The sequence below is a fragment of the Phoca vitulina genome, unplaced genomic scaffold, assembly GCF_004348235.1.
Source record: "Phoca vitulina isolate PV1807 unplaced genomic scaffold, GSC_HSeal_1.0 scaffold4, whole genome shotgun sequence".
Classification (NCBI taxonomy): domain Eukaryota; kingdom Metazoa; phylum Chordata; class Mammalia; order Carnivora; family Phocidae; genus Phoca; species Phoca vitulina.
This window is the reverse complement of record NW_022589707.1, coordinates 22670914-22815092: the sequence shown is the minus strand read 5'-3', so window position 1 is coordinate 22815092 and position 144179 is coordinate 22670914. Positions and strand designations below refer to the sequence as shown.

At 39.2% G+C, this 144179-nt stretch overlaps 2 protein-coding genes across 5 annotated transcripts in view; one reads left to right on the top strand and one right to left on the bottom strand.

The window, feature by feature from the left end:
* Positions 1-42852, top strand: part of KCND2 (potassium voltage-gated channel subfamily D member 2) — a 492277-nt gene extending 449425 nt beyond the window's left edge. Inside the window, exons 2-6 of the mRNA XM_032401706.1 lie at positions 25280-25442; positions 34286-34381; positions 35234-35326; positions 38166-38410; positions 40189-42852. Of these exons, the coding sequence (XP_032257597.1) occupies positions 25280-25442; positions 34286-34381; positions 35234-35326; positions 38166-38410; positions 40189-40366 (775 nt within the window). The 3' untranslated portion in view covers positions 40367-42852. The remainder of the gene's footprint in view (positions 1-25279; positions 25443-34285; positions 34382-35233; positions 35327-38165; positions 38411-40188) is intronic.
* Positions 42853-72318: 29466 nt separating this feature from the next.
* Positions 72319-134517, bottom strand: TSPAN12 (tetraspanin 12). Of its 4 annotated transcripts, XM_032401703.1 has the most exons (9): positions 134421-134517; positions 134008-134176; positions 132924-133059; positions 120944-121026; positions 119756-119891; positions 99143-99217; positions 94936-95043; positions 90865-91008; positions 72319-73883 (listed from the first exon to the last, which is right to left on the bottom strand). In XM_032401703.1, exons 3-9 carry the CDS (start codon positions 132987-132989, stop codon positions 73578-73580), a joined length of 918 nt encoding a protein of 305 aa, XP_032257594.1. In that variant the 5' UTR covers positions 132990-133059; positions 134008-134176; positions 134421-134517; the 3' UTR covers positions 72319-73577. The 4 variants fall into 4 exon arrangements, with proteins under 4 accessions (XP_032257594.1, XP_032257593.1, XP_032257595.1 ...); XM_032401702.1 differs by lacking the exon at positions 134421-134517 and having other exon boundaries at positions 134008-134263; XM_032401704.1 differs by lacking the exons at positions 134008-134176; positions 134421-134517 and adding an exon at positions 133260-133605.
* Positions 134518-144179: the final 9662 nt, after the last annotated feature.

Here is a 144179-nt window from a genome sequence, read left to right as displayed (position 1 = left end):
GGAAAGAGTCAGCGGCACTGATCTGTACCGGTTACAATATCTGACTTTAGAGAATTAAACATATAAATGCACGACCTTGAGAACACATTGGCAGACTTCCTCTCAGAGCCTGAAGCTCATGCTTTGTTAGGATAAACGAGGGATTATCAAGCACTCAGAATGCTACAGAGGGAAAACTAGCCAGGCTGATGTAGAAGGACACTATTCTGTCTATTCTGTCACCTTGAGGGTTCTGGGCGAGCAAGGAAAGAAGGCTGTAAGGAAGCTCGTGATGAGGTAGATGAGGTTACAGCAAAACCAACCTCACTGATTACAGTAGTTTTTCCAGGGTTAGATTTACATTTGCTGACATCTGCCACATGTGTCTGCTCTGACAAGAAACTAGTTAACTTGACCTCAGACCTGGGATTTCATCAGGCAAGATCACACAAGAAGCTGTGTTCAGATAAAAGAGGTGTATAGGAGACACCAATTCCATGATTGGCAGGAAGGGAGAGACAAAATTGACACCTCAAAGAGAAGAAAGACATTTCTTTTTCATTTTCATAACAGTTGTTAAAAATTAATGACAAGTAAAAGGAAACTAAAGATGGGAAAGAAAAGAAAGGAAAGACCTTCATTAGCTTTCTTAAGTGAAGTGCTCTTGTGCCCAAGGGGAACTGTGCTGTCACTAAAATACAGTGAAGCAAGACTGAGTCCAACAACATAACCATTCCGACCGTGAACTCCGGGCCTCCCAGGTAAATTCATTAGAAACTGATATATGTGTCTGCGAAGGAGCTCTACAAGGAAAGAGAATTACCAGAATGGAATTGTATTATGTACTCAAAGGTCAGCTAAATATCATTAAATGAGTGACTATGTGGCTAATGAACTTTCTAGAAAAATATTTACACACACGTTGCCTAGTATGAACCAATGATGAGGATAAAGTGAAAAATCACTTTAAGACTAACTAATATCAAGGGCGCCTGGGTGGCTCAGTTGGTTAAGCGACTGTCTTCGGCTCAGGTCATGATCCCAGGGTCCTGGGATCGAGTCCCACATCGGGCTCCCGGCTCAGCAGGGAGCCTGCTTCTCCCTCTGACCCTCTCCTCTCTCATGCTGTTTCTCTCTCGCTCGCTCTCTAATAAATAAATAAAATCTTTAAAAAAAAAAAAAAAAGACTAACTAATATCAGCCTTCTAGTAATGACCAAAGCTCCTCACGCATTCACTATTAGCCAGGACTGTGCCTTTTCCATTCATATCACATAAGCTTCACAGATTCCTCGTGAGATAGGTATTTTCATTTCTTCCCTTTCCCGATTCTTTTCCCAGTTATCTCCTACTCATCTTCTGTGTCTCCACTTAAATACTTCACCACCCAAAATACATTGTCTCAACACCCTTCCTAGCTTTTTTTTTTTCCCCAAATATCCTGGACTTTCTTCACAGCACTTATCATACTATGGAATCATGCAATTATTTTTTGTTTATTGGTATACTTTCTATCTTCCACTTTACCATGTAAGGGCAGAGTATACCCAGTGGGCTCAATGAATGCAAGTTGATTAAATAACCAAATGATGGGAAAACTGAGGCTTAGAAAAGTGGAGCCATGGCTAAGAGGCAGAACATGATTCAAATCAAGCTCTCAGTGCCTTCAAAACCTTTGGAATGAACCCCTGTGTTACCCTATCCATGCCAGCCAGGCTACATAACTGTCAGGGCTCAGTGCAAAATAAAAATGCAAGCCCTTGTTCAAAAAGCAGGGGGAAGGTGCCATTGATGGTGTTAAAATATAAAGCTTTATTCTTTCTTCCACAGCTCCCTTTCACTTGACATATTTTTTTATTTGCTACTGAATGTGGTTCTAAATAAAGAAAACTTAAAACTTTAAATTATTACCATGAAGTCTACTGTTACCTTTATAGAGAGCAATAGCAGCTTTAAATGCAAATCTGAATATTCGCCTTGTATGCAGAATTCTCACGCATGGAGAGTCCCCCAGATTCTGTGCTCCGGGGACATGTGGCGTGCCATATGCAAATGGCTCAGCAAGGAACAGCTGACGCAAATGCCATGTGCATCTCCTCTGCTCACACACATGCGCCGTCGTCCCACAGGATTTCATTTGCCAAACAAAAAACAAAGAGAGAATTACGAAGAACTTCAGGAGCAGAGCATTAAACGAAGCGGGGGGCCCTGGTGAGCACCTGGTGTGGTGCTACAGCACGGGGCGCACAGCCATGAGGCCGCCCTGTGTACCGTCTCCGTCCGCTGCCGGTTGTTCCTCTGTCCACCGTGGTGCTATATCCGAACCCCAAATTCGCAGCAATGAATCATATTATAATAAGATAAGGATACCTGATTTTAGTACACTGTGAGGACAATGAAGGGTGACAAATAGCTCCCAAGTCTTTTTTCAGACATCTGTGTAACTAGTAAAGGAGGCAAATACGTATGTTTGCACACCAGGAATAAGGAATTATTTTTATTTGCAGACATCTATAATTGCTTTGCCATTGACTGGGCTATTAAACATTCAAATCTGAGTAGGGAGCAGGTAATTTAGTGCAGCGATATTTTCTCCTCTGCTTCATTATTAAAATCGAATAAAAGTTAAATTATACAGTAATGCAATTGCAAATATTTTAGCCGGAAGGACATCGTACTCTTAGCCCTTTTTTGGAGAGAGAGACAGTTACAAACAAGGTCAACCATCCTCACAGTCTTTGGGTCTGGACTGATTTTGCATTTTTCTCCAGTCTTTCCTGCCATGAACTCCAGTTCTGAGGACAAATGCTCTAGCAACTATAACAAAGGCAAGTTTCTCTTATTTACCACTACAACTTGAGACTGTCTTGGCTTAAGGATCCATTACTTAGATTGTATCAAGATAATTAACAAACAGGTTTTCTGGTCTGTTGAACTGATGAGAGAATTTAGTCTCATAAAGGTTGAGTAACTCACACAGCTAGTAAATGGTAGCATTAGAATTTGTACCCAGGGCTGGCAGAGTATGCATTGTTACCCAATTCATTCTCAATAAGCTCACTGAAGCCAGGGATACAATGATAATAACTGTATGATTCTCCCAAACTAGAGCTATTGCCTCCTTTACCCCACTCTGTCTCACTGTTTAAATTTACATTCGTCAGTTAGCTCTGTTATGTTCTTATACACTAGAGTACACATTTTTTGTCTGTCTACACTGTTTCTCGCCTATTTTTCTTTTTTACTTTTCTGCCACTATTTATCTAAAGATATAAATACCCAGCATATTTCCTTAAACTACACTGCAATTAGAAACTTTTGCCCTAAACTTTTTCCTTAGTCTTCATATGTATATGATACAAAAAATGTAATGTAGATTATTTATTGCATTTTATATACACTAACATATATATGATTTACAAATGATTAAATAAAATGACAAAGTAGAGTTCTGAATTGTTTGAGAGATGTTATACTCTCTCATCGAAAATACTGATCTTAGCATTTGATCGAAGAGTCAGACACTGATTTCATCATTATATTGCCTAGGTACATTTAGATCTCTAAGTCCACATCCTGTGTAACATTTATAATTTACTCAATACAACTGAAGGTTAGTTTCTGCAAAGGAGTGAATTCAATATTGTATTTGAATGACTTGCATTCACTTTACCAGGATTCATAAAACAGTTCAATGTCTGATGGCTATGAAGATGTTCTTTGTCAAACTTAATTTAAAAAGTACCAAAGCTGGGGCTCCTGGGTGGCTCAGTCAGTTAAGCATCCAGCTTTTGATTTCTGCTCAGGGTCATGATCTCAGGGTCATGAGATGGAACCCCGCCTCGGGCCCATGCTGGGTGTGGAGCCTGCTTAAGATTTTCTCTTTCCCTCTCCCTCTGCCCCTCCCTTCACCCCCCCCCCACTCACCACTCACATGCTCTCTCTCTCTCTCTCTCTCAAAAACAAGTACCAAATGCCCACACTGAAAGAAGTTGTGTTCTCTTATGAAAACAACTAGAGCCAAATAGGCCATGGAGAGGGTCATGCCAGGAAAAGGAACCCAATAGGGTTCCCTAAGTTAGATCACATTAAGGAGATAGCCATTCTTGTCACTGAGGATTTGACATGAACTCTTTGTATTTCTTTAGGAATAAGTAAAAGACTTTAAATGTCTCTGCTCCCCCCCAACCCCCACACATGCTCGTGCGATCTCTCGCTCTCTCTGACAAATAAATAAAAAATCTTAAAAAAATTTTTTTTGAAAAAGCAATTTGGTACAGATTTGTAAGAGTGAGTTTATTTTTTATTTTGGTTCATTTTAATATGAGGGTTCACCAAAGTCTGTATTTATGGTTAGGATCATAATTTATTCTATTTAAGTACCAGGTTATAATCAGGCAACTCAATAAATGAACAAATCAAAATCCACAAATGGAGGGGTGCCTGGGTGGCCCAGTCGTTAAGCGTCTACCTTCGGCTCAGGTCATGATCCCAGCGTCCTGGGATCGAGCCCCGCATCAGGCTCCCTGCTCTGCGGGAAGCCTGCTTCTCCCTCTCCCTCTCCCCCTGCTTGTGTTCCCTCTCTCGCTGTCTCTCTCTCTGTCAAATAAATAAAAATTTAAAAATCTTTAAAAAAAATACACAAATGGACAGTAAAAGAACTTATTGCATAACAAAGACTCTAAATAATGTCAAGGAAAATGAAGAAGACTGAGTATTTATGCTCTGAATGACAGCTGATGTCTCAATTGAAAAGATTAAAAGTTAACGTAAACAGGTTCAGCTGATATGTCCTGCCCTCCTCTTTGTCAACCCGGGCCCGAAAAGGACTGAGAGAAGAAAGCTGTAGCTTTTCGGTGTGGTAGGTCTGATTCGTACTGGTGTCTGTGGAGCCTCTGTATTTTTTAAAACTTCAGTTTTATGGTTTTCTTTTGATTTGGGATTTCTGAAATGTATTTTTTTAACATAACTTTATAGTCTAGGAAAAATATCAATGAATAAAAGAGCATTAGATAAGGAGAGCAAACAGAAGTCCATACTGAAAAGATGGAAAGCATTTCCATCTAAGAAAATTAATTTGATTTGATTTTAAAACAGACAGAAATGAAAGAAATAGTAATCTTAAGCTGGAAGTTCAAAAACCAGGTACAGGTTCCTGAAGTGATAGCTGAGCCTAAATTTCCTGAACAGATTCAGGATTGATCCTAATTTGCTTCTGGAAAGACTTTTATTTCCTCTGCAAGGCCCAGAATGCCTGGGCTCAGATTTTGGCTCTGCCATTAATAAGCATGCACAGCATCTATCTGCACAGTTTCATTCATAAATCTTTTGACTGCATGTGAGCCCTTTGACGAATATGAGGTCAGGCCCACCTAGCTCCTCTTGCCCCTCTTGTGATTGTCCTTGTAGGCACCTAACCCATTAAGCCTCCTTTCTCTTATTTGCAAAATAGATGGAGTAACAGGACCTACCTCATGGTGGGGTTATGAATGTATTATTAATGATTTTTCCATATAAGGTTCTTATCATAATGTCTAATAAATGTATTTACTATTTTATCCAAGGTAGACTAGAAATGACCAGCGTCATATACACTCAGCCCTTCGTAAGGGAAGCGCCTCAGGAGTCTACAGGGACTCCAGACACCAACTCATCTCAACAGCAAGGAGTCCACCTGGAGTAATAACCTCTGCACAAACCAGGAAGTAGGAAAAGAGTGAATATGCTTATCCCCACACTTTATAGATAAGCAAGTAGTTTCAGGTTTGATTATTTACTCAACGTCACAATGCTGGGAGGAGACAGAGCTGAACTTGACTGCAGATGCACTGACTTCATGTCTTGTCAAAATTAAAATGAAATCACTCACAATCTTGTTGCTTCAGATAAAATGCCATCAACCGGCAAACGGTAACAACGGGCATAATACATTAGTGTTTGATAATCAGTAACAGTGGTCTTTTTTTTTAAGCAGGTCACAAATCTGGGCAAATTTGCCATCAGATGGACATGAATAGTGACAAGTGCCTCCATGTAAAGCCCTCATTCAAATGATCCTGTCATCTCTTGCTACTCTGAAATTTAGTTGCATCAATTTTTTCCCGAAACACACTAATGTGCCAACTGGGACTTCCAGACCTCGTTGTCCTTGGGAGGTTTTGCTGTCATGTCATTAATTATGTGAACTGAACAGTTTTAAAGGTGAGGGTAAGGACTCCAGAAGGTCTGGATTGTGGTGACATACTATACTTGTTGGTTTGGTTTAGTGTTTCTGGAATATCAGAAGCAAATTCCATACATAGCAATAATAATAGTGGCTTGATGACCAACATTTTCCCCTGTGCAACAGCTTATTTCAGGAGAGCTAAAGAATAAGAGGTTTTTGCTCATATCTGGCGGATAGTACCTCCTTTACAGTGCTCTCTTGAGCACATCAATTATTATTTAATCTCAAATGCTAATAGATATGCAATTAATACAAGAAAATCAAACATGTGATGTGTATTTCTGAGCCCGACAGTCCTTCAGTTTCCCTAAACAAACTCACTTGTTTTCTTCATTAAAAAAAAAAAAAGTCATTTCCTTTCTACATGCTTCCATTGAGAGTGGTATGAACATGTTCAATCATTGAGAATTTTATTTTACCATTTAAGTTGATCAGATAAAGGTTTCTTTAGATGATAAGGAAGTTCTGACAAAGAAAATAAATTACTGTTTTTATCTGATTATGTAAGTAAAAACATGTGTTGGTTATAGAACACAATGTAATTAACATATAGAAAGTGTTCAGCTATAATTCATAGATTTGTTTGTACTACAACACAGGATGAGCCAACCTTGTGCTTGCAAATAACTATCCATAGATACAACTGATCACCCAGATGCACTTCACCAGTTATTTCTGATCTTTGAACTCTTGTTCCCAGAATCGTATATTAATTTGGTATCACAAGAATTTCGCAATGTTCAGATACATTTTGTCTGTTCTTCCTGTATCATCCTATTTGCTCACATTTAATATTTATGACATTTACCTTCCTGTGGGGGGTAATACGGTATAATGAAATAGAGCATAAAAATGGAAAATCTCATTACAGTAGCCATCCCTAGCCTTTGGGAATGGAGATGTCCTTCTTTTCAAGTTTTGATTTTATAAGATACCCCATTTTTAATTAGAAAGGAGAATTCCATATATATACTCTTCAAGTGAATTAAATATAAATTAGATTACAAAAAAAAACCTTTTTGGAAATAGTAAATAGCCCTTGAGATAATTAAAGACTTATTGGAATACCAGCGATCGATGATTCTGAATCAAGAGCTTAGAGCCTGAAGATAGTGCAGACCAAATATCCCCAATATTCCTCCACGCATTTCTCTGGTTTTCCTTGGCATTCATCCTCTGAGGCATTAGAGATAGAACACTGCCATTGCTGATCAAACTTGACTGATTAAAAAGGATCTTGGCTGGTAGAGGCAATTGCTGTGGGTGACTCACATCTCTCTGCTTGCACATGGCAGGGCTTTGGCAGGGTGTTTAAAATAAGATAGTCTCTGATGTCCAGAAGGTTTGTTTTGTTTTATTTTGTTTTAGAGATGTTAAGATTAGTCTTGAAAAAAAGAAAAATGATAGTTGCATAATGGGTAAGGTAAGGAATTGTTCAAGGGTGATTTTGTTCCTTTAAAACAACTCGGACATGACATATATAATTTATGAAAGCATAGAAAATATTTCTATACCTATGTCTTTGCTTCCAGTTAATAGCCCTTAACTGGTGGCTGCTTTTCTTACCTGAATCCATTACTCTGTGGGAGTGAGATGTTCCTGCTCACGGAAGAAGCCATTGCCACATGAATGGTGGATGTTCTAGTACACACAGGTGCAAAAACAACTAGAACAAACTTGTTTAAATTATCCTCAAAGTCACTTACTTGCTATGTTAGTACTCAAGAATTATAATTAGTGCAAGATTACTTTTGTTTTTGAGTAGGAAAGCTGAGATATTAAAACAGCACATCACATATCATGAGAAAGATCATAGGGCTTAAAATTAACACCTATCACCACGGTCCCACATCCTCTTTCATTAATGGCACCATATTTCAGTAGGTATATAGTGACAGCTCTTCACAGGAACCAAAATATTCTCTGACTTTATATTAAATGCAACATGTAACTTTCCATCTAAGTTCTCCACTTGCTATCTTCCCTAAAAACCACTTGTAGATTCATTTGACTTTTGTCATTAATTAATAATTAGGGAGTTAAACTTGTATCCATGTCTAATCAGTCTAGTTTAAAAAAAAATACTTTTCTTAAATGTGACATTTGTTTGCGATCATTCAGACAAAGAATCAACTAAGAGAACTTTCCTACTTCTTACTTTAGTAAGCCTAAGCAAAATTCCACTCAAAATTAACATGTTTCTAGGATAGCAAGAGCTCATAATTTGAAATGATTCACTCATTTCAAATCTAGAATCTTTTGAGATGTTTCAACAAGAAAGCCTCACGAAGGCAAAAAAAAAAATTACAATTTATTCATTCTAAAATATGAAATAATTAGCATCATACTACGCATAAGCGGTAAGTCAAAAAACCATGAATAAAGTTAGGAAGTTATATAAAAACCTGTTTTTCTTCTGACTTCATTTAATAGAGTTTAATGTAAGAAAAACAAAACCTGCTGGCCACATTCCCCTTTTGACTTCCCTACATTAATTTGTTTATTAGATTCTCTGCTCCCTTCTCCACACAGAGGGAGGTTTCATAAATGCACATTGACATGCCCACTGTAAGCTTATGTGGAAAGGAGAATTAATCCTCCATTGTGTAGCAGTCAAGTCCTATTTAGTGGTTTGTCTGCGAAGATCAATACAGGGTCTCTAAGGCATAATGGCTGGCTTCGTTCACTCTTGCTAGACAAACAAATGCCCTTTTAAAAGTCAATTCACGAAGAAAGCTTTTTCTAGGCACAAGCTAGCCCTGAGTAAAACTTTAAACAGTCCAAGTTTGCATTTCAGCGCTGCAGGCTTCATTTCTGGGCCCTTTTCCCTGCTTTGAATGTGACTTTGCCAACCTCTCCCCATTAAAATCTGCCTTCAAGAAAATAATTTGATGTATAAATTCAATCCCAAAGAGATACTCAAGAGTTCAAAGGCGTAATGTGTTACCACTCTCAAGAATAGTTGTATTTTAGCAAAGACAAGGATTCTTAGGCAGAATTAGTCTCTAATTGTGGAATTTAAGTCATTCAAAGAGCATGAGAGACATTTATCAGGAAGTCATTTCAATACCCTCATAGACAGGGACTTAACCCCACCTACTCATAAGACTATCTCTGCAGCAACAAGTTGCCTGAAAGCCTCCTCACAACACATCCTTTCTCTTTATTGTTTGGCTAATTCCTTTTTAATCTTCTAGATTCAGTTCAGATCTCGCCTCCTTGTGGAACTATTTCCCAAGTATACTCAACTCCCAAGATATCCCACAATCTATTTCTATCACAGGAGTTATTACATTTCATTGTTCTGTCCAATGCTGCCTCTCTCCCGGCTAGAAGTCACTAAGAACAAGCACCGCTGCCTTTAATCTCTGCCTTCCCACACAGAGCACAGTGTTTGGCACATCACACACACTTCCCTCCCCGCCCCCACCCCTCTACCAAAATTATGTAAGTCATAGACAACACCAGGGCAATCAGCTCATTCCGGCGTTCATCTATTATATGCACACTGACACCAGGCAACCAGTAATGGCGGAGAGGACAGTAGAGGAAGAGGCGGATGAGCTGGAATACAGAGGCTCCCCATCCTCTTGTCCCTAGGATGTACATTTCCTACAGTCAAGATATTACCAAACGTTTGATGAAATATGTTTAACAGTATTGAGGTAACGTTTTGTGGGATGGTTTCAAACTCTTCCACAGGAAAGCAACGGTTAACCTTTCCGAAGTAAGTTGATTATACCGAGAATGGCCCCTCTAAGTCAGAGATTGGTAAACTAGGACCCACAGTCAAATACAGCCCATCTCCTGTGTGTATACTGTTTGAGACCTTAGAAGAGCATTTACATGTTCAAATGGTTAGAAAAATAAAAATCAGAAGAATGTTTCTTGACACATAACATTATATGAAATTCAAATTTCAGTGTCCATGAATAGTTTTTATTTATTTATGAACGCTGACATTTTTATTGGATGATAGTCACCCTCGTTCATTTATGGATTATTTAGGGCTGTTTTTGCACTGCAACAAAGTTGAGTAGTTGTAACAGCAGCCTTATGTCCTGCAAAGCCTAAAATTTTACCATCCTGCCCTTTACAAAAAGAGTGCTCTAAATGAGCATATTAGGAACAACAAAGGCAACTCAATGACATTGTTTACATCTCTTTAAAAAAAATAGTTCAGGGGCGCCTGGGTGGCTCAGTTGGTTAAGCGACTGCCTTCAGCTCAGGTCATGATCCTGGAGTCCCGGGATCGAGTCCCACATCGGGCTCCCGGCTTGGCAGGAAGCCTGCTTCTGCCTTTCCCACTCCCCCTGCTTGTGTTCCCTCTCTCGCTGTCTCTCTCTCTGTCAAATAAATAAATAAAATCTTTAAAAAAAAAAATAAAAATAAAAAATAAAAAAATAAAAAAAAATAAAAAAAATAGTTCAGAAAGAATTGGGCCTGAGGAAAGGAGATTCACTTAGGGTTTAGGAGAGTAAGCCATTGGTGTGATCCTCCTTACTGTGAATAGCAGAGGTGTAAACAAGATAATTAACAATTATTGCTAGTAGAAGTTAGATCAGATAGAGCACAATGCAAGCAATAACCTTAGGCATTTTAGAGATAGGAGAAAAAGAACATAAATATTTAGAAACCTGAGATCATGAGAGTTCAATTATTTATTACTCCCACTACCTTCCTTAACTGTGAGATCTTTTTGGAGGAAAAAAAGAACCAAATGTTAGATCTATTATCAGTGTGAAAGTACCTCACTCATTACTAGAACTAGATAAAATTTTGAGGAAAGAAAGAAGGGAGGGAGAAAAGAAGGAAGGAGAAATATATTTAAGAGGAATATTTGCCTTCAGCTTTTATCACTTGCTTCAACTTATTTTTCTTTTTTTTATACGTGGAAGTTCACTACTTTAAGTGCTTTTATTCCAGCAGACAATTTTATCTGTATTTATAAAACCAGCACATGTTTTGAGGACTATTTCAAGGATGTTTCTTCTGCTGTTTCAAGTTTAAGCCTTGTTTTCTCATAATGAAAATCAACCACCATTGATCCCATAGTGACCGTTCTAGGAGGTTAAGGTGCTGAGTTGTGAAGGCTTTACCCTACAACTGTAAATAAACCATTATCATCAGCTCTCATTAGTGGTAGAAATATCAAGTTGTCAAACACATTGTAAAAGAGTATTCTAGCTATCCATGTTAATGACATCTATAATGGAACCACTATGTTCTTTCTTGTGTTTAATTTAAAGCACACATTATATGTTTTCATTTTATTGCCAAACCCTCATCCACCATCTTATATTCTCCTTTAAACATAAGAATATTTTTTTCTTTATTTATATTTATAACTAACAGCCAGGCTCTGGCATGTTTAGCTATAGACTTTCATTACTGTAATAAAAAACAACAACAAAAAGAAAAACTCCTGCAACAAGAGGGTCATGAGCAACGGCACTAATTGTAGAGCTATGTTCATTTTAAAAGGCAACTTGGTTTTACATATATTCACCTGCCCTTAGAATATGCTTTAATTTATTACTAATGGTATTCTCAATGATCTGTTGAAGGATACAACTCTGAAATGATTTATTCTAATTAAGAGCCTCTTGCCAGCACTTAGTCACCAAGAGGCTCAGAAGCCCCAGGGACCAGCTTTTATTACACACTGTGCCCATTTCATACAAGTAGAACATTTTATAATCATCAAATCTAATTGGACATCTTTATACTGTAGCTTCATGTTTGGCGTTTTTCTCCTCACTCTGTCAAAACAGATACTTTGGTTGTTTAGCTTATTTTAAATGTACAAGGGATTGAAATGCACCTCTTTGACAGAAACTGAAAAGCCTTGGGCCTGCTCTAGACGATGCAACTTTCCCTCAGTCCTATGCAGCTTCCTAGGCTTGTGGTGTTTCAAAATACAGGATGACGTGACACCCAGTGCAGCTACCCAGAGAGGTCCTCTCGGTCTCTAATCTACCGGGATTCTAATTCAGATCAAATGTGATTTTCTGCTTTTAGGGGAAGGGCTGGAGTCTGTCCACAAAATAACAGCTCTGCATCTGGGTCATAACATCTTAGACCAGAACGACCTTAGCAGGGAGCTATGGTGAGGTAGGCAGAGCCCAGGTTTGGGGGGCGGGGGGAAGCCCTGGGTCCCAGTTTGGTTACGCTTCTTACTAGCTGTCCAGACTCCAGGGGGCTGCATTTGCCAGACTGGCCTGTCATCTGATTTTCTGCCAGTTTGGACAATGGGAACATTAGCAGGAGATGGGAGGGTAGGGTTGGGGGGGGACGCCAGGGTATTTGTCCTTCTTTGCATCTTCTAAGGCAGCAGCTGACCCTCTTCAGTGATTCTAGTTCCGTCCCTAAAGGCCTGCTAAAGATCCAGCTGCCACCAGGGACTCGGCCTTTGGGCTCAGAAAGCTGTGTTGTCCTTTGCCTCTCCAGCCTCACGGTGGTTGTGGCTTGGACTGCCATCTCCTGCCTCATCTCTCGCCCCGTTCTCGGCGACCGCAGTGCCACACCCAGCCCCCTTCATTCTCTTCATTAAGTCCTTGCTGCTATAAATAATTGGGGTGGTTCTGTTTTCCTGCTTAGGCTCTGAATACAGACAATACTATTAACCTTAATTACCTTAAAAGTAAGGTATTGTGCCTATAATCTAATCTCATTTCCAGAAAAAGTAAGTGTAGTTAGGAATATACAAAGAGATGTAAGAAATTCTGATTTTATGTGCTTGAAATGTGGCATATATTCTGGAATTTTTTAAATTTAATTTCTAATTTCAACTTATTTTCACCTGCTTTGTTTCCTCTTTTTCTTAAAATGAAACGTCAGGAAAATAATTTTTTTAAGATTTTTATTTTTAAGTAATCTCACACCCAAAGTAGGGCTCAAACTTACAACCCCAAGATCAAGAGTTGCGTGCTCTACCAACTGAGCCAGTCAGGCACCCCGAAAATAACTTCTTTATAGAAGGTTCTTTTTAGTTCATTTATGTTTAAGCAGGTATACTTTTTTGTTTCATTTTTATTTATTTTATTTTATTATTACTATTTTTTAACTAGATACAATCAGAATGCAACTACAGGAGCATTTTCATATAGGAATCTGACCAGTTAGAACTATAGTGGTAGAGATACGAATTTATTTAAGACCCTCTTCATTCATGCTTATTTGGGATATACCCTAATTTACATAGTTAATAGAAAGAATGACCATTCAATCAATGCTTTAACTGCCTAAGAAGAGGCAAAAGAATCTAAACATAAAATGCATATAATATCTTCATTTAATTTTAGGAAATAACTTTGTCTCACATTGAACATCATAGAATTGTTCTCCAAAAGCCTCTCTAATGTAAATACAGGCCATTGGATTCTCATCAAAAACAAAGTTTGTTTAAGGATATAGAAACTTTCTAGGTTAAATTGAAGACTTGAATTTTAGTAGAAATACCTGACTGTCTTTGGGAGGTTAAATCACAGCTTCTCTGCTCTGCTTTCCTTTTGTATTTAAACAGCTGTGACTCCTTAGATGAAGCATAATCATATTAAATTATTTATGCCTAAAGAATTTTGGAATTTTTATCAGGAAAGAAGTCCCTCATCAGTGACTAGGCAGAGCCATGCATAAATGAAGAAGGACCAAGGCAGGTCTACCACCTGGCAGTATGACTCGTGAGAAACTACCTTTGATGGTGAGCTAAAGACCGGACCCTCAACTCCACCACAAGATAACAGGAGCCCAGGTTCTGCCCAGGGTGGTCAATTGAGTGAGGGGTGCCAGGATGGTCCTGGGATTGCCATTAGATCGTGCTGTTGACTGAATATTTGTGTCCCCCCAAATTCATATGTTAAATCCTAACACTCAGTGTGGTGGGATTAGGAGATGGGGTCTTTGAGGGTGATCAGGTCATGAGGTGGAGCCCTCAAGAGTGGGATTAAGGTCCAGAGAGCTCCCTTCCCCTGCCACCAAGTGAGAACACAGTGAAAAGACAGCTCTCTATGAACTAGGAAGTGGGTTCTCATCAGACACTAACTCTGTAGGGCCTTGACCTTGGACTTCCCGGCCCCCAGATCTACAGGAAGGACACAGCCTGCATTTGGGTCTCAGAGCCTAATTCCCTGCCCTAATAGAGGGGGAAGAGGGGAAGTCTTACCTCCAGCACAGTTAGAATTTTGTGCCTTCTTTTCTATAAAGCTCAAGTAGACAATGGGCGGCAAAATCAGCAGGCCTTCCTGGGCAGAATTAGAAACAAGAGATGTGTTAGGTGATTACTAGATAATCTATAAGTAATTTAAAAAGTACAGTCCAAAATGAAATAGGTAAATACTTAAAAAGATATCTTAAAGGTGTCATGAGGCCTATAATGGCTAATAGGTTTGAGACTGTGTAAACTCGGGTGGAAAGAGATGAAAACTTTCAGGATGAACATCTCCACTTCAGGCTTTGAAGCTGCCTAACTGATTTCTTCCCTAAGACGGGCGCTGCAGACACGACTCCAGGCAGCATCTCCTCCTTCCTCCCATGGCAAAAGCACTTAGTAGTCTTTGAGTGGATTGTGGGCAGTAAATAATGTTGATGGTATCAGCAAGTGAGATAGGTGGCTGGTTATAAGAAAACAAACTTAGGAACAGAACTGTTGAAATGGCCCTGGGCTTGGGCTCCTTGGGTGACCGCCTGCAGGCAACCGCGGTGACTTGGCCTCAGGCAGGGCAGGGAGCTTCCTCCAACAGTTCTGGCTCAAAGGACAGGAAGAGAGGAAGCCACGCTGCAGGTAACTGAAGAAAGCCCCCAGGGTGAGAGCAGCTCTGATAGTGTTGAAGACGAAACCCCCTGGGATGCCAAACTGAGAGAGGCATGCTCTGGAAGCTGGTGCCATCAGCCCAAAGCGAAAATGACCAGGCATTCACCGGGACCTTGATATGCTTGATGGATTAACGTTCATCTGAGGGAAGACAGGCAGACCTCCTCCAATATACTCCCAGGGCATAACCGGAAAGGACCAAGTTAAGAAAAATGGATACCAAACCATGGAATTCTCAGAAATTGCTAGTGCTCACTATCTAAGATTAGCAGCATCTTCAAGAAGATTAGAGAGATATGGACAGAGCCAGCTATTTCCCAGCATGATACGTGAGATTCAGAGAACCAGCGGTCCTATTCATTCATGCTGCTGGGCATTTGAGGATTACAAAATCTGTCAAATTTGGGAGGATTTGTATTTTGAAATTCTAGCAGGGTACGTGTTGGTTAAGCATGTGATAATGGAAAACAAGTAGGAATTAGAAAATTGTCAGTTCTCTCGGCTTCTCCGTTCATTTAAAAATCATGTGGGTTAAAAATGATTTCTCTGGGTGTATAAAAAGTGAGATTAATTGACAGTGTAGAACTAGGTTATTCTGGGTATAACATCTAAGTATTCAAAGAGGAATTTAGACACATTGAGGAAAGGAGATGGTGCCAGGCTTGGAGAAAGAAAGGAAATCTGGTGAGAAGAGAAAGAGCAGTGGATGTGTCTTCCCCCTTTACTCGCTTCCATATTTATTGGTTACCATTAGACCTCTCCCTGGAGGATTTATTTAAGCAGTAAACATTTATGGGGTTTCAACTGTTTGCTCAGCTCTGGGCAAGGTCTCTGCTAGACTTGGGCTTATAATGATGACAGGATCCTTGACCTCCTGAACCTCTTGGTTTGGAGAGAGAACAGACCTTTAAAAAACTAATTGTACTTCGTTAGTTGAGAGCAGCATTGGAGGCAGTGGGGAGGGAAAACATCACTCTGACTGGACAGAGATAAAGTGGTCAAGAAGTTCTTCAAAGAAGAACTGATACTTGAGCTTTATCAGTGTAGATGAGATCACCCAAAGGATTTATGCAAAGGGGGTATTCTAGAAAGAACAATATATACAAAAGCATGGAGGAATGGAAGGACATAATACATGCCAGTAATTGGAAGTGATTTGTTCCAACTGGAGCATAGAGATGTGTGGGTGAGCCGAGGAGGATGGGATGGCCAAGTCAGGAAGAGCTGTGTCTGTCCTGCTAAGGAGCTGGAGCTTTTTCCTGCAGGTGATAGAGCAACAATGAAGGCTTTTATGCCAGAGAATGACAAGATCCGACTCTAAGCTATGTGAGAGTGAAAGGATAGCTCCAGGCAACAAAGACTAAAAACCCAAAGCAGGAGAAAACAGTTCCGGTGGTCCTACAGCTGGGAAAGTCAGCTCCCAGCGTTTTTAGAATGTTGTGCCTCACAATAACTGATTGTACATGTATTTTTATAACCTTGTTAAAAATGAAGAATAAAGTAAACGTTATACATGTAGGCTCTGATTAGCATACTTTGAAAATAAGAAAACACTCTTTAAAGGAGACTATAAAGAGTTCTATTGACGATATTCATTTAGGTAAAAAACACTTTATTAGGATATTCAGTCATAATCATATGTTGCATTTATAACCTTTAAAGCCTCATTTGATCATATAATAGGCAAAAAAAAAAAAAAACAAAAAACAAGAGAAAGAACAGGATCAGAAAAGAATTTGTTTTAGAAAAAGGCACAAGCTAGAGGCACGCAGTTAGTAAGCCCGACTGAAATCTAATGTTGAGAGGTTAGAGCATAAATGTGAGTAGATGTGGTAAAAGCATTTTGGCCGTTCCTCAATTTTCCCCTTCTCTATATGCAACCCCAGTCCTTTCATTTTCCCTAACTTTCACACTAAGGGTCTTGGTTAAAGGGCTTCTTGTTTAAAATTATGCTTTAGTGATATCTCACATTACAGAAATGTACCTATCTTTCTGAAAGAAATAGAAAATGCTGTCAGAATTATTTTACATCTTTTTTGAAACACCATGAAAATAGATAATCTATGAAATTGGTGAGGTTTTGTCCTGTTCAACTATTTCCAGAAAAATAAGATGCCCAAAATATATCCTAAATATTAGATGTGTGTAGGCAAAGATAAGGAATTGGTCCAGGCAACTTACTGGAAATACTTTTTCTCTCAGCTTACAAAAACCAAAAAAAGATCCTGGTTGGTTTCCAAACTTTCGTTTAGGTTTTTATGCCCCCTAGTGGGTATTTGGCATTTCTGCAGTTGTAAAATAATGGTGATATTTTTACGGCATTTCCTTTGTGCAATATGTGCTCGAGCATTAATACCAACAATATATGACATTGATTGACATGCCCTTACATATTCGAACTGAAGTGTTTAACATTAGTTGAGCCAAAAACTTTTGATAATTTAATAAAAGCTCTGAAAACTTTTAGGAAAATGTCTATGAAGACACACTATCATGGAGTTCTCTGACCCACTTGAATTTTATCTATGAATTCCTTAAGAATCCATCCATTCCTGGTTAAGATCCTCTAATTAAGGTGGGGCATCCTCTAGCTGCCCCCTTTCTTTTAGTAGATGTGAAAATTATTAATGTTGAGAACAGTAGGAAAAGCGAAAAGGAAACATACACTTTTAAAAGAATGGCAGCTAAAAATTTGGCTTAGACTTAAAGAAACAGGAGAGAACACAGAATAACTTTAAATAACTATGTATGTGAGATAATCCAAAAAAATTCTCAAGCTTTCAACGCAGCTAGGACAGTATAGGATTGATCCTACAGGAAAAGAGGTGGAGACAAAATCAAAGCTTTTTAGGCAAACATTGATTTTAAAATGTCAAAAAAAAAAAAAATCTTCCTATTGTTGAAGTAATCCTAGGGTCCCTCTGGCAAACAAATTGCACACCACAAGCAGGTGTTATATAGCAACACTTAAAAAAAAAGTCATTTGCTATTTGTATACATTGCAGCTACTATAAAAATTAGCCATCAAACTAGGATCCTTCTAGAATGCCAAACTGATAGCAGAAAATCCATGAATAACTAGCTACTGAGGCCCTAAGGAGTAGAATTATTATTTGAGAAGTGATCCAGCTTTCAGATCAGAAGAAACGATTTTGCAGACCTCTCTGACCAGTAGTTATGTCTAGGAGAAAATTCAAGCACAAAATCAGTAATTAAAATACACACACACACACACACACACACACATCAGTTAATAGCTTTTACCAGGTTATTATTATACATATCACCTTCATTTAATTTTTTTAAGGATACTGTCTTAGTCCACTCAGGCTGCTATAACAAAATACCACAGACTTGGTAGTTTATAAAAAACAAAAACGTATTTCTCACAGTTCTGGAGGCTGAGAAGTTCAAGATATCATGTCACCAACAGGTTCAGTGAGGGCTCGTTTCCCGGTTCATAGACTGCCCTTCTTGCTCTGAACTCACAGGGTGGAAGGGCCTAAGGAGCTCTGTAGGGTCTCTTTTTATAAGCCCACCGATCCCATTTGTGAGGGCTCTGCTCTTGTGACCTAATCACCTCCCAAAGCCTCCACCTCTGAATATCATCCTATTAAACGTTAGGATTTCAAGGTATGAATTTGGGGGAGACACATTCAGACGTATCATAGCCGATTACCTGTTTTTCAAATACTTCCATTTCCAAATACAGATTCATGTCCCATACGAAGTTGCCGGGTTTTGTTTTTGTTTTTACCTAACGTGGTAGCTTTTACTGAGCCAGCACGTGCCCTAGACAATGTACAGGATGTTCCTGGAGTTCTGTGCACGTGCACAGGATCCATTCACTGATTCCTTCCACCTAGCAATTCAAGACGTTTTCATTGTGAGTAAGAGAAAGGGAGAGCACAAGATTGAATTACAATAAGCATTGAGGTTTACATTTAAATCAGCATTTCCTTCCTGTTATATGTAGATCTTTTCTACCTTCCTGAGTGTTGATAAAATACATGGCTTTTGTTTTCTTAGTATCCATGGGAAGTAGTTTCACAGATGAAAAGGCATTCCTTAGCTGGAGAGGTTTGCTTATATAACATCTCTCCTTTATAAAATGAGCCTACATTTATACTCTTCGAATAAAAAGAGAAGAAAAAAATAGAAACTATATGAATAGGACGAGGAAGCTAACAGTATTGTGTTTGAACACTGCTTAAGAAAATTCCAGGAAATATTTCTCCATTTGAGATCTAAAGACAACTGTACTTTAGGCATATGATTTCTGGACAAATGCCAAAAGGGGGACAATTGAGTGGATATTAATAAAATTTGGTTTGCAATGTATTATGTTTAAAAATTACACACACTGGGGCGCCTGGGTGGATCAGTCAGTTAAGCATCTGCCTTCGGCTCAGGTCATGATCCCAGGGTCCTGGGATGGAGCCCCATGTCAGGCTCTCTGCTCAGTGGGGAGCCTGCTTCTCCCTTTCCCTCTGCCCCCAGCTTGTGCTCTCTCTCTCTCCCACTCTCTCTCTCTATCTCAAATAAATAAATAAAATCTTTAAAAAAATTACACACACTTTCTAAACTATTTTCATATTACTTGATAAACTGGGAAGATGGATGGATGGATGGATGAATGGATGGGTGGATAGATGGAAGGAAGACATAGGCATTCTACTTGTTTGTCTGAATTAACCAGATTTAGCCACTTTTCTGTCATTGAGTGCATGCCACAATTTAAGTACTTTGCAGAAACTTTTGGTTGACATCTGAGATCAAAATCTTCAAGAACCAATAGTGGAATTTTTTCTGGGGAATTGGTCTTCTGTTCAATAGGGTCTTTAACATGTGGCAAAATATATCATTTTAATTAAGTATTTTGGGCACTATATGCAAATTTAGAATTAATATTTTTATGTGAATGATACCTCCATGTTGTACCTTTTTAACTGATATGAGGAGGGAAAGAGGCAATAAACATAAGGTTTGGCAGATGTCCAGGATGAAAACAAAAAGCAGAAAGAAACTGGACTGGCTCTACATGGTGAATGGGGGAGAAAAATGGGAAAAGTGAGAAGCGGAACAAAGTAAAAAGATGGGGAAACTTCCTTTCAATTAACAAAATTCAAGTCTGCGTATTTCTAGTATGTAAAACTTTTGGAGAGTGATTCTTTTATACTATGCCATCCTTTCTCCTGTTTTCTTCTATCTTCTAGGAATTCGGTATTTATCTTAGTAGACCTTAAAAGCCCCTTATAACCTTTTAACAAATTTTCTTTAAATGTAGAAAAAAAATGTCTCTGTGAAAAACAAAACCACGTCTACATAATTTTTCGATGTCAATCTTTTTGGGAAAGGGATGTTTGAAGACTGGGGACATCAGATTAAATTCTGTAGAAAAACAGAAAGACTAGAATATATAATATCACTGGGCTTAGCATTAATTTAAAGATAGGGGGTCAGGAAAAATGAGGCATGTTTTTACATGGAATAAAAGAATAAAATGCCAACCAGTAAACAAAATGCCTCGGATAGAAATCATCATTAAAAAATGGCAGTATTGTAGGCAATACTTAAACTACATGATCATTTAGCCGAGCTGAGTGTCACCTCTCATTATGAAGCTTTCCCAAGACTTTCCTCCATCGAGTGTGAGATAGGATTCCTGAGCTGTATAATGCTATTTTGCTTCTTACTAGGAGTTTGAATACTAGTTAAAAGAGCCTTTGTTAAACAAAGGGAAGCAGCTGATTTTGCCAGAGAGCTATTTCCTATCCCCAGTAGATTCTGGGCCCAATTTTAAGTTTGCAGATAAAAATTACTGTTTCCATTCTCAAGGTGATTCCTAAGTGAGAAGAGAGACAAAATGGACAACGGTAAGAACAGATACAAACCACGCTGGGTATTTGTCGTGATTCTCCGACATAGTTGAACTAGTGAAATATGCTTAATTTTGCAAAGAGAAACAGCAGTCCAATCTTAAGAGCAGGAAGTAGAGCAGAAAGAGCCGTAGATACAGTACGGAGGGGAGTGTGGAAGGAGGCAGCAGGTGCTCCCCCGGGATCAGCCTGAGGGGGTCGCACAGAGCAGTCGGGGCAGCTAGCTGGCCGCACCCACGGGCACGCCCACCGCGGCCCCCTGCCCGCACCCACGAGCACGCCCACCGCTGCCCCTTGCCCGCACCCAAGCACGCCCACCGCAGCCCCCTGCCTGCCCTGCTCCCCGTGCCCTCCCCACATCTCCCTCTGCCCCAGCCTCACAACAGCGGAGCCCTGCGGCCCATCCTCATTTTCTGTATCATGAAAAGCATCTGTCCTTTTACTCAAGAGTAAAACGATGGGAGGAGATGTCCCCACCAATGAGCACTTTGTTGTCCCACCCACGGTCCCTTTGCACCATGATCACGGAAGGTGTGGCCAGTTCCCCTCAAGCGCTCACCTTTGCTTTCCTGATTGTGAAGGAAATTTGGATTGTAAAACAAATACGGTGGAGGTAAATAATAAATACTGAATCTGATGCAGATTAGCACAGCTTTATGACATTAAAGCACTCCTATCTGTTATCTCTCTTCCCTTACGGGTCCTTCTAGGCTGAATTTTCTGCCTTTCCGCAAGCTGGCTCACATCCTTACTTTCTACCCCCTTGTTACAAAATGAACAAGAAATTTCACTTTACCCATTTTTTCCCCTCGGAGTAACAAGTTCACTTTCTGCTTTATTTATTTATATTAGAATCTCTGTTTACATTCAAAAAGGATTTGCAATGATTATTTCTCTAGTTGAATCCTGGGCACCTTGTCAAAAATTGCTTTCCCAGGAAAACCCGCTTTATCAATTGGCTCAGAATCCCTTTGACTGAATCCCTCAGAGTTTATTTTCTCCCTTCTTCTTTTAGGTGAAGACTTTCTGAACGTATGATTATCTTCCATCCCTACCACCACCACCGCCTGCTCCCTGAACTTACCAGCCTTCTTGTCTTCTTAAAATCTTACTGAGTTTTGGGTCCATACCACACAGTCTAGCCCTTAATTTTCTCTAATAATTACAAGAGTGCTGGCCTTGCCTACTCGATGATACAGTGAGCCTAGGATACAAAAAGTAGCTTATAAATACTAATTTAAAAAAATCTCTTAGAGAAGGACAGGAAAAACTTTATTTTGGATTCATTTCACTATCTTATTTGTTTTATTTTATTTTATGTATTTATATCTTGCAAAGTTTATTTGAATCTCATGGGCTCAATGCTTGTTTATTCTGGCCACAACAAATCTGGCTGAATTTTATTTATTTTCCCTTTTGAGAAACACTTTCTAGACCCTGATTTGGAAGACCTTGAAATCAAATCCCTTTTTTGAAAAGCAGCTTGTATGTGTATGTGTTTTAGACTTTTCCAGGACCTAGTGTATAATCAGTGCAAAGAGAAAAAAGAGGTCAATAAAATATGACTGGGCACTCAATGTGAACTGCGGCAAACATAGAAATTGGCTCACGTGCACACAGCATTGTATAAAAAGTTGATCTTCCAATTCCCTTGACAGATCCCTATAGTAAGAAAGTCCTCATGACTTTTTTGCTCACCTTATAAATTCTTTTATGTGTGACTGCTTCCTTACTAACAAACCTCAGATTATGATTTACCTTCCCGGATGGACTACAGAAAGAGACCCTGTTGGGGCACCCAAGTGGCTCAGTTGGATAAGCGGTGGCCTTCGACTCGGGTCATAATCCCAGAGTCCTGGGCTCGGGTCATGATCCTGGAGTCCTGGGATAGAGCCCCACATCGCCTGCTTCTCCCTCTGCCCCTCCCCCTGCTCATGTGCTCTCTGGCGTGCTCTCTCTCAAATGAATAAAATCTTAAAAAAAAAAAGGAAAGAAAGAAAGAAAGAAAGAAAGAAAGAAAGAAAGAAAGAAAGAAAGAAAGAAAGAAAGAAAGAAAGAAAGAAAGAAAGAGACCCTGTTTCATATGGACACAGCATTCCAATTTCTGGGTTTTTTCTATTTTTTTGTTTGTTTGTTTGTTTTACTAGAAATTAATTCTGTCGTTCAGATGCCAAAACCTTGTGGGAATTTTAGTTACAGTGAATTAGCTCGACTGCCGATCACCGCAAAACACTGACAAGAATGAGTGAGCCTTCAAAACAAGGACCAGAGCCTGGAATGGGGTCACCAAATGTGCCAGTCAGGAGAGCCTGCTGTCACTCTCACCTCCCTTTCCAGGACCAATCCTTCTGCAACTTTCCTTTCCATATTGACACACAAATGTTTTCCCACAAAACAATGTTAATTACAGTGATCATTTCCTAGGCCACCCTTCAGGATACAGTGCAACCTCAAGTCCTCCTAAACCTCCTTGAGTCTGGATTCCGATACCTGAGCTCCTCGCAGAGTGTTGAGCACCCCAGAGCCTCACAGTGAACATGGAGTAGTTGGAGCTTTACACGCATAGCTAGGTAACTTCTGCAGTCTTAGGACCAAAAGATCTTCTTGCTCCCTCCCCAGGGATGAATCCTTAGAAGAACTCTGTATCAGTAAGGTAGAGAAAAATGGATTCTTCAACTGATATTTATTAAGAGCCTGCTTTGTGCTGGTGAGACACTCCATAGAGCAGATCCTGCTTTGTGGAGGTTATATTCTAATGACAGCAGGGCAGGTGGGTAGTCAAAAAATAAATATGTTAATAAATTATAAAATATCATGTGTTAACAGTACTGTGAAGGGCATTCAATGGGGAAATGTTATCGAGAATGACTAGGGGAGAGAATAAGACCACTGTGGATAAGGTAGCCAGGAAAATAACTTATGGACTGGACACATGCAAGTCTCAACCTGAATAATAATGATCTGGTGTCCGCACATGTGAACAGCAAGCCAGATGGCCAGTGTGGCTGGAGGACAGTGGACCTGGTGTGAAATACAGGCAGTAATTAAACAATATGTGCTCTTGGAGACGAATATGAGGAGTTTGGATTTATTTTAGTTCCAAGTCTATTAGAAGGTTTAAGCAAAGTAGTAACAGTCCAATCTCCACTCTAAAACCATAACTCTGGCTACTATGTTGGCATGAATTGTAAAGTGGGAAATATGGAAGAGAGAGTCCAGGTAAGAAGCTGTAACTACCCATGGCTCTGGCAAGGGATGGGGAGAGCTTGGATTGTTGTGGTTAAATGGAGGTTAAGGAAAGAGACCCTAATGGGATATAACTTGGTTGGGTCAGCGATAACAAGACTAGCTCAGAAATGAGATGCAGGGACTGAAGATTGGGGCGACTCTTTGGATTTTGGTGTGAGCAACTGGGTGGTTTGCAGTTCCATGTAACTGGAGGACTGTGGGAGGAACAGGTTTGAGGGTGGCAGAAATAAGAGTTCCTTTTTGGCTAATTTGTCTTAATTGGCTCTTAGTAGGTTCTTAAAAAATCCGGGGATAGGACAAAGCAGACCAGACCACTGAAGATATGAGTCTGATTTTCAAGATAAGCATCAGGGCTGTCAATATAAATTAGGGCATCAGCAGCATATAGGTAACTGCCAACTATGAGATTGGATGAAATCACATAGGAAAGGGTTTATGTGGAGACAGTAAGAGTCTGAGACCCATGTTACCCCAGGATTTAGGGGGGGAAAGCCAGAAAAGAAGATGGAGAAGCAGCCAATGAGGTAGGAGGACCACAAAGGGAATTTTCCAATACTGAAGCCAAAAGAAAGTGTTGCAAGGAGAGAGAAAACTAATTAAATACAAATGAGAGATTGAATAAGATCATCATGGAGAAATGACCACTGGATTTAACAAGTGAAGGTTAATGAGACCTTGGAAAGTTTGTCTTTTAAGTGATTATATTCGACAAAAGGAATGTGCTATACCACTTTTTCTACTTGAATTTCATAACCAATCTAATGCTGAAAAAATGAAGTGGAAAAGGATGTTATCTAGATTATAAAATTCACCATGGAAATACTGAATATAAATAAATATAAAGAACTTTGCCATATTATATAAAGGACAAATTGAAGAGCTATCATTACATCATCTGGCTTAAAATATTTTCCAAAGAGATATCTAAATGTTATAATCAATTCCTGCAAGATTGAAAGATAATTTTTTATATTCAGATATTTCTGGTTTATTAAAGTCTTAACCCATGTATATTGTCATCATGAAATAGAGATAGATTGGTCCAAAAAAATCATTTGAATTAAGGTAAAAAGCTATTTGTGGCAGGCAGAAATAACTCTGTGACTTAAAACCTTACTTTTTTTCTCTAACCCAGGTATGGTGACATGGTACCAAAAACCATAGCAGGGAAGATTTTTGGTTCCATCTGTTCGCTGAGTGGGGTCTTGGTCATTGCTCTTCCTGTTCCCGTGATTGTATCTAACTTCAGTCGGATCTACCACCAAAATCAACGAGCAGACAAACGGAGAGCACAGAAGGTGTGTATTCAGCTCTGGGCTGCCATGATTTAGCATCTCCCACTTTTTATAGTGAGCTTTACAATCCCCTACTGGCTATTCAGTGTTCCAGACTCCGTCGATAGTTGCATCAGGCAGCACAAGCTAGGTTATACCACGGTAAAAAAAAAAAAAAAAAAAAAGAACCTTAATATCTCAGTGGCTTAAAACAACAAGGAATATTTCTCAGTCATGCTGCAGGTCCATTACTGGTCCAGCGATAGAAATTCCCATCTTGACAAAATACTTCTGCAATCATTCAAGCAGGGGTAACAGGACATGATGAATCACAATGACTCCTAAAACCTCCTCTTGGAAGTGGGCCAGCTCACTTCTATTTCTACTGCACTAGCCAAAGTAAGTCACATAGCCGTGTGTAACTTCAAAGTGGGCAGGGAAATATAATCCTACTATGCAATCAGAGGCAGAGAGAAAGAATTATCTAGTAAACAGCACTAATGATGGCAGTAAAATCAAAGATAGATTCTTGGCAAATTTTATCAGAATCAGATTTCTAGATCTGATTCATTTAGTCTCTATCCATCAGGGGTCAAGCTGGTTCCAGTAGACCAGGACTATTAAAAGGAACTAAGATATGTCTCAGATATTTTAAATAGTTGACCCAGGAAGTAGGAGAAATCTGATCATTAGTAGCTGAGTTTTATTCCTGGCCCAGCAGTTTACTGTTTCTCTGAACTTCTTGCCAGCTATTAATCCCTCTACAAGTAAGCAAGATGCATACTCAACTGTAAAAGGGGGAAAACATACCTACCTCACAAAAAGATTAAGAACATATGCAAATGTATATAAATCTATGTAAGCATATCATAGTACTAACCATATCTAACATTTATTGCTGGGTTACTATGTGCCAGGTACTGGTTTGATGTTTTTAAAAAATAATTCATATTGTCTTCATGAGTCTAGGAGTGAGTTGTCATTACTATTCCTATTTTTTAGATGAGGATCCTAAGGTATCCAGAAGTTGAGAAATTCTGAGGGCACATACTTAATCAACTATAAAACCGTCATTCAATCCAAGCCCACCAGGCTCCCAGGTTCATACGCTTAAACATTGTCGGGAGATTGCTTCTCAGAAAAACTAAATGTTAGCAAACTTCCTTTCCCCGATTTTTGTCAGAATAAGTCACTTTACCGTCAGGGTCCTTGCTACCTAGAAATAATTTTGGAAATCTCTTTTATAGTTTCTCAGGATGGTGGTGCTAGATTTCCAGTATTCCTCACAGATACTATATCATTGTCCTTTATGGATAGATTTTTTTCAATTTCCAAAAACTATTCCAAACCATGACTGTGGATACACAATCCTGATAATGTAGTATAACTATTAAATATCATGAGAGATTTGGGTACAGTTCATAACTGGCTTTGTAGGTAATTCCAGAACAGGATTTTAAGTATGCTTTTGAACAATGTTAGTCTTTTAGTAGACTATAAAATCTCATAAAGTAACTCTTGGGAAAGTTTAAGCTAATTAGTATCATAACAGAGCATATTGTCCAGAGAACATGTTCATGTCCACCATTGCAGACCCTCTTCCATTTGCAAAGAATCACTTTTTCAGCCTTGTCCTTTCTTGCTTCCCAGAATCCCCCCTTTGTGGACAGGTACCCAGCCTTTAACTAATTATTGTAGAAAATAGAATAGTCCAATTAATGTGGGAATATATGGAACTGATAATTCAACAAACAGAAGGTAGCAAAAGGCACCCTCTGAGCAGTTGGAGTCTCATGTAAGGCACACCTTCGGCAGGCAGAAATGGAGACATTTTAGCCACAGTTGGCCCCTCCACCAGGGACTTCCATGCACACAACTGTGGTTCTGTCCACACATTACAGCCTTTCTCCTGGGCACACATGTACATTATTTAAAATAACAAAAATCCTACAAAAAGCTTAGTTTCCCAGGACCCATTCATCTCCATTCTAGAAACATTTTCTTTGATATAAGAGCCACCTATAATTCATTTCCTCAGTGTAAAAAAAAAAAAGAAAGAAAAAATCTACCTATATGGAAACTGTAGGAAGTATAAATCTGATTTTCAAATAAATTGAACTCCAAAATATCCGCATTTTCTTCAGACTTTGTCATCTGCAACAAGCACATCAGTAAAGAAAATCTTACAATAATTTAGAAACCTTTTTGCACAAATAAATTCAGAATGCAAAAATAAATGAATAGGATTTTTTAAATACTGAATAATATACTTTTAAATCATGATATTTGTATATCATAATTACTACAGAAATTAATAAAACCAAATATAATAACCTAATGTGATATGTCCGGTAAATACTCTGTGATTAATAAACTGATCAGAGTTATCTATGAAAGAACAGTGCGTATGGAACTAAGTTTCCTATTTTCCTTCCCAAGAGATTTAAAAAAAACAAAGAAACAGAATAAACATTCCTTAAGAGAGTTTAGTTAAGAGAGTTTAGGTTTATCTGGAACTGGGTGATTTGACAAATATCAAATTTATGAAAAAAAATGGCCAGCTAATTCAATCAAGCAAACAGTCCACTTGGTAAAAACATCAGTCAAGCTAAATAATAAGGAATATTACAAATGTTTTTTAGACCATATTTTTTGGTGTTTGGTCCCATTTTCAAGCTCAAGCAAAAGCGTGAAATACATACAATATGCATTTGAGAACATTCCCCTGAGCATTTAGGGATACTTCCCTTCTTCTAGGCTCTTCCCCCAGCAAGTATTCTGCCTGCTTTCACTACCTGTCCCCACTCTTAAAAAGAATGCATCATTTACCCATTTCTAGCAATCTTTGATCATTTCTTAACTAAACACTGACCTTTGGGTGAATATAGAACTGTGACATATCTCCTTCACCCCCCCATTGGTAATTTTGTTTTAATAGATTTATTTATTCACTCAGTTATTCAAAAAGTATTTATTGAGTAGAAAGTGTTTGCCAAAATAAAGCTGAGTTGATGCGGTGACATTTGGTAGGGTTGATATTTTGAGGCAGGGAACCTACCCTGCTTTAAGATACAAATCACACCAGTCTATCATCTGCATATTTACAAGGCTAACTTGTAAGTAATTATGTATGATAGTAATAGTAATTATAATTTTTAATAGTGCTAATAGCAAAAACAACCCTCTCTAGATTTTCTAGTATATCCCAAGTGCATTTTATATCTGTTATTTATATTTCCACAATCAACTCACAAAAGAAGTGTTATTATTTCCATTTTACAGATGACATGCTTATGCTTACACACCTATTGATTAAAGTCTAAGACAAGAAAATTCTGGCATCATTAGAGCTATGTATCTTTAGGGATTTTCCTATAGATAATTCTAAATATAGTGAGAAGTTTTGAATCAATGAGCCAGTGTACAGCCAAGGTACAATATAAGTAAATTTTTTACTTGTCACATAAAGATGTTGACATTGATATAGAAAGAATTTACCAATACTCATTTAATATCACACTTTACTCTGGTGGTTCTCAAACTTTAGATTCATTGGAATTATCTGATGAGCTTGTTAAAATACAGATTGTTAGACCCACCCCCAAAGCATTTGATTCAGTAATGTGGGATTACAGTCTAAAAATGTGCATTTCTAACAAGTTCCTAAGTGATAGTGATCCTGCTGGTCTGGGAACCATACTTTGAGAAACATTTGTCTAGGACATTCATTAATGTCCAAATAAAATAATTTTTATAGCATTCTAGAATAATTAAAATAAGTAATACCCTGTTAGAACCTGAGTATGATCTCTCTTAGATTATCCAATATTAAAAAGTATCACTTGGTCCCTATGCCATATCTCTGTGGGTAGCTAGATTTTTTTGTCTGTAGTTTAAGAACCCCCATTATCAACACATGTAAGAATCTGGACATTATATACTTCTTGATCCACTCTGTGTTTCAGCCTTATTGAATCACCTACTTCTGCCCTTAAGTCTCCATTCCATCCCCACACCACCTAATGTAGCCACCTGGCAAACTCCTACTCAGAGTGCAACACTCAGCTCACATATCATCCATTTAATGAAAATTTTCCTAAATGATGTGGACACCATTAATTGCTCTATTTTCTCTTCTCCCACAATTTTATGCATACTCTGTTATCATGTATTACGCTATATTCTCCCTCTCCATTCTCCTGAGTGCAGTGTCTGGCATAAAATAGGATTTAATATTTGTGTAATAAGGAAAGAATGAACAACGAGGTCTTGTTCACCTTGACAGTGTCCTCCATTCCTAGTGTAGGGTGGACATTCTGAGGACCAGTTGAAAACAATATCAGGAAGAATGATTTTTTATCTCTGGTGCCCTCCTACATCTTTCAGTTCTTACCTCCTCCCACTTAGAGAACTCTCGTTGCCCTCTCTTTCACTGACCTATCCAGTATCCCTTCCACTGACCCAAATGCCAGCACGGTTTCTAACCCAGCCCTGTCATCACCAGGATTCACCAAGCTCCAGAACCAGGTGGGAATCTTGTACTATCTTCCACTGATTTCCTCCCTCTCTCTCTTTTTATTAGTATTTGGCACTAAATTGCCTCATTTCCAGGGGAGCTATTTACCTTAACAAATGGAAAGATTCCAATAAATGTCTTAAATTTGTAAAAGCTGATAAAGTTAATATGCTACCTCCACGTAAGGCATTTTACTGAACCTTAAATGAAAGAAACAAGTCTAAGTAAAATTTCCAGAATAAATGGTACATGCAGTATGTGGGGTGATGTTTGAGGAGTGAGGAATTGCCTCACATTATAAAGGAGAAAGGCCTTCGCTACCTCGTTTTGAAAGCTACCTAGGATACCTTTATTTTTCAAAAGTATTGAAAACAGTTTGTGATTTGGCCGCAACATGGTCCAATGACTTCTCACTATCTACCTCATACCTCATTTAGAAGATAGATCGCATTTAAGAACACTGCTATCTCAACAGTTTTTGGCTTATACTGTACATATTTCTCTGACTGGGTCCCCTGCCTCTGGTCCAGAGAATACATTGTAAAGTTTATGTAATGTCGTTTGGTGCAATTAAAAAACAATTTACTTGCTGAAAAACTGCTGCATACTAGCCTCTGACTACTCCACAGTAAAAGGGTTCTGTGTCAAATTAGCTTGAGAAAAAGTGTATACTATATCCCCCCCTTTTGTCTCACAATGAACATCCACAATGTATGTTGTAAGGAATCCAACAGCAGAGAAACCTGTTTAACCTCTCAGCATTTCCCAAACTTTTCTTGACCACAGAACCAGTTGTTCATTTCATTAGGTTGGTTTGGATTTTACCCATAACACTTACTAGTTCCTTGAAACCCAACTTTGAGAAATCTTTCTGAGTTTAGAGAATTAAGAAGAAAACTGAATTTATCAAGAATTGAGATGTATGGGGAAAATGTGCTTATGGGACAATTTATTTTTCCCAACACCATTGATGTTTCTTAAGGCAGATAAAGAATTCAGAAAATAACTTCAAAGCTATTTTTTTACACAGACAATATAAGCCTTTTGGTTTAATTAAAAATTTGGAAGCCTCCTATTTTTTCAAATAGGCTAAAGTATTTACTGAAACCTTCCTCTCATTCCATAATATTTGCTGGTACTTGGCATGGCCAAGAAGTTGTATTTCCTACAAAACTGGGGGTGGGGGCTACGAGGAATACATTTCCTCTTACTAGTGGATGGTTTTCTTTTAACCTCCCATTCGCACAGCCACCCTTGCCAAGATTGTCATACTGAGTGGGTCAGAGTAAGGTGATTTTCTAAAATATCTTTGTAAAAGAAATTTCCTCAATTACCTACTGAAAGCAAAGATGTAATCACAGGTCATAAAAGCTAGCATTATTCAACAGACATTTGGTGTGGTGCTCCACAAGACCAATTAAACCAATTAACTCATACAGTATTGCTGTAAAATGAAAGAAAAATCGTGATTGAAATTGAGATGGGAGGTTTTTTTCTAACATAGTACATGGCTTAGCAAAATGGCTGTTCTGTCTCTAAAACAACTGCTTCTTTTTTCCTAAGCTTAGAACGACTTCTGTTGTAGTGGTCGCCACCATATGTACGCTTTCCCATGTGGGAAATGCATGTCATTTTCCTTTGCTGGACAGTATTTTTGGTTAATGTAAATAAATTTCTCATTTATAAAAAAATGTTTTCTAATACAGCTGCGAAATGCTTGGAGGATGACATAGGTGAGACTAGTAGCTATGATATAGGCAATGCAATTATATGCAGTAGTTATCAAAGGAAGGAAAAAAGGAGGGAGGGACGGAGGGACGGAGGGACGGAGGGAGCAGGGAGGAGCGTCGGGAAGAATGAGACCAGAAAAGGCACTGAATGTTTCAGGAGACCAGTGAGACTTTAGGATTCAAATTTCAGCAATAATCCTTTTCTGGAAACCAAATGTATATTTAAATTACTTATTTCTGAATTATTACATCAATTCAAAGTCATTTCCAAAGGTGCTTGTCATTTCCCATTGTTTTATCAAGACTGGCATGAAATCCTGGCTGCGCAGCACAGCTTTTGAAGTTAAAAATTTCCTACCTTCCACCTTCATTCTCTTGTATTGTCTCAGTACTTTGAGTGATCTAAACAGTATGCTGTCAACAAAGAGTGAAATTTGTCTATTTTTCTCATCATTTATAAATATGATCTTTGTACAAAGTATTATTTTAACCTGGAATCAGCAAACAGGAAGAATAAATTCAGAGGAAGAGAGAAAGGGTGGAGTCGAAGCCCAGATGATATCTGAATGCTATTTTGAGAGCTTCAGACAGTCTCAGTGCTACTCTCAAACCCTGTGAGTGGAAGGGCATCTTGGTACAACTTTGGAGGGAAGTTTGGTAAAACCTATCAAACAAAACACACACGCACACCCTTTGATCTAGGAATAGTTCTGCTTCTGGAAATTTGTCTTACAGATAAATTCATCATGATGTTCAAGGCAGGCAGTTTAAGCAAAAGAGCCTTTAAAAAATTAATGGTAGTTGGCTAGCTAAATAAACGGTGCTTTATTCATTGGTATATTACATATTTGTAATGAATGAGGTGGATCTATATATGTAGATATGGAAGGAGTTCCAATCTGGATTAAATGAAAACAGCTGAGTACAAAGGAGTATGAGGCGTATTGTCCCAACTGAGTAAAAATATGTGTGTATAGATGTATGATTACATATATGTATATATACATATATATATGTGTGTCTACACACACACACACACACACACACACTTGCTTTTATATGCCTAGAAAATTTCTGGCAAGATTCTCTAGAAATATTACCAGTGGTTCCCCTGAAGTATAGAATTAGGGCAGCTCCAGGGTCCAGAGAGACTTACTTATTTTTGATGCACTTTCGTATTAATAAAATTTTGTCATATGTATATATTCATTTTCCATTTAAAAAAATCTAGATAATTTTTAAATTTTTATTAAAAAGAACATCCCAGGGCTCGAGACTACAGATAATATTTATCTGGGTTGTTTAGAATGGTAAAGAAGGAGTCTTTATGGGGTAATTCTATAAGAACTTAACCAAACCATTCCAGTTGTTTTCTTACATACACTTGCTAAATATACAATCATACAAACAGAATGTTCACCAAAATAGTGCCCTCCAGTAAGTGAAAACCAGACTCATTCCATGACTCATTCCAGATACAACAGCAGTTCTAAAGGAGAATGGAATACCAGAAATCTGGCTAAACGGTCAGTTTGCTCAGTAGTATCACTTTGGTGATCTCACTGTAACTGTGAACAATCAAAGTAACCACCCTAAGCCCTCTAAATTGAAGAACATTCTCTATGCAAAAATGTTTTAAAATTAAAAAATAATGTTATAAATCTCCTTGGAGTGGCTCACTATGCTCTCATTTCACCAATTCAAGAAAGAACTAGAAATCAGGGGCACCTGGGTGGCTCAGTCGTTAAGCATCTGCCTTCGGCTCAGGTCATGATCCCAGGGTCCTCGGTTGGAGCCCCACATCGGGCTCCCTCCTCCGCGGGAAGCCTGCTTCTCCCTCTCACACCCCTGCCCCCTGCTCGTGTTCCCTCTCTCGCTGTGTCTCTCTCTGTCAAATAAACAAATAAATAAAATATTTAAAAAAGTAGAAATCAGGTAAGCATGCTCTAGTATGCACCAGTGTCAGTAGAAAAAGTGAATAAATTAAGGATTTTTTTCTTTTTTTTGAGACTCCATGTTATTCAGCATGGGGTCTACATTGCCCAATTTAACAAAATAATTGCAAACAATAAATTGATATTTGAGAGTACAGGGTTTTTTTGTTCGTTTGTTTTTTAAACCTTTTAAAAGGCAGGAAGGAAAGAAGGAGGGAAGGAAAGAACGAGGGAAGCAGGCAATTGGTTCCTGGAATGTATTTGCTATTTTTAAAAGGACATTAGTTTAAATGAAAATGATTTGGAAGCTGGTTTGCTAAGTCTTCATTTCATTAAATTACTCAGATTGGGATAAGTGAAAATATAAATACAGGAATGCTGCCATTTTTCTCCTAACACAATTGACAGAAACAATAATGAAATAACTTGGTCTTACTCTAACGACTTAATTACAAGTCTTAAGTGCATAACCCAACCCCAAAGTAGTTAATGGATCTTACTGAAGAAGTTAATGAAAATAAAGTACTCCAATGGTGAAAATGTAATTTTCAGTAATTCCATGTGAAAAGCTAGCAGACTTTAAAAACTGTGTACGCTGACATTAGCATGACACAAGAGTGCATTCACTGTTTGTAGAAAACGATTCATAAGTACTAACACAACATTTATTTTTCTTCTGGCTTCTAGAAAGCCAGACTGGCCAGGATCCGGGCAGCAAAAACCGGGAGCGCCAACGCTTACATGCAGAGCAAACGGAACGGCTTACTCAGTCATCAGCTGCAGGTTCGACCAAGCGTTTCACTTTTTTTAACGTTCGATTTATCAGTGTAATATTGATTTACTTCTATTTAACCGTATAATTTTATTGTGGGTAATTAGGAAAATGGCTACTCAAACAACAAAAGCGTCATCTTTAAATAACCCTGCGCTCTAGGGTCTTGCTGGTTGTAGCAGGTTAGGACTCGGGCTATGAAATGTTGCCAGGGATTCACGACTCCCACTCGGGATTGGGCAGTACTTCTTTACTATGTTATGTAAACGAGGGAAAGGTCAGAAATTCTCAACTCAAATACCTATTTTTGTTTCAAAATTATTTATGTTCTTCAAAATTGGTTTGAGTGGGTTAAGATGTCTTATTTCTTTATGGAGAGGGAACACCATTCAGTGTTATAAAGCTCACACGGTATGAAATACTAGAGAAACAGTAACTTTTACCTCAAAACTGTCCTTTAATATTTAGGATTCCAGTCATCGTGCCATCAAAATGGCTTTTATGTAGGTGAGCATGATCATGGTTTCAGGATTATCTAAGTACGAGATTAAATTTTATTATACAAAAAATATAGCTCCCAGGCTTTAAACGTAGTTGGGAGATGACTGAGGAAAAAATATTTAAATTTTCAATTCAGAGAGGCAAGTCTAAAAGGCCAGACCGCTAATGTGACAGGAACATAAAGGCTGATTACCAAAATTAAAAGCAAACGCACATTTGTCCCTTTTTAGTTAAAAAAAAAATTAAAATGCTATCATTTAATCTCAGGAAATAGGCTAGATCTCTCTGTGGAAATGTGTAGCTGAGGTTCTCATTGTTTGCAAATAAAATAGAAAGCGCTTCTGTCTTCTGTGTGTTAACAGTCCTCAGAGGATGAGCAGGCCTTTGTTAGCAAATCCGGCTCCAGCTTTGAAACCCAGCACCACCACCTGCTTCACTGTCTGGAAAAAACCACGGTAAGGAAAAGGCACGACTGTCCGCCCCTGTACTGAGGAAGTAATCCCGTTTGCTTTTGTGAATTCTTAATGCTCCCAAGTATGATTTCACCGTCTACATTACTGGAAAGTATACTAAAAATGAAAAAAAAAAAACCCACGGATATTTGAAATTGCTTTGAAATACTAGAGTGACGTTTCAACTTGGAAAGTATTTTAGAGAATTATCTAAAGTGTTTTTATCTTTAGTGGTTATCTTAACTTTAGTCTGAAATGTCAGTTTAATTTGGATGAAAAGTTGTTTCCCAAGAGGCGACTGCAGGTCCTCCAAAATATCATTTTTCCCCTGATTATGAAAATGCTGATTAAATGAAAACCAGTGTAGTTCCAGTGTTCCTGACATCGAGATAAAAGGAATACCAATAGCAGTAACAAAAAAATAGAGACTAACTGAATATAAGCTTTTCTTTCATTAACAGGTTGTAATGAACAAGATAGGTAATAAAAAACTGTGTTCCCATAGGAAAAATGACACATTTCATCCCTGGCAAGCCCCTTGGAGCTGAGGCTTGAGTCTGCATTTCTCTGCTTAGAAGCTCTCAATCAGATCTCTACTTTAGCAAAGGCACCCATTCCCTAGCTGCTTGTCAAAAGGCGCCACAGTCTTTGACCACAAAGCAGAACAAAACTTTCACCGTATTGGAATCAGTTCTGCTCACTCACTCCCCAGAGGTACATCCTTGTATTCTCAATTCCAACATATCACCCGTGCATTTTTTTCATTTACCTATGTAGTCATTCAACAAATTTGTATTGCTTGCCTACTACGTGGTAGACAGTGAGCCAGACCCTGGAGACGCCATGAAGTCAGGTGTGGTCTCTGCCCCCATCAAGCCTCCACGGATGGGCCAAAACACCGATGTTCCTGGAGAAGGGTCATGAGCGCAGAAGGAAAAATGGGGCCACAGTGCAGTGACACAAAGAAGGTGGAGCCATGAGGAGACAGGATCAGACAAGGTTTCCTGGAGGAGCTTGCAGGATGACTAGGAGCTCTTTGGCAAAGAAATGAAGGGGCTAAAAGGTGATGTGGACATCAGAGAAAGGCTGGAACTTGGCCCCAGAGGAACTGAAAGAACTTGAGGGTGATCAGAAGACAGGGAGTAGAGTGACCCAGGAGGAGACAGAGGAAGTCTAGATAATGGCTAGCCTCTGAAAGCATGTGAAGAATTTTGATCTTTATCTCATAATAAAAGGAAAGTTATTTGAGGGCTTTAAACAGGGTAGTTACATGATTATATTTGCATTTGTAACTAACGATCCATAACTTACAGGATAAGGTCTATAGCTTAGGATAACTCTTTGAAAGGTAAACGGTAACATTAACAGTCAGGTGTATTTATCTCCATGCTTTTTTATTTTCATTTTTTACTATTTTACCTTCTATTTTTACTATTTTACCTCTTAAATAAAAAATTATTTAACACCAGTTATTACTGTTTAAATTAAACTACCTACAGAAATAACCAGCAGCGGAAAGACTTCTTCACTTCCAGTCACTGATGTGATAAATTAGAATCTCATGCATTATATACTTGTATTATGTGTGTGAAATGCGCATTGTAAAAGAAGAAAACAGATTGTGAATCCTTTGTGGGCTATATTTTTTCCATAAGACTTGATATTGAAATTCATTTCTTAATGAAACTCTGTCTTATCTGGTCATATTATTCTCTGGACTTTAAACAGTGGAATCTTAAATTTCATTTACTTCAAAATGCTTGTCTCAGCAAAGAAATAACAAAATGAGTAACGAAAACAATACATTTTTGCTGTTAGCCAGTGAATTGTTTCCATTGTTACACTAATATTGTAGGATGAGAGATGGTTACGTGGAATTTGGCATGTGCAAAGCCTTCCATTACAAGATTATTCCCACCTACACAAAGAAAAAAAATAGTAATTGAAGTCGCTCTCCTGCAGTTCAGACCAAAATGTTTTCCCTTATAGTTATGAGGTGAAATTCTTATATAGGCATTTTAGGAAGTGATTCTTTATTAAATATTCCAAAAGCAAAACTTGCACTGTGGTTTTTCTAAAATGTGGCATATGAAATGATGCCCATCACTGTGTGCCTCTTGACCAGAAGAACTCTGAATAGAGGCAGAGGTGGTGATGTATCATGAAGATAAGGGAGACCTCCGAGTTCAGTGCTAACCCCTTCTGGATCAAACACAAAGTGGCACATTTTGCAGTATTTTACCTATTTAACTAATAAGTCACTTGTCTATACACTGGGAATTTTAGAGGAGCCTCTAAAGAAACAGAAAGTATCTTCGGGATCTCATTTTCTAATTAAAAGATGTTTTCAATCCCGCATGAAAATATTTGCTAATATATAACAGACAATCTAATTTGGGGCATTCTATTAAAATAGTCTCTTTTCCATAATTCCAATCTGTTTAAAAAAGAAAAGTCCATGTGAATTGACACATTCACCGTGAGCAGCACTGTCTTATATGCATTTTCAAGAGTTTTCTTTTTCCTTTCCGGAAATGATGTTTCAATTAACACGTGGTGTTTCAAGATAAAGTTAGTCCATGAAGAGATCCTAAATCAGCCTGCAGATGTCCATCTCGAGGGCTGACTAGGGAGATTTTATTTTCGCACAAACGCCCGCATGAGGTGGCTTCGATATTCCAGGCTTTATGAAAATGGTCTTAGCTGCCCGTTGGCTCGTCTCAGTGTACGGGCATGTTTGAGTTTTTAAAAATAAAGCCCTTCATCTCCTTTCTTAACGTTAAAATGCCTCCTTCTTAACGTTTCTGTGCCTCCTTCTCGCGTTCTCACCGCTGCGGAACAGAATCACGAGTTTGTGGATGAGCAGGTCTTCGAGGAAAGCTGCATGGAAGTTGCGACCGGAAACCGGCCTTCAAGCCACAGCCCCTCTCTCTCTTCGCAAGGAGTCACCAGCACTTGCTGTTCACGACGACACAAAAAAACCTTCCGCATCCCAAATGCCAACGTTTCCGGAAGCCACCGGGGCAGTGTGCAAGAACTCAGTACGATCCAGATCAGATGTGTGGAGAGAACCCCGCTGTCTAACAGGTACCCGAGGTGAATGTGTGCGGGTGCACACACCTGTGCTCCCTCCCAGGGCGTGTCTGCACCTGCACGCACGTTGCTGCCTTGGTGTATTTGGCAATTTGGGTGCGGCAAGGGGAGGGGCGGGGGGGGCGGGGAGTACTTTTTATTTATTCATTTATTTTTAACTAATACACCTTAGAAGCACCGTGGCATCTAAATCCTAGTTCCTAGGGTTTAGAATGTGACAAGACCAATACTGCGTAACAGGTAGGAAAATGGATCCGCTATGAGACTCCCTGAGTCAGGAGTAGCTGTTGTATAGCACGACGTGTAGAAAGAAGCCAAGATGGTCAGGCATGCACAGCCGTGCTTCTGCCTCTTTCACTCCACCACTTTTTCCTATTTGAGCAGACAGCTTTATATTCAGGAGCCCCCTTTGTAAATGCAAGGAGCCTGAAGCGATAGATAGTCAACACTACTAACGGAGACAAATTAAATTGACATTGATACCATTGAAAAGTACTCAGCAGCGCTTAACAATACATCAACACCTTCAATGTAAGAGTGAAAAATAAAACCATGCCTACACAAATCTCTTGAATCAATATATAATTTTGATCATAAAGATATTTTGACCCACAGCAAACACAAAAATCAATCCAATACAAAAAAAGATAAGTGAAATGCTAAAATTGTTCACATCTGGTTCATTCATGGACAACTGAAGTGAAATTTTTGTTGGCATTTGCCTTTGCTTCTCTTTCTTTGCTATTTGTTTTTACCACAAACATGTATGTGTAATAAAAAGGAATCCATTTAAACTATACAACTCATTAAAATGATCAATTTCTGCCAACATAATTTTGCTTTGTTCTTCAAATTAAATAGCTATGTTTTTATATTAACAATCCATTAATTCAGTGCTGCTCCTTTGTTCTCATTCAGCAATCTTTGTGAAAAACCTGGATGACATTCTGAATTCAGGCTATGTTGATTTACATAAATCAGATGTCTCTGGGACCAGAATATTAAATTTTGGAACAATGAAAGATTTCTGTCTCTAAGATATTCTACCTCTGCATTGTTTTACATCCATTCCAAAATTAAGTAGAAAGCAGAGAATTGTTCAGAAAGAAAATTTTAAGACAAAAACATCTTAAATAAGATTTCCATGAAAATAAGGTAATTAGATTTAAGTAATTAGCATCCTATGTATACCCTCCTTGTTCCTCTCCCCTTTTCCCTCCATCCACATGGAGTATAAAACTCATGCAAGAATACCACTTGGGAAAATCTGGAATTATTGATAATGGCTAACTTTTTAGAGGTTCTTAAAATTGGCTTTAAGAGCTTTAAGGGCATCGTCTTTCCCCAAGAGACAAGATAGTAAAATGACTCTGAGGTGACAAGAACTGAAACACATTCACAGAGCATTGAGGTGCATCTCTTCCATATGAGCATCTCAAACCTCTCAGAGGTCCTGATTTTACTTTGCCCAACCCAGGCTTTCCAAAACTGACCCGATTCCCTTTCTTGCATTTTTGTAGAAAACACTTTGAGAAACACCGATTGAACCAAATTGAGCTGGCTTTTAGACACTTAGTTAACATTAATGACCTGGCTAATGTTCACTTCGACATATATTATTAGGTTTGGTACTTCATTTTTAAAAAATCATGGTGACTGGTCTCGGATATTTAACATGTTACTGATAGACATGAAAACGCATCCCTCAGTTGTAGGGAAAACGTTGTTTCAGTCAACAACTTACTTTTTAAAATCTATTTCTTCCTCACCAGCCGATCCAGTTTAAATGCCAAGATGGAAGAATGTGTTAAACTAAACTGTGAACAACCTTATGTGACCACAGCAATAATAAGCATCCCAACACCTCCAGTGACCACCCCTGAAGGAGACGACAGGCCGGAATCTCCGGAGTACTCAGGAGGCAATATTGTCAGAGTGTCTGCTTTGTAAGACAATTGGAACCAGGTCTAAGAAAATTTGAGCTCTGGCTGTGGAAAGAATTCCAACATGGAAGAAAGAAGAAATAAATAAACCTTTTGCAGATAAAAACAGCAAAGCAAGAAGGTTGGCAGTGAAATAAAAAACAAAGCTTCCAAACCTGAGGATGGAAATAAAACCACCAAATGGCATTTCTAGACAAAGTTGACCTGTTATACAGAGGAAGAGTCTGTGACCCTTTGACTTTGTGAATGAGCACAATGAAATGCCGCCTATCGATGCTTCTTATGATCTGAACTCTTTTTTAATAAAATAAATAAAACAAATCTTTGAACATAATGTTCCAGTTGAATGCAAAACAAAAAAATATGGAAAACATTTTGATAAAAATTTTTCCTGTTAAAACCATGAACATTGGCTATGATGAAGATTATTACGTGTTAAAAAAAAAAAAAAAACAACTCCTACGACACATTTGTATTGACTGAAGGAAACCATCATAATGCATGCTAGAATTCTTTGAAGCAGTGATTTCAGTGTCCTTATGTTGTCTTCAGAATAGGCATGATAAACTATAATTGTAGAAAGGGGGAATTTCTGTGCACTTACAACAAGCTGATTGTTCATGTTCTATGGTGGGCTGTGCCAATAAACTCCTTTTAGAGCTGCGGTATTTCTCATGGGGATGCTCATTAGTAAATCTAAAGTGTTCAGATAGTTCAGTATTATTGTTTTACCTTGCACCTAGATACTGTTACAACTGCAATAATTCATTGTACACCTGTTGTATCAGGAATCAGGATTTTTTGTTGTCGTACTTTCCAGATCTTCATAGATACAGTAAGAGCCACGTTCATAGAAACACTTCTGGTGTGGCCAGGTTTTAGATAACTTTTTAATCCAAAACTATTGTGCCATAAATGTTTTTCAGTAATATCCTTTGGTCCACTGTGTCCCCGTGACAGTGCATTATCTGTTCTTGTACTTCTACAGCGCCTTTCTATTGGGTTTGTCGTCATCAACTGAACTAACGTTTTGTAGTTCAAATGACTTTCCTACTTTTGTATTCCCCGACATATTACCTTGTAAGTAGATTACTATCATCAATCCCCTTGTCAAAAATCAGGAAAAAGGAGTTGACATCTATGAATGATCTCTAACCTCTTTGCTGTTAGGGAAAAGCCCAGACACTGGATATATCGCTATGTGTTTCAGGCAAAGAGTAGGCTGGGATTAATATCACAAAATCAGTGATCCCAGAATATCGCTTGATGTATTATTTATTTTACTTTAGATCTTGAATACATTTTGAGAATAACTAATGTGAATTGAAATGCAGAGATTAAGAACTAGAGTGCTTTATGTAGCAATATTTGATGAAAGCACGCTCTCTACGCCACTGGAGAAGGCCGCACAAATTCATTGGAGAAAGGCTCCTGTACACGGCAAGGAGCAATTTTCTCCACTAAATCAGGAGGACAGGAGTTTGAGGATGCAAAGTTGATCTCTGTGTACATTTAAGTGAAAAGTCTTTATACCTTTTCACCTTTAAAATATATCAGCAGACATGTCTGCACGTGACAGTGTAAAAAGTTTTATGTCAAATGAAAAGTTTTGTTCATTCCAAACCACCACCGTAAGAAATAACGTTTAGCTTCCGTACATGGAAAGAATTAATAATTATCCCTCTACTATAGAGATTTTAAAATGCTTATCATAATTTATCATAAAAAGGAATTAATCCAGCCATTTTCAAGTAAAGCCAGAAATTCTTGCTTCCCATTTCTAGAATAGCTTCTAGAACAGTGCTGTGCACATGGTAGATCTTAATAAACATTTGCTGAATAAAAGTAAGATACACTCTACTATCTCTTGGGAAGAACTGGCTTTATTCCTAGTATGTCTTTTAAAAAGTTACTAATCTTCCTGGAGCGTGAATATTAACAATTATATTAACACCTGCCTCATGTCACTTTATGCTTCTAGAGCAAATATAGTGAAACGTCTTTGATGGCATTTGTTGAAAAAACTTTTTAAAAAGTAGACTAAGGAAACCACAATCAGGAATACTTAGGTCTTTTGATTCCCAATGAAAAGTTCTATTTTCATGTTCTTAATACTACATTTTAAAAAATGCAGTTAGATTATTTCAGTTGACAATTCTGTCTCCTTTTCAACTTATCATTTATCCCAAACTATTAATTCCTTTAGATTTTTGGAAAAGAAAAAAAAAACTTTTTGGTGTTTTAGGTGATTTAAAAATATACTGTGTTGGTGGTGAATGACTATTGATGACTGTGTGTTAAGTGCATCTGTATTGTAAGTGAAATGTAATTATTTCTGTGTACCATATGGAGTAACCAAGGTCATTGTTTTTGACAATTTTGTTTGAAATTCATATATCTTATTTCAAAGGATAGCATAATATCTGCATTATGCTGGAAAAAAATAGACCTTTGGAGAATACTTAAATAAAACATGTGCATGCTTGAACAGGACAACATGGTTAGCTATTGCTCTTTTTTCTTAGACTTCCTTCCTTTCCAAAATCTATGTGTCATACCCATATTTGGGAGAACCTTCTAACATGTACAAACACAGAACCCATTGATTGTAACACTTAAGTCTAGTCTAAATAGTCTTAATAATAGACTAATCTAGATAGTAAATTCCTGCCAACAGTGGGAATTTAGGAGAGACATTTTTAAAAAACAGTTAATATCATTTAAAGATATAAGAGTGCCATTGCTTTAGATGATCCTTTTTGGAAATCTCTTGGCAACTACAACTCCGTAGCTACTAATTAATTTAAGTATATTACAAGGTTTTGTTGATCAGTACCCAAAAGAGGTAGTATGGTTACAATCAGTTGTTTTTGTATGTGTAATACTTTTAGATAGAGTGCTCTCTGCAGGGTGTGACCCAGTTTATTAGCCTACACCCTATAAGCTACATGCCTTTTGGACAGTGTGGACCAGAGAGAAGGCTGTTATGTAAACCTTATATACTTCTTGACTACTGCTACTTGAGTTAAGCAAAGTGAAGCTCTGAGGTAATAACTTTGGTCAGAACTCAATCAGGTTCTTAGTCAAAGATTCTTTTCTATTTAGGGAAGCAGACAAAGTGATTTATTTGTCTAGCTGTATATATGTGTATTATATGTATATATATATATTTATTCAGATATATACGCATAGATTTTTATTCTTTTTTTTAAGATTTTATTTATTTATTTTTGGGGGAGAGAGAGAGAGAGAGAGACAGCCAGCACAAGTGGGGCGGAGGGACAGAGGGAGAAGCAGACTCCCCACTGAGCACGGAGCCCAATGCGGGACTTGATCCCAGGACCCTGGGATCATGACCTGAGCGGACGGCAGATGCTTAACTGACTGAGCCATGCAGGCGCCAGGTTTTTATTCATTTTTTAAAAACATGCTCATCTGATGGTTTCTCTTTAGTAGGAAACAAAAAGCATGGAAAAGTTAAGAGATTATTAGAAGAGGGAAAAACACGAAGTAAATAACGTAGTACAGAGAGTGATTTTAAATTGTGGTAAGTAGTGATCCTCTTGGTGGGATAGTCTCCTTTTTTTCCTTGTTAATTCTTTTCTTTTATAGTCCTTGATTTATTGAGATGCCAATCCTGCGTTAAAAAGGTTTAACACACCTCCCCATTCCTTCAACTGAGTTACAGTGTTGGCTTGGAAATAGGCTCCAGGGAGTTATATCAATGTCTGCCAGCACCATTACTCAAAAGAATAAGAAGGGTTCTTGATATCAAATACATGACTCCTCAGAGTTTCATAAGAAAGGTATCTCCTCTTCCCTGGAGTGTTATTATGTGTTTGTTTTATTAACTCGCAGGTACAAAAATGGTTATTGCTCTGCACTGTGTAAATTTCATCAGAATTTTCAACACAATTGCGTAGGCACATTGTATTTTTTGAAAAAAAAAAAAATAAGAGCTTAAGTTGGACCTACATCAGCTGGTTGTGTTTAGGGTAGTAAAACATTCTCGAAAGAAATTTTACTTTTAAGGAATTATTACTTTTGAACAGCACATTTGCTTAAGACAATTATAAAATATATTTATTGCAAAAAGCTTTTAGTGGGAATAATATTACATCCACACTTTCTAATTCTTTGTTCTTTACTGTCCACTTTACCTTTTCCCTCCTTTCTCTTCAAACACTAATCATTTCTTTACTAGATTATTCTCTCCCTTTCCCTAATCATTTCCCCCTCTTTTTTATATGGAAATGCACTAGGTAACTACCGTCCATTTTACATATAATTCAAATTCTTGAGTGCCTCACATGAGCCAGACATTGTGATGGGTGTTGGAGAAATGGAGATTAAAAATCCAAACCAAATCCTCCTCGAGGAATTACATACTGGAAAATAGCTTGACATACTTTCTGCTTTACACTGCTATTCGTAATCCTACACTACAAGTATTTTTCTCTCTGCCATATATAACAGTCATTTTTTTCTACTTCAATCTCCTGAAAACGTGTTTTGAACAGAGGCTACATCAAGGTAATATTCTTCAAAGTACTTTCTAAAACCCTGTCATCATATGATTAAAATCCTCTTTCTGTAGGCCATGGTCCTCCCTCTATGGGGGTGCAGGGAAAGGGCACATGAATTCCCTACCTACCTGCTTGGAGAAAGATTAGAAAACAAGACATGGCAAAATAAAACAGGAAAGGAGGCAGAACTTGACATTTACAATTTGAGCGTGGTAAAAAACTAGACTTCCCCAAGTTTCCCCTCTGTCCTTCCTACCATAGTTTCAGGGGATGTAAAGAAAGCTATTAAAAGAGTTTTGCAGGAAGAGTACCACATAAACTGCTGTGAATCCTAATGCTCCACTTCAAAATTTATTCATCTGATTAATCCCACTGAAATATCTGAGAGATACTCTGACAACAGACCAGTAAGTCTAGAGAGAAAGGTAAGTTTATCATCAGCAGCACTCACATAAAAGTGGGCCCATGTGGTCTGTGTCAGTTCCAAGGGATGGGGCTGGCTGAAGAAGGGTATTGAAGGATGGGTACCAAAGATGTGGAGAGAAATTTGGAGGAACCCCAGAACAAAGATGGGGGTGTTGACAAGGGCTACAAGTTGGCAGAAAGGCATCCTTGGGCTTTGATTCTAAGTTCAGCCTTCTTGGCTTTGATCAAGTTAGAGTTTTGTTAGAGCTACAAATTGTAACACCAAAAGGTGTGTTTATCTTAATCTATGATCAGTTTTTAATATTCAAGCATCGACAAATTGCTCAGAGGTCTCCTGGGCTCCCTGTACAACAGAGAACAAAACCCTAAAAGAATAGAATAAAGAAGTGGTGCTGAGAAATGGGAAAGAGATTTGAAAGAGCCAAATATCTACCCTCGAACTTGGGTAGATGAATCTTAAATTTTCCAACGAGAGGCACTGGCTACAAAATTTTCTTTTCTTTTCTTTTTTAAATAGAGAGCATGAGCGGGGGAGGGGCAGAGGGAGAGGGAAAGAATCTCAAGCAGGCTCTACACTCAGCAGGGAGCCGGAAGTGGGGTTGATCCCAGGACCCCAAGATCACAACCTGAGCAGATATCAAGAGTCCAATGCTCAACCAACTGAGCCACCCAGGCACCCCTGGATATAAAATTTTCAAAAGTAAAAATGTCATGCACATCACAAGTTTACATAGGACTTAATCTGGACTTCATGAGCATTATGTTTATTCCCAGCCCACCCAGTAAGGAACCAATGTACAAACCACAGAAGTAAAACCCAAATGTGTCCTTTCCAATACACAGTTCCTTTCTTCTGTAGGTTTGTGTTGAACACTAAACAATAATGATTATAACCATCATGAAAAGATAACAATGGTAATAATGACTGCTAACTTTTATTGTGTTCTAAATATATACCAGCACTGTGCTCATCACTTCATGGGTATCAATCCATTAGGTGATTGCATGAGCCACCTTTCTGTTGAGAAAACTTTAACACTAAAAAATGACGGCTCTGGATATTCTAATTCATATGCTATACATTTTTAAAGTAAATCATGTATTTCTGTGATAGAGTTCTATTTTATAGAAATACACATGCTCTTTCTCTCTTTCTTTCTTTTTTTTTGGTGTAAAACAAAACTTAAAGAAAATGGGGGCAGCAAGAAGAATCCTGGTTAAATCCATGCTGTATTGGTTACAATGTCATTACCAAAGACAATCATTTTTCTTCCCATTTTCTTTGTTCTAAATTTCTCTTTCTTGAAAAGTGTGCTACTAATAACTATTCGTGATTGACTATTGGTGAATTAAAATAAAAATGGAACCTAGCTGGGAAATACATTAGTGTCCTAATTGACAAAGATTTTTCCAACATTTCCATGGCATGGCATGCACACTGAGATAATTTTCCAGTAACAGAGAAAACATCCATTATCAGGGCACTTGGGTGGTATAGTCAGTTAAGCATCTGACTCTGGGTTTCAGCTCAGGTCATGATCGCAGGATCATGGGATCAAGCCGCACGTTAGGCTCTGGGCTCAGCACGGAGTTGGCTTGAGATTCACTCTCCCTCTCCCTCTGCCCATCTCACTTGTGCTCGCTCTCTCTCTCTAAAATAAATAAATCAATAAATCTTAAAAAGAAAGAGCATCTATTATCTCGCACTTGCTCCCCTTTTTGAACAAGGTCTGCCAAAATTTTCAAGGTTGTTGATCAAGAATGCTAACTGTAGCATCTCATTGGCCCGTAGTTTATGTCCTAGAGGCCTTATAATAATGGAACAGGAATATTTTGGAATTAAGGTCAATAACCACAATTCCCATCCTTCATTATCTTTTGTATCTTCTTCAGATTCTGGCAGGCAAAAATTCCAGAGGATGACCATGAAGTGCCTATTGACATTCAACACCACGTGCAAAATAAGGTGCAGAGAGATTTAGATAGGCAAAATAACCGCATAATTCAGTATCCCAAATTAATATGATACAATTTAAAATATCCTTGGAGTGTTACATTCTCACAAAAAATTCTAAAATTTTTCTGTAGGTCCTTGATATTTTTTTATTTGCTTCTCATAAAATAGAGAGCTTCAATAAAGGTGTAAACACAGACATTTGATTTATATGGAACTGTAGAAAATTTAATGTACCTTTTAAAATGGTACTTGGGATATAACTACTTGTCATAAAACTTCTTCTCTGGGCTTCATCGTTTGCTTGTTTTATGTACCAAAATAACATTGGGCTATTAACAATATCTCTTTACCTTCCATCTCAATCTTTCCTTTCCTACTTCTCAATAGGTAAATGTGTTAGTCATCATAAGTATTAACAGTGTGTTCAAAACTTCTTTTCCATGAAAACTGAAGTTGAAACTATGATTAAAAAGAAATGTATAGAAAATTTAGTATTACATATGGTTTATCATTGTCAAATCCTACTGAAAGTGATAATGAAGGGTAAAGATTCTCATTTCTGGTTTTTTTTTTTTCCCCAAAGTAGGAATATACAGCAGGTAAACCTTAATGTAAAAAAAAAAAAACCAAAAAACCACACACTATATTTTGGAAAAGGAGACATATATATATAATATCAGATGGCTCCACTAGTATCTAAAATGAAATGCTTTATTCATCCAAATATGGGTGGGCCCACTAATGAGAGACTAAAAGAAATGGAGCCATCTGTGACTAGAAGAACCTGAAACCACATACTGTTTGGAAGATGCAGAGTTTGAAAGACCAGATAAATTTAACACCATGTCTGCTTCTTTGTCGATCTTACCTAGTATTCAGTTCCCTGGCCACGATTCTGAGAATGTAGTTTGATTATTCTGCATTTATTTACTATTAGACATAGATTATGAATTTTGTAGGATTATCTGAAATTAATTCAAGTCATTTCCCCCATCACCTAGAGCCTCAAATTATAACAAGTATCTCAACATACATTTAGACTGAATGCTAAAATAATTACAATAAACTCAAATTCGGTTAAGGCCGTCAGTCAAAAAGTGAGGGTATAAATGCCTCAGTTTGTGTGTCTGAGTATCTCTGATTCTAATTAGATATATTTCTATAATAATTCCTGACTCTACTCAAAATTTAAATACAAATGAACTTTAAATTTACTATTGTTTATTTTTAAATAGTTGCGTTTCATTTTCTCATAATAGAGGAGCATATATTTGATGTTCAAAATATATTAGAGGAGCATAGCCTCAACAAATGGCTTTTACAATATAAGAGAAAGCCAAACAAATAAGTGAGTGCAAGCATCCAATGCATTTTTTTTTTTTTTAAGATTTTATTTATTTATTGGACAGAGAGAGACAGCAAAAGAGGGAACACAAGCAGGGGGAAGGGGAGAGGGAGAAGCAGGCCTCTCGTTGAGCAGGGAGTCTGATGCGGGTTTCAGTCCCAGGACCCTGGAATCATGACCTGAGCTGAAGGCAGACGCCTAACCACTGAGCCACCCTGGTGCCCCCCAATGCATTTTTCATAATAGAAACATGTAAGGTAATATAAAATACTACTATAAAAAATAAGTTCTTAAGAAATGTCTTGTATGTACATTTCTATTTTTAATCATAGATTACTACATAATTTATGTAGTGGTTCTATTATGAAATCTCTTTTATGTCTCCGATAAAACTCAGGAGAGAAATGTTAGAGGGAGGGGTACACACACACACACACACACACACACACATACACACACACATACACACCGGAACAGGCAGAATGTGGAGTTCCACTTATTTCATGATCTGATGAAATAGAACTTTAAGGACATTTTTGAAAGGATATTTTCTTCCCAGTAATCATTGTATCTTCTGGTGCATTTTTTTTCTTTGTTGATTTTAGAAAATTATAATGTAGCTATGTCTAGGCTTTTAAATGAATCTTCCTGAAAAGATGGATCAAAAATAGCATTCTCAGGATTACCAAACAGCATTGTCTTTTGTTAAAAGCTTAAATGTGAATGCCCAAACCTGCATTAGTGAGTACAAGGAGGAAATAGATAGTGGTGAGCTTGAGAGCAGACGTGAAACTTGCAAATGTATTGAGGATCTGTGTCTTTTAGGTTACTTTTAAGTAAAGCAACAGACAGGTTTCTTTAAAATGTAATCAATTTCTTAGCTAAATTTGTTTTAAATTTGAAGGTAATTATATCTGATAGTGGAATTGTGAAAAACTATCATATTTTATTGCCATGAAGTGTAAAAGGACACCAAGAACTTGAAATTCCTGTTTTCAAAATGCATCCATGAGCTTCTATCCTCTTTTCCTCCCTACTTTTTAAGAGGCTAAACCACTTTCTTTGGGTTCCATAATTTGTAAGGATCACCAAGTATGCACATGCCCGTGTTCTCCGGTCCATGGTAATTATTGCATGTCACACTGGGGACACGGCAAGGGGAAGGAAGCAAGTCCTCTCATTCGAGGGGGCTGTTAATGTATCCTGAATATTAAACAGTGTGAGTTGCAACTCCAGAAAGTTCTCTTAAGCTCCCTGAATGGGCAGTATAAAACGCCTGCAACTTAAAATTAAACAAATGTCAAGAGATCTATTAACAAGAGATTTTTTTTAAAGAAATGATCTTGCATTAAACCTCAGCTATAACAAAAACAGTACTGCAAGGGGGGCACCATGAAGCTGGGGCTGTGGAGGTTGCCATTCTACTCATTCATTTTTTTGTGAGCACTTTGTATGTTCCAGGCACTGTGCTGGGTGCTGCAATAAACAGATAACCTTGTTGGTGTAGGGGAGGAAAAATCATTTTCCCTCTACCCTTCTGAGTTCTTGGCTGAGACCCCCTGTAACAAAGCACAGATTAAGAAGAGAAAAACAGACATGTTCATTCACATGGATGCCTCATAGACACATGGGACAGACACAAAGAAAGTGAATAACCATCTGAGGTGGCCTAGAATTTGGGATTAGACACCACCTCAGTAGGGAAAGAGGAAGAGTATAATGTAGGCCTCTTAGCGGATAGTAAATGATATTGAGGAAGGAAGAATAAATAGAAGGTATGATCATTTGTGACAAAGTTTGTCTGGATGTGGTAGGCAGATCAGGGGGATTCAGAGAAAGGCTCTCCCCACCTTTGCTATTGTTCGAAAGCCTGCATCTCAAGGTCATCAATATAGCAAAGCGACAAATGCTGGAGGTAGCGAGTCCTGAACTCCTACAGTCAGATTTTGGGGTGGTGGGTTCTGCTACCCTTCAGGATGCATAGTCTACTTGTTGACTTGGGCCCAAAACAGGAAGGGATATAATTAAGCAAGTTAAGTTCATAGTGAGATGTATTCTAGGAAAAAATATATAGGGTGCTCAGCTCAGCAAAGACATGGTATGGGGGTCGGTGAGCAGAGGGAATGCTTAATATTGTGTTCAAGGAAAGGCCTCTAGGAAAAGACGTGTGAGACCTGCAGAAGGAAGAGCCAGCCCTTGAGGAGCGCTCCACGCCTGGGAAGCACATGTACCTTTGCCCTGGTTCTGTGAAGAACCAATCTGTCTGATTTCAGTGAAATTCATGGGTTCCAATTTTTCCCTTCTATTCCCTGTTATTTCAGGCCTCTATCTGATTTGGGGCCAAATTTTTCTGGATATTTTAAAGGAATCAACAGTTTATCATTCTTCATTTCTATTTCTTTCTTTTCATAGTTAAGTGCCAAAACAGGGGTCTTTCAGTGAAAATGACAGCTAACATTTATTCATTAAGCAATCAATATGAGCCAAGCCATTCACTTCCTTTCAATTTCTCTGTAACAACTTCGGAGCTGGTATGAGGATAACCATTTGCCAAGTGAGGAATCTTAGGTCAAAGGAAGTTAAACAACTCACCCAAGGCCACGGGACTGGTAAATGATTAAGATGGAATTCAGCCCCAGGTTTGACGGCAAAGCCCATGCATTTCCGCCTCTAACAGTCTCCCATTTTGTCAACAGTAATATTAAATAGTACTAAATCTGAGTACAGCACACAACTCTGGACTCATCACGTCAAGGCACGAAGTTCAGGAGCATCTTGTGCCTTGCTTCCATATCTCTTCTTGTGTTTTCATCACGGAAGTGACAAATATGACCCCTGCCAGGGCAGTGTTTGCATCTAGTTGAGAAGACCACCATGCGGCAAATAAACACACGGAGAATGTGTCCCTGTGGTAAGCGCCACAACAGGACATAACAGGGTACTGCAGAGGGGATCACAGAGAGGTCCTCAGTTAAGATTCAATGTCCTGAAAAGTTCTCTGTGAGGAAGTGACATTTACGGGGGCCCAATGGAGAAGTGGGAATTAGCTAAAAGGGGGAGACACACATTCCTAGAAGAAAAACTGCAAACCACAAGATAGAAAAGCTCTTGTAACATCTGAAACCCTGTGAGGAGGCCCAGGCGCTCGGGCCCTGGGGAGTGGCTGGTGGGGTGGCCGCAGAGGCCAGAGGCACAGGGCATGATGGGTAGGAACTCACAGACCCTTCCCTCCACTTCGTCCTCAGCCCAACAGGAAACCATGAAGGATTTTGAGCAGGGGAGTGACATGATCCAATGTATGCTTTTTAAAGATCATTGTAGTTGCTTCATGCCGAAGAATGAGTTGGAATAAAGGCACGAAAGAAAGTTGGGAGACCAATTAGGAAACCTTTTCAGTAACTCAAGTGAGTGAGAAGGTATGGCTGAGGTAGGCACTTGAGAGGGGTGGACAACTTAGGGAACATTTTAGAGTTAAAGTCTAGGAGACTTGTTATGACTGAGAGCAGCATGAGGAAATTCTAGGAAAGCTGTCAATTTCTGATTCGAGTCGGGGAGTGGAGTAAGTGTCATTTGCCAAGATGATCAGGAGTTCTGCTTGAACATGTCCATGACTCGTCCAAGACGAGGGGGAAGATAATAACAAAACGACAAAGCATTAGTAAATATTTATTAAATGCTGACTATATGCCAGACACAGTTTTTAAGTGCTTTAAATGTATTACTTCATTTATCATCAGACCCTATAAAATGTATACTCAGCTTCTCTAGTTTATAAAGAAGCGGAGGCACAGAAATGTTACATAACATACATAGGGTTGCCCAGCAAATAAATTGAAAATTGGAATTGAACCCTAGGTATTGACTCCAAAGCCTGAAAGCTTAACACCCAGGGACCTCTGGCTTTGGTCTTTTTTTTTTTAAAGATTTTATTTATTTGAGAGAGAGAGACACAGCAAGAGAGGGAACACAAGCAGGGGGAGTGGGAGAGGGAGAAGCAGGCTTCCCACTGAGCAGGGAGCCCGATGCGGGGCTCGATCCCAGGACCCTGGGATCATGACCTGAGCTGAAGGCAGACGCTTAACAACTGAGCCACCCAGGCGCCCCAGGCTTTGGTCCTTAAGTAAGCAGTTACAGCGCTGTATCAAAGCAGTTAAATACAGCAGTACTCAGCGCCATGTACACAGCACGGTCCCCTGCGTTTCCTTCTCTGGGCCCCTTGCGCTCATTCTTATCTCTGATTGTTGTCAGGCTGTGCTAGGAGGAGCACAGTCTAATTGCAATAACTCACAGGAAGATACAGATGATGAATGCAACTCCCCGGATATTTGCAATTGAAAAGAGACCACTTAAATGTAATGAATCTCTAGAGAAATATTCTCATTGAGAGAGAACATATCTGTGGCCCCTGAGTATTCTCAAGGACGCTGTTTTGCCCAATCTGCTTATCAATCAGGATGACCCTGCTCACACAGAGACATACCAAGATACACAACCGAGGCCACACCCCCAGACACACACATGCATATACTCAGGTACACACTAACACATTCACATACGTGTACATTTTACACGCCCACACAGCATGCACATACACACACACTCAAAACGCAGAGACACATGTGCACCCAGCATGTGTTAATAGACCCAGCTAACTGTGTAATTTTTTACATGGAATATACCTTTATTAATAGCAGTTATATTACCATCTTTATTTATCAGCCTATCATTCACTAAATTAGAGTTTCCTACTTAGTGGTGTGCCCAGCTTATTGATCCCAATCCTCCTCATCATGTTTGGTTTGGTTTGGTTTGGTTTGGTTTGGGGGGACTTTTTTGATAGAACATGCACAGATAGAAAAATCTCCTTCACTTTTATAGTGATACTCCTGACTTTGGGTCTTCTGTTCACTTGTTTCCCATGATTACTCAAACCATGTGTTCTAACTTTTTAGTTACAATTGAAATAAGGTTTAAATTCCAGTTAAGCTCCCCCCCCCCTCCAAATTGTGTATTATACATGAGAGAGAGAGAGAGAGAATGTGTGTGTGTGTGTGTGTGTGTGTGTGTGTGATCAGTGTGGCTGGCTAGTGGGCAGGGACAAGGATATGTACAAAATTCTAAGTCAGAGCAAAGAGTTTGGGTTTATTATTCTAAGTGCAATAGAAAGCCACAAAGAGTCTTAAAGAGAGGAGTAACAGGAACTGATTTCTTTTTCAAAGTGCCACCGTGGCTGTACTATGGAGAATAGTTACAAGGACCAGAGAAGAAAGAGAACAAAACAAAACAAAACAACCATTAGGAAGCAATTGGAGCGGTCCAGAAGGGAAGACAAGTAGCTTGAACGAGAGCAGTAACTGCGGGGATGAGGAAAGTTTGGTAGGTTCAGAAAAGCTCACGAAGGAAATGCTGACAGGACCTCTTGGGTGCTGTCTCTGGCTTTTTCTCACTTTCTCTTGGACCGCCAGTGCTGAGGAAGAGCTTAGACAAGGAAGAGCTTAGACAACTGGGCGGATTTACTAAGAAAGCTCCAGGGGAGAAGCAGGGGCTCAAGGTACATGATACATCTCCGTGCGTGCGATCTACATGGAGAGGTCAAAAAGCAGCTGCATACACAAAACTGGAATTGCAAGGAGAGGTCAAGGTTGCAGACAAATACGAGAACTGCAAGAATAAAGATGGTGTACAAAGCACGACACTAGAGGATGTTGGTAGGTGAGCGTGCACATAAAGAAGAAGTTGTGAACAGCTGGGACACTCCAGCATTTTCAGGCAAACCGAGGAGGAGGGGCAGCGAAGAAAATAAAAGAAACTATCACTGAACGATGAGAAATAGCAAGAGAATTTTTATCAGTTTTACTAGCATATGAACCAGCTGAAAAGAAATAAATCTATTTTACGTGCTTTCTCCTGCAAGAGCTAAGAATTGGGGCGAGGCATTGTGGTGATTTTGAAGATATGTCCATGAATTCTTTTATATTCTTTCCTCCAAAAAGTGGGGCTGACTTTCCCTCCCCTTGTGTATGAGCTGCAGTTAATGAATCACTTCTAATTAATTGAATCTGGCGATCGTGACGGGCTATCTCTTCAAGATTGGATTATAAAAAACTGCAGCTTTTCTCTTGGGTGCTGTCTCTGGCTTTTTCTCACTTTCTCTTGGACCACCAGTGCTGAGGCAAGCTGGCTACTATATCATGAGGTGACCCATGACAAGAGGGACTGAAAGCCACAATCAACAGCTGGTGTCAACTTGCCAGACGTGTGAGTGAACCAAGTAGATCCATGTGAGTGAACCAGGCAAACCTCCAGATGACTGCAACCTCATCCCATGTCTTCACAAGAGACCCTGAGCCAGCACCACCCCACCAAGCAGCTCTCAGAAACTGTGAGAGAAAAATCGTCTGTTGTTCTAAGACACCAAGTTTTGGGGTAACATGTGAAGAAGCAATAGATACCTAATTCGTCAGCATATTGGAGACAACAAATGCTATGTAACTATGTCTAGTAAGTTTCCCCTCTAATATTTCCTTACTTTACTCCTAAGGGAAAAAAAAAATCAAACATGTTTAATGTGTTTGAGAGAGACGGAACTGATATCTTTTCTCCACAAAGAAGTGAGACCTCGTGGCATGGACCCTTATTTGGTGAACATCTTCCATATTCAACCACTTTGGTCAAAGAACTGCCTAACTCCATTAGTATTCCTGGTAATGAAACAATCTCTAGAGGTTAGTTTCAACACGTTACAGGTTTTGTAAAGTATTCCTGAAAAGAATTACTTTAAAGTCTCCTCAATCTTCCTGAAATTGGTAGGTCAAGACCATGAGAACATACAGAGAGTAAGGAGAATGAAGAGTCAGTGAGATATAAAGGAAAGCACAGAAACTCAGGCTCTCCCTGCACCTCTCCCTTTAGTTGGGAGAGACACAGAGAGAGAAAGAATGCGTGCACGAGCAGGGGGAAGGGCAGAGGGAGAAGCAGACTCCCCGCTGAGCAGGAAACCCCATGTGGGGCTTGATCCCAGGACCCGGGGATCATGACCCGAGGGGAAGGCAGACACTTCACTGACTGAGTCACCCAGGTGCCCCCTGTATCCAGCCTTTTAAGCCTCAATGTCTGCATCTCTACAATGAAGTTCTGCCCACTTCACAGATGGATGAAAGGGTTAAATAAAATAACACAGGTGAAAAGCCCTCTTAATGACAAGGTTTTAGGTTGGTCACACAGGCCATCCTGTCTACTCCCTCTGCTATTGCTATATTGATGGGAATAGCTGGATAAAGGTCACTGGTTTGTTTGAGGATAGAATACATTTATACACGTGACCTTGAATGTTCCTCTTTCAAATTGTTCATATATTGTATGAGCTCAGCACATTTTACTCCAAAGCACACATTTCTACCTAAGTGTTCCCATATAGCCCTAAACAACTGATTCAGCTATTCTTCCGTTTTACTTTTATAAGTGATTATTAGGAACTTGTTCCTTCTCCTCTTTGATAATTCTTGGTGTGAACTATTTTATCTGGATTAAAGACACAGAAAATCTCAGGGCATAGCTGTAGATTCCAAGTCAAGTTAGCTAGCGTTTTTACCATCAGGTTCTACTCTCATTTCTCTGAGTCGAAATCATTAAAAAGAATCATACTAATCATGGCAGTCAACTATAAGCAGATAACCATATTAGAGTTCATTTATAAATAAAACCCATACTTTGAAAAATCCTTACATACAGATGAAATGTATATAAACAAAATATTTGTGCTCTTAGTTTGGGATTAAGAGAACTATGGCATCAGACTTAATTTTTTTTTCTTTTTTTTTTTTTAGCTTTCTCCTTTCCTAACATTTAATATAAAGGAGAACAGCATTTGTAGGGGAAACTGTCGGTCTCCAGGAGTGACTGAATAAAACCATCATGATGATAAGATTGATCTATATAACTAGTCAAAGAAACATGCAGAACTGGCATCTCTTCGTAAAAAATTTCAAGTTAGAATATAAATTTCACCGGGGCGCCTGGGTGGCTCAGTCGTTAAGCGTCTGCCTTCGGCTCAGGTCATGATCCCAGGGTCCTGGGATCGAGCCCCGCATCGGGCTCCCTGCTCAGCGGGAAGCCTGCTTCTCCCTCTCCCACCCCCCCTACTTGTGTTCCCTCTCTCGCTGTCTCTCTCTCTCTGTCAAATAAATAAATAAAATCTTTAAAAAATATATATATATATAAATTTCATCTATTTTTGCCTTTGTCTTCTTAGAAGTTAGTTTGTTTGTAGTCAATTATTTTTAAGGGCCTTTATTTTAAGAATCACTTTTCTGAACTTTAGCAAATGTTTTGCAATGTGATCTGTACTACAAACATTCTTGCTCACAACTGTTGGCTTCGTCTCAATTGTTTGAGATGTTAAAATATTTTTAATATGAAATATTTTGAAAACACTGAAAAGTGGGGAAAATAAACACACACTACATTCTCACCACTAAGATGCAACAAATGTTAATATTTTGACTTGTTTGTTTCAGATATTTCTATTATTTTTTATGATTATTAATATATTTTTTAATTCTTTAAAACAGTACAACAGAACAAAGGAAACGTTTTAAAATAGAGTAAGACAAGGAGATACTGGGTGGATTTTTAAGTCATTAAGTTGTACATTGTAAGCCTTCTCTTTCTTGTAGTATTAATTTATAAGCTGTAGGTTTGAACAAACTTCATACTTACCACTTGACTAAGTCAAATATTATCCATAATCCAAAGTTTCTCCAAAGAGTAATGAAGCTGGTCAAAACAAAACAAACAAAAAATGGTGGACAGGATCAAGATGACCATTCTTCTTTGTTTGATAACACAATTTTTTAACATTAAGGGGAAAAAGGGGTGGGGGGTGCCTGGGTGGCTCAGTCGGCCAAGCATCCGCCCTCAGCTCAGGCCGTGATCCTGGGATCGAGCCCCACGCCCGATCGTCTCCGGCTCAGCAGTGAGTCTGCTTCTCCCTCTTCCTCCGTCCCTCTGCCTGCCATGCTGGCTCTCTCCCTCTCTCTCAAACAAACAAACAAAAAATCCACATACACACCCCAAAAATCAAGTTAAGGGGGAAAAAAAGCCACACGCAAAACGTAGCCCCTGGGGAAGGTGGCCTCCGACAGTGGAAAGAGCAGAGTCTTACAGTCTGAGGTTACATAGGGACCCACCAGCTAGCAGTCCTACAGAGTTCCCGCTAACCTCCTCTCCACATCTCTGTTTCCTCCCCTGAAAATGAGGATACCAACTACTCTTCCTGTTTTTCATTTTATAGTTTTTTCCAAGGAAGCTTTTAGGTCCCATTTATAGCCATTGTTTTCTAATTAAGCATCATCGTTGGGGAGAAAAAACAAACTTCAAGTAGAAACTGGAAAAGCAACAGAGCCAAAGTAGACACCAGAGTACCCAGGAGAGTGGAGCCCGCAGAAGCTTGCTCAGATCATCAGCTGTGAGGTCGCGGACTCCCTGCATTGCCACTTCTAGTCAGCTCCCCAGCAACTAGTCTTCATTTTTTCTTGACAAAATTAGATAGAATAGTAAAGCACTTGATCCAGTATTCCTTCACTTGTTTATTTTTTAAAAAGGATTTTTGGGGCACCTGGGTGGCTCAGTCGTTAAGCATCATGCCTTCGGTTGAGGTCATGATCCCGGGGTCTTGGGATCGAGCCCCGCATTGGGCTCCTGCTCCTTGGGAGGCCTGCTTCTCCCTCTCCCACTCCCCCTGCTTGTGTTCCCTCTCTCACTGTGTCCCTCTCTGTCAAATAAATAAATAAAATCTTTTTTAAAAAAAGATTTTATATATTTACTTGAGAGAGAGAGCATGAGAGAGCATGCACAAGCAGGGGGAAGGATGGAGGGAGAGGGAGAAACAGACTCCGCACTGAGCAGGGAGCCTGCCTCACGCCTCAATCCCAGGACCCCCCAGGTCACCACCCTAGCGGGAGGCAGCCGTTCAACCGACTGAGCCACCCAGGGGCCCCTCATTTGTTTATTTGAACCAGATCCTTTTATTACCATTTACCAGTCAGCCCTCTATAAACTATGATTTTTTTTTCTTCCTAATTTCCTCTTGAAATTGTTTCCTATGCTTCATGAGCGCAGAGTTTCTGTTTGGGTTGATGCAAATGTGAGAAATAGATACTGGTATTTGTGCCCCAACACTGTGAATGTAATTTAGGCCACTGACTTGTTCAAATTGCAATTTTATATTAGACATATCTTACCACAATTTTTTCTTAAATTCAAACAAAATTAAATAGAGGGGCGCCAGGCTGGCTCCGTCGGTGGAGCGTGAGACTCTTGATCTCGGGGTCATGAGTTTAAGCCCCACCTTGGGTGTAGAGATTATTTTTAAGAAATGAAGAATTGAAATGACAGGTGAAGTCTTTCAAGATTCCAATTCCCTTCTTGCTTTTCCATACACAAACCTTACCCTTAGATTTGTATGTTACACTGTCCATTTATGTTTTAAAAATTGTTCTATATCTGTAAGTATGCAAATTAAATGAAGTTGAGATACGAGAATGTCTTCTGTTTATTGTAGATGAAGGGATTCAAAGGCTGGGAGACAGGAATCTGGAATGTTTTTATCATGTGTGACCCACTCACCCACCCAATAACTCTGTCTTAAGGAAAACACTACCTTTACCAATGCACTGAGGAATATACTGGTAAAGAATGGACCTGCATCTTAAAAAGCTGAAGGTGCTTCAAGCCCATGATGACGTTGAGAGATGCTCCCTCTGAAATGGGCTCCCTGGTTCTCAGCCTTACGGGACAGCTGGAGGTGATGATCCCAAAATGGGCAGAAGGACTAGAGCAGTAATCAAAGAGTTTAACCCACAGAGATCTTCGGTAGTAGCTTATTGATTATGGCGTTCCTCAAAGAAATATATTTGGACAGTCTACACTCTAAGAAAAAAAATTTAATCTTTAATTCTTGTGAACAGTCTTGACTTTAACTGACTCAGTGGAGTCCCAACTTGTCACACCATCCCCATTCTTGAGCCAGATTGTAAACATGAGCTCTTTAAGTGAAGGGAAGACCAGATTCCTTCAAGGATGTGCCTGCCACACTACAAGAAGGCTGTGTAAATCTTCTTTGTGTTGCCCAAAGGCACCTGCAGTCATTGACTAGTGTGGCTGTGTGCTGGGGAAAGAGACATCAAGAAGTATACTCACTTCAGCTCTTTGATCTATAGAGTGAGAACAACAAAGCAGGGAGGAGCAAATGAAAGTGGTTGGAATAGCCTCTCCCTTCAAAAATAGAAAATCACCAATAATATTTCAGAAATTAGTGCCACTATCAAATTTCAAAGTTAGGGTTTTGTTGTTGTTGTTGTTGTTTTCTGTCACCTCTCCCAATCAATTCACCTACATAGTCTATGCCAAGGACAGATGGATCTTGTAGAGTTATGTGGATTATCATAAATGTAATCAGGTAGCATTGCCATTTGCACAGTTGTTCAAGCTGTGGTTAATAGTGTGCCCTCATCAAATCTGGCAAATGTTTTTCCTCTAGACCAGTTAGTAATGACCAGAGAAGCAATTTGCTTTTATGTTCCCGGGACAGTACTATAGATTCCCAGTATTAACCCCGTGCTTTGAAGACTCTATGGGTCTTGTGACAACCAAGCGCTAGGGATCTTGATCATCTCACCGTCCCACCAAACTTTGTGTTGGCCCACTATTTTAGCAGCACAATTCTAACTGACCCCGGAATGAAATGTGTGGGAATAATATTCCACTGAAACTGAATTTCTGCACATCGTCCCTCACCTTGACAAACATTATACCTTTTCTAAGTGTCTCTGTTTTGTCCCTTTACCTGATAAAAAAATCACGCCTCCATTTTCCCTTAAGTGACTTCTCTTATATGAGGTGCTCATTTTTCTCTTAATTTTCTGACCGTTTTTTCTCTGTGTCTTTTTACTGGTTCTGTTTCTCAACACACACACAACTAAAGCTCCATCTAGTCATTACCCATAATCTCTTTACACAAAATATGCTTTGTGTCAGGATTCACTAGGAAAAATGGAAATACAGGGAATGACAAGCATACACAACTCTAGAGCTGTAGGAAGCAAAAGTAAGTCCAGGAGGTGGCCAGGAATCGGGAAGTGACTGCTCCCAGGTGTGAGGCCGCCAATGAGAAGCCAGACTATAGCTGCCACAGGGGGAAGTGAGAACTGAGCCTCTGACCTTCAGCAAAGTGGCTCTTAATGGAATGATCTGCCCTGAAACCATGTAAGAAGGAAATGCTGAGGAATGAGTTCCAGACTTTTTCCCTATGAAACACAGGACAACGAGGAACCAGAAGGCTGCTGAGTTGACAGAAGAGAATCCAATTGTTTTCAAACTTCTATCTCGAACCTGAGCTTTTCCTTTAAAAACCTGTATTGTCCTGACTCTGCCATGATAATCTCAAACTTGAATCCAAAACACAATCTTCTTTAAATGTTTCTGCTTTCTAGTTTTCTCCTCTGTCTCTGAGGCTGTATTCTTGTGAATCTCTCTGACTTATAAATCCAAGAGTCAAATTTTATTTCCTCTTCATAATCTGTGAGCCTCATTGTTTTCTACCTTCCAATGGTTGGTTTCTTTCTTGCCAACCGTGCTGCAACATAGTACTTCAAGTTGTCATTACCCAGTTCCTTATATTGCTACATTCAGTTCTCTCTGCCTGCAAGTGTTTGCTGTTTTCAGTCTCATCTGCATGCTATGCAAATGTAGACTTCAAAAATACAGCCCTGCTGATAAAAACCCACGTGGGGCTCTCCATGGCCTCAGAATAAAGCCCAAAATTCATATGAGGCCCTCCACCATCTGACCCTGTCCTACCTTCTCCAGTCATAACGGGCTCCTTCTTGCTGTGAACACACACTCCACTAATGCCCATCTCTTCTGGCTTATTTATCATGACCCTAACCTGAAATATGCTTCTCATTTTTTTTCTCATTAAAATCTGCCCCACCACGAGTACAATTTTCCCATGATGTGCCAAAATTTCATCCTGCTTTGATGTCTTGCTTTCTCTGAAATCCTATATCTGTACCACATCTTTTGCATTTAGCGTTATACAAATTCTCAGTGTTGTTGATTCACTTCGCACATTAATGAGTCCCTTCAGTTGCCAGAAACCGTACCAGGCACTGGTTAACTATTCCATGTCCATTTGTCTGATCTCTCCAATTACACTGGGAGTTTCTTGAAGCAGAGATTGTAGTTTCTTTTTTTTTTTTTTTTCTGATCTTCTCGGTGTCCAGCCTAACCTATTCTACATAGCAGATGTTCAATGAATCTTACTAAATTGAATTGAATTGGTCTCAAACTTGGCAAGAGAAAATAAGATGAATTCCAAAGAAAACTAGGAAAAAATAGAAGGGAATTAGGAACCATCATTAGAAATCTGATTGTCAGATTGGTTCATATTGAACCTTACGCAAATAATAGCACATTATACCTTCATCACAGCAATTTTCTCCTCCAATTTTGCCAGAGCAAGCTTTCCAGAGGGGAATAGATTTTTAAGCTATGCATGTGTGAAGAACTTAACAACACAAGGACAGTTAAATTCTCACACACTTCGTCCATAATATATAAAAGGTAATAGTCCTTTAGTTTTTAATTCTGGAAAATACACTTCTTTCCCCTTTAACTGTTCTAGGTTCAGGATCCTGCCCTTTGACAAGCATCTAACAATGAATTATAAAACAAAGGGAACTCTCTCCTGCTCCAGTAAGTTAACAGATGCCTTCCATCTTTCTTACTAGATCAATCACGGATAATTATTTATAGGCCTATTTTGTTAAAACTTCTTTTAAGAAGAGGAAAAAATATATCCTGGTAGCACAGTAGAGATGTCCTGGGTGGAGTAGAATAAAATCCCTGAGAAATGAAAGAGATGCTGCATCTGATTGCCTAGCTTGCTGAATCATTGCAAGGCTCTAATAGATCAGTTTTAAGAGCAGGCTCAGCATTTGATGTGTTCAGCTCTGTTCAGGTGAAATTTCCTCACACTAAACAGGAGAAATGTAGTCAAGTCCTAATAAAGTATTAACTACTAGACATCGAGTTTAGGAAATTGCTCACATGGTTAATGAAGAAGGGATATCAGCAAAGCTCAGGTCAGGACTGCGAACATTCAAGTAGAAGCTAGACGAGAGGGGACCAAAGTCCAAACAGACAAGTAGGGACCTAACCTCACCTCTACATGGTCAGAGTTGAGACACATCTTCAATTAACTATCATCCCCATGATCGTGTTAAATTTTTCTCCCTCCCTTTCCTTCTTGAGGCAACCACTGATCTACTTTTGTCACTATCAATTAGTTTGAATTTTCTAGAGTTTTATATAAATGGAATCATGCAACATGCATTATTTATTGTTGGACTTCTCTCACTCAGCATAATTCTTTTGATTTTACCCATGTTGTTGTATATATCGATAGGTTATTCCTTTTTGTTTCTAAGCTTCTTTCTCTGGGCATAATTACTTTGAGACTTATCCATGTTGTTGCATGTGTCAATAGGCCATTCTTCTTTTTTTTTCCTTATCAAGTAATATTCTATTATATGGATTTAATGCAATTTGTCCATTGACCCATTCGTGGATCTTTGGCTTATTTCCAGTTTAAGCTGCCATAAACATTCAGGGATAAGACTTCGTACAGAAACATGCCTTGCTCTTTCTTTAGTAAATAAGTACCTAGGAGAGGAACAGCTGAACCATAGGTTAGGTGTATGTTTAGCAATTTACTGTCAAACCATTTTCTAAAATGACTGGGCCATTTTACATTTGCACCTGCAGTGTATGAGAGTTCCAGTTCCTCCGCATCTTCATCAACACTTAGTATTGTCAAACTTTCTAATTTTAGCCTTCCTAGTAAGTGACACATTGTGGTTTTAACTAACATTTTCCTAATGAATAAGGGGATTTAGCATTTTTTTCATGTGCTTATTCTCCATCAGCACATCTTCTTTGTGATGTGTCTGTTCAAATTTTTACCCATTTTTAAATGGAATTTGTTTTCATATTATTGAGTTTTAAGAGTTTTTATAGATTCAGGATACAAGATCTTTAGCAAATATATGTTTTGTAAATATTTTCAGCCAGTCAGTGTGCTTTGTCTTTTTATTCTGTTAATGGTGTCTTTCAATGAGCAGTGTTTTTAATTTTGATAAAGTTCAATTTATCAATTTGTTATTTTATACCCATTATGTTCTGGTATCATATCTAAGAAATCTTTGTCTATTCTGAGGTCATGAAGATTTTCTATGTTTCTTTCTAGAAGTATTATTGTTTTAGTTCTACATTTAGGCCTGTGATTCATTTTGGATTACACCATTTTATCTTCATGCAATGGTCTTGCACCATTTTTTTAGTGGTGCTATGTATGGAACAAATTTTGGGGTTTTATTTTTTTTTGTTGTTTTGGTTTTGCTTCTCAATATCTAATTGTTCCAGTACTATTTGTTGAAAGGACTATCCTTTTGCCACTGAATTGCCTTTGCATCTTTTGTCAGAAATCAGTTGCCCATATATGTAAGGAATATTCCTGGATTCTCTATTGTGTTTCATTTCTCTGTCTATCTTCACATCAGTGCCACACAATCTTGAAATCCAGTAGTATTAGTCCTCCAACTTTGCTCTTATTTTTCAACTTTTTAAATACACTGTAGGTCTTTTGTCTTTTCATATGAATTTTAGAATTAGCTTGCCAATTTCTACAAAACACCTGCTGGGATTTTGATTGAAATTTGAACCCAAAGATCAATTTGGGGTGAATTATCATCTTAAGAATATTAAGCATTCTGATCCATGAGCATGCTCTAAGTCTTCCTTTACTTAAGTATTCTTTAATTTTTCTCATATTTTATAATTTCCAATGTATGTGTCTTGCATATCTTTTTTCCCCAGAGACATCCTTAAGTATTTAGTATTTTTAATGTAATTGTAAATTGTGCTGTTTAATTTAAATTTTTGATTGTTAGTTGCTAGTGTATAGAAAACTATTTTTTCGTATTGACTTTGTATTTTTCATTTTTACTAAAATCACTTACTAGTTCTAGTAGTGCTTTTGTAAATTCTATTGCATTTTCTGCATAGACAATAATATGGTCCTCAAATAAAGACAGACAGACTGCTTGTTTTTTAATTTCTTTTTCTTGCCTTGTATAATGAGAAAAAAAAGTCTTATGTAATACTCATGTGGTAAGCCCTCCATTATCCTTTAACATTTCTTGTAGTATAGTCTGCTGGTGATGAATGCTCTTCAGCTTTTGTATGTCTGAACAATCTTTGTATGACCTTCATTGGAAAGATATTTTCACTGGATAGAAAATTCTAATTTGACAATTTTTTTTTTCTTTCAGTACGAGGTACTGTCCCCCTGCCATCTTGCATGCATTGCTTTTTCCAGGAAATTGGTTGTTATCTTGATGCCTGTTCCTCTGTATAACACGACTTTTTCCTCTGGCTGCTTTATTTATTTTATTTTTTCCTCTGGCTGCTTTAAAGATTTCCTATGTATCACTGGTTTTGAGCAAAGCGATTATACTGTGCCTTGGTGTAGTTTTCTTCATGTTTTTGTGGTTGAGGTCCTTTTGTATTCCTGGGCCTTTTACAATCAAGTTTGGAAAATTTTCCAACATTATTTCTTCAAATCTTTCTTTTTCTCCTCTCGCTTGAGGATTCTGATTACATGTGTATTAGAACAATTGATGTCACAGCTCAGTGATGCTTTTTTCACTGGTTCTAATTTATTTTTCTGTCTCAGGTCTCTTTCATATACTTTATATTGCTATGTCTTGAAACTCGTTAACCTTTTCTTCTGCAATGGCTTATTTGCTGTTAATTACATGCAGCGTATTTTTTATTTTTCATGTCATGCTTTGTTGTTTTTATCTCTAAAAGTTTGATTTAATTGTTTTAAAAATATCTTTCCTATCTCCACTTAATTTTTTTAACACATGGAATACCACTGTAATTACTCGTTTAATATCTTCGTCTGCTAATGTATCTGTGCCAATTCTGGATCTATTCCAAGTGATGTTTTTTTCTCATTATGGGTCATATTTTCTTGCTTTTTTAGCATGACTGGTAATCTCTGATTGGATGTCAGACATTGCAAATTTTCCCTTGCTGGGGGCTGGTTATTTTTGTGTTTCATGAAATATTCTTGAGCTTTGCTTTGGATGCAGTTATAGTACATGGAAAGAGTATGATAATCTAGGGTCTTGCTTTTATGATTTGTTTGGGTGCCAGTAGAACCATATTTATTCTAGGGCTAATTATCCCTCACTACTGATGTGGGACTTTCTGTACTCCACCCACTGCCCTATGAATTATGGGGTTTCTAGTCTGGCTGGAGAGAATAGCACTATTTCCAGTCTGCTGTGGGCACTAGGTACCGGTTGCTCTAATCCTTTTGAATGTGTTGCTCAGTAGTCTTCTGAATACTCAAAGGGGATGTTTTACATACCTATTGAGCTCTTTATCCATGTATTTCTCTTCTCCATTACTCTCAAACTCAACTGCCTTGGTCTCCCTATATTCTGAGCTTCATCTCATCTAAATATAGAATCCAGGCTCTACTTAGATTCTCCCCCCTTTCACCATATTCTGGAAGCTCTCTCAAGGAAATAAGTGGGGGAAACCACAGGGTTCACTTCATTCCTTACCAGCTTCTTAAAGCTCACTCTCTTTATTGCTTAATAGTCAGTGTCTTAAATAAAAACGATCATTGTTTCTATCACTGTTGTTATTGTATATTTCAAGCAGAAGGATACAATTTGATCTCCATTATTCCATCTTGGCTGGTTGTGGAAGTCCTATATTACATTCTTAATGTTGATAATAAACAGATTTTAAAAAATTGTATCTCATAGAATTAAAGACAGTATGTACACCTTCTAAATTCTCAGGCTAAAATGAAATTGAAAATAAATATATTTATAGGACTCTAGCTTGTCCATGATACAATATCTATCAAAGATAAATGAGTTCACACACAAAATAAATGAACATAACTTTTGAATATATACAAAAAAATTCCTAAAGAAATACAAATTAGCAAAATTCAGCAATATATTAAAATAACATGTCATGACCAAGAAATTGAGAATAATCTGGGAAATCGTTAGTATAGTAGCTCTCTTGTAAAGGAGTGAAGAACATGGACTTTGAATTTAGACAAACCTGGTTAAAATCGCACTTACTTGCTGTGTAATTTTGGGTATGTTCCTTAAGATCTCTGATCCATAGGTACTTTTTCTTTATTATAAAACTTACCTCATTGGTACTATGAGAAGAGTAAATGAAATACTGTATCAATGCACTCAGCACAGAAGTTTTGAATGCCACATATTTTTAAGTTACTTTCTAGAATTGCATGAAAATTACAAAATTAGGGGTGATCTGCTACAATCTTTAACTCTCCACAGAGATTTTTTTCAGTGATGTGAACTCAGATTTTACTCTGCACATTCCCAGTTTAACAAATGTAGATTCAAAAGTTAAAGGGCTTGGGGTTAGGCATAAAAGCATTTTATATATCTAAGACACTATTATATTATTAGATCACAGGTACAGTTTGATAGTTCACTCAGACATTTATAAGACATGACTGAGCTCTAACTGCATTCTGCAGATCCACTTACAGCTAATATGAGTACTTAGTTCATGATAACCCAGTGTCTTGTATCCCAGTCAAGAACAGATGGCCTCCTTTAGAGTAGTTTCTCCTTATTGGAATCATTTTGGACAATAGCTTTTGATTCATTTAACTAACTCATAATTCATGCATGCATTAATTCATACACATAGTGAATAGATACGCACTGATACCCAAGAAACACTACCCAGCCCTACGCAAAGTGTTGAGTGGGATACAAAGTAGCGTATTTGTTCTTCAGAAAGAACAACATACAAAGAGAAAACAATAATATAAATGAAAAATAGTGTTATAAAATAGAAAACACAAGAATCAAACTAGATATCATGGCAACTAATAAATGCTGAGCTCAGATGAGGAAGGGCTGTGGGCTGTGGGCTGGAGCAGTCGGGTGGAGCTGCACATAGGAAGTGGCTGCTGAGCTGGGATTTAAAGGCTGAGTGTTAGGTACACCTACGTGGCTCAGTTGGTTAAGCATCTGACTCTTTGATTTCGGCTCAGGTCCTGATCTCAGGGTCCTAGGGTCCTGGGATGGAGCACCACATTGGGCTCTGTGCTGAGCGAGGAGTCTGCTTAAGGATTTTCTGTCTCTCTCTTCCTCTGCCCCTCCCCCTACTTGTGTTTTCCTTCTCTCTCTCCCTCTCTCTGAAATAAATAAATAAATCTTTAAAAAAATAAAAAAAGGCTGAGTGCAAGGTGAACCTGTGGATATGAAGGTATGTCAGAGGAGCACCATGATGTGAGCAAAATCAAGGAGGCCCAAGATACATCCCACCACGTTAGAGGCAATGAGCAGACCATGGTTGGCCCGTGTGGCTGGTGTATATTAACCTGTGGGAAAGTACAAGGGGATAGGTCTGGAAAAATAAGTTCAAGTGGAAGATTTTATTCTGCAAGCACTGAGGAATGTGGTAGAGTGTGCTGACACCTATGCCAATTTCCCCTCCTTCTTTGGTCATAGAACTTCCTAGATCAACAAAGTGTTTTCTGGAACAAAGACTATCCCCTCTCCGCCTTAGAGTTGTGAGATGTGAATGGACACAATGTGTGTTTCTGGATATGCCCATAAAGGGAAGAAACATGTTTCCTCCCATTCCACTTTCCCCTTTCTTTAGCCTATATGTGGAAGTAGAGTGTGCCATGTGGGACCATGTGAGCTGGGGAAATGCCCTAACACAGCAGAGCAGCGGGAGAGAAGGGCTTGACTCCTTGGGCTACTCACACATGTGTGTTTTGTGAAATATAAACTCACTTCTATTTTGTATTGCAGCCACCCCTGGGCACTGAGCTATTGCTTCTCCATAGTGGACATTTAGTCAGGCAAGACCTAGGATGGCCAGTCATTTCAGACCTTCATTTAGCCCAATAAGCCATATAAATGACACATACACAAACGAGCTGGAAAGCTCTGTCTTAATTAAAACAAAGAACTCCTGGAAGTGTTTGAATAAGGAAGTGTGTTTCATAGGAAGTGAGTGACCGGGGCACCTGGGTGGTTCAGTTGGTTAAGCATCTGCCTTTGGCTCAGGTCATGATCCCAGGTCCTGGGATTGAGTGCCGCATCGGGCTCCTTGCTCAGCGGGGAGCCTGCTTCTCCCTCCGTCTGCCACTCCCCCTGCTTGTAAGCTCTCTCTCTGTCAAATAAATAAATAAAAATCTTAAAAAAAAGAAAAAGAAGTGAGTGACATATAGCAGGTGAGTGTTGCCTGGGGTTAGGAATGGGGATTGTAGGGTTTATAGCAAGCAGGCATGTGGTAGAAATTTTTGAAATGATGAAATATTCTATATCTCAATTGTGGTTGTAGTTACACGACTATATATATTTATAAAACTAGTACTTAAAATAAAGTTGATTAAAGAAATTATTTTAGGGGTGCCTGGTTGGCTCAGTCGGTTAAATGTCTGACTCCTGATTTTGGCACAGGTCATGATCTCAGGGTCATAAGATCGAGCTTCACAAGCCAGGCTCCCCACTCAGCGTGGAGTCTGCTTGAGATTCCCTCTCTCCCTCTCCCTCTGCCCCTCTCCCTGCTCTCTCTTTTTCTCTCTAAAATAAATAAATAAATAAATAAATAAATAAATAAATAAAATCTTTAAAAAAAACAAAGTTGGCCATGTATGTGTGTGAGATAGATCAATGGGAGGAGACAAGAGGTGGGAGAGGAGAGAAAAGTATGGCTTCAATCAAAGTTTTAGATTATTTGGACTTGTTCTGGGAAATAGTAGGAAGAATGAAATTAGAAGAAAAATACTCATTTTGAAGGAAGAAGTACCAGAATTTGGAGACAAATTGGTCCTGGAGATACTGACTGACATGGAGGAGGTTTTGGCTTTTCTATGTAAGGCGGTAGCTGAGCTTCCCCACAGGCGGATGGAGATGCCACATCACAAAGTGGTGAGGGGGGCAGGCAGAGCATTGCCACTTACTAGCGAAAAACACTTCCTAAATCTCTCTGAGTCCCTCTTCTTCATTTGTAAAATGGGGATCATGATGCTGACAGATTGCAGAAAAGTTGTAGAGAGCCGAGAAATCTGCGTAATACACCTGGCACCCTGGGGCCTGGCCCCTGGTAGGCACCCATGAATGCATGAGGTGAAGGATGATTGCAATAACGTATCCTAAGAGAAAATAAATGAGTTTTCAAGATGGTATGACAGACTCTCCCATACATGCTTCTAAGAGATGCTTGGAGGTGAGGAAATAAGAACTCAGTTAATAGGAAAGATGAATCCGCTTGTAAATCACAGGATGATAATTGGAAGGGGGGTTGGATAAGCAACACAGCTCTTGGCAGTATTTTTTTTTTAAGGGGCAGCTCCTTTTGCCACAGAAGATTCAGTGGTATATTCATTTCTCTTTTCTTTACCTCGCTTGACTCATTCATAGGAGTGGGAGTTCAGACAAAAGGAAGCTCTTGTAGCATCCTGCTTAAGATTCTCCTCATATTAGATTTGGTTCTTAGCCCATTTTCTGTCAGGCTTCCTGAGATCAGAAAGCAATGCATAAAAATTCTCAGGCTCGACAGTGAACTCTCTGAGCTCCAGACTGGAATTTACAGCTGCCTGTAGACATCTCCGTCTGCATGTCCTGCAGGCATGTCCAGCTCAGTATGTCCCAAACCAAACTAATTGCCTTCCCACACACCCGCTCCCCCTCCAGTCTTCTATCTAGGTATACCATTGCCAAGTTACTAGCTATAAAATCTAGAAATTTCAGGTCTTTTACTTTTCATTCCATACTCAATCTGCTGCCTATTTTTTGTGGATTCACCTTGTTGTAATCTGTTGTATGCATTCCATTTTTTTACTTTCATTACCCTGGTGAGGATCCTTCTCTGTCCAGGACCACAGCAACAGCAATCTAGCCAGCCCCCCTCCAGACTCTGGAGTGTTCTAGAACTCCGGAGTGGCCAGTACCTACACAAGATAAGGAGTGGCCACGCCACGGGGTTGCATAATAGCTGCACCCGTCTCACAGCCACCAGTCTCTCACTGGCTAATCCGCTTAAATTTCTGAAAGGCAAATCACTTCTGAAAATACTTCAATGACCTCCCCCATTTAGCTTATGAAATGAAGTCCAAAAACCTAAATTTCACCCATTTCCTTTCCCATGGTAGCTCTTCAAGCATCCTGTGCTCTAACCACATCAAAGGACAAGCTCTGCCCCCCAAATAATATATACTTTTTAACTTCAGAGTCATGGGATGTTCTCCATGAGTTAGCGAAACACCACTCTTCCTTCCTGACTCAGCTGGAAAGCCACCTTTTTGATGTAGCTGCCTTACTTCCCCTCTTCTCTGTCTCCCCTTCCTCACCACAACCCCCCTGCCCCCGCACTCTGTCTTCTCCTATGAATTTTATCTGTGACCGGCACAAGTGTCTTGCCACCAGATTTTACAGTGCTTGAGAATAGACACCATCTCCTATTGTCATTTCTGAATCTCCATGGCACTTTGAATGGACTATTAACTAGCCTGAAAATAATCTTAAATTTTTGCTTTAAAAATGTGGTGATTTTTAGAAAAGAAAGCTTTTGAAAACTCCCAAAGAAATACTTAGCCATTTTGTTTGCAGCATATCCAAACAGTGAACTCCCTCAGCGCTCCCATAGTCAATACACTTTTTAAGGTCTCTGGCAGTTTTATTGTCCCAGCTGCCCTGTCACTGTAAGAGGCCGGTGTGGACCACCACTGGAAATGCCATCCATTCCCGTCAAGCCAGTGCAGTCTGTGTAAGATGACTGCCCAAATTTATGCTGGCTGTTCTAGAGTACTGAATCAGGTCAAAATAGCCGAAGTCTAGAAATGTGGAAATTGACTTTTATTTATAATTTGAAGATTTTTTTTTAACTGAGGTCAACAAAATATATGCTTTTTCTTTCTGTGCCTGAGACATATCAACAAAAAAAAGCAGGCATTCAGGGGCACCTGGGTGGCTCAGTCGGTTAAGCGTCTGCCTTCGGCTCTTGGTCCTGGGATCAAGCCCCATATGAGGTTCCCTGCTCAGCGGGGAGCCTGTTTCTTCCTCTCCCTCTGAAGTGAAGTTATGGGGAGGTGGGTGTTGAGGAAATTATAAAAAGGGATACTTTTGGTTTTGATTGAGCAAAGGATTTACTCAGTTTTCAATTCAATCTATGGAAGAGATCAAATCTGGCAGTTGATTTCAAATATTGCATTTCTTAGACTTGTTTTCTTCTAAAAATTGCTTTAAGAGACTGGGATGTAAAAACATTGAGAAGATAAATTAGCATGAATGTGCATATTTTTATATTATAGCAAACAGCCGCATTATTTATCATTTAGCTCAAAAACAAACCTGAAAAGTAAATGGGCGTCTTTTCATCTTTTCTCACTGAGGATACATCCTCTTACAGATTAGTTCCAGAGTTTGGAAATCATTATTGTTACTTTACTCAGTCATTTCTTCTCATATTTCTCTCCCCTTGCTGATCTTGTTGAGTGGTAAAAGTGCTTATAATGTATAAAAATTATATACAGACAAATGATGACTCTCTAGAAAATATTTATTGACACATTTAAATTTTCTTTACATTTTCTGAGAAATAAACGTAACACACAAAATACAGTAAAATGCACTCTCCCCATTTCAAATAAATATATTTTACTCTTGTAAAAAATTTAATAATCTGTGTAATTCACCACAGTATCTTAATCAGTGAAATAAAGCAAAGAATATCTCTAGTTAAATTGTCATTTATTTTAATGATTCTCACGACATTTTGCTGGAGAAAAGGAACACTATTCTCTGTAGAATTATATTCATACTTGCGGACTATTGCCTCTTGTTTGGAGAAGACAAAGGTAAGCTCATTTTAAAAAGTGTTAGTGTCAAAAAGAGCCTTAGTTTGGGAGAAAGGTAGCATCCAAGATTTTGCTGAATGAACTACATTATGTGTAAGCTTTCTTGTTAATACTTCTTAGAGACCAGGCTACATTCTGAATTATAATGATTCCTATGCATCACACAGGCAATTTTCAAAATTAGTGGTTAAGTATTTAAATTAACAGTTATGTACGTAATATAAGCCCAAGATGGAATTTTAAAGCTCTATTAACAGGAAAGGTTAAAAATAATGGTGCTACACAGGACAAATTTATCCTTTTCACTCACGATCGTTATTCTTAACATTATAAGAACTGAAATCTACTGAATTATACAGACTTAACACAGACTCTTATATACACATAGATCCCTGATCAGTTTAAGACAATGTGTTAATTTGCTCTTGTAAGTAATAAGAATATTTTAGTAACCAGAAAAAAAATCACATTTAGGTAGTCACCAATCTTCAGAGTTTTCTTATGTATAATCTACCCACTCTCAAAAGAATATGTCACCAAGCAACACAGTTCACTAATACTGCCTAATTTCCTATGTTAGAAGTTCATTGGTGTCTGATATACTAGCAAGCTTATGGAAGTAAATCAAACTTTACTGTAGCTCCAAATCCACCACAGCATAACTTGTTTACATGGCTTCAGAAATGATGGTCAAACTATGCCATCTTATACAGGCTATCAAGTGGATATTAGATCTGTCCTCAGCATTATAAAGGGCATCAACCATTGTCCAGGTGGTGACTTATAAAATGGAAATTTTCCCTCTTTATTTTAAAGGGTAGAAAATTATATGCTTAGTCATTCCTTCATGGCAACATTTTTATTTCTACACATTTCTGAAACATGTAAGTATGTACTCAAAAATTCACAAGTCCAGTAAAATAAATTTGTGGTTTCCTTCTTTGACGTTCTCTATAATTCCTCCATCTCAAAGTGTGTAGTAAAGCTGTTTGCCATAGATGTGTGTTCAAAGATCCTCGACAGGCTTGGTTTCAATAGTTCTACTGAGTGACATGACAGGTGCTGAGTCGTGTCATTCTTCAGGGACATCATTTGGTCTGTCCCAGGCTCCCTTCTATCATAATAGAGGGCCCAGAGCAGAGTAATGGTGAGAATCATGGCCAAGATTTGTGTCACTCCAATGGAGATTCCCAGAAACCTTAGCACCTGTAGTTGTTTGGTTCCTCTCAAAAAGGAATACATTTTCTTCCCACAACCCTGTAAAAAAAATAACACAGGATTACTCTGGGGGTGTTACAGAGGGTCAAAATAATGAAAACAAACTGTATCAGTTAATGGAACCAAACAACTTGAATCATAGAGGTTTAACACAGTGACTCTCAACAGGGAATGCCTATGAGAAACCAGAGGGCAGATGGAGGTGAGCACTTTTTGAAAAGCCTGGCCAGGTGATTCTGATGAGCTCTCTCCTTCTTCTGTCTTCCTCACAACCGGAAATTGAGAACCACTGGCATAAAATACAAGTAGAGCAGGGGTTGGTAAACTCTTTTTTTTGTAAAGGGTCAGATAGTCAATCTTTTAGGCTTTGCAGGCCATATGGTCTCTATGGCAACTGCTCATCTCTGCCACTGTAACCAGAAAGCCACCATAGACAGTTTGTAAATGAAAGCACATGGTTGCATTCCAGTGAAACCTCATGGTAGGCCAGATTTAGGGCCATAGATTGCTGACCCCTGATCAAAACTGATCCAAATTTTCAAAAATAATGTTTCCTTATTATTATTTGTATTCACTCTTAGATGATAGCTCATTTGGTCAGAGACTTTCCCCCAAGGATCAGGAACGTTTGCCCAGTCTACTGCTAAAACATGCTGGTGGGTAGAAGTCCCATCTCTTCCCCTTCCCCAGCCCCACATGCATACACTTCTGCCCACTGCTCGTAGGAGAAATACACATGGGGGGTTTTCTGCCATGACATCAAGTTCTAGTTCCACCAGGTAAGGGTTTGAAAGAATCGTTAGCTCCCCTACACACTAGAGACACCTGACTTCAAAAGATAAGCAAGGTTTTTGTTTGCTTGTGTTTAGTTTTAAGTATAAAAGGCTAAGGAGTGCCTGTGATAGAAGAGAATTCTGAAAGAAGAGAAGAGGGGAAAAAAAAAAAGAAAGAAAAACTATAACCAAGGATCACGGGAGGGGTGGGGCAAAGGGAAGGAGGGAGAATGTGACTAACAACTGCCATAAGTCACTTCTCCAGTGAACAAAGCCTAGAGAACGTGCCATGTCTCCATTGAGTCCACAACAAAGAAATGATAATTCACTCTTCTAAAGGGAAGCTGATTCTAAATGAAGGTGAAAATCTAGGAAAGAATTTTATAATAATAAATTTCAAGAACTTTGAAGATTCTGAGATTTTACTCTATTTGGAAGCAAACTAATTAGCCTGTCACAGTTTCATGGACTTCTGGCAGAAGACAGAGACCAAAGATTTTATTACTCATAGCACCAGCAATAGCCAGAGATGTGCCAGTTCCTCAAGATCTGGCAGCACAGAGACAGCCAGATGAGGCCTGCGTACACAATGGGCTGCATTATGGAAGAGAAACCTCAAGTTTAGGGAACCTTAATCTTTCATAAGATTAAGGCAGTAAACATACTTGGCCTTTGCTTTGAAGAAAGACATTATTATACTGGACAGTAAATAAACCCACCCTTTTCTCTGGAGGGAGACACTATCTCCACCTTCAAGGCTGTTTTCTGTGCAAAAACCCTTGAAAAGAGGGGTGCCTGAGTGGCTCAGTCAGTTAAGTGTCTGACTCTTGATTTTGGCTCAGGTCATGATCTCAGGGGCATGAGATCGAGTTCTGTGTCGGGCTCCAAGCTCAGTGTGGAGTCTGCTTGTCCCTCTCCCTCTGCTCCTCCCCCTGCTCATTCTCTGTCTCTCTCAAATAATAAATAAATAAATAAATAAATAAATAATTAATTTTAAAAACCACCCTTGAAAGATAGTCCAAAAAAAAGCATCCAGTGCTTCTACTCACAAGACATGCAGAAATGCAAGAGACCCATGGAAAATTACCTCCCAACAAAAAGAACTTGACTTTTCAAAACTTTTCTTCTGAGTTTGTGGTAAACAGTGACTTGGTCTCCTTACCCCACTGAGGCAGCTACTTGAATAAAAAGAAATTGATAATTACTTAGAAAATTGCCTCGTTTTCTTCTCCAGATTCCACAAAGAACTCAACTAAATCAAGGAAAGCAAGACTACTGAATCAGTTGTTAATTTGTGCATTATTTTGGAGGAGAAGAATGAATAATACATAATTCTTAGATTTCCAAAGACATTGATCAGTAACTTTATTCCAGTAAGTCATTATTCTCAAGAAGCAAAAAATCATGTAAAACTAGTCATAGACATATTTCAAGAGCTTTTTCTGGTCAATCACGTAATGCAAATTAACAGCAAAAGATTAGCAAAATGTCATCAATTTCACCAAAAGCGAAATTAAAATATTTAAAATTTAATACTAATTAACACTGGTTTAATAAAATCACTTCTCTGGCCATCTTACTTGTTTAATATGCACACCAATATGCATGTACATGCATGCATACACATACACGCACACGTATTCTGTGTGTCACAAAGAAAATTCACCGAAGTTCAAATCCTTTTCTTTTTTTTTTTTTTTTTTTAAGATTTTATTTATTTATTTGACACAGAGAGACACAGTGAGAGAGGGAACACAAGCAGGGGGAGTGGGAGAGGGAGAAGCAGGCTTCCCGCTGAGCAGGGAGCCCGATGCGGGGCTCGATCCCAGGACCCTGGGATCATGACCTGAGCCGAAGGCAGACGCTTAACGACTGAGCCACCCAGGTGCCCCTAGTTCAAATCCTTTTCAAAGAGTTTCATTCAGCTAGTCTATCAGAGCCAACTCACTCTTATATTTATGTGTAATTCTCACAAGCGTCCTTGCATGACACAGGATAGAATAATAGTTAAGATCATGAACCACAGAGCCAGAATTCTGAATTTCAAATCCCTGTTCTCCTACTTATAAGCTATGTGACTTTGGGCTAAGTTACTTACTCTCTCTGCTTCAGTTTTCCCATCTCAAAAAGATAATAATAGTGCCTACCTACCTGGGATATTGGGAAAATTAAATGAATAAACACCCTTAATACTTAGAGTGGGGTCTAGTACATGGTAAGAGTCCAGTGGGTGTCAGCTCGGATCTGGTGTGTTGGCCCACAAAAGATTAGAAAGCTCAGGGCGCCTGGGTGGCTCAGTTGATTAAGCGACTGCCTTCAGCTCAGGTCATGATCCTGGAGTCCCTGGATCGAGTCCCGCATCGGGCTCCCTGCTCGGCAGGGAGTCTGCTTCTCCCTCCGACCCTCCCCCCTCTCATGTGCTCTCTCTCATTCTCTCTCAAATAAATAAATAAAATCTTAAAAAAAAAAAAAAAAAGATTAGAAAGCTCAAATTAAAATAGATAGAAAATCTATGAAAAGCAAGTATGAATGAACAAGTACAAGGTAGATCACAGCATTGTGTCACCACTGAGTACTGATGCAACAACAGCCCTTGCTCATAAGAGCCACAGTGGCTGTTGCTGTTTTTCAGGATAGTGAAGTAATGGTCTAAAATGATTATTTGCTACTGAGATATTGATCACTACCCTTCTCATGAAGCAGAGAGGTATTTAATATAGTTTGGAAAGGGTCACCTTAAAGATAGTCAAATATAAAAGGTTTAGCTTCAAACATTTGGAAAATTAATTTATACAGATACATTATTTAACCTCATTGCCAGCACCAGATCACCATATCCATCTTTAGAAAAAAGAAACTGATATAAAATGACTGTGGATAATGTTAACTCCTTACCTATATTCTCAGTACTTAAAATAAAAATGGATGTTTAATAAGTAAATAAACGATTAGTTAGAATGGACATATCAATAATCTGGTAATAATAATTAAAATGAACTCCAGAATTAAATGTAAACCGTTCAAGATATACATATGGTGATGTTTCAATCCTGTGAAATGCTTTAAGTCGATTACCACTTCAGTTTTACCTTTTCAGTAGTCACTGCTACTTAAATTTTACCTATATAGCTCTTCTTTTGTGAGAATGAGGCAGCATTATCATGATATATAGTTCTTCTTATTGGCATAAGATCTCCTACCCCTTTTGACTAATTCATTCGAACTAAAAAAAAAAATACAGGAAAGGTAATGTTTCTTTTTCAAATCTGTGAGTAAAATCAAGCAGAGATTGATAACTGAACTACAGTCTATTGTGTTTCATATTTTGGCTTTGGGGAAAGTCTGTTCTAATTATATTTTAAACAACCACTTTATAAAAAAAAGGCATAGTAAATTATATCATCCAGGATGGTTTGGGGGATGCGATATACTGGTTAACACTGAATGTTCTAGAGTGGGAGGGGACTTGAAAAATTAATGAGTTCGACTTTTTAACCTTTAAGAATATGGCTGAAAAGCACTTCCAGAACAACAGTGGCAAAACTGGCAGAGAAACGACCTCTAAATAGTCTCTCTTCCACATAAGCAAGGAAAGAACTAGCAAAATCAGCTTTTTTAGAACTCTGAAAATTAACCAATCTTGTAGCAATCTGAGGAGCATTATTCAAGAAAAGTACCTAAGTCTCAGTCAGAACAGCAAGCTCTGTCACATTTTAATTAGCCCTCTCCCAGCCCCTCTCTCCAGCTCTGCAGTAGCCTTGAAAATCAACAGTCCATAATTATGGTGAAAACTAGTGGCCTGGAAGCCAGAGGCAACAGAATAGGATTGGAGCTCCTTCAAAGCCCCATTCTCAGAGAATTGTCATTATTTGTCCTATCTCCTGGTTCCCTGGAAGACCTCATTTGCAAGGCTGTTTTTCTTTGAACCTGAGTTGGAGCTCAACCAGCCCAACAGCCTTTTCCCTGAGGGTGTTTGTCAGAAGCAACCAGAGGACACTGAGGTTGCCTGAGGCAGTGCATAATAATTGCACACAATGAGCTAGTCAAAGTGCTTAAAAAGAAAATCTGGGGGAATGAGAAATTCCCAGGGGCCTTGGCAAAGTTCTGGGATACTTGTGGGGATCTGCAAAGTTCCACGCGTGAGTCGGGCAGTGCTCCTGCCCAGGGCTGTGCACATGCTAAGGAAAGACCCAGGAAGGCACTAAGATCTTACCTCTGGCTAACTTTGAAGCTCTGTGCACCCTTGACAGAGACTGGGAGGCTTACTGGTTCCAGGCATCAACTGACCCCTAAGTTAACTGAACAGACTTCAGTGCCCACACATGACAAAGAATACAGAGTTTATAGAACTAGTTCAGGAAAGTTATTAAGGAACAAGTGAACAACAACCTCAACAAACTCTGGGCAGGGAGGAGAATCTGATTTCCAGAGTTGCCACATTTTATTATTTAGAATGTCTCGTTCTCAACAACAATAACAAGATGTGCAAAGAAACAAGAAAGGATGGCTCATATACACACAAAAAAAGCCTTCAAACAAAATGCACTTCTAATGAAAGGAATTGCCTGACTCACTAGACCATCCTGTCCGCACTTGAGAACACTAATTCTTCAACTTTTCCTTATTGGAACCTGTCTTCCTAATAAGATGTGTTAGTCCTGGTTCTGCTCTCAGATGATCTCTTTTCCATAAGGTGGAGAGCTGTATCTGAAGCCATCACTTTCTCTTGAATTATTCTCTTCTCCAAACTAAATATTCTAATTCCCTCAAGTTTTCTAAATATATACACTGCATCAGCCTACTGAGCTCTTTCTGGATTGTGCTGATTTGGTCAATGTTTCTCTGAAAATAACACTGATTTTTAACTTTAAAAAACTAAAAATGCTGTAAAATATTAAGACAACCAAGGCTGTTGTGAAGGTTTGGATCCCTGGCAAAAAGCTTTTCAGGTTCCCTAGAAGTGTGGACATGGGATTGCATCACATGACACATAGTCAGGACCTGGCCTCCTTCCAGATCTCGGAAATAATCCCTAAAGATTATCTCTGCGTCAAGATGGGCAAGGGTTGTTTATTCAAAGCAAAGGTCTTAGGATCCTCAATTTTTATAACAATATGTCAGCCCTATCACTACCTCAGTTAGTTTACAGAGCACATAGATAACCCCTCAAACAAGACAGAATTTTAGTACTTAAGTTTGTCATTAGAATTCATTAAATACAGGGGCGCCTGGTGGATCAATCAGTTAGCGTCTGCCTTAGGCTGTGGTCAGGATCCCAGGGTCCTGGGAAGGAGCCCTGCTCAGTGGGGAGCCTGCTTCTTCCTCTCCCTCTGCCCCTCCCCGTGCTTGTGCTCTCTCTCTCTCATACTCTCTCTCTCTCAAATAAATAAAATCTTAAAAAAAAGAATTCATTAAATACAAATCTCTCTATACTGCACACAATTTAATATTTTTTGATGATCCAGAAGGTATTGTGGCAACTTGCAGAATATCAGGCATCACGCTGAATATCAGTGAATCATCTACACAATTACTTAAAGTTAGGGATTAACTTCCCAAAAGAACATTCCTCGTCTTGAGGAGAGTATTTTCCCAGATTCCTGTACAGAAGCACTGTCCTCCTCAGCCACTCTAAACTCTTCATAGAAACAGCTCCAGGGCTGATGGTCCATTCCACATCATCCTCAGATATTCAATCTGAACACAAGTTGTGACCTTATTTTCAGCCAGTCAGATAATCATGCATAAGGTTTACACTTTCCAGTGAAACTTGGACACTGTTGTTGAAAACAAGACACCAAGTCTAGAGAAAAAAACATACAGATGTGTCTTTATATACTCCATTGTACTATTCATAGAGACTTAGTTGCATAAACAAACATTTCTGTTGGGTGAGTCAAAGAGGAAACAGAAATGTTAGAGTTCAAAACTGCATTCCATTTCACAAAGGGGGTTTTATTCAGAATTGGAAAGAACTTAATTACACTTACTTGCTTTTCTCAAAATAAAATACTCTAAGTTGATTTACTTGAATATTTTTCTTCCTAAATAAAGCTATGTTAGTCCTACGTTAATAACTTCAGAAAATTCAAAATTATGAATAAGCATAATGGCTAACCTACTTTACTTGCTGAAATATTAAAATTCTGGTCAACTATTAACTGTAAATAATAACAGTACCTTTTTATCAGAGAAAAAAAATCACTAATCCCTATATTTCCTAGAATCTATTGGAAGGCATGTCAGGATGCCTCATTTCACTTGAGGAAATGATATACTTGAAATTATGCTCTGATCTAGCTCCAAAATGATTTTCTAAAATTGGAAGAACCCCTCGGCTTTTCAGTACTCAATATTCACAGGCCACATAAAAAAATTAGGCAGACTTCTAATCAGCTTATGAAGATAAAGTATAAATAGGTGTAGGTACCACTACATGCCAGTATTGATATTTTTCCAATGGACGTTTGGTAATACACATGACTGTCAACTTTGAAATGACTGTGTTAATTATCAGGTACAAATATATAATCTTCAGCCTTATTTCTTCTAAAATTAAAAAAACTGAATGCAGTTCATGAGTCCATGAGCTTTACACAGGTTGAACCAAATGTTCTCCACTGATAATCATAAATGCTTCAGGGAAGAAATGTTTCTTTAAAAAAAAAAAATTAAATAGCAAGTAATAAAATTCACCATGGGACGTTCTGTTCTCTTAAGAATAAGGTTAACCAAACCCATGCCTAGGAAATGCAGTAGAAAAAGTCTTCCTATTTCTTCCTATTCCTATAAAAAAGATTTTATTTTTACTTTTTTTTTTAATTTTGAGAGAAAGAGACAGCAGAGCAAGAGAGCAAGAGCAGTGGAGAGGGGCAAAGGGAGAGGGAGAAGCAGGTTCCCTGTTGCGCAGGGCTGGATCCCAGGACCCTGGGATCATGACCTGAGCCGAAAGCAGACGCTTAACCCACTGAGCCACCCAGGTGCCCCAAGTCTTCCTATTTCTTAATGACAGTCCCTCATATCTTGTTTAATTCTCACTTTATCCCCATTGGATAGACAGAATCACCAAATTTAAAAGACTGCATGTACGGAACATTTTTCATTTTTACAAAAAGATGTGGTTGTAAAGAGACTCTGGAGTCAGAAAACCCAGACAGCTCTGTTCTCACCCTGAGGCCAGCTCCAGCAGTGGGCACTCCCTGACGGAGGGAGCAGAAGCACATTTACAAGCTGCTCCATCAAACAGTGTCTCTCATTGGGCCCTCTGGCCACCTAAATTTCGTCTGTAAGAAGTGGGAAGGTGTTAAAACAAGTGAAGTGGGAAACCACATGAAGTTCCCAAAACCTTGACCTGAAAATCTGCTTTCAGCCGGCACAAATATATATAACGAGAAAATGCATACTTGTCCTGTATTGACTCGCAAAACTGGGTGCAAATTGGCTAGTTAAAAATCTAATCATAGATTGTTAACTGTTCTAATTACTTTAATGAATACATTAATATATTACAATTATTGTCATTACTGTCATTAGCTACCACCATGCATTGAAGATTAGTGTTTATTATGTGCCAAGTGGTTTGCTAAGCATTTCTCATTAAGAAGCTCCATTTATCCTCGTACTACTAGAATGAGGTAGGTACTATTATTATCTCATTATACAAATACAGACATTGAGGTTCACAAGTGAAAAAGAAGCTACAAACACTCAGCTTGTTCCTCACCATGTATTCCACATCTCAAAACTTTAGTGCCTAAAAATATGGGCTTTGAAATCAAATAGATCTGAGCTCAGTCCCTGACAAGCTATTACACGGGGTTAGGTCACTTAGCCTCTTTTCTTATCTGACTTTTCTCATCTGTAAAATGGAGAGAATAATACTGTGCCTTAATAGAAATATTTTAGGGCTCAAATAAGGTCATGCATATTTATAGAGCTATATCAATGTGTATCTTACTTGAAAAATCCAAGGTGTCCTTTCCAATCCCTAATTTACTTTACCTCTCAGCTATTACTGGTAGTGTTTACTGTAAACAGGCACTGTTCTAAGGGCTTTATAGATGTTAATTCACTCTCCAAACAAGCCTCACCCGGGTACTTTGGTTATCCACATTTTGCCACTGAGAAAAATGAAACACAGAGACACGAAAACCTTGCCCAAGGTCACACAGCTAGTAAGGGGCAGAGCAAAGATTAAACCTCCAGAGTCTGGCTTTGGAGCCCAGTCTTAACCTCTGAACCACACTTCTTCACTATTCCCTAAAGACCTCTCCTTAACTTCCAGGACACTGCTTTCCATTTCTCCTCTGTCTCCAACAGGTGGGTCTCCTCCTCTTTCCCTCCGCGGTGCCATGCCCCAACTTTGTCCTCTCCTGCAGATGTGACACCACTCTTCGTCGGACCTTAGATCCCCCCATGCATTCACTGCCTCATCTACACTGACGATACCTTAATAGAAACTGCCAGTCCCCCCACCTGCTCCAGTCTGTTCTCCACTTCTTCACAGTAATCAGTGCTGTCTGTGGGAACACAGCCTCCCAGAGACCCCACTTCCCAGCCTCCCTTGCAGCTAAGCAGGGCCACGGGAGCCCTCGTCAATGGAATGGGAGCAGAGATGATGAGTGCAGCGCTGAACGCGGTGGAGCGTCTTCCCACGCCCTCCTTCTTCCCACTGCCTGGAACTGGAGAAAAACAGGAGTAATTTTGGAAGACAGGTATTAAAAAAAGATGAAAGTGTCTCACCATCCTGGGTCCCTGGAGGAACCTATGCAGCAGAGCTGTCCGGCAGCCTGGCCCACCGGACCAGTACTCCCACCGTATTCAAGTCATTGCATTTGGAATGAGCTCTTTCCCTGTGTAGTCCGCACAAAATCCGCATCTCTGCCTGAATTAGGTCTACCAAGTGTCATCTCATGTGTGACAGGTTCCTACCTCTGCTCCCCGCCTGGAGACCCGGTCCTCACCTCCACTCCGCTTCACAATGCTGACACAATGATTCTGACGCACAAATCTAAAACTGTTACTTTGTGAAGTACTTCTTTCGGGTCAGAATATTATAATGGCTTTCTTCTGCGTAAAAACTCTAAAGGCAATATTTGCAAGTCTTCATTAACAGAGCATAAGAAGAGAAGTGGAGCAGTGAAGAGGTAACAGGAAACCTGCAACGGAACTATGTCGGGAAGAGAGGGAAAGGAAAGAATACATGCATGTGTCCACCTGAGGCAAAACTGGCAGAACGGTTCGAAGCCCGATTAGATGAAGCAAAGCCTGAAGATAAAAGGGATTTTCCCCCTACCAAGCACAGACTGGTCCTGCAGGGCTCTGGATGATAAAACAGACATCACCCCAAGTCAGAGTCAACCCAACCCCCACTGACAGTTGCTGAGGAGATAATGGAGTCAGCCGAGAGGCAGGAGGAAGTTTCTTTGACTTCATATAAAAGAACCCCAAGAATGGAACTTCTTGGGGATATTCCATCTAAATAACCACTGAGCCTGAAAGCTGCCTACCGTTCACTCTCTGGGCAGGAGGTTCTGTGTGTGTTTATCTGAGAAGGGAGTTTCATTATTAATAGATCGGAATCCCGCGACTACTCAGTGCTAAGCCTTCCTTTCATAATAATGCCTCAAATTTGTGAACGTGGCCTGCCTTTCTGTGTGGCAACTACTCACAGACTTTAGCATAAAATGCATGCAGTAACAGGACAGCCAGGGCTCTTCCTAATGCAGCGCCTGCCCTGTCCAGCCCTGCCAGGAGGCCCCCCTCCCGCCCCATGCTCCAGCTGAGCTGGAACTTTGCATCCCGGCCTCTTTGCTTGCCCCAGGCCCTTTTCGGCCCCATGCCCCCCAAATGTTTTCTGCATGTGGCTAGCACCTGCTTATCTCAATGAATGATGAGCCCCTCGTGTTGCACATCTCAAACATAAACACAATGGTAATTAAAGATTGCCTACCCTGTGTCTGGCTCCTTCTTGTGCCCCCATTTGGGTTCATCTAATTCCTATCTCATTCTAGCCACTGATGTGCAGATCATTACTATGCAGACTTGACTAACTTTATGTTACTGAACCTGGCCAGCACCTGGTTGGGGACCTAAACTGTTACTTCTAGCGTCCTGCCTTGCATTTCTCTTTCAACACTCGTCCCTCATTTTGTTTAGCTTTTTTTGTGAGTGTGGTGATTTACTTGGTCGTAAGAAGAATCCTAGTAGTAATGTAAGAGCAGGGTTACCTGGGAGAAAAATAATCAATCTCATAACTATGTAGAACTTGCCAGAAAGCCATACATACCCCTATCCCCCACCAACTCCTTTTGTATCTACAACACTCTGTCATGTCTCTACCGCAGAGAATTGCTAAGGAAGTATTTGTGTTTAGGATGTTGTGTGTGAAAATTATAAAATTAAAGTTGTTTCTATTAGTCGAAATAGATATATAGTATTGACTCACCTTTCTAACTGTTAACAGGAGAAGAGTGTTATCAAAAAGTGTTGAGGGCTGAGATGCTGCCCAGAAAAAAAAAATGGTATAGATTATAAAGCAAATACCATTTGCCAACAACAACAGGGTACAAAGGAGATAAGGAAGAACAGGACTTCCAATCTGTGAGGGAGGACAGCATGAATTCATGACTCTAAGCTCACATAGCAGATAACACACAACAGAGAGAACAAAAACTTAAAATGAACCATCCTAGGGGCACCTGGATGGTGCCGACAGTTAAGCATCTGACTCTTGGTTTCAGTTCGGATTGTGACCTCAGGGTCCTGAGATCGAGTCCTGCATGAGGCTCTGCACTCAGCACAGAGTCGGCCTGAGATTCTCTCTTCCTCTCCCTCTGCCCCTCCTGCTTGTGCTCTTGCGTGTGCCCACAAAAAAATGAACCATCCCACATGGTTCACTGTGAGCTGCCCCCACCTTTAACTGGGATGATGTGGGGGAGCATCCCTATATGTCCATGTACCTTCTGTGAGCACTACAAATCTATACCTACTTGTCACCATCTGGGTTCTTCATCCTGTAAACCAAGGCTCAGAGAGATCACATCCCTTCACTTCCATGCTCCCTGCCTTTCCCTATCACCCTGTTTGTAGATGTTTTCTCTTACTCAGAGAAGAAATAAACAACCACCTAAAGAGGCAGAAATGGTTTGGGGCAAAATTACTTATCACAAAGGAAATCATAAAGAGTATTTGCTATTCAAACCCAATACCACATGGAACATAGAAAGACTAAGGGTCTAAAAGGAAAGTGTTCTGGAGGCACTCAGCTGTGTGGAAACCATCTCTCTGTTCAGCCCTCATATAAACTGCTGTGAATACTATTTTTCTGAAGAAGCAGTCAATATCTTTTCATAGCGGTCTTTCTTCTAACTACAAAACAAAGAAATGTGTCTATGGGGATACATTTTACTTCACTCTCTGTTCCTCTTTGTTTTACATTTTGAGTTGGTCCATGTGAAGTAGGGCCTGTTGTGAACATGTTTACTTCCATGTAGTTTTCTTAGGTGGCATGCAGAGGAGGAAAATGGCATTTCAGTCCCTTTGAGGAGATGTTTATGCTTCATTTCACATCTGGGGTAGCAGACACTGCAACTATCTCTACAACTGTGGTTCTTCACACTTTTAGGTATGAAATTCCAAGAAAAGTTGATGAAAGCTATGGATCCTAGTCATAGAAAAAAAGGCACATAAAATATTGAAAACAATTTTAGCAGTATCACCTTTCCCTTGAAGCCTGTCCAGCAAGAGCTTAGGTCCACCAGCAAGAGATTGGGAGTCCCTCTCTGCAAAACCTTTTTCTCTGCTAGCCTTCTTTATTTTTCTGTCTCTCTGGTTTTTGTTTTGTTTTTTCCTCCAGATCAGGTCTAGACAGAGAACTTTAGTAACGATATGGTAGAAAACTCAGCCAGTGAGAGAAGGAAGAGATACATCCCAGTCCTGTATTCTACCAACTTCAACTTGGAGTCCGATGTTTTGCTGAGGCCAGGTCTCACACCTAGTATATAGAGTGTGGTTGCACAAACAATCCCAAAAAACAAGGTAGTCAGCAGTCAGTAATCACTGGCCTAGGCTAGCCCTGGGTGGGCTTTTGCATTTGTAGTTTCTTAGGGTAGAAAAAAAAAAAATTCTTCAGTGGATCTTTGCTTGGCTGCATCCTTCTCATCTATTGCTCTCAGTTCAAATGTCACTTCCTAAAAGAGAGGGTTCCTAACCATCCTAAGTAGCTCCCTCACCAATAAAACCATTCTCCAGCACACGACCCTACTTAGAGTCTTCAAAATGCTTTCACCACTGCCTGAAATTATTTTTTATTGCCGTGTTTATCTCGCTAAATGTCTATTGTCCTAACTAGAATCTAAGTTATTCAGGAGGGATTTTTGTCTGCAACATTCTCTGCTATATCCTCAGCATTTACAATAGCACCTGGAGCCCAGGAGGCACTCAAAAAACATTCTGACTTAATGAATGTGATGGAACCAAATTGATGATCAGAAATATTTTCATCTGCGATTTTTACATCTATGCTTTTATACAAGTGTGTAGCTCATTACAGGTATTGGAGGACCTGCATAACAAATCCAACAATACCTCTGATGGGAACGTTTCTAAAATGTGCGATTGTCGCTATATTTCTGCTCTGTCATTTATCATAGGTTCCAAATGTGTCATAAAATATTATTGGGTCAGGGACCATGCAGGCCACCAGATGGTTGCAAATGATTTATTTCCTTGATTTCAGACTACTGAAGAAAGATTGCAGGAAGAAAGCCAGTTCTTACCTCTGAGCTTACAGAATACGAAAGATAAAAGGGACCTTGAAGTTCATCGAGTCCAGATCCACTCTTAATTCAAAAACCCATCCTACCCCCCAATGATATGGTTATCTGACCTTGACTTTAATATTTTTAGTGATGAGACACTCATTATTTTACAAGAGAACCTGTGTCACAATTGGACGGATTTTGGTGAGCAAGGTCTTCCTTCTATTGATTCAAAATTTCCTTCCTGTAACGTCTGGCCCTTGGAGCAACAATGAGTAAGTCTAGTTCCTGTTCTGAATGATGAACTTTGAAATATTTGAAGACATCTAAAATATCTCCCCTTAGTATTTGCTACTTCAGAATAAGCAACGTAAATACCTCCAGCTGTCCCTCACTTGTTCCTCCCTGATAGACCCCTCATCTTCCAGGTGGATGGTCTCTGGGCACTCTTCAATTAGGAAACATATGTTCTCCAGGGCAAAGTGGAATTAAGTCTTATTTTTAATGATGGATTTAATTGTACTTGTGCCATAAAGCTACTAAGTGATCCACTTTTGTAAGTCAACTATGCATATAATTATGCACTATATCATTACCAATACCAGCATCTGTTATTAATTATAAAATGTAAAAGCAGATTTACTCTGATATAATGAACCTCCATCTCTGTGGGAAGTCTGTCTAAAGAACATCTCGTAACGGACAATGCCAGCTTGCTACTGAAAGTCTTTTGATGAAAATATGAAAAAGCCGTTCAAATAATCTGGTGCTTCAACTTGCACACGCACAATCATGTGGCTCCTTTCAATCTCAAAATTCATGGAATAAGCAATTATAGACAGCCTGAAAGTAAAGCATTCCATGATAAATACTACTAGTGGAAATAATCTAAGACAAACTGGTAAAAATGAATTGCATTTTTACAGCAAGAAAATTTTATCAAATGTTTAATTGAATGCCTTTCAACTAAACAAAATACAGTTGAATTGACTGTCCATATTCAGACTTTATGGGAAGATCTGGTAAACTGATTCATGTTCTGACATTCTTATGATCAATGTTGGCTATAATCATATTATCAGTATTAATCACTAAAGAAGGTAGAGATTATTATATATGGTGGTGTAGCCCAATGATTTCCCATATTGACTTGCCACTCCTAAACACTAACAAAAGTTCACACTAGGAAAGTTGGATAGGTCTCAATCCACCTCTATACTTACACCTCTATACTGTAATCACCTGTGTCTTTAAAACCTATTAGTGAGTTACAATGTATTTGGATATCCACAATTATGTTTGCATTTAATAATATCTTGGAAATATTAAGCACTGTTTTCTGTTTTATGGAATGAACAGGGCTTTAACTGTTGAACTTGTTAGTTGACCGTCCTTATTTCAGACTTTCACCCAGAAAAAAAGATGTAGCATAATCACGGAGAACTCAGAGACATTGACCCAATAATTCTTTGATATCTTTTCAAATAAACAACCCGAGTAATTCAGTTGTTTCAACGATTTTTGTTATGAGCTGTGTTCCCTCCAAATGCGTATGTTGAGGTCCTAATCCCCAGAACCTCAGAATGGGATCTTATTTGGAAATAGACTCATTGCAGATATAATTAGTTAAGATGAAATCGTACTGAAGAAGGGTGGGTCCCTAAAGCAATATGACTGGTGTCCTTATGAACAAGGTGAAATCTGGAGATATATACAAACAGGGAAGAATTCCATGTGAAGGTGAAGGCAGAGATCGGGGTGAAGCTTCTACAACCAAGGAACAGCAAAGATTGCCATCAAACCACCAGAGGCTGAGAGATTCTTCCTCACCCCCCTCAGAGGGAACCAAGCTTGCTAACACCTTGATTTCAAGCCTTCTAGCCTTCAGAACCATGAAGCAATAAATATCTGCTGTTTAAGTCACTCACTTTGTGGTACTTTGTTACAGCCGCCCTAGGAAACTAACACAATTCTGAATCTCTTAAAAAATACTTGGCACACTTCTCTGTGGCATGTCTTCAGAGCCCAAAGCACTTTATTTTGGATATGCTTAACGTGGCATAGTCTTGTCCTCTGAGATGAATTTTTTAACAGCCAAAAGCTACACATATCTAAGATATAAAGATGATGGATCATTTGTGTACATAATCCATCATCTTTTTCAAATAATTTACACCATGAATTAATGAAACTGATTTTTGTGCATCTCTACAACTGACTTTGGCAGCCTAAAAGATGTTTTGAACAATAATAGTGTTTCTAGGGAAAAATGTATAACCTCCTAAGGTAAGCATCTTGAAATATATATAAAAAGGCATGTTTTATAAATCATGACATTCTGTTTTAAAGTTTCACTCTTGATAGCTATATTATATACACGTGTGTGTGTGTGTGTACGTGCATGTATGGATGATATATTATGAATAGTGTGAGTTGTTAACTTTATCGTAAGCCAGAGGTTTTCAATAGTGCTTTCTGATACCCAGATGCTCGACTGGAGATGTTTCTGGGAAATGATCCCAGCCCCTTGGCCTGAGCACCTTCCCTTCCATTTGATTTACATTTTGATCTTCCATTCTAGATCAAGACTGCAATAAAATTTTCTGTGATGTGGGAATGTCTTATATCTGCATTGTCTGATACAGAAGCTGCTAGTCTCAAGTGGCCTTTAAGCATTTGAAATGTAGCTATTTCAACTAAGGAAATGACATTTTAATTTAATTCAATTTTAGTTTAAATAGCCACATGTAGCTATTGGCCACTGTACTGGATGGTGTAGTTCTAGATTTTAATTTGAATTAAGATTCTGCAGCTAACAAAGTTCGAAAATCACCACTAAAAATGAAGGAATAGGAAAACTTCTGCTAATAAAGGAATAACTGATGATTCAGATAAATTCTCCCAGAAAACACAGCCATGCAACTTTCTTGGGCATGTGATGATTGATTTTAAACCCAGTGAGCATCTAACTCCATTAAATCTGCCAACTAAAACTAACATCACTGATCATTAGCCAGTAGGGGGAACTGAAGAGTAGAGGACAGCATTTTCCCTGGAGAGTGGGATTTATTTATTTATTTTTTCCTACATACGTTTTAGTCTGTGTGGAGGCCCTAAAATACATATCCTGTCCGGGAACTCCAAACCTTGTCTTCCCGAATATCCAGAGTTCTTTACACACCCTGCATGGACCTGTTTTCAAAGGATCCCTAGGAGGCAAGAGAAATTGGTTCTACACAATACAGTTTAAAAATCCAGTTGATTCTAAACCTAGTCTTTCCCAATTTCCTTTGTTAACATGTGATAAGGTTCAGATTTTTATATTGATTTTTAGCTTTATCCTGTTTCTCCACATACCAGAGAAAAAATTTTAAGGGCCTTTATATTTAGAAGGGGAAATTTTCATTGCCATGTTGTTGATTCTTTACTTAAAAGTCATTATAAGAAAATTCGTATGCATGATAAGTTAACCACACATGGCCTTACCTCTTGATAAAGGTCACTGAGATCTTCCTGGTGGGCTTGTTTGGAACATCCTGGGAATTCCCTAACACAACAGGAATCCGGGGGCCAGTCCATCTCTGTCATTTCCAGCCAGTCAGTGAAGTACACCACTCCACAGCACTTAAACTGCAAAAGAATGACTGGTCAAGCTCAGAAACTACACAAATATTTTTTTAACTTATAGAAGATTAAACGTTAGATTTCTTAAATTTTTGTACCCAGAGCTAAACTCACTTCTGTCACCACCTAAAGATATGTGTACATTCTATATTGACGACAGAAATGTAGTGAAGGACTCCATAACGGAACAATTCTGAACAATAATGCTCATAACCCCAGAAATCAGATGAGGCATGACTGAGTCTTTCCCCAACTGTACAATCCTCTACAAGTGATCAAATAGCAACAGAGTCAATATGCACAGTAACAAAACAATTAGCTGGACTATTATAGTTATCATTAAACCTCTAGCCACGAAAGATTAGTTGATCAATTTATTTGTGTATCACCTAGTTACCAATTTAACTGCTTAACAAATTCAAAAAATAAATTAAAAGTTTTCGTAATCTCTGGAGAAAGAGTCGTTGACCAAAAGCGCACATCACAAAAATTACCCAACTTGAATTCATTAACCAGTAAATTTTCAAAAAAATTTTGAGATATAAACACAGGTTTAGCCAACACATGTTTATTTAACTGAATGAGAGTCTTGAAATAAAGTATCATATTCTGTCACCATAATCTCAGAAGAAATGATGTGTCTTTAGCTTGAATAAAATTGGATTTAAGAAAAACTATGCTGTGTTTTGTTCTTTTTTGTCTCATTTCACCAAGTTTTAGCAAAAACTTTCTCTGGTCAAAGTTTAGAAACACTGCTTAAGGACATATGTAGATTAGATTAGAATAATTAACTATGATAATTTTCTGCCCTTGGGTAGAGGGAGTTACTCTTCCATATAGTCAAAAACAAGAACTCTGGGCAATCACTGAGAAGAACTTTGCCAAGAGTGACTGGCTCTACAAATTATGTAGCCCAACAGACCAATCTGGGTCCAGGATTAACACCGTATCATAAAATATCACAGTCCACCATTTCAAAATCCAACTAAAATCAACTATGGAGAATTCTGAACTTCTCGTGTAAAATGAAACACAGAAAACACTAAAAATGATTTTACATTTTTCATTTGCCTAAATATCTAACTTTTAAAAAGAAAAAAACCATCTTAAGAGTATTATAAATGATGAATTACTGATGTTATGAGTAATACTATAACTTCTGGAGAAACATTTTTTATATTTTTAGTATTTTCCTTTTATAAACTTGTTCTAAAAGCTACAGATATGCCATAAACATCACACATTAACTCAAACATAATTTGACATTATGCATTTTACATAAGTCATTGAATATCCATAAAAAACATATGTAGTCAAAAAGACTTCACCTTCCAAAAATCATAAACTACTACATTTCCAAATTAGGCTTTTTAAGTCCTTGCGCTCAGAGAAAACCGACTTCTCTCATTTCCTAAGGACATGTGTTTTTCTATGTTGATGACAAAAGTACAGTTCTTGGAACTCAAACTCCATCCACAATAGAACAGCCCATTTATCTGGCCTTGTCAGGAAATGAGGTGCTCCACAGAAATGACTTTTCCAAATAACTTAAGCATATCATGTTCAGTGCCAGATATATTTTTTTTTAATTTTAATAAGTCACTGAGATATTTTTTCTTTTTACATAGTTGTTTTTCTTTGTCAACAGAAGATACTAGATTGGTAGTGAAATTTTCCCTAAAACTCCCCTACGTGAACCCACCATTATGCCACACACATGACTGTGGTCTACATGTCCTTGCAGTTTTCCCACCTCTTTTAAAATCACATTATGAGATAAAGGCACTCTTGCTAGCATCGTGTCAAACTGGAAAATACCACCACCATTTTACCTACAAAGGAAGTGAGGTTTTCACAGGTCAAATAACCTGTGGAGACCACAGACTAGTGTGTGGCAGAGCCTACTTATTCCAAAGCTTGTTCTCCAGCCATTACGTTAAATTAAATAAGTAAACATATTTTTAAAAATCAGTTTTTTAAAAAGATATTAAAGAAAGATCCCTAGGGCTTATGTGAGAGTCCTGTACGGTGAGGTACATGCCCAGAACTGCATTGAAGGAGTCGTCAGGACAACTGGGGCCTGACGAGGTCACTTTTAGCTCTACAATTTGTTTTGGGAGCCGGGTGTTGTGGGTTGAATTGTGTTTCCCCCCTCCCAAAATTCATGTTGAAATTCTAACCCCCAGAATGTGACCGTATTTGGAGAGAAGATCTTTACAGAGGTAATTAAATTAAAACAAGGTCACAAGGGTGGGTTCTAATCCCATATGATGGATGTCCTTATAAAAAGAGGAAATTTGAACACAGACATATATAAAAGGAAGATGATGTGAAAACCAGGGAGAAGACTGCTGTCTATAAGCCCAGGAGAGAGGCGTCCGAAGAAACCAACCCCGTACACCTTGATCTCAGACTTCTAGCTTCCCAAATTGTGAGATGATACATTTTTGTTGTTTCAGCCACCCAGTCTGTGATCATTTATTTTGGCCACAGCCCTGACACACTAACACAAGAGGCTTTAAAAAACTCTTTCAGGGTGCCCAAAGGTCTTCCCCCTCCTTTTATGTGAAATAGGCCTATGATATGGAGGAGAAACTTACCATGCAATAAAGCTAAAAACATAGGTACTGTCATTTACAATGCTATACATTGTCTACCTAGATGGAGCCCCTCTTTGTATCACTGGGGAAAAGCTTGCTTTGTTGTTTTAACCTGGATTATCACGGTCTACATCAGAAATCCCAGAAAATAAAGAGCTCTGGGCAGCTTCTACCCAGAGCAGTAGCTGACCACAGCTTACTATAAATTCCCTAATGTCTCACTTATTTTCCCTTCATGTTGTTTTTAGTACAGATGAACAGTAAACAAACAAAGCCAGGAAGCATTTAAATAAATAGGAAATCTGTGTCACAATGGTAATTTTCACCATCTCAACAACTGTAACACAAAGAGCCAGATTTGGAGATTATCCTGGACTGAAACCTCTGCCCGTATCCCAGACAGAGTAACTGAGCAGACAGCTGGATATCCATCCTGGAAGACACCGACTCTCACATGCCTTGTTGTGGCCCAGCTTGAAATGAAAGAAAAGGAAAAGGGTATACTTGGTCACTGGGGAATCTTCAATCACAAGGAAACTGCTTGGGAGAAGAGCTTGGTTTGAAGCAAGACCAATGGTGAACTTCAAGTCACCAGATTTTAAAAATCTACATGTTGTCCGTGTTTGAGAAGATGAGTGGGTGCAGGGCTATATGGAAGTTAGATAAGAAAAGCAAAAAGCCCCTATGCTTTATCATGCTATAGTCAATAACTGTAAGCTAAATGAGATCAAACTCATGATCCCATTTAATCTTCTCAACAACCCAAGGAGGCAAGTACTTTTATTATCCCTATTTTACAGATGAGGAGACTGAGGCTGAAGGAAGCTAAGTAAATTACAGAAGCTCATGGAATAATAAGCAGCATAGCCAGAATTTGAACCAAGATCTTCCTGACTAGAAAGCTCATACTTTTAATGATATACCGATGCTTAATTCCCAAACAAGAGCCATTATTTAAAAAAAAAATTAACTGTTTAAAATAAAGACAGCTCTAAAAGTCATGAAAAATTATCTATTCAAATAAAACTTGGATATTTATCAAGAAACACTCATAAAAAGGAAATTTCACAGTAGTTTAGCAAAATGGCTTCTAAGAAATTCTTAAAATATATGTGAACCACGTGAAATGAAGGGGAAATGGTATACACAGGAAGAAAAGCAGGGCATGGAGTCACTTAAGGAATTTCTCAATAAAGAATTACACCAGTGGTAACTGAATCACAGGCTTAACTTTTCAGCACAGAGAAAATGACCAAAGCCAAAGCTTTGAACATTTGCTTTCAAAGTGTGCCATTTATTCCATACCCTCTACCGCAGAAATTACAGCACTTACCTCTCTCTGGAAAAAATTCCAAGCGTGAGTAAGCCACCGGTATCTAGGTAAGCCGTAATTTGTCATCCTGGCTTTCAAAGTGACCATGTCTGACCATTGAACTGGAACCTAGAGATAAACAAAATATCAACAACTGGGACGTACAAACACACACATTCAGTTCAGAAACACAAACATTCCCATATTCACAAATGTAATCGCTCACACACTCATATGCACACTTGGAATGTATTGCAATTAACAAATATTATTTTAAATTTATATTTGTTTGTGGCCTAAAGTGAGTTCAAGGTTATTTACTTATGAAACAATCTCTATGTGTAGATATTTGCAGTAAATGAGGAAGTTCTTTACATTAAGCAAAGAAAAAATTTAAAATCATTTAATGCCAATATCAAGCTGAAGGAAATCACAAAATAAGCAGTTTACTGTACATCCTACAGGTCCAGCTGAAGAGATCCTCATAACAAATAATCTCTGCCCAGAAATGCCCTTGGATTTGATTTCATAATGCTGTGGAGTCGGTCTTTGAAGTGACTGCAAGAGCGTGTGGGTGGCTCCATCAGTTAAGTGCCTGTTTCGGCTCAGGTCATGATCCTGGGGTCCTGGGATGGTCCTGGGATTGTCCTGGGATCGAGCCCCAGGTCAGGCTCCCTGCTCAGCGGGAAGTCTGCTTCTCCCTCTTGCTTTGCCTCTCTCCCTGCTCGTGCTCTCCTCTCTCTTTATCTCTCTCTCTCTCTCAAATAAATAAATAAAATCTTTCCAAAAAAAATATGAAGTGACTGCAGATTGTAGTACCAAAACAAAGGGATAAGAATTAAGAAGGGAAAGAATCCAGCTCAAGTCATGCCTCACTCTGGAATAAGTGTGTAAATATCTTTCCAAATATTGGATTTTGGACCCATGTTAGAAATTTAGGAAAAATACCTCTCAAATTAAAGCACTTTTTGTGCTTCTAGTCTCAAGTCACCTAGCACCGTGTCCCTTAACAGAGTGTTTAATCATGACAGAGCTTAAGGTACACAACACAACAGTTGGCTGGAAATCTCGTCAGCGCATCACCGTGGTGTTTTATCTACAGCGCCCCGGGGGGAAACTGACGCATACACATCCTAGTCTCACCACACATGTGGTATTATGTTTAGAATACGTAACTGGGAAACTGGACAGATATCCATATCTGATGTATGTAGTAATACAGACCAGGATTAGCCAAGCAAGCTTGACACTAACTCAAGATTAGGACTATTTTGCAATCTTATTTTAAAAATAGCAGTATCAATAGAAGTAGTTTAAAAATTCCTGACCACAAAAGTTCTTAATTGTTTTCCTTTGTTAATTCTCTTTTTTTATTACTTGGAAATCTGCATACAGAAGAAAACATGCCAACACTTGGGCACACAACTTTGTTCCCCCAAAAAAGGTCTGACTGGGTGTACTTCATGTTCACACGGTTTCAACAAAGTTCAGGGAACTAAACCAAAATTCAGGCTACTCATTATAAGTTATTATTTCATATCCCTTTGAGGGATATGGAAATAAGTGGAAATGAAGTAAATGAAGTAAATCTCTAGAAATTTATAATCTGAAACAGTTAATATTATTGATAAATTTTTCTAAAGAAGGAATAATCAATAGGAAGTGACAAAACGACAGAAATAACGGGGAAACAGACTGATGTCAAATCTCTTGATTTGGTTATTAGAACATTCTTATTTTAAATTTTATTTTGCAAAATAAATATAAGCTGTTTCCCTCTTGTAACCACAATCGATGTGCGACCAAATATGGCAAGAAACAGAGGAGATCATTGAGGTTCTGGCACAAAAAGGAAATTTGATTTGGCCATAAAGGAAAACACACACTTATTGGCTTCTTGCATGGAACAGCTAAGAGTACAAAGCCCATTCTATGCAAAGGCTGGGTTCTGCAAAATTTGGCAGCTAATAAACTTTAATGGCACTTTTCATTCACACTGCTATTAGTGCAAAAGCAATAAAAAAATTCTGACAAACTTTTTTTCCAAAGGATCATTTGCCACATTTCACTTCGAAACAGCTCAACAGCCCTTGCTTTATCCTGGTAACTTAATGGGGAAGATTTACATAAGCAAACAGTGGCCTATGCACTCAACTGAAATGGCAGCATGTATCCACTTGGTACCACCATGATACCAGGAAGATATTTGCAGACGGCTCCCTAACAGAATAGAAGAAAGTATCTTCTAGAATTAGATGATATTAGAATCAAAACATTTCCTTTCAAATCCCTTAAGTTAATTCATTTCATATTTGTTATAACTTAGGAGGTTTATCAAATAATAGTATGACATAAAAGCTATACAAACCATTTCAAAATCCATAGAAAGAAAACTCATTTCTAAAACCCTTTTAAATATCAAAAAGAACACAATCAAAAGCTATTAGTAATAGTAATTCTACGACTACTATCTATCGCTTGAATGTCAAGGAGATACATGTACTTCCTGAAAACAGAAAAAATTAGAAGCGACCATCTCTTTATCAATAAAACCCAGAAACTGAGTCTGGAACCAACTACTCTTTCACTCCCTGAAATACATGATGTTTCTAGGGATGGAGTGAAAATATGATTCTCAAAGACAGCAAGAACATTCTTATTTTAACAGGAGATTTCATTTTGAAGAAAGTTCTGAACTTTATTAAACTAGTCAGAACCTGCCCTGACTTTTCAATTTTTAATAGGAAAAAAATAATCATGAATTCTCTCTTCTTACTAAGAGTTGTCAGACAGGGGAAGCATGAGTGTTTCAGGCGGGTTCAGATGTGTGGCAGCACCAAAGCATCGTTTACATGCAAATTAGAGTATGCAAAGTACCATTAGTCTGTAATTACCGCTTAGCATTCAAAACAGTCTCACAGTACAGTAACGGATTCACCACAGAATCTTTAATAACTGTATCGGTACCGAAAGGACTTCACTTTTAGTACACAATTGCTGAAATGTCTCTCTAAAACAAATACAAAATAATCTCCCTCTCTTCTTCAGAGCTCCTACATGTTAAAAAAATATGTTGAAGTTTCACCTGGGGAACTTGTCGCAAATGTGAATGCCCCGTCCCTATCCCTTCTTCTTCTGCCTTTCCCTCTATTCTGATTTAGCGGATCTGGCCTAGTGCCCTCTTATGTGCATTTTTAAGAATTGCCTTGGATGATTCCTCCTGTAGACAGTCCAAGGACTACTTGTTGAAAAACATCATCTTCCCAAAACAGAATGACTCTATGATGCTTAGGGTGGAAAACTCTGGCCACCATGAAAACAGCCAGCAAACAGACATGAAAAGGTGCTCAACTTCATTGGTGATAAATGCACCACTTGTCACCAATGAAGCAGGCAAACATTAAAAAAGTAATAATGCCCTGGGTGAGCAAGGGTGAAGCGCAAGTGATAAACCCAAAGTAACTGGTAAAATCTTAAGACTGAGAAACCCTATCCTTGTTCATTCTCACTTAGCTCTGAAAGTTGATTTCAATTGATAAAATGAAAGAGAAAACATGCTTAAAAGCTGCTTTCATGTCGCCAAGTCTCAAACTGTCAGAGTGTTTCTAGGCTGAAGTAAACACACAGCAACTCTTCAAATATAGTTCTTAAAGGAAGATAGCTCAGCTTCTTGGGAACAGAAGATTCATGCTTCCTAGTCATCAGGGTACAGCTGAGGTGGGCATTTTATGAGGCTTACATGTCGATTTTCAAACTTTCCCAGATCTTGCTGTAAATGCGAATCTTTCCTATTATACACTCAGAAGTTGGCAAAATTATTTTCGGACATATATTATTTCTAGTCTATTATATCGATGTTTAAGCAACCTGTGGAATTAAAGACATACAGTACAGCAAATAAAATATTACAAATTATGATTTGGAACTATGTGTTAGACACAGACAAGAAAATATTAATTTTCAGAAGTATTGGGACCATGTTTACAGTATAAACATTTAAATTAGAGGAGCTAGGTGGCTCAGTGGATTGAGCCTCTGACTTTTGATCCAGGCTCAGGTCTTGATCTTGTGGTCATGAATTTAAGCCTCACTTAAACAAACAAACAAACAAACAAACAAAAAACTTTCAAAGCCATAATCATGTGCCTAAATAACTCCAAAGTATATGATTCAAAAGGCTGAACTGGATATTGTTCCAGATCGTGACTACTTCCCACTTTGAACTCACCATAATTTCCTGCTCGTATGTCCAAACACCACAAGCCAGTTCTACACAGAAAATGACAAGCAAACTTCCAAAGTACTGTAGAAGAACAAAAAATTAATGCTGTTAGGATAGAATCAAAATAAAATATGGTCATCAAAGACAAGCTAAATATTATTCAGTATTGTTTACCCAATGGACAAGAAAACAGAGGCACATATTTAAGAAGCTCCCTTGGGAGGAGATGAGAAAATTGTCCGCAAATTGAGAAAAATCTACAGACAACATTTGATACTCACCTAAATAGGCCATTTGACTAGTGCTCTATTTATCAAGTACTTTCATACTTCATTCACTCAAGGACCTTGTGAAAGGGATAGGACTATCTCATTTTACAAATGACAAGATTAATGCAAAAAGTAGACAATGTGAGTTGCTCAAGAATGTGCATAGTAAATTTGTGGGGGGGGTGCTAGAGCTTTGCTGCTGTGTTCCGTGTACTGCACCTCGACACCTCTCCAGTTGTGGAGGTATCTTTGCAGAAATAAACAGTAAAAGTGTGAGAAAGAATGGGCTCCCGGAAAGTTCTCTTCACTAATTCCGGCAGAAATAATGGTGTCATGGATCTTCCGCTCCTTTTATGTCACTGGGTCAGGATGAGTGTACCTGGTAGTGATGATTATTGAGTAACCCCCTGTACTGGAATGACATCTCCCTTAAGGGGAGGAACTTTATTTTTACAAACTGGGTGCTCAGTAAATATTTGTTACTTAAACAGATAAATGAAAACAAAGCGGAGTGATACCCTAGTAAAAGACAGGAAGCTGCCTTGGGCTGGGTGATCTTTACGGAAGTAATTTTTAAGAAGAGTCACTAATGACGAGGAGAATGCAATGCTGGTAAGATTTGTGGAAAAGCAATCCAGGAAGAGGAAATACCAAGTGCAAGGCCACCTTTTGGGTCAAGCCAGTTAGTTAAGAACTCCGAGGTAAATGGAGCACAGAAGGGGGTGGTGGGCACAGGGAGTGTAAGTAGATGAGATGAGAAGTATAAAGAGCCAGATCTCCAGGGGCAGTAGAAAGGATTTTGGCTTTTATTCTAAGTGTAATCAAAATCCAGCAGCACGTGACACGGTCTGACATACGTTACAAAAACACAATTCTGGCTGTTTTGTAAAAAAACAACCTGTAGGAAAGCAAAGATGCGATCAGGGCAACTAAATAAAAAATTGCTGAACTAGGGTGGTAGCAGGGAAATGGGGCGGGGGAGGGCAGGGAATGGACTGATGATAGGATTGTGAGCTGTCAAAACGTGAACGCTGAGTTTCTTTGCTCATGGTTTTTGCCAAAAAAGGGGAGGAGGAAATAAAAAATCTAGAAAATTGAGCTGATTTTCTACTACTTCCAGGATATATCCCTATGATTTAAAAATATAAATCACTGCTATTAGTTTTAATTTACTTCTTTCATATAAAGGCATAAATAATATATACACGGCTGCATAATCTCTTAGATAATAACGCAGTTTGAAAATCAAAATTGGTCCAAAAGATAAAGTAATATTTTCTTAAGTGTATCCCACTTTATAAGCACTTTTATTTTCAATATATGCAGTACTCTTGGTCAGCTTCAATCTACTCAAATCTCATTGCCTTACTTTAAAGATTTTAGCCTTAAAATGATGATTAGAAGAAATTTTGTGAACCCAGCACTCCAAGTCAGTTTTTCTCCAAACTCTCTTTCGTGGTTTATTTAAGAGATTTGTAGACATGAACAATACCACATGTGCACCTTATGTTACAAAGAGACCAACTAATTGTATGCCAGATCCATTTTTTTTCTACCTTTGATAAGACCCTACAAGACAGTAAGACTTCTGAGAAAAGTTACACAGTGGGATATTTTTGTTTTCCCAAATCCCTAACCTAATTTTTTTTTTCAAAATTGATGTTTGGTTATAATGAAAACCAAAGCAGCCCTGAAAAGGCAAGACATCCCTAAAATAAAACATAGACATGGTCGTTGTTGCTGGTCAGGAGATAACTTTACTGTGCCTTGGGGGTCACCATGCAGATTTCTGGACTGATTTTATATCCTTGTAAGTCCCGCTTGAGTCACTTCTCTTGTTTCTCACCTCCTGGAGTCACTGGCCAGTTTATGAGGTCTGTGCTGCAACAGCAGAAATGCCCCGAGCACAGAACCAAGGGCAAAGTGCCCAGATGTAAGCAATACTTGCAATACCCGAGTCACTCTGCCAGGCCTTCGGATCCAAACTGTGTAGTAACTACATGCATGACAGCACCTCGGATTTCTTATAGCGAGCTTTGCCGTGGGTTAGCAACACCATAACTTAAGCATCCCCAGGAATGCATAAAGTATATATAACTAAAACAATCTCTCATTAAAAACTCAAAACTGAGGGGTGCTTGGGTGGTGCAGTTGGTTGAGCATCCTGTCCAACCCTTGGTTTTCGCTCAGGTCGTGATCTCAGGATTGTGAGATCGAGCCTCCACGCTCCGTGCAGAGTCTGTTTGAGATTCTCTCTCCCTCTGCCCCTCCCCTTCTGCACTCACGCGTGCTCTCTCTCTCTCTCTCAAATAAATAAATAATCTTTAAAAAAAAAAGTCAAAAAAACCAAAAACTCAAAACTGAAATTACCCATCATGGGAAGGAGGGTGTCCATGTAAGCTGGACACTCCTTTAACTCTGGGAAAACTCTAAAATGATTTTATCGTTCAGATTTCCAATGATGTCATTGATGCAAGTTCTTCCATATAAAACAGTTCTTCTGTCTTTATTCTACTTAGGAGCACAGATTCATTTGACCTTCAGATTGAAAATAAAAGTTTTAACCACATTATAAGACTTTCTTGGACCAAATTAAATCTCAAATTTAATTCAAATCATAAATATATGAGTATGAATATGTATATAGTTTTTGCAAATGATGCTACAGCTTTGTGGTCAGCTGCCCTTGCTTTGTTGTCATTGTGCTGGCCTCACACATCCAGTCTTATAATTCCAAGGAAAATGCCAGATCCATTGTTAACACGACATACAGAGATCAACCTCATTCATCCTTACTTTTTCTCTTCCAGTGAGCTCCGAGGCCTCCGTGGTCATCTTCATATTGACTATAGCCCAGAGAATCACTCTGCCACTGTTTCGTTTAAGGGCTGGATCTGAGTGAGGTATCTGTTAATCCATAGTTTGAACAGACCAAAGCGAGCAAAGAATAAAGCAACAGCTCCCGCTGACCTCTGCTATGGTATGAAGTGCACACGCATGTTTCACTGCGAAGCCACCCGTCGTCCTCGACAGTATTGGGACCACGTATATATCTCCCCTGACGGTGTCAGCCTGTGTCTCCCACGCTTCTCCCTTCCCCGTGCACACTCCCGGCTGAGATGGTCTGCGCCAGCCTAGTTTGCACACCAGTCTGCCCCCTCATCTCCTTGGGTGCTGTCCTGCCTGAATGGTGAGAAAAGCTCAGAATTTGGAGTCAGAAGACTGAAGTTCAAACCCAGCTCTGAACACACGCTGTGACCTCGGGCAAATCATTAAGCTGGCCTGGCTTCAGTTTGCTCGTCTGTGTACTGAAGATAAAAATAAAGCCTTCCTCGCTATTACCATCAAGGCTGATATGATACATGGGAAAGTGGTTTGAAAATTTTTTTTAGTTTTAAATGTGTAAAATGTATACAAATGCTGTCCGCAACCATTCTGTGACGTACAATCCAATATTGACTTGTCCTCTCTTCTCCTACAGATAGCCTGCGTTCCCCACAGAGTGACGCAGTTTCTTCCTCATCATCATTTTCCAGCGTTTCCTCTCTCGTTCTTTACCACTTTACTTTTCTCCTTGCCTCCATGTAGAGCAGGGCTCCCCTGTCTGCTGAGCACCAGGCCTCAGAGGCTGTGGCTTTTAAACCAGTTGGCTGCCTCACACACAGGTCACAGAACTCGCTTAAATACCCGACCGTCGGTTCTGGCTGGGAGGCATCTTGTTCTTGAACATTATTTTATCCCCTGTAAGTACCTATCTCAAGCAGCACCTGTCACGCAGCAAGTCGTCAATAAATATTTGGTGGAAATGACGATCAGTTTACCAATGAAAAAGATTTCCTTGCGATTCTCTAATTTGAGCTGAGTTTCCTGCTCACATTTGACTCCCTTTGACTTCTACCTACACATTTTTTTTTTTTTTAAAGATTTTATTTATTTATTTGACAGAGAGAGAGAGACAGTGAGAGCAGGAACACAGCAGGGGGAGTGGGAGAGGGAGAAGCAGGCTTCCCGCAGAGCAGGGAGCCCGATGCGGGGCTAGATCCCAGGACCCTGGGATCATGACCCGAGCCGAAGGCAGCCGCTTAACGACTGAGCCACCCAGGCGCCCCTCTACCTACACATTTAAAGAAATTTTAAATATTGCCTCTCTGTTTTACTATTGTCTTCCTTGTGGATTATTCTATGATAATCCAGGGTGCCTTTAAACATTTGGGACAATTTAACAAAGCTAAAGAAAAGGAGTAATGTACAGACTCCCCCATCTTCCCTCAGCTACTAAGGACTAAACATTTCAAACAAATGTAGAATGAGAAACTGGTTATGCAAGGAAATGAGAATGCGATCATTTGCATGACAAACTATTTTATTTGCTTTAAAAATTATTCAATACAGAGTTCCTTAAAATAGCTAAGTTCCTCTACTGTAATTAACTAAAATTTGTGTTCTACGAGTAAGTTTTATCTTTAAGCATTTGTTCACGAGAAAACTGCATCAAATAAGGCAAGCAGACAACAGGACGCACCCCCCCCCAAATGATGCAATTAATTAGTGATTTTTTTTTTTCCACCGAACCCCTCAAGCTGAGAATCATTACCTTCAGTTAAAAAATGAGAGCCCTCTGGAGGCACCTAAGTGGCTCAGTGGGTTAAGCGGCTGCCTGCAGCTCCAGTTATGATCCCAGGGTCCTGGGATCCAGTCCCCCCCCATAATCCCTCCCACACACATGGGGCTCCCTGCTCAGCGGGGAGCCTGCTCCTGCCCCTCCCCTCTGCTCATGCACTGGCACAGGCTCTCGCTCTTAAATAAATAAATACAATCTTAAAAAAAAAAAATGAGAGCCCTCACTGGGTCGGATAAAAGATCGCATAAAACGTTGTATGTGAAATTGCTGTGTTGACTCTTTTTAAACTAGACAGATGAGAAGAACATGGGCTCTGAAATAAAATAGACTTGGCTTCAGATTCTGGCTCCTATACATACCAGTTGGATGAACTCAGGCAAACCACTAAGCCTCAGTTTCCTGATTTGTAAAATGAGAATGTTAAGAATTACCTCGCGGTGTTGTGCGAAGGATTCAATTAGGTAGAGTGCTGTTGTGTAGTAAGCACTCCCTAAATAGTAGCTATTATTAACCATATCACAGCATCTATTAGAGAATATGAACTCAATGAGGACAAAGGGTACCATTTTGGCTTAAATACTTAACATGCTGACTGGCATTGAGCAGGTACTCGAGGCCTATTTCTTGAATAGGTATACTGTAATCAGGGGATGATGGTAACACTGTTCATCTCCTTGGATCAGGATCAGTGGCACTCCCACTAAAGGACATTTAATCCCACTAGCTATTTGATAAAATCTTTACAAAATCCCTATCCTGTGAGAATATAGCTGGTATTTTTCCAAACATCTTTATTAGGAAGCTAAAAGCAGGAAGTGGTGGGTGGGGAACCCAACTTCTTTTTAAAAAGGATTGAAATCAATTTGTTATTTTAAACTAAGATTGGCCACAAAATGGTAAGAATGGCTTAGGTTAACCACTCCCTTGGTCCACTGGAAGTATTTGAGGAGGAAGAGAAGGACATGAAATCCCACCTTCCTATTTAAGCCCTTGGTGACTTGTAGGTAAATGCATCCCCAGTAGAAACAGAGGGGATTTATTCCTCACTATTAAAGGTTATTTCGTCTCATTGTATGTATACAGACAAAATAGTAAAATCTCAAGGAGGTCCTTTCTTAAATAAACATTTATTTATAAAAATGATTTGGTTCCCTGATACCACCCACCCCAGGATTTCCTCCTAAAGAAAGCAGATTAATAAACATATGCCCCTATCCCTTCACCCTCCTGAAATTTCCCTAACATAAAAATAAAGGGATTTTTTTTTAAAGGCATAAGCCCGGGGGCAAAGGAAAAGGAGACAACAGCAAGTATAGTTTGGAATGTGCAAATTTCTCAGCAGTCCCCCAAAAGCTGAAGGCTTAACCAGTAGTGCGGAAAGTTGAAAACAACTGAATGCCCCAAATGCTCAGGTACTGGCAGCAGGATACCACTGGACGTGGGGGAAGGTAGGGCTAAAAATAGAAGGACTCGCTGCAAACCTGTTTAGGAAGAAGTTAGACCCCAAGTCCCTTTCCCCACACTAGGTAGCTGGGTGACTATCCAGACCCAGCAATATAGAAGTTGGGGGTATATTCTGTGGAGACAGTAAAACAGTCTCAGGACTGGGGACACTAGCTACAGTGGAGGATAAAGTACGGTACTGGAAAAGAGAACTGAAGTTCAAATTTACATACCTTTTCCACAAAGGTTCAAAACTCCAATCAAACCAAAATAAGCATTGGATTTCTAGTAGAATACCAGAAGCTAAAGGGCAATGGAGGAATGTCTTCAACATTCTGAGGGAAAAAAATGATTTCTAACCTGTAATTCCATAGTTAAAATTATCATGAAAAAGCAAATAAAGCCATTTTTAGCCATATAGGCTTTTAAATTTTATCTCCTCTGTATGCTTCTTCAGGAAATTACTGGAAGATGTGCTCCCTAAAAGGTGAGATTGAACAGAAAAGGACAATGACTTGGAATCCAGAAAACAAAAATGATTTCTAAAATAAGAGAGAGGCAAAGGAAATCCCAGAATGGTAGTAAAGGGATAGCCCATGATGGCAAGGGTTTCAGTGGGCCTAGACTGGAGCAGGTCTAGAATGTTCTGAGACAGATTTCTTAAAAAAAAAAAAATTGATAGGATGCCCCCAAATATTCGAATATATAAAGAGAACAGTTACACCAGAGTGAGTTTAAGAGTTGAATTAGACAGAAATACATAGAAAACAGAGTTACTAATTCTAAGAAAAACAAAGTATTATTCTAGAAAGAAAAATTAAACCCAGTACTTTCCCTGGCCCAACTGCGAATAGCATTTACATAGTTATAATCTTAAAGACTGATCTATCCAGAGTTATGACATATCCGTGTTGAGTTGTGATCGGAAGTGTGCATGAGAGGTTGGGACATGGGGGCAGGAAAGGGTGTCAGATCTCCATCTTAATAAGTTCTTCATCATAAGAAGTCAATGGATAGTCCTTAAAGCTGAACACTAAAAGAATGAAAAGAGTTACATAAATATGAAATTTAGAGATGGGGAAGTAAATTCTCAGGGAATCTGCTAAAACAAAATTGAAAATGGCTGCCTCTTAGAGTGGAAAATGGGAGGGTGGGAGACTACTATTTCTCATATGAAGGCTTTGAGAATTAACTGTAAATTATGAAGCACTGTGGTAAAAGTAAAAGCAAAATTAGAACAAACAATAGTCCCCCTGAAGCCTTGACACCAAAGAGAAGAAGGTTGGAGGCAGAAGGATTATCTATGTTCTACACAGAAAAAGTTATTCAAAAGGTTGAAAATTCTAAGTGGCCCAATTACACTTCATGGTTACTGGAACTAAAGGGGGTGGGTGGCAACTGGAAACTTTATGCTCAGGTGCTGTCATGTTTTTGCTAAATGTACCATCAGTAGCTCAAAATACGGAGTGCTATAACAAAATACAAAAAATGTATACTTAGAGGTGATTTATAGACCCAACCCTGAGGTCTCTCTCTTTCACTAGACCCTGTTTGGCAATTTGGATCTCTCCTGCAATATTGCTCATTAAAATCACACATCCGGTCTGCTTAAATCAGTTGGTGAGTTGGATTATTTTCCATGACAGTTCATTTCAGTCACAAAATTATGAAGCTTAGAACTCTATGTTATGGACAATTCCAATGACGGAGGCCTGGATTTAGTTCACTTTCTGGAGAGATATATATGTTCGTATATTCAACTATTGTGAGTATATAACATTGAAAGTATATAAAAGTGTATTAAAAGTATGTAAAAAATCAAGTATACTTATGTAACTAAATATGCAAATATGTGTATGTGAGTGCATACACACACACATATATGCATGCACAAATAATTTATTGTGCCAGAGATTTACATGCACTATATAATTCACTCCTTAAAAAAATGTTACAGAAACATCATTATCTCTATTTCTTAGAATGAGAAAACGGAGCTATAGGCATATTCATCCACAACTGAGAGGCAACAGACCACTAAGTCTTTCAGAGCACAGGTTCTGAAGTCAAGCATCCTAGATTCAGATCCCAGCTTTACCCCTTGATTGTTTGGGCAAACCACTTAACTTTTCTGTATTCCAGTGTCCTCATCTGCAAAATGGGGATAATAACAGTGCCAACCCCATAGTCTGGTTGGCAGAATTTAATGAGTCAATACATGTAAAACACACAACAGTGGCCAGCACATAGCACGTGTTCTATGAGGAATGATGGTGGTGGTGTTAGCAATACCTCATGAGCCACCATCTCTAGACCCCCAACTTCTTACCTTTCTTACCTTTGAACTAATGGGGAATGACTTAGAACCTCATGTTCCCATCTTTGATCTTTCCTAGTTGGAAAAAAAAAAAAAAGACTGCCAATGATATCAAAATTTTAAGGATGGCAAAAAAATGTCCTTTTTCTTTCCACCTATGATGGCTAGTTAAAGACACAAATGCTGTTTTAATTGCTATGTAAAATCCTTGACAAGTTATATCAAAAATTGCATCTTTTCTTTTTATGTTTTGAACGTATATTAAGTCAGTCAGATCAGCTTCTTCTCAGTGTAAAACTAGTTTTTCTTCTTATTCACATTTTACAATTTTATAATGAAGCCTAGTGCCATGTAGCCAATGAGTGCTTAACTGTTCATTAAATGGAACTCTCATAAAAGCTCTACTAAGGGAAAGTGATTTATTTTCTTTTTACACCTTTAATTCTTTACTGTTAATAACCAATAATAATAAAATTTCTAAGAAAGTAATATCTGTTTTGTATAAAATATCAAATAATTTTCACTTTTGGAAAAATAGATTAATTTTTAAATTTTCATTTCTAACTTTTATCAGTCTAATAAAAACATAAAAGCAATCTGTCCTAACAAAGCCAACCAATGTACTGAGTGTTGAAGAGTATTAAACTTTATAAGCAGTTGAGAAATATAGGAAAAATATTTTTTATTACTAAGAGCATTTTTATAGAAAACATCCTATTAATACAAAACTTCTATCTTCAGTCTATCCAGCTTTATAGAGAGAGGAAGCAAAAAAACCTATATCCAACCTACCACAAATAGACCAGGCACTTATTTTCCAAACTGCTTTTCTATGTAAATGCCAACTGGAAATTAATTTTTACATTAAAACAAAATTATAATGTTTTCCTTGAACACCTTTACCTAAGTTTCTCTGTGCAAGCAAGCAGATAATCAACCAAGTATCACAGAACACTTCCAGTAAGAATATATTTCACTGAGAGTAAAGTAAAAATTATAAACACTGTGGAAGTTATTTTAACCTGCTACTTTCTTAATTTATAACTAGAAACTCAGGTCGTTTTATCGTAAGTAACATTCAAAATAATTTGAAACCAAAAAAGTCAGATTTGCTTATCTTGGAAAATTAGTACCACCTGAGATTCACCTCCCTCCAAATAAAAGCGATTTCAAAGTATAACATACTTGACTGGACAATTTAATATTTTTAAAACATGGTGCCTTTTGACTCCTATCTACATGCCACATACTCAGCACTTTTAATAAACAAAAAGTTTGATTAAAAGCCAGCGTTCATGAAATGATAAATGGTAAACTCCAGTCTCTACCCTGTCAAATACTAAACTCTGCAAGCTTTCAGTGCTAAGTATCTCTATGTCAGTTGTTTATTTTTCCTTTCCTGGTGATTGGAGGTTTAAAAATATTATATTACTTATAGTTAGTAAATAAGAGAATTCCAGTGCCAAATATTTGTACAAGATAATGGAACAGCTGACATTCTGTTAAGAATACACGGGAACTAAACTACTAACAGTCCAAGAGTACTGGCTGCTTAAAATATATACCCACACAAAGCCTCTGTTTAAGCCTGGTCTCCAAACGATGTCATAGGCTTGGTACTTTCCGACGGCCAATTAATTATTCACCGTGTCCTATGTCTTTCTACAAATTCTTCAAAGAAAAGGCAACATTAAATATCCTTTCTTTTCAGAATCATAAATGGAATGAGGTCAGTCTAATTTAGGAAAAAGCGGGAACTATAAACCAATTTTTGAAGAAACACAGTCTTGTAACTGCTGAGCCCATGCAGAAATTCAAGGTAAGGTACAAAAATACAGGCATGCTATGGTCCTTTGTTCATGCTTCTGATTGAATAAATATAGAAGAGTATTTCTAATAACTTCTCTTAATTTACACTCCCTTTCAATTTCATTTACACCGGTAATTGCTGAGCTAATTTCTTTATCAAAGATGTTGCTGAAGCTCAAATTTGTACGTATTTGCTTCATGCACTCTTCAAACTATTTGAGAAACGTGTTACACCAGAATCTGAGGGACTTAGCCAAGGGCTTCGAGTTCCCAGAGTCAACGATCTGTATCATGGGAGGTAAAGCATTACTTGAGGCAGTCAAGTAGTATGATAGACAGGTTACCACATACACAGCTTCTGTTGCTTTGTAAGCTAGGTCAGCTCCAGCCCGCATGCTCAGCCTTAGCTCCAAAGATTTACAGGGTATTACTGGTCTCTGAAGTTAGGGCTCTCTTTACATATTCTGGGGCCGTTCCTCAGAATTTGAGACAGGGCTTCCCATCACCAGACCCTGGGCAGGGAAGTGCAAACAGGAAGAAGCCTTAGCAATATCCTAAGCAACAATAGCCAAAAGAACACCAGACTCAATTCTTATCCAGATTGTGCTTCTCACTCAGACTCAACCAAATGTGGCCAGATCCCTCCCCAAAACAAGAAGGGCAGGAGCTCGTTATTGCAGGCATCTTTATGACAACATCTTTTATAAGACAACAGGTTAGGAAATTGGAAATTTTAAAAGACTGATGTTTTATTGGGCAGAAAGAGAGTTTATACTTTAATATCAGCCAGGAACTTTTGAACCTATTTGTAATGATGTCTGTGAAAGTATCTTCTTCTAAATCACAGTCTTTTAATTATTTGACCTTTTTTTCAGACAAGATAGGCCCTTTAACTTATTTTTGTATATTCTCCAGAATAACCACAAACCCTAATTGTTAAAAAGAGTATTAAAATAAAGGGTTCCCTTTAAATTGTACAAATCCATGTATACAAATATTTATTACAAGTACAGAGGTGTGTGTGTGTTTTTTTTTTCTTTTGATAAATCTATTCAAGTAAAAACACTTTCTTCCTGAGCCAAAAATACATTTTTTTCCTTAAAAGAAGAAAGTATATGAACATAAGTCAATTCACAGTCATGTTTAATGTTCAGGGAAAGAAAACCATGTGTGAGTAATGATAAAATCTTTAAACTCTCACAAAAGTTGTTCAAACATCAATAACTCAGTCTAATTGATAGAAGGACTAATTTGAATTAAATAGCATAAATTACAGAACGATTTTAAAGAAATGCACCCTTGTTGCAACAAATATTTGAGCTATACCAATGTTGAAAAGTAGAGATCTTCTAAGACCTGCTTTTATAAACAGACCAACGATTATTTGAAGGGAGTGTATCCATTATCTGCGGGTAAATGCTTCACACGCTTGAGAAGTTTGTTCTCGAACAAGTTAAGCAGTTCTACAACAATCCTCTGATACCAGTCAGTTGTTTATGGAACTTTTTTCCCCCCAAAGCTGGAAAATTGCTGCGGCACTCCAAAGAACTACTGTTCTAACCCTTCCCCAAGAGTCCTTGAACCTGGCTTGTCTCCCCAAGGGCACCTTAGCCCAGCACCCAGTTTCCTGGTGCCTACTTTAGCTCGATGACCATATTTTTGCTATGACCCCTGACCTAAACACATCCAGATGAACAGAAATTGTTTTATAATATATATCTGAAAAAAAATTCTAAGACATAAGATAGACTTCCCCACCTGAGTGCCTTTATTTCTTCATCAGTAAAGGCACCTGTTAGAATAAAGTATGTCTTCCATTCTCTCTCCTATCATTAAAAAAAGGTTTTCTAAGGGGTGCCTGGGTGGCTCAGTCGGTTAAGAATCTGACTCTTGATTTCAGCTCAGGTCGTGATCTCAGAGTCCTGAGATGGAGCCCCATGCTGGGCTCGGAGCTCAGCACAGGGTCCAGCTTGAGATTCTCTCTCCCTCTGTCCCCCGCCCCGCTGTGTGTGTGCTCTCTAAATAAATAAATAAATAAAATCTTTAAAACAAACACACAAAAAGGTTCTCTAAATGTGAAGCTCCTTTAGCCCAGAGTGGCTAAACCAGGTAGCTGTTTTCTCCCAGGTAAATGAGCAGAAGGCTCAGAAACAAGCAAGAACAGACACTGCTACCAGCGTTAAGTAGGAAAAGATAGATCACATGATTCTTAGGCTCACAGAACTTCCAGCTCCAGAGGAGGTATGCATGACATTCAAGACTCTTTATGATTTGGCTAACGCTTACATAGCCAACTCTCTGCCCCGAATATCTGGTACATGTTTACCATATGACTGACAAATGCCCTTCTCCAAACACATCAGGAGCTTCCAAGTCTTATCACAATTGCTCTCTCCACCAGCCTTTCAGTGCCTCCAAAGTACCTTCTCCCCCCGCAGGGACCCTTCTGTAAGCCACTGTCTATCTCTGCCTCCCAATTCACCCCCTCTGAAGAAAATTCTTGGATAATCACTTATTTTAGAATAACTCAAATATATTGCTCAACAAATACTAAGTGATACAACAACAATGTTTATACATTTCAAATAAAATTTAAATTGGTGTTTCTGTCATGTGAGCTGAGACGATCCATTTTAATCTGAGCACATAACCAGGGCCCGTTGTCTGGTTATAAGGGATATTTTATCTGATAAAAGGGAAAAGCATATAGATCACAATCCTGAAAAAGTGTTTTAAATTTATGAAATTTCATGAAAAAACCCTTAATTTTAATTCACAAGCTATTATTTCGTCATCGGCTTCATGAGACACTGCACATAAAGTAAATACTAAACATTTTTCTAAGAAGTTTATCTGAAAGCTACTTTCCTCATTGGCTGAAACGACACTTCTCTCACCTTTTACCTGCATTCACTTGCCCTCTTATCTCCGTTAACTTTTAGAGAACTGTTTCCCGAGTCATCTAGACAGCTATAGGATTTTAAGTGAATGTCTCCTGTTTTACATTTGCCAAAGGAAGTCAACTGACTGACAACGTGGAAGCAGATGACAAAGCAAAACTACCGCACAACCCTGCATTTGCCTCCGAGGTCCGGTTTGCTGCGCCAGTCACCAGCACTCGCAGCTAGGACAGACCTCTCAGTAGCTTGTGTTGACATACAGACACCTGCTTTAAACTCTGTGCAGACCAAAGACGTTCACCAAATTAACGCCTACACATGTACGTGGCTTATATTGAACCAAAGCTATCTCAACTGTATATATTAAGAAACAACAGATAACAAAGCTTAAAATGTTTACCATGACAGAGTACACCTAAATTATGCACAGGTCAGAAATATAAACACTTGAACTATTCACACTTCAAACCCCAAAGTAAGCAAAGAGTCCAACAAGCACTCAAAATCCTGTCACAAAGACCCAACGCTAAGGGCCTGAATATCACCCAGTTGTCCAGGGTCCCCGTCTCAGACACATTGACTTTTAAAGACATCTGCTTATGTGCTTTTCTGCGGCGTAATTAGAGTCAGTCAAACCAACATGACTGAGGAAACAGGAGGTCACGGAACTCTGTCCTGGGCTTTTGTGCATACGAAAGCAAGTTGTGAAAACCGAGCCTCTGGATCCAGAAATGCCTGCATCATCTTCAGTGTCCTCTGCCTGAAACCTTCTGCGAGTTTAACAACTAACTTTGAAAACGGTAGCTTTTAAAGAATTCTAGTTGAAATGTCACAACAATCTGCATGTGTTGAAGAGATGTGTTTCGATCATATGAAAAGTGCATAAACGTAGAATAATACCTCATTTCCTGATGTCAAGTAATACAAATATTACTATCACGTGCAACTAAATGTATCCATAATTCTATTTCAGCAAGGTCTACTGGATTCAGCCACCTTCCATCCAGTCCCCAAAGTCGTAGTTCAGACCCCAGCCACGGCTTTGAAGACTACTGTGTAACCACTAACAGGGCTTCTCCAGGTCTCCAGCCCTAAATGCTAGAAAAACCCATTGGCTCTTCATAGCCCAAGGGACAACATCAGACGCTCTCCTACAAAGATCTTCACAAGTGGACTCCTTCACGTGCTTCTCGCTGTGCACTGACACTGTAACCCCCGGAATTTCTAAGTTTTGCCTAAACTTGCCATGTTCCTTTACTCCTCTGTGTCGTTGCACACTCTTCGTGTTGTTCTAAAGCCCCTTGCCTCCCCTTCTCCGCCAGAAACCTCTGACACATTTTCAATATCTTTTCAAAGTAGCTCAAATAAAGACCTTCCTTCGAAACCCGCCAGAAGTCTCCAATCGCTCCTTAATCTGTGTTCCCACACTTATTTATTCATAACTTTAATACTGTATTTCACTTCTTTTTTGTTGTATTCTCCCCTTTCACCTTTGCATCTCCAGTGTCAACCACAGACTGGGTACACGATATCTGGTTAAGGAGGGAAAAGGGAAAGAAACAGGGATGAGGAGCGAAGAAGGGGAGAAAGGAAAGGAGAAACGGTTGGATTCTTTGACAAAAGAAGAGGGAACTATGGCAGAATTTTTAGAGTTCCTTTCATGATAAGGACTTTAAAATACTATATTTTTAAAGATTAATTGACTACTGAATGCCTTGGACTTATAAATTAAAAAATTAATTACTCTTATATTTAAGTCTTACAGAAATAATGCTGATAATTAATTAAATGTATTGTAACAGTAGCTTGGTGTGAAACACGCATGGGCTCTGAGCAAGGACTGTTTCTGAATGCTAATGATGGCAACTAGCGGCTGTATATCTTTGGGCATCCTTCCTTCCCTCATCTGTAAAATAAGTCTAACCATATCAAGTTGCTGTATTTTCTGAGAAAACAGGGCAAAACACTGAGCAGATGCTGAATATGCAGTCAATAATTTGATGGACCTTGATTGAGAAACATAGTTGCTAGGCTATCAGCCAACATCATAAAAGAAATAATAAAGATATTTAACTTAATAGTTTAATTTTAACTTAATTGGTTATGAGTAGCTATATAATTATAAAATATATAACTACTTGAAAGAAGGCCTTAAACAGAGAGTCTGTAGAAAATCACTATTTCAAGATATTCCGGTTTTACATGATGATTTCAACCAACAAAAGAACCAAGGATAGTTAATTTCCTCATGGCCATTAAAAATTTACCCGATTTCCATTAAGATGATCATTTCAAATCTGATTCAATCACAGTATATTTTAAGAATGCTTTACAAGTGCTTCCATATAATCACTAGCCATATGTAAATGTTCTGGAATAATAAAACTGAAAAAAAAAAAAAAAAAACCACCTTCCCTTTGAAACACAAGGTCCTTGGTCTTAAATGTGTGAAGTGCTTCCAAGGTAAGTCCTGACCAGCACTTGACTAACTGTGGTTTGCTGGAGGTAGAATGTAGATTAGCATCGCACTCTGACAAGTGATGATTTCCTGATGGTGACATTCAGCTGTTGTCAATATTGTAAACATGTCTGCTCAATCTGTTTACATTCCCCTGAGCCGGCACCGCTTTCCTAATGCCTATGTTAATAGCAAGGTAGGACTGCAGTAACAAATGAATTTCATTTAGTCTATAGCTAAAAGCCTTGAGAGTAGTACCCAACTAAGGTTTAAAACCAATTTCCATTTAGCTTCAGTTTCTCTTTTAAAAAGAGAAGGAATTTCTGCTACTAAAATCACTTTGAAAGTCATGGCATATTCAAGTTTATTTTCCTAGTCATTTTTGGCTTGTTTTCCTAATATAATTAGGATTTAATTACTCTTATAAATATAAAAAATATATTCTTACAAATACATAAAAGTTTCTAAAAAAAAAATACATAAAAGTTTCTGTTCTATGACAATTTCACATTTATTAAGAACAAATCTAGTTACAGTAGGGTTGCTAGATTTAGTAAACAGAATTCCTGGATGCCCATTTAAATCTGAGTTTCAGATACACGATATATAATGTTTTGTAGATGTATATCCCAAATAGTGCATGGAACACGCTTCTACTAAAATATTATTTGTTGCTTATCTGAATTCCAAATTTAATTGGATGTCCTGCATCCAATATGGATACCTTATACGGGAACCTTAAATTAAGGTATTTTCACAACTTGCATCTATAATTCAATAGAAGGGTCAAAGTTCATGACCAAAGTTCACCAGAAATGTTTTCCTATGGGTGGCCTCTTAGCCCGCCCAGTTTTGGTATTTTTGGGGAGTGGTGTGAGGGGAGGGCAGGTTGGTTATAAAGACCTGTTTTGAGAGTCTCCCACTTGTTCTTGATCAATCCAATGAATAATGGTGTTCTCACTTTTACTTGAGCAGTGCCATAGCCCAAAGGCCAGCTCTTTTTTTTGGTAATCATTCAAAAGATATGGCAACTCTCAGAGATACTGGTTGTCTTTTTGTTTTGTTTTGTTTTGTTTTGTTTGAGATACTGGTTGTGTTAAAAAAAAAAAAAAAGAAAAGCTTCTTCCTGCTAGTCTCATTTGCAGGTCTTAAAAGTGAAACAAGACTTCTATTACAGGAAAATGAATGAGTTGGATTGAATGCATTGGACTTCTTTAAATATTAATTAGGATAATAAGCTAAAGGGCACAAAGGAAGAAAACGTGACAGTTGCCTTGCAAATATTTGCCAAAGACCTAACATCCTGTCATATTTTGCATTTATGCCCCTCCGCTCCTTTAAGAAACCATTTGCCCTTAAGGATAGAGAACAAACTAAGGGTAGATGCAGGGAGGCGGCTGGGGGATGGGCTAAATGGATGGACGGCACTTGTTATGATGAGAACTGGGTGTTATACATAAGTAATGAATCACTAAACTCTACTCCTGACACCAATATTACACTATATGTTAACTAACTAGAATTTAAATTAAAATTTGGGGGAAAAAAAAAAGAAGTCATTCCCCTTGAAGGGGAACCCTATCTAAGAGTCAGGCTTATCCTTTTTTATTTTATTTTATTTCTTTTAAAGATGATCATTTTCATATGGGGTTTTAACAATTTCAATATAAATTCAAACAATAAACCTGCTTGAAATCAACCCTGGTGTTCAAATAACATCCAAAGATAAGGTGGTGAGGATGGCAGTTTATTTCTTGTACCAAAATGAAGATCTGCTTTGATTCCAGTATAATTACAGTTTAGTGGGTCAGTCTCCTCGTTGAAAATATCACTCTGTTCATGCCTTCCTGGCTCCAATCTTCCCTCTGAGATGCTGGCTGCCTACTCGCACTGTTCTAATGTCCTGTCCATTATTCGATTTGATAAACATTTATGAAAGCTACAGGCAAGGTGAATAGTTCATACTATCAAGTTGTGTGTAGTCTGATAGTTAGGGCTGGTTATAAAAAAAAATTATGACTAGGGAAATGCGCTGGGCTTCAAAGGTTGAGAAGCATCTACTAGAGACAGTAAAGGCCCAGTGAAAATGGGTTTGGCAGTCAGAAACATTGAGGTTTGAATCAAAGCTCCACACATTATTGCTGAGTGACTTTGGACAAATTACTGAACCTCTCTGAACCTCATTTATAATTATCTACGTTAGGTGATTGTTGTCAGGTTGAAGAAATGAAAGATCATAGGGAAAATGTTTTATATAATGTGGGAAACATTTATAAGCACTTAGGAAAAGGCAGCAACTGTAAAGTAAAATAGTGAAGCTGTTAAAAATATATTGTACTGGACTGCCACAGTTTGAATAGCATATTCTCCATTCACTAGCTAACTCAGGCAAATCAGCCAATCTGTGCCTCATTTCCTCATCTATATTATGGGAATAACAATATCTATCTCATTAGAATTGTGAAGGAGACAAAATTGATTAATTCATATAAAGCTATTTATATAAACTACTTTAACATCATCATCTTTGTCATTATTATGGTTTCAGTCCCCCATGTCACCTTTGCATCATAAGGTTCTTTCCAGCCTCATAAAGTAGCCTCTCATCACAGGTATCTATGACTCTTCCTGCCTCAAGCAGAGACCAGATTACTTGGTTCTTCGTCAACTTGCTTTACGAGCATTCAAGCAGCCTAATAGAATGCATAAACGGTTCTCAAAATGTGTTCCTAAAAGTCTTTGAGGTCCATGGAATATGATATCCCACCCCACCCAAACCCACAGTCCAGGGACCATCCAGAATCACACAAGTTGGAGACAGGGGGAAGATAGTTATTCTCAAATTGTTGTGTAAATGGGACAGCATTCTAAGATTGTGGTTTTTGTTTTGTTTTGTTTTTTAAGATTTTATTTATTTATTTGACAGAGAGAGAGAGAGCACAGCAGGGGGAGAGGCAGGCAGAGGGAGAGGGAGAAGCAGGCTCCCAGCTGAGCAGGGAGCCCGATGTGGGGCTCGATCCCAGGACCCTGGGATCATGACCTGAGCCGAAGGCAGATGCTTAACCGACTGAGCCACCCAGGCACCCCTAAGATTGTGGTTTTAAAAAAGGATTCTGAGAGCAGGGCACCTGGGTGGCTCAGTTGCTTGAGCATCCAACTCTTGGTTCTGGCTCAAATCGTGATCTCGGGGTCATGGGATCAAGCCCTGAGTCAGGCTCCATGCTGAGTGCAGAGTCTGCTTGGGATTCTCTCCCTCTCCCTCTGCCCCTCCCTCTGCTCTCAACCTCTCCCCCTCCCTCTCTAAAATAAATAAATAAAATTAAGAAAAAAAATGATTCTTAGATTTTTTTAAGTTCAAAATACCTTCTCTGTCCTTTAAACTATAAGTTTCATATAAAATAAGTCCTTGAGTTTATGTTTAAATTATTGTCCAAATATCTTAAATGGTAAAATAAGATTCCAAACCCTTCTGCCATTCTCCTCACTGTATACCAAAATGGAAAGAAGTAAGGTCATGGGCATGCTCCCCTTCTCTGAGTGTGGTTTATTTTCTGCAGCACTTTCTGTTTCCCAGTCATGGACCTCAGGAGTCCATGAAGCCAAGACTTATCCTCCAAAAAGCCAACTAATACATTCACACAGGTTGTTCCTGTGAAATTCAAAAAGCTTTAGTTCAGCTTCACACTAAGATTCTGTTTTAATTGGTTTGGGATGGGAGCCAGTCAAGCACTGGTGTGCAGGAGCTCACTCCTGAGAGCCAATTTGTGCGCATCTCTCCCCAACTCTGCATTCAGTGATCCCACTTTGGTAGCCGGAAATCAACCATGCTGCAAGTATTTACCCCATGGAAAGCTTCAAATGCTACAAATCAGGATTTTTTCCTGCTCAGATATCCAGCATATTAGCACCCCATTAAAATGTTTGTTTATGTTCCCTACAAGAAATTAATGCACAGCTAGCATTGAGCACTACTGCAAAGAAAGGAATATATCCAATGAATTAATTCTTCCGGAATCTGAGATGTCTGCAATTACATGGTAGCAGCCTCACTATCTGGTGCCACTAACAGGAAATATTTTATACACTCAATGTGCTTCAAATATATATATATATACACACACACATATGTATATGTATATATATAAGCTGTAATTTAAATTGACTCAAATTTTTAATGTTAAGAGTTTCCTAATTTTTGAATTAGAAGTTGAATCATAGATTTTAGAATCATAGAATGTGAGTGCTGAAGGGAATTTAAGAAGCAATCTGGTCAACTCTTTCAGAATCCAAACAAAACACAACAAAAACCACTAAGATTATGGAAACCAAGACTCACTTCTACCTGCTACCCTATGTAAAGGTGGTGCTGGGATTTGAATATCTATCTGCTATTTCACCATCTGAATTTCCACATGGGTTTTACGACAGGTTTGTTTAAAAAGGAAGAGAGAGAGAGAACGAGAGTTCTGTTATAACTTCTTTGTTCTAGTCCCGAAGGGCCCATGACACAAGGCAACAACTTACACTTTCAAATGAAAATGTCAACACGTAACCTGGGTGAAATAATTAAATAGCGTACATATTTCCATCCCTCCTCATTTGAGGACAACAAATACTTGTGCTGAAATCATCTCTCATGGAAAGAACGCTTCCCTTCTCACAGGATGTTGAACAATTACCACAGATTAGAGACCTGCTATCACGGTTCCCTAAGCACGTAATCTTGTGCGCTGATGAAAAAAATAATACAATACTGGTTGGTCTTTTCACCCATAATAAAAAGAAGATGTAAACAACCATACCCATGCAAGAAGCAACAGATTTCTTTTCACTGTTCCACAGTATCCTAACATCCCCACAATGATAAGGAAACAGCAAACAGCAATCATGACCGGATGGACGACAGGAAAATAAGTCAAGATGACAGCCTCCTCTACCCTGAAAGAACAATGATGTCATATTATACATAAAACATAACCAAAATGCACCGAGGACACAGTACAAGACACAACTGAGATTCATGTTCCTAATCCTTTAAATCATCATGCCTCAAAGCTCATGACTGTGTAGCTCTTTTCAAAGTCACTGCGCTATCACCGATTTGCTTGCTTATCTTATTTTTGTTTTGTTTTGTTTAGTTTTTTATACAAGTGGTAGCATTTCTACCTCAACTCATTTAAAATCTCTTATTAGATAGGGGTCCCCAATAAGAAGTCCATCCACTCTTAGCTCTGAAGCCTTAGCCTGAGGGAAAGAAACAGGAATCTTCCTCCTCTTCTCTGACCCGGCCAGCACCTTTTCTGCCCGCCGACCGATCCTCCCCCAAAATGCAAAAGACTGCCGTGTAAAAGGAAATTGGTCTCTATTAAAAGAAAGAGGAAGGGAGGTGATTTCTGTTGGAAAACTGTGAAAAAATCATTAACTAGAACCATACTAGTGAGAGTAATAGTAACAACAAAAATTAGCCCTTACTGTTTACTAAGCTCCACTGTGTTAAGGATTTTACAAACATGCACCTCAGTTCATTCTCCAGACATTTTAGAGGGATGCATGCGGAGTCCCCATTCAGAGATGAAGAAATGGAGGCTGGGAGAAGTTAAAGTAATTTGCCCCTGTGATATTAGCGGATCAACCTTTTGAAATTTGAGAAGAAAATGGCAATGCTGAGTTTGGTTTTCCTTAGCTGAGGGATATGAAGGTAAGAAGGCTGGCAGTAATTTTCTTATAGAAAAGTAGCTATGCTGTCCTTTACGCACAAATATGATGCGGCGGCCACACTGTCCACAGGACAGGCAACTGGTGTTACCATACCCAGAAATGTTCGCTAGGACAAGTGGCATACCTTAAAGAGAATGCTAGAAAATGCAAGTGTCTGTGACAAAGGATTGTGGAAGAGCACTATCATCTAAACCGCTGAGGGCAAAGTTACTTAGAAACTAGGGTCTGAGGAAACCTGATGAAAGAAAGCAATCATTAATTATAAAGCCTACCTTGTTTCTGCAGTTAAAGTCAGAACATTATTTAGGTAGTCCCTCATCCAAGCAGAAACTGCCAACACACTGATGGACATTAGCTGGAAAGAAAAAAAATACAAATTGTTGATCAAGGATTTATGCAACATTCTCTGCAGGATTAATCATTAAAACAATTAAGGATTTTTTTTGTTACATGATCATTACGCTTTTTCCCAGTTACCGTTTAGAAATTCACTATTGTTATAAATATCTGCCATTTCATTTTGTAATCCTGTCATAGCCACTAAACAGAAGGTCACCAAAGGAGGACACAGATAGCTAGACAATTAAATGGCTGATTCTAAGTTCAAGACAAGAATTGCACAAGATGAAGAGGCCACAGAATGACTAAATTATCAGATGTAAAAGATGAGCCTAAAACATGTCATTTATAATAAGCAAGGAAGCAATCAAATCCATACTACTGATGTTGCCAAGAAAGTGACAGGAGAACTTGCAAGGGCTTCCATTGTCTAAAGGTCAAACAGTTTGAGCATCAGAATAATAGTAATAATAACAATAAATGCAATGATTTGAAATATCAAATATGCTAAAATCTGTGAATGGATAATAATACTTAAAACTCACTTGTCACCTTTGTAGGATGGTGGATACTCAACTCATTATTCAGAAAACTGGTAAGAATCCAATATTTTATCCTACCTTTCCTATACAAACTAAAGAAAGAGCCAAAGACTTCATGAAAGTTTTTATAGAATTCTGCTAACACATGCAGAAAGCATAAGAATATCACTATTTACAACCCCTACTGAAATAATGGATCTCTAGGCAAAGATCCTCAACGACTACCCAAATTATTAGGTCCATAGTTCTCAGTCCTCCTGTGCATCAAAATCACCTAGGAGTCCTTTAAAAAAAGCCAGAACCACTCTGGATGAGCCCAGAACCACCCTGGATCAATTCTTGAAAGTAGGGCCATGGCATGAGAAATGTGTAAGACTACACAGATGTTCTAATGTGCAGTCAGGGCTGAGAACTGCATAGCATGAAAGGCTAACTTCTAGAATAGGGAGATCAGGCTGAAGTAAAATACCAGCCCCCACTGATTAGTTTTAGTATCACAAGAAAAGATAATGTGTTCCCCCAACGTGATGCAATCAGAAGTACACAGAGATACCTTTGAAGTATTTTTTCCAAAATGTCAAACCTACATCTAACCAAGCCTCCAGCTCTAATTATCAGTTTATAGGAAATACAAGGAATTGATTTAAACTTGTTAAATGCCACCATGGGGATGCAATCAGCAAAATCGAGAATATGAAAAATATCACAGGACAAATGATCTGGTTTCTTTAATTAAAAAAACTGGCCAAGTGGAAAAAAAGAGGGAAGGAGAAACTATTATAAATTAAAAGAAATTTAAGAGATTACCCAAATGCAATATGTTGACCTGGTTTGGATCCTGATTCAAACAAAAACAGCCACAGACAGACCTTTATGAAATGACAGGGGATATTTTCACATGACTGGATACTTTGAAAATGTTAAGAAGTTATTGTTTGAGATACGACAATGGTATGAAGATTTTGTGAAGTCTCCTTATGTATATGTTTTAAATTGTCCATAATTTAAAAAAAAAAAAAAAACAACTTTTTTTAAAGCAACGTTGTAGAACATGTTCAAAATGAGTCTTCCTGGGAAACTTTTCAAAAAGTTGAAGGTTAGCTCCTAAGTTCTGAAGGTCTTTCCTATTTAGATGGACAAGTGTGCCTTATACTTATCTTAAGAACTTAATTTGACTTTAATTTGATTTTTAATAATTTCTGGCATCTTAATGAACATCAATTACCATTATGCACTATAGATTTAGCTTTTAAATACTGAAATAATGAATATACAAGGTAGGAATGGGTCTATACTGACTCAAGCAGTGCTCATGAAAATGCTTTCTGGATAAAGACTCTAAGGCAAACAGAACAGGCAGAGCTCTGTGGCCTCTTGTAGGGAAATATGGCTACCTGCTTAAAAATCAGGTAGTGAATTTGCTCATTCTTCATTCAGTGGCAAATATTTATTCAACACCTGCTATTTGCCTCATACCATCTGTACTAGATTTGGAGACCCGGCAATGAATAAGAGATGCTAGATCTCAGCCCTTGTGAAGCTTCTTGTGGGACACAAGGCAGATAACTACAGACTATAAAAAGTACCACGAAGCACAGAAAAATGAAGTAATCTGTTCAAGGTCATATAGACCCTAAATGGCAGAGCAGAGATTCAAATCCAAGCCTTTGGTCTTTGGAGGTTTAGGCTTAGTCACTAACTACCTTCCAAGCTTAGAAATGAGCATATTAATTTCCACAGGGAGGACTCTAGCCTGCACAGCATGCAGGGTTCTTTTTTTAAAAGGGGAGGCATAGGCTGGGGGGTAGTTGGTAGTGGCCAGGTTAAGTATAAATGTCTTAATTATATTCTTTGGTGAACAGAGTCTCAAGGGTCAATGGCCTAAAACAGAGTAAGAATTCTGGGACCACAGTTCCAAGAAGAGTAAGACTAGTTATTACTATCCTCATTTCTGGTGGGAATAAAAACAGATTATAAACCTAATAAAAGTTACCCAGTGGTCAGCCACAGTTTATTAATCATGCTTCTAGCTTCTGAATTTGATGCCTTAACATCTGTTCTATATGTTCAAGCTGGACACACCCTGGTCTGAACAAACTGATAATGTGCCCGAGCCACCTTGCCTTGGCTGCCTGCCCTCTACCACCATTGGGAGGAGTCCTTCTCCCAGGTTCACACTTTTCATTTTCAAATACAAACCAACCAATCCAGACCCCACACCCCAACCACCTCCTTTATTGCGCACTCTCACCCTGGGCCACTCCACACCTGCCGTGATCACCCCAAGGTCTAGGTGCCAGACAACCAAAGATAGCCCCTGTACTCCAGAGGCTGCTGAAAGTATTTAAACTAGCCAATCCAAAACCTACTTCCTTTGTCTGGCCTGTTCCTTGTTGATGTAGCCACAGTAAAAGTACGTGCCCAGTCCCTCTCTTTCTCTCTGCCTTGAGATGGACCCCAGTGTTTCCCCTCTTGGCCCTCGTGATGAGACATGTACTCTCTCTCTCTCTCTCGTGATCTGTGAGTATAATAAACTATCTTTTCAATGGCAGTCACCTGATCTGTTGGCTTCTCCATACCTAAATAATAATAGAACCTATTAAAACACACAGGGCTAGCAGGGGGCCCTGGACCACATGATTAAATCTGAGCCTACATGTTCTCCCTCTACTTGGCTGTATGTGGACCTTTAAATACCTTGTAAGTTTCATGGGGGGGGGGATAGGAATGTCTATTAATGTGATATTTTATTTAATTACCTCAAATTCTTGCACAATTATAAATAATTCTCTCCTTTCTTTATCATTCTTTAAAGTAATAACTGATCAGTAATAACTGATCTTAGTTTCTCCATCCTCTAATTTCTTATAGGCTGTTTAGCCAATTTTCAATATCATAGCTCTGAGACAGGTATCAATAAATTATAAGGTTCTTCATTTTGGTATAGTCTATTATCAGTGGTCATTTATTCACTGTTCTTCTGTTTATAACAAGAAATGTGTAATTCTTTTAAGTGGTATATTCCAAAACATTTCTAGTAGCATAGAATGGCTAAGTGCATGGGCTTTGAGGTAATTCTTCCATTCAAAAAATATGTATTGATCAACTGCTCTTGGCCAGGTCCTCTGAGATGTGCTGGAGATACACGGATAACGGTATGGCAGTTAATAGGCACCATCTCTAGTCTATGGTGAAATTTACTAAGAGGACACACATTAATCAGCCATCAAAGATATAAATGTGTAACTGCAAACGGTAGTAAGCACTGGGAAGGAATAATACAAGTTGTTCTAAGCCTCCTTTTTGTGGTGCCTGACCTATTCCATGGAGTCAAAGGGACTTCTCAGAGAGGAAGCTCTGAAGGGTAATTACCAAGTTCATTAGGGAAAGCGTGGTTGAAAAAGTACATTCCAGTTGGAAAGAAAAGCAAAGATCCCAGGATGGAAGGCAGCAGGACATGTTCAAGGAAGGGAAACTGGCATGTGGTGAGAATGAAAGGCCAAGCAGGGACCAGATAACACAGTCTTAGAGGCCATTAAAGGCATATGGGCTTGGCCATAATGACTGTAAGAAACCACCAAAGCCAAAAACCTTGGTTGGAATTCCACCTCTGCCCCTTAATTAGCTATATGACTTTGGGTATCATTGAATCTGTCCTAAGCCTGTTTCCTCACATACAAACTGTTATGATAATAAGCCCGGCTTCACAGAGGATTTATGTGATGAAAAGACAGAGTAGGGTTCTTCTGCATCTTACGTACTACTACTTCAAGTCTCTTTTGACCTCAGGGCTTTCTCTTAATCTTTCTCAGTCAGCTTAAGAGACAAGATGACTCCTAAATCAGTTCAGAAATGGAATCTTCGGATATTTGAAGGTCCAGTGGGTGGATAAGGGATAAAGCTCTGTGATATAGCTACCTCTTGAACTTGCACGGCCCTTCCTAGTTTTGACATCTCTGAAACTGAACTCATTTCCATTCCTCTCAAAACCTGTGTGTCCCTCCCACTGCATTTCCTATCTCGGTAAATGGTAGAATCAACGCCTCAATCACAGAAACTGGCAACTTGGCAGACAGCCTGAACCTCTCCCTCTTCCTCAGTCCTACATCTAACTACTTTCAAGTCCTGCAGATTGTTCCCCCACCACGGCTGGTGAATTCCTCCCCGCTTCCTGCCACTTCTGGCTAGTTCAGGCCCTCAGTCTCTTGCCAGGTAATTACAATCACCTTCTAATGAACTCTCTGGCTCACAGATTCCACCTCAGATTCACCCTTCAATAGCTTTAGGAAACACAGATGGAGTTCTGCTTATACAGCTCCCCCAGCTGCCCCTAGGGCGCCTGCCCAGCTCTCACTTCCACTACCCCCAACTCTCTCCTAGAGAGTCAAGTTTAAATGCTTCAGCAGGGCACAGAGGCCCTCTTCAATCACCTTGAAGCTGTCTCCTCAGTCTGTTCCCTGCCAGCATGTTCTCACGTGCATTCTATACCCAGATGACAAAAAGCTGCTGCGCTTCTCCAACATGCACCATGCAGAGCCCTCCAAGACCCTGTGTCTTTCCCCATGCAGTTCCCTCTGCCTGGGTTGCACCCTGCCCCAGGCTTTCCATCCTCAGGAGCAGAGCAGGGCAGCCCTCCCCTTCGAGGCCAGCTCAAATAGCTAGCATGTAAAGATCTTCTCCCAACTCCCTCCTTACCCACAGCCAGGGCTCTTGGACAGACTTCACAGAGCCATTATCAATTGCTTTCTATTTTCACCCACCCATCTCACTCCACAGACCACTGCCTACAGCCCCATCACATAGAAGAGTACCAGGCCCAGCAGTGAGGCCCAAGAGATATTCAATGAATGAATGAGAAAATAATTAAAGTAAAGAGAAATGATTTCAACTTGCTAGATGAGCTCTAAGAGAACATTAGCAAAATTAGGGGATGCTTTAAGAAGAGCTAAGCTTTGTACCACTGGAAGTTTTCCAGGAGAGAGATGCTTGCTGAGTTACAAGATCAAAGATTTATACATCAGGTCAGAGGCTGGTTTAAGTGTTCTCAAGTGTCCTTTAAACTACAAACTTCTACTTGACTCTACTGTTCTTTTGCACAGTAGTTACCCAAGCATTGTAGTCGTGCCCAGAACATTAGTCAAAATAAATTAGTATCAATCCAAAGCCTTATCTTATGGTGAACAATCAACTCTGAGACTAAACTGTTTTCTATTATGACATTATTTCCAGCTGCATTAAATGTATGAGAACAGTTTCATTCTCAAGGAGTGATGTTACTCACCGGGGCTGAGAAAATCAGAGCAGTAACAACATACAGAGTGCAAGCTATAGCAAGAAACTAAGCTAAAATGAGATGAGATCACTTCAATACTAACCTTGATGCTATTAAATCTAGAAGCACAAATTATGCAAGCCACTCAGGACTCCTTACTAATAATGGTATTTTCTACTAACTTCCAACTTAAAATAAAATAATTCTTCAACTATCATTCATCGTGATTAAATGATTAGGAACACTGTGGTTATCATATGTAACTAGGCATATAACTCCTTATTACATTTTCTCCAGTATTGCAGAATATTGTTTGTAGTTCAAGAAAATGTTTAGAAAATAACACAAATATTACTTTAGAGAAATATATTTAATATAATACTTAGCAGGACATTTGCTACATTCCGTCTTGCAAAACATTTAGAAAATGCTAGCTCTCAACAAATATTTGTACATATGAAGTTTGCTGTGTTGGAGACATAGTCTGGTTTTGCTCAAATCTAATTATGTAAAAATAAGGATTGAATCAAGTTGTTTTCCAAATCAGAATTTTATGTGTGTGCACATTCCCTAAACTTGTCATGAAACGTATGCCTATAGCTTCCACCAAATAGCAAGGGCATAGTCACAAAAGAGACTTTTAAGTCCTTCAACTCTCTGCCATCCATAACATATAGTCTCATATAAGGTAACAGTGACACCAATAATTTCTATTGAAGGCTGACAGATGTTTAAAACCACCTACCTGAACTTTCCTTTTTATGTCAAATCTGGTAGCAAAGAGCAGAATGAAGAAGAGAGATGGGGAACTTAGTTACAGTTCTAACTCTACAGAGACCTTGGACAAGTAATTCAAACTTCTGGAACATCTGCTCATCCTGAAAATGAAGAATTGGACTAGGTGCTTTTAAAATTCCTTTTTGTCTTAAAAAAAAAGGATTCAAGTTGTGATTTATTGAGATATAAAGGTAAATCAATTCTTAATTATTTGGAGGCTGGCAGCCCAATGTCAGTACTGCTTGGCTCTGCAGCAGGAATGTGTCCCAAAGAATGCCCCGTGCCCTTCTCCAAAGAGTGGTCCTTATGAACCATGCGATGGCTCATCTTTGCTCAAAAGGGGCCACATTGTATAAAAAGAATGTATCAGCTTTGCCCCTGAGACTAAAGTTTATATAAAGTTTATTTTTAAAAAGTGCTAACATTTGGGGTACCTGGGTTGTGCAGTCGGCTGAGCATCCTACTCTTGATTTCAGCTCAGGTCATGATCTCAGGGTCGTGGGATCCAGCCCTGTGTCGGGGCTCCGTGCTCACTGTAGAGTCTGCTTGAGATTCTTTCTCCTTCTCCCTCTGCCCCTCCCACTCCTGCACGCACGCGTGCTCTCTGCTGTTTCATTTGCCCTGCATATATCCCAAAGTGTGAACTAGATTCCCTGTCCACTTTTTAGGTTTTCTTCTATAAGTTTCTTTTCCTAGCTCATTAGAGAAGTTTATCTCTATTGCTACTTTCTTTAGTAATGGTAGGTGAAAAGCAATGGCTCTTATAGAACTTAAAAACTAAATATGGGATATTATATTTTTAGAAAATAATAAACAAACATATTTGATAAATGTTAAGTGTTCATCAACTGCAGGAACTTCCAAAAACAACCATATTTATCCATATATGTAATAGCAGAAAATTACCATCTATGAATGGCAAGGAATCATATCATAAAGCCACAGAAGCTGTCTTTAAAATGGAGGAAAGCTTTTGTTTACTTAAATAATATGCCATTTAAACAGTAAAAGTGGGATAAATCTGAAGTAAAAACAACTCATTTCCTTGCTTCTTTGTGGCCAGAATGTGAATCATGGTTTCAAAAGAGTTCTCTGGGCGGTGTACTCACGTGCAGCGCATCCCCAGTGACTTCTCCCTTGACAAACCCACAACACCCATGAGAAACCTAGAAGGTCCAATATCTGTGTGCCAACTCCAGTTCAGCTGTACTGGGGTCATGCTTCTTCAAAACATGGGAGAGCCACTCAACACAGGGCAAATCAAGATGACTGGATCCATAGCAATGGAGAAAAAGCAGTGCATTTGTGATCTACTTGCTTCCTCTTAGGTCTATGCCTCATTATTTAAAAACATACTCAAAAAAAAAAAAAAACCACTCTGTTTAATTTTCAGCTCTCAGAACAGCAAAACAAAACTGTATAGGTCCTCAGTTAAAATTTAGTTTTCTTTTCCCTAACATCCTTTTCGGTAGAGAAAGGGAGATGGTACCAATATAGTAGAAAATAGATAGGGAAAAAAGAATTTCAAAATGCCAAGTGAGGAGTAAAAGGCTACAGCTTTTGATCCTAGAGGTTACGAGGGTAGGTTTCTCAGTCTTGCCAAACTAGAGGCAAGAACAATCCCTCTCCATACTCTGAATGTGAAGTCTATTTAAGAAGTTGGGCTTACATGCTACACTGGTTTATTCTGCTTCTGATTACAATGAGAGCTCAAAGCAAGGACTGCTTCCTTGTTCTTCAACATGTGGCACTCAGACCCCCAACATCACAGAGGAACTTTTCAGAAAAGCAGACTTCCAGGCCCAACCCCAGAGGTCCTGAATCAGAATCTGCATTCTGACAAGATGCCCAAGTGATTGGTTTGAGAAGCACTGCACTAGCGGACTTGGAATGAGGAGGTGGACAGCTAATCCCTTCCTACGGAGGGTGTCTGCCCCTTCACTGCAAGTAAATTCACCACCGTGTCCAGCAGGTCAACTTCTATCAAACCTTGGAGGAAAAAAATTTGAACCGTGAGTCCCTGTTCTGCCACTTGCTAAAGTTACTGAGCTTCTCCGAGTGACCTCTCTTTACCCCAAAAAACAAACAAACAATTTTCCAGGGCTGTTATGAGAATTAGATGCATGAGTAGTGTAAGAAAGCCCAGGAATGTGCCTGGCACAAGGTTGAAAACTACATCTGACTCAGTAAGGAAATATAGCATCTGCAAACATTGTTTTAACACTGAAAGAATAACGCTAATTCTCCCAAAGTTAGATACACATTTCATACAATTCCAACAAAAATCCCAACAGATATTTTTAATTATATAAAATAAGCTTTAAGTCCATAGGGAAAAAGAAACCCTAATGAAAACAAGAAAGGTGGGTGCTTTGAAAGCACAGAGAATATGAAAGAATATTTAAAATCCCAGAGAAAAATTCTATTAAAAACAGCATATGAAAATTTGTTTAACTATTATGTAGTAACAGTATAAATGAAATCAATGGGCAAACAATAAGGCAAACCTATATGGTAAATATGAAATATTTAATGAATATGAATTATGAAATGAAATAATACATAAGAAATATATATAGGTCTAAAGAAAATTATGCTCATGCTCAACTGCGAGGGGAGGGAAAAAAAAACAAAGCAACAGTGAAATAATATTTTAAACCTTTCCAACTGACAAAAATTAAAAGGTGCCAGTACACCAACAAGATCCAACAAATATGTGTGCACGTATAATGAGGTGTATTTATGTTCTTCTTCCTAAGGAATAGATTCCCAGGACAGGATTTCTGGGTCAAAGAAATGTAGCAGTGTTAGTGATATTAATCACAACAATAACAATTACTGCTATTACTAACACAGGGGTTCCTTTGACTAAGCAACCCACCTCCGGATAATCTACTTGAGCATCATTACTATAGTAATGAGTGGTAACCACCGCAAATACTACCATCTACTGTTACTACTACCACAGAGGGAACACTGTTATGTACAGCTGTTTCAAGCACTTTGCATGTATTAACTCGAATTCTCACAACAGCTCTAAAAAAGAGGAACTTTCATCCTTACTTCACAGACTAGGAAACTGAAGCACTATATGTGCCTGGCCTATGTAAGAACTATATAAAGATTAGCTATTTTGTTATTGTCGATATCACATATCCTCCAATGTAGCAATCTCACTCCTGTGACTAAATGAGAAAAACAATTTAACAAAAAAATATTGTGAATGTACATATAAATGTACATGAATGGGTATATGTGGATAGGTATGAGTAAATAAATATTTGTATGAAATAAAGAAAGATACAGAGGGATCCACACGCGGCGGTTAGCGTGGATTATTTTGTTGGAGGTGAAGTTGGCAGAAGAAGAGGGCTGGAGAAAGGGGAAATGGATCTTAATAATGTCAGAACATGCACACAGAAAGTGAGAAAGTTGAAGGACAGGATAACAACAAAGACAGAACATTTTACATTCTTTGGGGATAGAACAAGCCCTGGAGGAATTCAAGGAATAAGTTTTTATAAGCAAATTCATTACTCAGCAGAGCAATATTTTTGTTAAATGACTGGGGTTCCCCCCACCCCCACATAATACAGGTTATTAAGAAAATCCAAATCAGTATTCTTTGGGCAGCATCAGCAAAAATCCTAGTAATTCCAAGATTGAGAACTCCATAATTATCCATGTAAAGGCATTATTTAGGAGCAAGAAAACTGAGTGGGGCTACTGATCCTGTCACCATTGGGCCATTTAACCTCTGGCCAGTCACTAACCTACACTTAGTTTTCTCATTCACAAAGTAAGGAAGTTCAACAGGTCATAAATCCCCTTTTAGCTGTAAAAATGTGATGATTCTAGAATTAAAAAGCATAAAGTAGGAGAGTGAAAAACTAGTAAATATAAGTGATATTTTACATTAAAAAAAAACAAAGTTCAGGGGCGCCTGGGTGGCTCAGTTGTTAGGCATCTGCCTTCGGCACAGGTCGTGATCCCGGGGTCCTGGGATCGAGCCCCACATGGGGCTCCCTGCTCCGTGGGAAGCCTGCTCCCCCTTTCCCACTCCCCCTGCTTGTGTTCCCTCTCTCGCTGTGTCTCTCTGTCAAATAAATAAATAAAATCTTTAAAAAAAAAAAAGTTCAAAATCTTAACCTTATAGCTAAGCAGGTAATTTAATGACCCATTGAAAAAGGTACATATTTAGAATTAAAAACTGCAATAAGATCACTTAGTGATTTTACATTTCCAAGTAGTGAATTTAACTATTTGATGCTTTTTAATTTTCACGTAGAGAAAAAAATGCTGCCAGTTTAGGTATCTTTCAGATTACTCACTGAAGTAAGTCTTAATTTGTCACTTTAAAATGCAGCCACCCATAGGGACTAGTTCAAACCAAAATGTCATCCTCTAGAGAACACATGTACCTCTTATGAAAAGAGGCTGGCAAATGGCAGCCAGTCAGCCAGATAAGTAAATCACACATGAAAATTCTAATAGAAAATGATGAATATAATTATTAATAGAACACAAAATTGGCAAAAACGATCCACTTAAGCATGACAGCTTCTCCAAGCAACAAAGTTTTAATTTTTATATTTTCCTCATAAGTTTTATAAATAATAACGTGATTATTAATAACACTTAATGAAAATTTATGCCTGGGTGCAAAAGCATAGAAAGTCACTAGGTCATACAGCATAAAGATTTCCATGAGCTTGTTAAATTTTATGTATTTTATTTCCTTAAATGGTTATGGGATTTTCCAAAAGCATACACAAAATTCCTTAAAACTTTGCCAACTTAGAAATAGTTACATGAAAACCACCTTTTCAGGCTGCATGGAATCTCCTAGAAAAATTTACCCAGTCTTTTGATAGGATATCTGTGGATGAATTCCTACAAAAACAGAGTAAGACTGCTTGCCCCAACCAGATTTTATAGGCTAGTATGAGGTAAGGAAACAATTTATGGCTTGGACAGTTATCTGAAATTCCTGAAAACAAGCAGTTCCCTAAGTAGTATGTCATAATTTTCTTATCTACAAGCACAAGCACGTGCATTTATTTATATCCCTAGATTAACTTCAAGTCTAATTTTACTGCCACCAGGATCCAGGCGTCGATTTCTTTTTTTCGAATTACGAATGGCACTTGAGCTAGATCAAAGGCATTTTAAGGTCAAAACTTACTTCTCTGAAAAGTAGAGGGTGAGATCCTGTGTAATTTATTAATGCTTAGCCATGCCCTTCGGCGCATTAAGTGGTGGCTGTAGGAAACCGAGTCCAGCCGTCCCCACCTGTTGGTGCAGTGGAACCGTTCGACTTACCCAAAAGAGCATATTGAGGGCGTAGAGAAGGCAGCGCAGGCACTTCACGGAATCTTCTCTGGCCATTGTGAGCCCCGAAAGGGAAAAGCCCCATCCTTTCACCACATCCTACTTCCACCGGCAAAGTAGCAGCGATCTGCAGGGGCAGGGAGAACAGGGGACTTATCACCGCGCTCCACACCCCCAGCCCATCCCTCCCCTGCCGGCCCTCCGCTGGGTCCCGAGTCTGGTCCGAAGCCTAGGTCATTGGAGACATCGCTTCCTCGAAGATCAGGTCTTAAAGTTGTAATTGTAACCTAAACTCCCCTAAAGTTCCAGACCCACTTCAGATAACACCTGCTGAGAAGAGAAAAGATTGACTCCCGGATGAATGAAGGCACACAGTAAACTCCCGTTCTCTGGGGACCCGCGGCGGTGTCCTCTGCATTCTGATGAGGCGCTCTTTAAAACCTCCCTCAGTCCACGCCCCTCCTCGGGGACAGCTCAGCTCGGAACTGTCCCGAAGGTTGGAAACCACACTACCCCCGGGAGACGTCAGAGGCGCCGCCGGCGAGTCCGTGCCTGCAAGTGTCCCTCTCATGAGGACAGCTCCTGGGCCCCCCAGCTCCGCACCCCCCACCCCATCCGCAGTTCGAGTGTGAACACCGGGCACTGGGGGGCGCGGCGCTGAGCTGGGATTCCGCCCGGCGACTAGGGTTTCTTTGGGAGAACGTGAGAAATGGTGCTTCGGCCCGGAATGATGGATTAGCCCGGGGCGGGGGCGGGAGGGGCGCAGGGGAATTAGGGCCGGTGCAGCTGTGCAGACGCCGGGTTAGTCACTCACGTCCCCCTCCCCCGGCCCCGGCCGCTGCCGCGACCCCGCGCTCCCGGCCGCCGGAGCAGCACAAAGCCGAGCGCGGTCCCCCGCCCCGCCACCGCGTCCGCGTCCGCGTCCGCGCGCCCCCGGCAGGGCGCGGGGGGAAGCGCCGGCGGCGGGGAGCCCCACCGCCAGCCTCTAAGTAGTTGAGCACACAGCGCCGAGGACAGCCGCCGGCGGGCTGGCGGGACAGCCGGCTGGAAAGACGGGAGACGTGCGGCCACTCACCGTCGGCGCTGGGCTCCGTGCCCCACTCCCGCCGGGGGACGGTCGGGGACGCACTGCGGGGGCTCATCAGGGCAGGGACGCTCCTCCCGGAGAGCCGAAGGGCTGCATTGGCTCAAGCAGGAGACGCTTCCTTCTCTTCCTCTCCCCCCGCCGCCGCCGTCGCCGCCTCCTGGGAAAAAGAAAAAAAAAAAAAAGAGTCCTGGGCAGCAGTTGCTGGAAAGTCTCTGTTAAGCCACCTCCCAGCGCCGCTGTCCCTCCCAAGTCCTCGCCAAGTCCGGACGAGGCAGCGGCGGCAGCCAGGGCCAGCTGCACAAACTCTCAGCGCATGCTCCGGCCTCTGGCTGCCCGGGTTGGATCCGAGTGGGTGTTTCTTCTCGCTTCACCCGGCGTGAGCCCCCGAAGGGGCGCCTCACCTCTACAAGACACGGTCCAGAAAGAGAGAAAGCCTATGGACTTCGGGAAGGTCCGCGCAGTAAATCCCTTTAAAATGGTGGTATCCGAGGAGCGGAGGCTGGGTTATAACCATAGGGAAACAGGCTTTTATTATATGAAAATATTTGTGTTTGAGAAGGGGGGGGAGGTGAAGGAGTGGCCCAACCCAATTCCTGCAATGAGAAACTAGTTTTCACAACCTTTCTGGAACCACCTCCTGTGATTTGTCACTAACATGGTGCCCTATGATCCTTCTTATTGCTTTGTTATCCTCCTGGTTTCAAAAAACAAAAATAAAAACAGTTCTTTCCCACTTCCATGGTGCACTGATAGAATTTATGTAAACACCAGAGTAAACGTGTCCTGGTCTGATATCCAGAATAGAAAGAAAGAACATTTTTTTTTTAAACTCTTTCATAAGTAACCCAAAGTTTCCAAAATTTTCTCCCAATAAGGTTGTCTGAGTTTTAATTGGATGACTTAACTTGAATTGTGTACAGAGTAATGGGTCTTTGAATTTGTTTTTAAACTAGAAATTCAGGAAGTATTAAAGTAATAATAGGAGGCTATCCTTCCAAAAATACCTTCCCTTTTGGAAGTAAGAAGTTTCACACTTTAAAAAATCACTCAATCATAGTCCCCATATAAAATTGTGATGTTCAATGCCTCATGATAGTCCACATTTGGGTAGAGGTAAAATCAAGACCAAAAGATAACCTGAGAGTTCTGGGTTAAGGTTAGGAAAAATCTTGGTAAACAAGTGACTAAGCTGAATGTAAGGCAGCAAGCCCAGAAGAACACAAAGGTAGACATCCACACAAAAGACCAAGAAAAACCTGCAGTGACCCATCAGATGACTCTAACTCTGGCAGTAAAGGATCTTCTGGAATCATGGAGAAGAGTAAAGAAACCCGTCTTTTATCCTCTCTCCGTTTGTGCTCAAATGAGGCTGTACCCCAGCTCTCAGCAGAGGACTGCTGAGAAACCTGCCATCTGAACACTCTTGGTACCACATGTTCCGCTATGAGGTAGAACCATCCCCATTTGAGGAGAGTCTATGACTGCCATTAAAACTGACCAAAAGAGTGCAAAGAATCCCCATGTCACTGAACAGAGATCCTCCTCTACTTTGAGAAAGCAGTGAAGTTGCCTTTTCATAATTCATAAACTTTAATAATACATTTTATTTATTTATGTGAGAGAGAGAGAGTGAGTGACTAGGGAGACGGGCAAAGGGAGAAGGAGAGAATCTCAAGCAGACGAGGCGCTGAGCTTGGAGTTCGATCTCATGACCTTGAGATTGTGACCCAAGCCGAAATCAAGAGTTGGTTGCTCAGCCAACTGAGCCACCAGGTGCTCCATAATTCATAAACTTTTAAGGGCCCTAGAATAATAAAATTTTGAAGGACAGTGCTTTAGAAATACGTATATCCCACCTCCCTTTAATAAATAAGAAATATGGAGCCAAGAGAAAGAAGGTAAAGAAGTTGCTCAATGTTACATCTCTGGTTAAATCAGATTCTAAACTAAAATTCAGAATCCTAAATCTCTAGTATGCTAGTGCAGTGATTCTCAAAGGTTCTGTACATTCGAATCACTTGGAGAGCTTTGAAGAAATCCTAATACTTAAGCCATACCCCACACCAATTAAATCAGAATCTCTGCAGATGTGGCCTAGGCATCTAGATTTTTCCAAGTTCCCAAGTCAATTTTGCTCTGCAGTGAAGTTTGGAAACCATTGCAACTAGTGCTTTACAGATGCCAGGAAAACCAGCCAAGGAGTCTCCTCAGACTTAGCTGGATCAAATCCCTCCCCTGTGAGCTGATAAATTGGGATTAATATCCCCATTTTACAAGTTCCGAAGAACAGAGCTGCTATAATATTCCTGATAAATGGTCATCAGAGTCTGTGTCAACACTTCCGTAGAGGAGTCCTCAGCACATGGGAGGCATGGCTGGGCCTCCAGTACTGGGCACTTCTGATTGTTCAAACCTGACCACGCCTCTTCCGCTTATCTTCTCCCCTTCAACTCCAGCTCTGCCTCTTGGAGTCCACAGCCTGAGCAGTCCTCCCATCTGACAGCCCTTCCACTCCTTAAGGGCAGCTGACGTTCCCTCCTTCTCCATTTCTTTTCTTCACTAGTATTATAGGAACACGGGAAGACTCTCTGTGAGAAAAACTTCTTTTGTGCACAAAAGGAAGCTAGAAAAAATAGGGGCATGACTAATTTGAATATAGAGTAACACATTAAAAAGATTGTATCGTCTGTGGGTTGCCCATGAGGTAGGAACCCAGCTCCGTGGTCATGTCCGCTTTGTTATGTTCCTTTTGAGTGTATGGCACTCCTGGAGGATCTCTATCCTCCAGGAAAAGGAAAAACCATTCTTTTCGGTTTAGGATTACTAACAGCTACTGTTTATGAGCAATCTCATATGTGCCAATCCCAGAGTTAGGAGTAAAACTCAGCTATGCAAATACATACGTACATAAACGAAAAATGAAAAAGAGTAAAACTCAGCTATGCAGTAAGGTGATACACGGTTCTCACCCCACAAACAACTCATTTGTCCACATCGATTGCACTCACTCTGCTCAAGTTGTGCAGAGGGAAGGAGCAGCATAAGGACTTGGTTGGAAGGATGAACTTCTATGGCTTCTTAGTATAAGATTCTTACAAGGGCACCTCAGAGAGCTCTTTATAATCAATACAAGAAAGAGACTTAATATGTTTTAAGTAATATGTGCCTGACATAGATGGTGCTTCTCAAAATGTATCTTATTAATTCCTCATAACTACATAGTGAGATGCTGAGACTCAGATGGTTGATTTTTCCAGCCGCATACAGGAAGTAAGTAAAGAAACTGAGATTTTAGGATCTGTCTGACTCTTTCTACAGGTAATCTGCATTACAATAATATTTCAAATTGGGGTAAGGATTCATTGACAAGTCTCATGAAGAGAAAGATTTTAGACATTTTTACTAGTTCTTAAGAATATGATGCTGAATTCCATAAATACGTATACTCAAACTATAATTGGTAACTCTACTTTCACCTTTTACCTCTGAAAGAGTGTATCCAATTGGACCTGAGAAAAACCTGTCATTACTGAATTAGGTAAATTCAGTATTAGGTAAATTGCTCTCAACTACAAGCCTAATGTTGGCAAATAAAATACAAGGTGGCCAGTTAGACTAGAATTTCAGAGAAACAACAAATAATGTTTTGGTATAAGGATGTCCCAAATATTGCATGGGACAAATACCCGCATTGAGCATCCATCTACTAAAAAACTATTCACTGTTTATCTGAAATTCAAATTTAGCTGTGCATCCTACATTTTTATTTATTTGCTAACTCTGACAGCCCTAAGCAAACTAGAAAATTCAGCTGAAAGTGCCATAGCAGTAAGGATATAAGTAAATATATTATTTCACATAACAGTAAGTCCAAAAAGAGCAACTCATCCACTCGACAGTGACATCAAGGAATGCGTTCTTTCTCTACCTTACTCTTCTGATGTGCACAAGGTATAAGCTAGTGTCCTTGGGCTTCCTCTTCTCATGATTGCAAGATGGCAGTGCAAATCCAGGCATTATATTGAGTTACTACTTCTTCTAGAGGAGGAGGAATTATTCCCTTCTATGGGTCTCTCTTAGGATCAAGGAAACCCCTCCCAGAAGTTTTGTAGCAGGTCATCCCTTGTGATTCACTAGCTAGAGCCCCATCTCATGCTCACGTATGCATCAATTATTGGCAAAGCCTGCTGTGACTGATTTAAAACAATCAGAATGCATTCCGTGTGTCTTGGGTAACACTTCTCTGAAGCACATGGCCAAACAGAGGAGGATAGATAACTGAACAGAGGCAGAATTCTGGTTGAACTTCAGAGTGGAGAAAAGAATGGATGCTACCATCTTCTTTCCTGTTCACTGCTAAAACATCCCAGCTCTCAGCCAACTATTTCTTGGCAGTACTCAGCAAAGGCCCTTAGTTACTGAGAGAACCACTGAAGCAGGAACCTACTGGCAACAGCAAAAGATCCTAAGAGAACCCCATCACATCATTTCCATCTCATTACATAAGCTTACATCTCGCACCCGTATTTCCCTTTGTACACTATACTATTGATTAAAGGATTGCCTAAATCAGCATCGTCATAAAAGCCCTTGGAAGACTTTCCTCTTGAAGTTTATCCAAACTCAGCATCAGTACGAAGTTCAGAGATTTGGACTAATTTCACCAGTTGACATTGGTACAAATAATCCAGTCTTATTCGATAAATATTTATTGAATTGTTACTACAAACTCAGAATTGTGGTAGGAGATACCAAAAGTTCTAACATAATTTTGACTCTCAAAGAATTTATAACTTCATTAGCATACTTCTCTTCAGAAGGCAAAATTTATAGAATGTAAGAACTCGTTCCCTTTGTAAGAAGTCTTAATTTACAGTTCTTTGAAACAAACTCTACGGGTTCCATTTACAAACAGCTGCTAAAGCCTACCTTCCTGACAAAGATCCCTCAGGAATTATTCCATTATCCCACTACATCAGCTTCTTGTCATGCCCATGATGTAACAACTAGGACGAAGATAGTGACCATGAATATTAGACATTTGTCTTCATCTGCTGTCCCTTCCAATCCACTGGCTGTGCTTTAAAGCTTTCGGGTTTCTCCAAAAGTGCATTAACAAAACATTTATTTATTTACACTAGATTAAAATATTTAATTTTAGAAACTATTTTCAGTCAGCTAATGGAAACTCATTAATGTCCTCATCCTACCATGTACCAAACCAACCATTTTATGTGACAAAAGCAATTGTGATTTTGTGGTGATAATTCAGCTTTTATAAAAGTTTTACCATTGAAACTCGCACTTCTTATTCCTATGTTATTATTTGTATGTATGTGTATTACCTATAACCGTATGTGGCAAACTAGAGATGTAGTAAATTTTCATTTCATATTTCACAATATGAATGAATAAATGACCAATGAATAAGAAAAAAAGCTAGTGTCTCTGCTTTCTTTGATGATGATCCATTTTGTTCTTTGTGAAGAATTAACAATGGCCATTATGTTTTACTGTATTTGCATCGTCAGTATTCTTTCTTAGAAAGCAGTATTAAATGATTAGTATTCATGGTAATAAAGGAAGAGATACCATGTCAGGGACATAAAACATCCATATATAACATATACAATTAGTTTTAAAAACTTACAAACATTTCTATCAGTTTAATGCTTTTCTTAGCTTTATCATCACTGTAACTGACTAGAAAAAAGACTTGGAAGGTAATATGTTTGATTTAGAAAATTTACACATATGCTCTCAAATAACTAGTAGGAATGAAATCATATGTTTTTTGCTGTGAGTTGCATACTGATGGTGTTTTGTGAGCCCCTTTTGCATTAGCACTGGGTCACAGAGAAGAATCTCTCCGAGCCTGCCAATGTGGAGATGAGTTGGTTCTCTCTTCGGGGAAGGTGGCCTATAATGTAGCAACAGCTAACGTGGGCTGCAAGGCTGACCATATGTTAACTCAATTAACTAGGTCCCAACAGCCATTCCTCGGATCCGACGTAAAAACTGAGCCTGTGGCAGCCAAAACCTTACTTTACTTAGGTGTACTGTGTTTCTTGATCTTTTCTTTCTTTTACTGTTCCCAACTTGCACGTATACTGAGAGCATTATAAATCACGTCCCCTCTTCCCTCCTTTCCACAACCTCCCTCTTCGGGCTAGTGTTGCCAACTCTCCCATGAACTCATCACGTTTGCTACACATGCAGAGTTTCACAAACGTGCCTCCTTCAGCTATGGGAGTGGGCAGGGATGGCCAGAACCTGGAAACTAGACCAATCAATTAGGGTGTGACTGGAACTTGAGTGAAGACCCATCAAAAGGCGATGTAAATTCAGGCCGCCGAGCGGAACTAAGAATGAGGGGAATGTGTTGGCACGCGGGGGGTGGAAATCTAGCAGGAAGACAGATGGCAGCATCGGAGAGGCCCAGCCAATGGCAACAGGCAGGCGCCCTGGCAGACAAACAGAAGTCAGGGGCACAGGAGTTGGGCAGCAGAAAACAGGAAAAGGTTCACGAAGTCAAGGAACACTGCTCTCCCTCCGTGTCAAGGTGATTCAGTCCTTCTCTGCCAAGACGCAGTCGGGGAGGCTGGTCCCGGCCAATGAATGCAGGTCCTTAGAAAAGCAGGATTCAAGAACAAGAACCACGGTCCTGGAGAAATTCCTCTAGTCCTTAGTTTAAAGAGTTACAATATTTTTTTTTTTAAAGATTTTATTTATTTGCGAGAGAGAATGAGAGACAGAGAGCACGAGAGGGAGGAGGGTCAGAGGGAGAAGCAGACTCCCTGCTGAGCAGAGAGCCCGATGCGGGACTCGATCCTGGGACTCCAGGATCATGACCTGAGCCGAAGGCAGTCGCTTAATGGACTGAGCCACCCAGGCGCCCTAAAGAGTTACAATATTAAGATTAGAAAAGTTTGTGGTGTCCAGATTCAGAGAGATCCTAAATTCCGGGTAGAGGAGTTTGCACCTCATTCAGAATCAGGGACAGACACAAAAGGGTTTGACAGGAGCAGAAGAATAATGGAAGAAATCTACAACAGGTGTTTGGAAGTCAGACCTGGGTTTGAGGGCTGGCTTCACCAACTTGCTAGTAAGGTGATAAGGAGCAAATGACCTTCTCTCCACAAGCCTCGGTTTCCTTATCTGTATACTTTCTTCTTAAAGTGGTCATGAGTATTACGTAAGGTGTGAGGGGCCTAATTTTAGCCGGGGTCACCCTGTCCTTTGAGGTTTAAATAGAATAGATTGAGCCTCTTTCCCGCAAGCAGTGGGCAAAGTCGTTTTGTTCTCCCCTTACAATCCCTCTGGGTATTATTTGGATGAAAAATAAGGGGAAACGCTTCCCCTCGAGTTCTGAATCAGTTTATGGATCACCTTGTCATACCACACAGGCTATTCTTTTCTCTGAAGGGTGACAGCCCTCAAGAAAACATTCCTTCCCTCTCAAAGTTTGGCCAGCACAAGCCAACATTTGTAGCTGCCTTTGACTGAAATCTCAGAGACCCTGAGGGATTTCTGTAGCAGCACCACATACAACTCAAAAATGAGTATTAGTGGGGCGCCTGGGTGGCTCAGTGGTTAAGCGTCTGCCTTCGGCTCAGGTCATGATCCCAGGGTCCTGGGATCGAGCCCCGCATCAGGCTCTCTGCTCAGCAGGAAGCCTGCTTCTCCCTCTCCCACTCCCGCTGCTTGTGTTCCCTCTCTCACTGTGTCTTTCTCTGTCAAATAAATAAATAAAATCTTTAAAAAAAAATGAGTATTAGAAATTCTCTGGCCACTCTGGCATTAATTTCTTTCCGGTTGCCTTTCTCTGAAGTTTCTATGTTGACTGACCCTCCTCTTATCACTGCTTATACTCCAACGTCAAATTCCTGGTGACTTCTCATGCAGACGATGTAGCTATCTATTCTGTTTTATGGCCGACTTTGAAACTATGCCCCAGAGGTCTCAGCTTTCACACAGTTCTCTCCCTAAGCGATATTCTGGTGCAAGGCAAGTGTGAAGAGATCCATGGATCTAATGAAGAGTCTAGACTATAGACAGCTAGTTTTCAGAAGAGAACCTGGGCTTAAGACAGCTTGGGGGGGAGGGTCATTCTGGGATTGAAACAAAGAGCAAACACTGACCTCAGAAACTATTCCTTTCAAGAAGCTGCATTTCGATTTGATGACTTTGTAGAGGAATAGATGCCCAGGGCATTGTTGAAAACAATACCAGAACTGGCAGGCAGTTAGTGGAATTGACCAGCTGGCTGCAGGGAGGGGAAGAGTAGATGAGAGCCCGACCAGGACCACGGTCACCCCAGGGTGGCTGCAGTAACCCCCCCCCCCACTGTGCCTGGTGAGGAGCAACATCAGAGGCTACCACCAAGAAGGGGGGAAACACACTCCACTAAAATAATCCAGCCAATCGCTAAACAAATAAACAAGCAAATAATAATAACAAGCCCCAAAGTGGGAGGAAGCGGCCAGTACCTAGAGTTGCTACAATAGATTATCTAAAATGTCTGGTTTTCAACAAAAAAAAAAAAAAAAAAATTGAGGCCTGAAAAGAAACAGGAAGTATGACTCATCCACCAGAAAAAAAGCAGACGACAGAAACTGCCTGTGACAGTGACCTGATGTCGGATCTAACAGAAAAAGATTTCAAAGTCGCCATTATAACTATGTTCCCAGCACAGGAGGAAGTACGGCTGAAGAAGGAAAGGAAGGTGTGATGGCAGTCACAGCACACAGAGAACGTCAGTAAAAAGAAGTCAGTTATAAAAAAAATAACCAAATGTTGCTGTGTGTTCTACACCCAATAGTACACTTCATAAGAACATTTTATATAAGCAACTATGTGTGTGTATGTGTGTGCGTGGGTGTATTTATATATATATATATATATATATATATATCAATACATTATATATAGTTATTTCTGTGTGTGAATTGTGTTGTTAGGCTCAGAACACATAGAAATATCATATAATTGTAGTACACTTGCCAATAACAGCACAAAGGAGGTGGGTAGGAGCAAAGCTGTAATGGGTTTAGGAAATGACTGACGGTAGGTGATAAAGCAATAATTATATAAGATAAGAAAAGAAAGAAAGAAGAAGGAAGGAAGGAAGGGAAGAAGAAAAGAAAGAAGGAAGGATGAAAGAAAAAAGAAAGAAAGAAAAGAAAAGAAAGGAAAAGAAAAAAAAAAAAGGGAATTCCCCACCTGCCTCATGGAAGATAAGGATACCAACCCCTAGCTTCCTTAGCGGTTGCTGGCTAAATTGCCGCTGGCCTTCTTCGGCATGCTCACCCCCACTCTGGTGCTGAAACAAGCCTGGTGTTGCAATGCAGATGCTATAACAGGAAAGGCAAGCCTATTTGCTGCCAGGGCTTCCGAGAATCCCTTTGTCCTCCAGTTGCAGCCTATCCTTATTGGCCCTATTGGTCTAGAACTAATTATGGGCTCTTGCTTCTGTTCTTCCTACCTGACGTTCCAATTTAGAATTATATTTAGAATCAGAAATCTTTTCCCACAACCCATCTTCTTGGTTAGGCCTTATTCCTATTCTTAATCTCTCTCTCCAGAGGCTAGATCTTGCTCCCTATGTTTCATTTGTTTTCTTACTTTTCTGGGACCTGTTGGGATTGGACCCTTGAACCATCACAATGTTGCCACCTGCTGAACTTGGTGTTTTCTTGATGTTGTGCACCATTAGCAACCCCTCCACCACCAGTGCACTAAACACACACACACACACACACACACACACACACACACACACAGTGTTGGACCTCCTTAGTTAAAAAACCAGCGTGAAGTAAGTCTAGGTCTCCCTGACCCTTCCCACGTGTCCCTCAAGCCCTTGGGACAGTGTCCAGCCCTTTCCTACACCGACCTGTAGGGATTGTTACGGCTTTTGTGACTTTGTATTGGTTTTGCCTAAACATGTTCAAGTTTTAACAGCAAATGCTCTGAAGTCTCTTCAGTGTGGATCTCACAGCTTTGGGAAGTAAGCAGGTTATTAGCTTTTCTACTGGGTTTGTAATATTACTTTCTGTCTCCTCACTGTCAGGCTGGTCTTTGCTGGCTGGCTTGTTATTTCTGCTGATCAAAGTGTGCCTGCAACAAGCTACACAGCTCTCCCCTTCCCTGTTCCCTGC

Bases quoted from the DNA above. Each gene is read 5' to 3' on its own strand.
- TSPAN12 (XM_032401703.1), bottom strand. From the start codon at position 132,989: ATGGCCAGAGAAGATTCCGTGAAGTGCCTGCGCTGCCTTCTCTACGCC. The intron at 119,892-120,943 runs GTAGGCTTTATA...TTGTTCTTTCAG, and splicing joins ACTTTAACTGCAGAAACAAG to GGTAGAGGAGGCTGTCATCT. The intron at 95,044-99,142 runs GTGAGTTCAAAG...GTTTATCTCTAG, and splicing joins CATACGAGCAGGAAATTATG to GTTCCAGTTCAATGGTCAGA.